Below are 127,651 nucleotides of genomic sequence, written 5' to 3'. Positions count from 1 at the left end.
ATATAGTCATTTCAAGACACATTTTGGAGATTGTATACTCGTATATCAAATACTCCCTCCGTAACGTTTTACTCGCAACAAACTAGGGAAGAACGGACTCCTACGCAAAAGTTTTTAAGGGGGTAAATTAAAGTAAAGTGCATGTGATTAGTAGAGTAAAAAAGGGAGGGAAAAAAAAGGTGGTCCCTTTTTTAGTGGAGGCCATGCGGCCTTGTTGTTATTTTCCATCTTTTTTCCTTCTCTTATTCCCGTAAAGGGTGGGCTCTTTTTAGGAGGCAATTTTTTTAGCCTCCAAAATTTTCATTTCCCCCCCAAAAAATCCTGAAATTTTAAAAGCAATTCAAAAACATTTCAAAAGGCAGCAAAAGCAACAATTTTACCAATCAAAAGCTCCTAATAAAAAGGAGTATCTGTTTCATTCACCACCCTCATTCAAACACAGGAGGGTTATGGGGGGGGATTAGAATTCATCAAAATCAGATTTTAGAGGATACAACCCAGAAATACACCAATTGTTTGAAAAATACAAAAACCATAATATGAAATTAGTCCTAATTCCTAATTGTTGTGTTAGTAGTAGCAGCATTAGTGAATTTGTACACGAATTAGGCTCCACTGAAAGCTCCCAAAAAAAGGCAAGTCACCTCCACTTCATCACCTACCATCAAATCTGAAAAAAAAAAATAAAAAAAAATAAGGGACTCATGGCAGAAATGTTGGATGATTTTTTCAACATAAACCAACTGCTCATGGAGCAGGACATGGTGATGAAATAGAATTCCAGTACATCAGGGTCAGAAACTCAAGAGGCAACTCACCAGCAACAAAATGAAGACATCTCATCAGCAGAATCAGAAACAGATACAAAGCAACAAAATCAGCAACAATTATTTGTGAGGAGCAGCAGAGAATTAAACATTGAAGAGAAAAGGCAGATTGTTGATGATATTCTGCTTAATATGGTAGGTGACACACTGCCAAGAGGAATGTTGACCTCATTGGCAAAGAAACATCATGTACACAGATCTACTACAAGCAAGTGGCTAAAAGAAATTAAAAAACACATGCAACTGGGAGAAGCAGTGGATGTCAGAACCAAAACGTTAGGGAAAACTGGTCGCAAGCCATTTGAATACTCTGATGAGTGGCTTATGTTTGTGCCACTTTACAAGAGAACCACAAACGGAAGCTATGGTGCTGCTCTACATGTCAATCATATGGTGATACACGGGTTGAAGAAAAGGGGAAGACTTAGGGTAGTGTCAGCAAGTAATCACCCAGCATTATCAGAAAATCACAGAGTTGCAAGGCTAAAGTGGGTACTGCAACACATTCATCCAATTCCAAGTGAGGGGGACCCTACAATTATGGATATGTAACATCACATACACATTGATGAGAAGTGGTTCTACCTAAACCTAGAGACAAGGACTTTCTATCTCACCCCAAATGAAGAGGTCCCATACAGAGCACAACAGTCTAAAAGGTTTAAGATAAAGGCAATGTTCATGGGAATGGTGGGCAAACCACTTTATGCTGCAGATGGGACTCTTATACACTCAGGGAAGTATGGTTTGTTCCCTTTTGTGAAACATGAGAGGGTAAAAAAAGAAAAGCAAAAACAGAGAAGCAGGCACAATGGAGACTAAAACAATTCATAATGTGAACAAATAAGCTATCAGACACATGATTTTAGACAAAATCATCCCAACAATTCATTCACAATGGCCAGCACAATTATCAAAGAATATAATCATACAATGGGATAATGCTAGGCCACATCAAGTACCAACAGATGAAGAGTTTTTGGCAGCAACACAAGCTAATGGGTTTAACATTCAATTTGTTTTCCAACCTGCCCAATCACCAGACCTTAATGTGTTGGACCTAGGTTTGTTCAAGGCAATTCAATCCATACAATAACAGTCATTCCCAACAAATATTGATGAGCTAATTGAGAAAGTGGCAGAGGCATTTGAGTTGTTTGATCCAACACTAAATAGGTACACTTGGATCACACTACAGGCTTGCATGATTAAGGTGTTGGAAAAACAAGGTGGGAACAACTTCAATCCACCACACATGGGAAAAGCAAGGCAAGACAGACAAGGGACTTTGGAGGACATTTTGAAGGTAGACAGGACACTAATTGCAGACACAGTGCAATATCTCAACACCCTCTTTGTTCCAACCACAGGACCTCAACCAGAAAGTGAAGAAATGGAAGTAGATGCAGATTGAGGTTCACATAAGCAAGTAAGAACATGCAACTTTTTGTAAATGAACAAGACAATAAGTAATTTTTTGTAAATGAAGAACTCAACAGCAACCAAGTCAGAAGACCAAAGACTGCCACACATAACCATTAACTTGAAAACTAAGTTTTTGTTTGTTTTGTAATGGTTAGGTGTATTTTGTTAAATAGAGTAGGTAGGCAGTCTTAGTAGGTAGTTATTATTGAAATGGAATTATGTACAATCTACAATTTTTTGGGCAAATGAAATCATAGCATTAACAAGTAGACATTGTGTTTAAAGTATGTCATGGTTATTGTCTCTTTTTTCCATCAGATGGGATTGGTTTAACCATATTAGCCACCATTAACAGGCACCTCAACAATATCCTCTGTTAGAAGATGTTGGAGCTCCCTTAAATAATGGGCTCAAGTCATAAGAGTCCCTTCATCATTTGGAAAACCTACAACTATGATGCAATGTGGGTAGAGGGACTCAATGCATCATCACAAAAGACCAATGAAAGGGACTCACTGAAACAGTGGGGACTCATAGGCAACAACATCAACACACATCAAACCAGAGTATTCCAAAGGCTAAATCACCACTGTTATGGTCATCAACCATACATCAAAACATCTCCAAGTTGCATCACTATAGACTCATATCAACAATATCCAACCCACAACAGCCTATTCATATACCATGATGTAAATAAAACCACACAAGCCAAGCAACTCAAAGGCAGTAACAAAAAACCAAAGCAATCCCAACTTAAAATCACAAACAAAATTCATGCTCACAATATAACCAAACAACAGGCAGGCAATGAATTCAAGTCAAGTGCCCAATATAACCAAACAACAACAAATTTCCCTTACCCAAACCAACAATTTCAACCAGCAAAAGCACAGGAGGCAACACCCCCAATTTATAACCACAATCACCAACAATTCCAATATGAAATCAACAAATTCAAGTCAACAAGTACAACCAACAACCATACCCAACATAATTACAGGACAAAACAACCACAATTGTTTATTTTTTACACAAAAAACAACAGTTTTATCCAACGATATCAAACAAGGAATGAAAATCACAACCAAAAATCAGTCAAAGGGACTCATATTTAGGCAAAATTCATAAAATTAGGGTTTAGTAATAGTTACGCTGCATGCTCTGGGGGAAAGTCATAAGGGTACTTGTCCCTCAAATACGCCATGTAGCAGGGATTCTAGTCACTGTAGTCATCCTTCCAGACAGATCTAGGCCTCTTCTATCCCCGTGGAGACGCGCCGTCGCCTGAAACCTTCTCAGGCGTCTCCACGGTGTCCGGAGCAGCATTTTTTGGGCTTTCCTTCGAGGTTTTCTTAGCACCGACAACTTCAAGAGCAGGAGGAGGTAGTTCAGCAACACCTCCGCCGGTACAGGGACGGTCTGCACCGGATCTACTTCCAGAACTTCCTCCTCGTCGCTGGAAAAATACAACTTCGCCCTAATTTTGCCTCTAGAGTACCGAGGAAACGAAGAAGAACAACGACGAATTGGTTTCATAACACCAGATCCCCTACGAGCGATGTACATAGTGGATTCCTCACCCTTTTTTGGACGAATTTGGGACTCTTTCTTTGCTTTTTTGGAACTCATTTTCACATACAATTAAACAGAAACAACAGAGAGAGAATTAGGGTTTCACTCAAGATAGTTAAGAGAGAGAACAGAGGACGAAGATGAGAGAGAAAGGAGGGAAATAGAGTAGATCTAGGGTTTATAATGTTCATCTGGAGAATTCTCCAGAATAAGGAGAGTCTGGGCACCATCAACGAGGAGAATTGATTGATCTTCATTCAATTCTGGTAGTTGAGGAGTTGGGGAGTTGAATGATTTCTAATGAAATCAGAAAGGGGTGGGTAATTTTTGGTGGGAATGGTTAGATTAGATTAGGTTAAGAGTATTTGATTATAAGTTAGATAAGTAGTGTTTAGGGATTAAAAAAAAATTCAGAAATAACTAAGGGTAAAATAGCCATTTCACCATTAAAAACATACCATAAAAGGAAATAATTTTCTTTGTTGCAAGTAATGTATTACGGCTAAAAATAGTAATTGTTGCGAGTAAAAAGTTATGGAGGAAGTAGAAAAAAAAATAGGGACAAAAAGAGTACAGTACATACAAGTATACAACGATACAAGATTGTGAACTGCAAAGAATCAATAGAACCCAAAATTAGAATCAACGCTGTTCTCGCTCTTCACGGGTCTTCAGTAAATAATCCACGTGCAAGTGTGCAAGTTGTTCTTTTTTTAATAATAAAAGTTATTTAAGTAAGATTATCAGATTCTATTAAAAAAAAAAAAAAAGTAAGATTATCAGATTTATTATCAATGATTTTTTTTAACTGGCTTATCAATGATTTATCTTGTATAAGTGTTAAACACGACTAGTCAAATTAACTACTCCAAATATATTTTTATTTAATTTCTCCGTATTATTTTTAGGCTCATATTTGCTGAAATAAGATTGTTTATAGTCACTATTCAAAAAAAAAAAAAAATTGTTTATAGTTAGGGATGTCAATGGGGCGGGGCGGATGTTGGCCTTCCCATCCTCATCCCCACCTAATATTTTCATCTCCATCCCCATCCCCGCGGCGGGTCCAATTTTCATCCCCATTCCCGCCCCACTGGGTACAACTCCAAAACCATCCCCGCCCCACCCTCCACTTGGATATCCATCCCCACCACAGACCCGCCTAATCCCCACCCAAGATCCACCTAACATCCGCATCTCAAATACACAATCTTACATAATTAATACGAATTATAAAATAAAACATTCTATACACATTTTTGTGTTATAATATAAGTGTCGTACAAAGTATTATAATTAATATTGTATTTATGTAATTATTTTATAAATAGAATAAAAGTATGTAATTTTGCTTTAAAAGATATATAGATGTGGGTATGAGGTGGATTTTGTGCGGGTACGAAGTGGGGCGGGGATGGGGCGGGTACAACTTAAAATCCACCCCCGCCCATCACCCATGGCGGGTATGGTTTTTATCCCCATCCCCGTCCCACCACCCGCCAAACCGAGATCCATCCCCGCTCTATTGGGGCGGGGATAGGGCGGGTCTCCTACTTAACCCGCCCCGCTGACATCCCTATTTATAGTCAAGTTTTCAAAAAAGATTGTTTATAGTCAAAACATAGCATTGACGAGTTAACGACTTAGCTACAAGTTACTTGAAAAAATTATGTCATACTCTAATAAAGATTATTTTCAAGAACCATATATAGAAAGTTCAACACTGCATCAAAATTGTTATGGTCAATTACATTGATTACATCTCATTGAATAAGGGATAGCTTAGATGGTTAGAGCTTTATGTTCTCTTTCGATTACAGGTGTATTAGATCGAATGATCGATTCTCATCTCTTGTCTTTATGTCTCTCTATAAAAATAAATAAATAAATAACAACTTCTTATTGTTATTATAATAAAATAGGTCAGTTCTCGTGCTATATACAATAATTTTCAATAACTATATTAAACTATTATTATAATTAGTTTTTTAATAAAAAAATCTAAAAAAAAATATAGTTAACAAATATTGATCAAAATAATGGGGTGTGAAAGATATGTTAGATATAAAATGATGTTAAAAATGATCAAAATTATGTCAAATATTTGAGTTAATGATATGTCAAATCTTTTTTATTTTAAGTAATTATGTTGTATGGAGTATAAGATTAGGGAGTTATTTTTGTATAAGATTTATATTTTTATTAGAATTTTATTCACAAAAAAAAAAAAAAAAAAAAGACGTAAGGACACACCAGAAGATGACACTTATCATTGCTGGTGTAAGAATATTGTCTCAATAGGGAGGCACACCCATTGTGAGAGCATGGTTTTTTTTACTCTTATCTAGAGATGTGCCAAAATCAATTTTTAATGTGTCAAAATCATTTTCTCCCAATATAATGAATGAATGGCTCTTATTTTAGCCTTTTAGGAGCGTGTTTTTATTGTTGTTACTCCGTAGCATAATGGAGTACGATAGTGGCTTAGGAATTCTTTTCTTGTTAATGTACTAGTTATATTGAGTTATTCAACTTTGATGATAAAAATTGTGTATGTTTTAATGTTGTTACTCCGTAGCATAATGGAGTAAAATAGTGGTTCACTCTTTTATTGATGAGCCACGCCCATCAATAAAAGAGTGAATATACTATATAAAATCACAAATTTAAAATTTCATCCCAAAATCATATGATGATACGGAATAATAGAATTAAAGAGTAACTTCTTAATAGTCTTATATCCAAGGAATAATATGTTTAATTCTTCTAATGAACTTTTATTTATATATGGAGTACACAAACAATGTTGGATTTAATTCCTACAGAATAGATATAGACCATTATATTGCTTGCAATTTTCAAAGTCGGTGTCGTATCACGTTTGTACACCACCAATTCGGTCTTCAGAAATTTAAGGGACTTTGGAAATTATTTCAGAACAACTTAGAACATACAATTGGCGTTTTGCGTGGACAAGATGATGTTGAATTGGACCAGATTCCGGCTAGTAATTGCATTAAATGTGTTTTCCATGCATTTCATAAACAAGCTAAGTATGAATTTTCAAAAAAAAAAAAAAAAAAAAAACAATAGTTTTCTCAAATTTTAACGGAGTTACATCATCAATTCTCCGGTGTAACTAGCCGTCTAGCCACATATATACTTCGAATGAATGGTGATAAAAAAAAAACACATATTTCAATTTGTATAGAGTACATAACTAGCCGCTTATATGTGTTAGGATTTAGACAATTAAAGTTCTTAAAATCTACTCTATCGTAGTTGATGATTTTATTAGAGATTTGTCCGTAATTAAAAGTTTCTCAAGGGCATCAATTAAGCAAGTACAGTAATTTTAGAAATAACACCACAATTTTTTCAAAAAATGAATTATTATAAAAAAAAAATCAAAAAAAAAATCAAAAAATCAATTTCAATTCTTCTTAACAGATTTTTGGATGGACTTACTCTATATTGTCCAATTCATACAACTAATTATCAAATTAGGTCATCAAAGGAGTACATATACAAAGAATAAAAATATCTGAATGCAATTAGCAAACAAATTAAATGATGAATTTGGTGTGCCACTCAACTCATCACATACCACCTTCCTCTCAAATATGAAAAAAAATAAATATATTTAAAAAAAGAAAATTCAAAAGTGCATGTATGTAGAATTATTAAGTAACTTTCAGCTTCTATTAAATATCGTCACCTTTAATTACGTCCTTGACAATATTATATCATGCATTTTCTATTTGAAGGATGACCTAACGATAAATATAATGTTAATTATATTATTTATATACATATCCTCACGAAATTAATTAATAAAAGTAGAATCCAAAAGTTGGAGTTGAATTAATTTAGTAAGATCAACGTGTATATTCAAAATTTATATACTATATAGTAATTAGTAATGTAGACCACCCTTATTATCAAATATATATATCACCATCCTAATTTACTTATTTGGAAAAATCCTAATAACATTAGCTAAAGAGTATAGGTTACCTATTCAATATAAAATAACATAAATTAATTGGCGATTCGTTAGTTTTATAAACAAAGTTGGTGTGATCCAACTCACATATGATCAACAAGTATTATTTTTGCTTCTTTCTTAGCATATATATCTAATTAATTAGGTACCTTCTATTAGGTGAAATTACTAATTATGTACTAACACACATTGTTCTTTTAGTTGTCCACTTAATTGAAGAAAAAACTTCCTTTAGAAAAAGTCGTGCATATGAGAGTTAATGTAGTAGATTTAGAAATTGTGATAAAAAAAAGGGACGATGTAAAAAATAGTAACAATAGTAGGATACACTTTACCTAGCTAGGGGTAATGTGTTTGTACGTATTACTAGCTATTTCCTTCCCCCCCCCCCCCCCCCCTCTTTTTCTTTTTTATTTGGAAGAAGATCAAATCAAAGTAGTGTGATGTAAAAAGGTAGTGTGAAAGACAAAATTGGAAAAAAGTTGAATTTTGGGTCTCAAATTTAACATTGCTAAATGACGTAAATACTCAATCTCATGATTTGAACGATTAGAATTGAAATATGAATTACTTAATAACTAACTCATAAATTAATACTTTGTATCACAAATCATTTAGTACGTATATCCTTTTATTGGGTAAAAGGTAGTAGATTTTCATTAAAAGAGTAAGTTAAATGCAAATTCGGGGCATTTCACCTCGATAAATCAACAATTCTAATAATGAGACAACCAAAGTACAAAAATACAAATGGCGGTGGAAATTATATATGATGCTAAGTTGCTAACACACATACACACGTCACACATGATCATGGTAAATTAAACTTGTACCATGCACAATGCATATTGACCACATATATATAGTGAAATCTCACATTCTCACTCAATTTATTTTAGTGTAACTATCCACAAGAGCAAATAATACTCATATAAAGGAGATATTTAACTGTATTATGTGTGCTATTAATAATGTACTAACGGAAACTACGTCCTTGACATATCAACTCTTAGGACAATGATAAACACAACACAATAGAGACTAACTGTTTATGATAAACACAACACAATAGACAAAGTACTCTAATATTAATTAATAACGTGTTTAATTACTTGACCGAAAGCCACAGTCGTACTTTTCGAAGAGAGGCAACAGATGAAACCTACACGTGAGATGTGGGACGGCTGCGTCCAAGTTGATATATCGCTTTCTAGGACTCATCTTAATTTTCGTTGATGACGTCGTACAATATGCATGCAATGCTGAACGATTCTTAATAAACAGTTGCGCATTGTTTGCCTATAAATACCCTGTTATTATTCTTGTTTTAACATCAAATTTGTCTTAAACATCACCTACCTTTTATACAATAAGCAAACACTTATTATTATTATTATTATTACAATAATCTTTGATTAATACGTTTGTGTATTTTCTTGAATTAATTAAGTAATTACTACGTCAAATGGAGATGAATTATCATACGACTTTGTTCATGGTCGTTGCATTGTTGAGTATTACTACTCATCTTTATGTTGCCAATGCAGCTGATCCTCCTTTGCTTCAGGATTTTTGTGTGGGTACTAATGACCCTAATGCCTCAGGTTCGTCTTCTTGTTTTTTCCGCTCTTTTTGTTTAATAATTTCAGTTATATACTATGGTAAAATAGGATCTGATCTTATATAAGGTAGAGTATGATCATTGTTTTTCAATTCTAATCATTTAGCTATTTTTTTTATTATATAGAAGAAATGACTTTTTACTTTTTTGGAGATAACATATCCACGCTACTAATTACTAATTAAGGATTAGTTGTTATACGTAATATGGATGTGATTGGGGAGTTATTTTTTTAATGAAACCATGTACATGTGTTTAAGAAATGTCACTATAGAGTAATAATCTAGTGAAAGACATTTTAATTTGAAGGGATCATATGATGTAGTTGTCGATCTATAATCTCTAAGATACCTTCAAAATTGAAGGAATTGGTGCAAAAAGCCAAAAACCATATGGCTTTCATTGTTTTTGAAAGCTCAAGATTTTTGGTTTGGTACGTAGCTAGATTTTTCTGGATGAATTTTCCTTATTTGATTAAAAAATAAATAAATAAATAAAATAAATAAAAAAAAAACACACCTCATGCCAACTATGCAAATCATAAGAAAAATATAAATTGTTCCCTCTATTTTTGTAACTTGTCCTTTTCGTTATTATGGACAAAGTTTGAATACAATTTTGTTTAAAATATTTTTTTTAGGTGTCAAAAGGACATTCTCTTAAATATGAATCATATCACTTCCATAATCTTCATATAAATAACGTGAAGCTAAAGTTTGACCTTAAAAATTAAAATCAATTACTAATTATTTGATATCGTTATTACTTATTAGATTTATTTATTACCTAGCTGAATAATTTCTAGTTCATGCAAATAAACCACTCTATTACCTAGCTGAATAAGCTAATAAATAAATTAACTAAACCTACTATTACATACACGAGAAATATGATAACTAAATTTGAAAATATGACTATCATAATGTTTTAATGACTATATAGTTCATATATTTAACGTATTTTTATCTAAGTAATTGATTATATTACTCTGTTTTTGCTATAAAATATTATTATCAATATTTTTTTAATTTATCAAATATTTAGTTTTATTTATGTTATTTTTACTCTTATTTTATAGTTTCTCGAAATATATTTATATTATGTTGGATTAAAATTTTCAAAAATTATATTTGCAATGTAGAAATTAGAATACTAATTGTGTCCAATTTATAGTGTGAAAAATGGTCGCTCATATTATTCATCATTAAAATAATAAAGTAGTCATATTTCAAACGACCGCTGTAGAAACATCATAACTAAATTAATAATTTTGATGTATAAAATTCTAAGCTAACTATATGTTTTCTTTTTTCTCAGTCTTTGTAAATGGACAATTTTGCAAGAATCCAAAAGATGTGGAAGTAGAAGATTTCATACACAAAGTGACAAATTATTTATGAGAGAATAGTTTGAATTGTATTGATGATCTTGACTATTATTTATAGCCTACAAAAGATAACCTACACAATATAAACTCTATCATATAAGCTTCCATAAATCTATCTTAGAATATCACTAAGATATATTATTATCCTAAATATAATATTATGAAATCTATATGGAAAATATATCAGAATAATATATTTTCCTATATTCCTAACACCCTCCCGCAATCGTAACGGCAGTAACACGAACGTTACGATTGGAAAGTCGCACTTTGTTGAAGTCGATTGAGTTGCACTACTATGTTGATGTCGCCTTCAATTTTTTTTTATTTAAAAAAAAAGAACTTTTGCTACAACGGCCCTTTGCTGGTGTCCATGGTCTTCTGTCACGGCCCTTTGCTGGTGTCCGTAGTCTTTTGTCACGGCCCTTTGCTGGTGTCCGTGGTCTTCTTTGCCACGACCCTTTGCTAGTGTCCGTAATCTTTTTGGCCACGGCCCTTTGCTGGTGTCCGTGATCTTCCTTGCCAGGCCCTTTGCTGGTGTCCGTGATCTTTTGCAATTTTTTTTTTTTAAATAATAAATAATACGCCAAACGTGGCTTTTCTTCATCTCCATGGAGATGCAATAATGGAGGAAGCACACTCAAACACTACAACCTAACCAAATCACATATGATCATTCATATTGATCACATACACCAATAATAACCCACGTATCACATGGTTATTCCAAAAAAAAAAGATTAAATAAAAAAATAGAAATTTCAAAGAGCAATACTATTGCATAGCAGAAGCAAATTTATGAATCCCACCGGTGGGTTTAATATTCTAACCCACCGGCAGGGGGAGTATTTGTGTGAACGGTCCCAAGATTTAACCTGCTCTTGATACCATGACAAATTATTTATGAGAGAATAGTTTGAATTGTATTGATGATCTTGACTATTATTTATAGCCTACAAAAGATAACCTACACAATATAAACTCTATCATATAAGCTTCCATAAATCTATCTTAGAATATCACTAAGATATATTATTATCCTAAATATAATATTATGAAATCTATATGGAAAATATATCAGAATAATATATTTTCCTATATTCCTAACACAAAGGGTTTCACATTAGAGGAGACACAAACACCACTCTAGGAGCAGAAGCCACACTAGTAGACGTAAATCGATTCCCGGCACTTAACACACTAGGCGTAGCCCTAGCTCGCATAGACTTTGGACCCTTTGGCCTAAACACCCCTCATTTGCACCCTCGTGGCTCTGAGATCTTCGCGGTGCTAGAGGGAACTCTATATGCCGGTATTGTCACATCCAATTACACACTCTATGACGCGGTGTTGAGAAAAGGTGACATGATTGTTTTCCCTCAAGGTCTAATTCACTTCCAATTAAATCTTGGTAAATCAAAGGCTTTTGCTGTTGCCTCTTTTGGAAGCCAAAACCCTGGCCGAGTTAACATTGCTGATGGTGTGTTTGGGACAAGACCACGTATTTTGGATGATGTTCTTACCAAGGGTTTTCAAGTGGATGAGACCGTGATTGAACGACTAAGAGCTCAGTTTTTGAGTAAGAACTTATCAACCAACACTGGAAGATCTATTATTAAGCTGTTGGCTCAAGAAGATTATTTGGCTGATGATACGTACTAATTAATTTTATTAAAATTAATTTCGTACGTAATATAATCAAGATTATTTATGGTAGCTAGCTCTAAACCACAAATAATCTTCTTATCAAGATATGATTTTACTTGGCATTGTTTGTGTGGTTTGGATTAATCTAGGGTTACTTTGTGCTTGGCTTTCTGTAGTTCAAATAAATCAGAGGAATTTAGCACTATTCTGTTGTATGTTCAGTTTACTATTAGTTTCTAAGTGTGCTGTAACTCATCAAAATACATGTGTTTTTTTTTTTAAATGTTGATTATGAATAAAGAGCTAGTCTTTGATCGGTTTTATGTGCTCAATATTTGTTAAAACCTAGAGTCTGTTCTCTTCGGCTTATTTTCAGTTCAATTCGGTTCAGTTCACTTTCTAATTTTCTTCTCTCATAAAATATTTAGTTCAGTTCAGTAAATGAGAACAGGCCCTAAGCTTATTGTTTAATTTATACATGTCGTATACTAATAATTAAGCTATTAGTTTCAGGAATATGTATAATTAGTAAATTGTAAACTATTATTGGTGAAAATATACTAAAGCTCTAAGAATTAACGGATAAAAATAAAGTGGCTAAATTGCTAATTATGGAAAGAGAAAAAGAAGAAAGTATCTTTTTTACTTCCTTTTCCTACAAAATTAACACATTGTCACATTCCCCATTTTAAATCACTTTCTCAATTATTTCTGTATTTAGGTTATATATTGGTTTTTTTTTTTTTTTTTTTGATAATATATCTATTTAATAAGCCATGTATAGTAGCAGTTACAGATAATGAGAAAAGAAAGAAAAAAAAAGGTGAAATCCATGGTTAACTTCTACGAGTACGAAGTAATAAATAACAATTAACAAGCATGCATGCATGGAAAGTTTGTTCGGAGTACTACCTCCGGTCTGATTTACTCGCAACAAAGGGGTATTATTTGTGAGACATAAAATATTCCTTTATTGCGAGTAAATTGGACCGGAGATAGTATTAATTTTTACTCCGTACTTGAATTGATTGTGAAGCGAATTATGGGTATCTCACCTTCATCATGGACCATCCATGTTCAGATGTTCTCATCCAACTACATTGTATGCGTACAAAGAAAAAGTATTGATCGAACACCTAATTTTGTACTAATAATTCATATTTTGATAAAGGCCATTTAAAAGTATTTTTATCTTTAATAATAAATTCTTTAATAATTTATACAATTTTTCTGAACAAAAGATTCTATAGTTCTATATATTATGAATACTATGCATTGTATTCAAAATTGGTAGAATAACATGTCAAGTTTTGTAATTTAAATTTTGAAAGGGCACAAATAGTTTTAATTCGTTAAGTGGATTGCTAAACACCGCCAACAAAAATGATCACCACCGTCAACATTTGGTGTGAATGGACAATCATACCCTTACTACTTCATCATCCCTTCATCCTTCCGGCAACCCACAACCCCTTCCAACCGGCGATCACAACCCCTTTTGACCGACGACCCACCACACCCCCTCTATGACAACCCACCACCTTACCTGGTCGGCGTCGTGAAGGTGGTGGGTTTTTATTTTTATTTTAGGCAACCGTGGTAACCGGAGCCCAAAACCGGTTACCATGCACGGTAACCGGAGCCCAAAACCGGTTGGGCTCTGGTTACCGTGCACCTTAATTGATTCTATGGTAACCGGAGCCCAAAACCGATTACCATGCACGGTAACCGGTTTTGGGCTCCGGTTACCATACACGGTAACCGATTTTTGGCTCTGTTTACCATACACGGTAATTGATTTTGGGCTTTGGGTACCGCGATTGCCTGAAAATCTGAAATTTAAAAAAAAAAAAAAAAAAAGGGAAGGTGGTGGGTCGCTAGTGCGGTGTGATCGTCGCCGGTCAGTGTGGTGGGGGTGGTGGTGGTGTTAGTCGTCAACTAGGGTGGTGGTGTCAAGGTGTTAGTGATTGAAGGCAAGAGGGAAGATAGTAGTGAAGTACTAAGGACATGATTGTCCATTCACACTAAATGTTGGCGATTTTTGATAATTTTGGATGTCGGTATTTAACACCAAAAAAGTCAAACTTATTAAAGCGAAAAGTTGGAAGGTGGGTTAAAAAAAAAAAGAATTTGTAACTGGCCGAAATGACAACTTGCAACGAATTGACACCCATTATAATCAAATCTGATCTGATTTGGACTCTAAATTTCAAGGACTAGTAATAAATCTTTGGATATGTGGTTCGGGCCGGGTTACAATTTTACATAATCCCCACGTTCATTAGCTAACATTTTGTACAATTAAATAAGATCATAAGTTAATTTGTCTTTTCCAAAATTTCTTCTTGAATGTTTTTTTTCTATTTTTGTTCCTAAATGTTCTTTATACTTTGATTTTTGACATTATTCATAAATTTCACTTTGACCATGTATGTATGTATGGATGTATTGTGTAGTGTAAATTGGTGATTTTCACGTCCCTATTATTCATTTCCGATTATTATTTATAGAAAAAAATCTCTTTCTGAATCATTTAAAAGATAAAAAGGTACTACTCCGTATAAACAAAGCTTAACGGGACAATGAGATAAAATATTGGATAAACATAATGAGACAGCAATAGTACAAGTTAATTTCAAAAAGTATTGGTTCTCAACCATACTTAAAGTCGTGTTTAATTTAATGTTGCACGTTAGGTTGAAAATTTATTGACGTCCTTGAAATGGCTAAGATTTTTGTTTGGATTGTGTGGTCGGCACTCTTGCGGTCTTACCCAGTAGATGTATAAAACGCAAGGCAAGGAGCTCATGGTTGAGGTCTCTGAGCAGTTAAAGACCATCATATTCTTTATACTTCCGGCCCAATATAAACTAAGTGACTTGATTTTCTTATATGTACTTTGTTTTGATTTTATTAGTCGAAAGTAATATCAACATTATTCTCTCTTCGTGTCTTTCTATTCGTCCCAAGTGCTCTTTTTTTTTTTGTACAATTTTAAAAAGGAAAATTTGAATTTTGGTATCTCGAATATGGGGGTAATTGAATTTTAGTACTCATCTAAAATTTTATTTTAAATTGGTACCTCCAAAAGTGTAACTTTATAGGTTTTGGTACCTCCGTCCATGTTTCGTTAAGTTTTCCGTTAGTGGGGTCCATTATCTAATTATTTAATAATTTAAATTATTAAAAAAAAAAGAAAAAACATTTTTTAAAAAAAAAACAAAAAAAAAAAAACCACCAGCCACGCTTCCCTCCTTATTCCGGCCAACGGCGACCACCAAGCCACAGCAGCTGCCGCCGCGACTAGGCACGAAGCCCAGCCACAGTAGCTGCCGCTGCGGCCAGGCACGAAGCCTAGCCACAGCAGCTGCCGCCGCGGCCAGGCAGGGGTGCCAATAAACCCACCACCCACGAACCCAAGAACCCAGAAACCCACCACCCACCACCCACGAACCCCGAAACCCACCACACCCCACCACCCACGAACCCCCGAAACCTTCAACCCCACCACCCACGAACCCCTAAACCCACCACCCACAACCCACGAACCCAGAAACCCACCACCCTACCACCCACAAATCCCGAAACCCACCACCCACAACCCAGAAATTTAACCCTAAAACCCTAAAAATTGATTTGGGGGAAAGGGGGAAGGGGTGATGTCGAGGCAACCAAGAGTGAGAAAGAGGAGGGAAATCGGCGACGGGAAAGGGAGGGGGTTTTCGATGTGGTGGTTTTCAAATCAGGTGGGTGGGGGTGGCGTCGTGGCGGGGAGGCAGGGCTGGTGGGGGGGGGGGTGGCGTCGGCGCGGGGAGGCAGGACTGGTGGGGGGGGGGGGGGGCGTTGGCGCGGGGATGCAGGGCTGGGTGGCGGGGTACTATTATTTTTTTAAAGTTTTTTTAATTAAATGTGTTGTCTTTTTTTTTTAATAAATTAAATTATTAAATAATTAGATAATGGGACCCACTAACGGCAAAATTGACAGAATGCTAACGGAGGTACTGATATCTATAGTTTAGTCATTTTTGAGGTACCAATTTAAAATAAAATTTTAGATGGGTACTAAAATTCAATTACCCCCATTTTCGAGGTACCAAAATCCAAATTTTCCTTTTAAAAATGTATGACTTAACATCAATATTTCTAGCTATATATATATATATATATATATATATATAATTTAAGTCCCGTGCAATGCACGGTTTTTACATAGCATATTTATAAATTATAATGTTAATTTAACAATAATTAAAAATAATAAAAATCAATATTTTTAATTGAAACAATACTTGATTTTATTTTCCATTGAATTTTATATTATATTGATATCAAAAGTTATTTAAAAAAAAAGAAGCAATATTTAATGATTATAGGGTTTTATTAAAATGTTATGTTAATTATAACCCGTGAAATGTACTTATGTACCCCATATATCCCTATTTTGTTGGCATGTTTTGACTGCACAATGTTTTATTGCATACTTTGACGGTATAATGTTTTATACAAATTTAATTGAATATTTTTTTTTGTGACAATTAATAATCAAGGTTTTTTAATTTTTATTTTATAGTTATTGAATTGTAGTGTTATTTTTATAAATAAATCAACAATTCTAAAAAAAAAATATTATATGTCAAAATATTTTCATTGATTGAATGCATATAGAATATACTTTATATATAGTTGTCAAATTTAAAGTTAAATATTTTAGGATATTATAAAATAATGTTCATAAATATTGTTAAAAAAAGGAAAGTAAAAGTGGCGGAATTTTTTTTTAATCAAAACATGACAAATGTCATATCAGATTCACCTTTAGTATTATGTTATTGATACATATATATATATATAGTTGATGTTTCAAGTAAAAACAATGGGATCTTCAGACAGGTCATAACCTGTGGGCTGAGCACTGATCTCGGTCCAAGTGATGATTGGGCTGAAGGTTTCCTGCATAGCAAACACACTTAAACTTACCTCGGTGGTGTTGTCGAGGAAGGCCCTTTCGATGCCGAAATCAGTACAGTGTTTAAAGAGAAAAAAACTATGCAAGAATAATAATTGCTTAGCTTAATGTGAATGAATGTAGAGAGAGGAGAGTGAAGGCTTTTATACCTTGCTCAAATGATAGTTGGGCCTTGAAGTCAAATGGACTTGCTATGTTTTCCGGGCCTTAGATTGACTTGGCATGACTTAGAGGGTTGACATTTGCCTTGCAATTAGTATTATGTGCACCATGGTGCACCTAGAAATAGGTGCACCACGAAGATACTTTTGAACATTTAGTAAAAAAAAAAAACTGAACATTTTACAAAAAATGAACATTTAGTAAAAAAATATGAACTCGTCACAATAATTGAACATAAACATGCAATGCAATTTTTATGTTCATATTTTATTAAGAAATGTTCATTTTGTATACATTAAATGTTAGTTTATACTAGATTAAATCCCGTGCAATGCACGGCTGTTAAATAATTGTAATGACAATAAATTTTACCAAAAATAATGGATATAAATATTATAAATAGACTTAGTAGTAAAAAGTATGAAATATTGTGAAAGAAATTAATTAAACATGTAATAGTTATAATGGGCAATTTGATATTTAAGGACATTAATTTTAGATTTTATACAAACTAAAAGTCATAATTTAATTACAATTACAATAAGTTTTTTTTTAGTAAGTGGTAATGGAGGGAAAACTTTTTATAATATTTTGCCAAGTGTTCTCTAAGTTTCGCCTTTAGTATAATGTAATTGATTACAAAACTATTGAATTATTACGAGTTAGTTCAAAATTTGTCTTACTCGTAATAATTTAAAATTTGCGATTGTTCAGATTTTTTTACTAAATTTGTTCATATTTTTTTTTAATAAAGTTCAAAATTATAGGCGTGCTGCATTGCGATTGTTCAGATTTTTTTTACTAAATGTTCAAAAATGGCGATGTTCAGATTTTTTAACTAAATGTTCAAAATTATCGATTGTTCAGATTTTTTTTTTTTATAAATGTTCAAAAGTATAGGCATGATGCATTGCAATTGTTCAGATTTTTTAACTAAATGTTCAAAATTGCGATGTTCAGATGTTTTTACTACATGTTCACAATTTGCAATTGTCCGGATTTTTTACTAATTGTTCAAAAGTATAGGCGTGGTGCATCTTAAAATTTGCCTTTGCCTTGGGCTTATAATTAAAACATTTGTGGACTGGCCCAATTAGAGTAAATTGGACCCAAACAGTTGATATACTTTAATATCATATATCAAGACGAATCTAATAACAAGATGGTTGTTAGTGCAGAATTTTCCTGACGCGTCATGGTAAGAGTCAAGACGTCAAGAAGAGGCGTCATTAGAAGCTATAACTGACGTCTCAACTCAAAATCCCCGGGATTTATTGACCGGTTCAAAGGGTCCACTCTACAGCTTGCAGAAGAAGATCAATACGAAGTACCGTTGATAGATTCCAAAGCTGAGAAGAATGAATCCTGTAACTAACTTCCTATTTTTAAGGAAGGGATAATTATTCAAGCCCAAAGCATTAGGTTATGGGGAAGAATAGCCTATAAATAAATAGAGGAGGGTTTTAGCTGTAAACACTCACTTTCACTCACCATTCTCATAGCAATAGCATCCTCATTGTAAACACTTGATTATTCACATAGTGCAATCGGTGGATCTTTCCCGCCCGCAGTTTTTCCCACTTAATTAGGTTTTTTGCGTCATCAAAATATCGATTCTCTCTCTTTATTCTTGCATTTACTTTATTTAGTATCAATCATTTAGCCATTGACGTCCCAATCTAACGTCGTTACGATTTTTGGCATTTACAATCCCACGTGTCAATGATTTTACTTATAATAATCAAAAATTTCTACGAGGTAAATTTTAATAAAATACTCTATCATTGATTTGAAAATTCTAAAATTAAAAAGAACGAAGGGGTACATAGGTGTCATATACGTATATAATCATTTTCAATTATCATACAATTCTGATCAATTTCATATGCTTCGTATAATTAATTAGATACATTCATATAAATGCCTATGACATTTTTAATAACAAATTCATAGTCTTATATTCATTTATGGTGATTATTATCTACGGAGTAATAAATACAGTCCTTCGCCTCTGAAAAACGCAACACTATGACTTTTTGTTGTACTATTTACATATTCAACAATAATCAAGTAAAGGTTATGTTCCCTTCAAAAAAAAAAAAGTTAAGGTTGTGTTAGCTATAACTTTCTTTATGCTTATTTAAAATTCAAGTGAGACAAAAATAAGTTCAGATATATTAAGATATTTAAATAATTGATGTCATAAGGTGAACCAAACAGAGCCCGGCAAATGTTTTTACATACCGTAAGACATAGAGAAAAGCTTTCTATGAATTTTTAAATCAATCGCAATTTTTCTCATTTCACAATTGTCAATGCATATATACCTTTATTTTCAACTAAATAAAAATTTCCTCCATTTGTAGTAGTTAGTAATGCATAACATACTAACATAAACCATCATTAATTTTAATTCATCACATCAATCATCAATATTTTTAATGCATCACCAGGCCAAAATAGATAATTGAATTGTATTAGCGTGTTCATTATTTTTAATGCATCATAAAGCCAAAATTGCATGATTGTAATTTGAGTATTTGACCCTTAGATTGTTTCATTATTTTCATTGGCATGTTTTTTTTTTTTTTGAAAAAAGTCCTAAAGGACACTAAATTTCATTAATATACTACAAGAAAACAGCAAAATTGCGACGGAAAAAGTTTGTCTGAACATATGCCATATCCGTCGGAAAGAAGGGTTCCGACGGAATTCCGTCGTAACGAGTCGTCGAAAAACCCTTTGTAGGAAAATGGCCATATTCCGATGGAATTTCCGTCATAAACCTTCCTTCCGACGGAATTTACGACGGAAATAATATCGTCGGACTTGAATTTGGCCTTTAATGATAATCCGTCGCAATTTTTCGACGGAAACAGATCCGTCGTAAACTAAAGATTCCGACGGAAACATGCGCCGCAAACTATATTTTCCGACGGAATTTTCCGTCGCAAAGGAAAAATTCCGACGGAAAAATGCGTCGCAAACTACACTTTACGACGGAATTTTCTGTCGGAATTTATAATTTGCGACGGAAAATTCTGTCGGAAATATCTAATTTGCGACGCTTTTTTCCGTCGCAAATTATACTGTTCCGACAGAAAATTCCGTCGTAAATTATAGTTTGCGACGCTTTTTTCCGTCGGAATTTTTAGTCCCAGCCCGAAAGACATTTCTGTAAAAATATGCATTTTCAAACCTGAATTTTTTTTATGATAAATCGACATAAAAAAAGCATTTCAAAACCTGAAATTGTTGTTTTAAAAAAATTAATTACCAACCTATGAAATTATATTTATTTACATATATATATATGATAATTATGTCCTAGTACAAAAGATGGTCCACATTTTGGTATCTATACCAAACAAAAGCTAGGTTAGAGTAATTCTATGCTAGACTAAAGCTAAGCTACGCAATCGCCTGGAAACCCTGGCCTGCTCCACCACTACCCGGGTCATCCCTTGGGTCTCGATGCTGAGGATGAATGGTGGAACATGAGTCGTTGTTGGTGAAACGACTCATCATCTCATCCATACTTTCCTTGTATCTCCTCTCCATTTCAGCCATTCGGGAGTCAATTCACCTTTCCATCTCGGCTTCCATTTGAGTTTGGAGAGCTTGCACCCTGTGTTCCATCTGGTCTTGCATTTGAGAAATGACAGACGGCGTGTATTGCTGTGAAGAACGGGAAGCTCGACCCATCCGGTTGCCATAGTAGAGCTCTGCACTTTGGCCAAGTCCCTTCACACGCCCTTTCTTATTGCGCCCACCCACCGTCTCCCAGTACAACTCATTGGGACTCTTCTGAATCCCCTGACTCCTTGTTTCTTCGAGCTTCTTCTGGTAGGTCTCCTACAAAATATTGAAGATAATAAAAAATATTGTTAAAAAAACAACCAACAATATAAGGTAAGGTTTCTTTCTTCTAACATTCCAATATCACATACTTTTAGGTGCCTAAGGATAGAAATAAATAAAAATAAGCACATAAGTCAATTTTCAACCCTAAATCATCCAAAATCATTCAAATTTGGCCTATATGGCTAAAACCATGCCTATTTTCTATGTTTTCAAGCAAATGTAAGGTTTCTTTCTTCTAACATTCCAATATCAATTGCTTTTAGGTTCCTAAGGATAGTAATTAAGAGAAATAATCACATATGTCAAATATCGACCCTAACTCATCCAAAATCATCCAAATTTGGCCTATATGGCTAAAACCATGCCTATTTTCTATGTTTTCAATCAAATGGACTCGTTCTTTCTTCTAACATTCCAATATAAATTGCTTTTAGGTGCCTAAGGATATAAATTAAGAGAAATTAGCACATATGTCAAATATCGACCCTAACTAATCCAAAATCATCCAAATTTGACCTATATGGCTAAAACCATGCCTATTTTCTATGTTTTCAATCAAATGTAAGGTTTCTTTCTTCTAACATTCCAATATCAATTGCTTTTAGGTGTCTAAGGATAGAAATTAAGAGAAATAAGCACATATGTCAAATATCGACCATAACTCATCCAAAATCATCCAAATTTGGCCTATATGGCTAAAACCATGCCTATTTTATATGTTTTCAATCAAATGTAAGGTTTCTTTCTTCTAACATTCCAATATCAATTGCTTTTAGGTGTCTAAGGATAGAAATTAAGAGAAATAAGCACATATGTCAAATATTGACCCTAACTCATCCAAAATCATCCAAATTTGGCCTATATGGCTAAAACCATGCCTATTTTCTATGTTTTCAAGCAATGTAAGGTTTATTTCTTCTAACATTCCAATATCAATTGCTTTTAGGTGCCTAAGGATAAAAATTAAGAGAAATAAGCACATATTTCAAATATCGACCCTAATTCATCCAAAATCATCCAAATTTGGCCTATATGGCTAAAACCATGCCTATTTTCTATGTTTTCAATCAAATGTAAGGTTTCTTTCTTCTAACATTCCAATATCACATACTTTTAGGTGCCTAAGGATAGAAATAAAGAAAAATAAGCACATAAGTCAATTTTCGACCCTAACTCATCCAAAATCATCCAAATAAGCATATAATGAGTTCTACTTTGCTAATTTGCCATATATCAAATCATATAATAAGTTTTTACCGCAATCCTTTTTGCTTTGGTGTTGGCAGCCACTTGGCCTTTTCCAGGCACTTCCTTGAAGTGTGTCTTTAAGAAAAGATCATGGGCATTTGGTAATTGGCCTTGGTTTTGTGCAACCTTTATATATACATGCAAAAAATCAATGAAAACATGTTAGCCCACCAAAATTCATTAATAGACAAATGACTTAATTGTTACTGGACATATTTTAGGAACCTTACCATCCTTTTAGCATGTTGTACAGCTGACATTGAACCTTAAAAGTGGGTCGGTTCAACGACATTTTCCATGGATCCGCCTCTTCGGTTCTTCTTGTTTTGTTCCGACCGCTTCTTATAATCTGGATCAGTGGCAACAATTCGCATCATGCGTTCGTGGACATCCTTATTAAGCCATCCTGGTCTGCCACCATTCAACCTGTGTGTGATGTTGTAGAACGTGTCACGTAGGCGATTTGCAAACTTAGATTCGAAAGTGTCCTTCACTTGGTCGTTTAACTCAGGTGCCCACTTGAATTTTTTCTGCAAATCAAGAAAATGTCTTTATTACAAAATTCAACTCCATCAATATACTTTATAAAACATGTATTATGTTAGGTTAAAGTTATCATATGCTGAACAAGTTCCAAAAGTGCTCTCTCGAATCTTCATCAACCTCTCCATAATTCCTCCAAGGCTCAACATAGTAGTCGGTTAGCGAGTCGGAGAGCACATTCTTCACCTGGTTATCATCAAACCTATAATAAAGTATAGAATTCATGTAAGTAGATAATCAACAAAAAGTGAACAAAACATGGTAAAAGTAATACAAATTCACTTTATCAAAGTAAATACGAATTAAAGGATATTTCATTACAAATACATACGCACCAAAGTGTGGAAGGGTCCAACTCCAGCAAGTCGTTAGGTTGTGGGTCCTGTAGCTCCTGTTCCTGTTGCTCCTGTTGCCCTTGTACATGCCTATGAATCTTTCTCCGATTGACGATTTCTTGAGAGGCCCCCAAATCATGTGCCTCCTCTTCCTCCATTGACTCATCCCCGTCAACACGTACAACCTGAGATTTCCCCTTAGTCTTTCTCCTCTTGGACGTTTCTCCTTTACTTCCTCCTCCCATGATGACCACCTGAAAAAGTTGTTAGTACCATGATCGCACATTGTAAATTCATAAATTAGATCCATAAGACATTAAAAAAATAAAATGAGACCAAAAATGTAATGCAATATTACAAGTCCGAGTAGTCATTAAAAACTAAACATTCGAAGACAATAGTTAAAGGAGTAACTACATATTCTCCTCTTCATTACTCTTATCACTATCACTATTACCACTATCATTATCACTATCATTATTACTATCACTAGTGTCATCTAAAAAATACATCGATGTCCTCTTCTTCGTCACTATCACTGGAGCCAATGCTTTCTTCTTCTTCTTCATCGCTTGAGATAACAAAGTCATCGTCATCATCATAATCACTATCAAGTTCATAGTCTGGAATGCACGGTTTGTGGACAAAGCGTTGCATGTACTTGAGGTGAAGGACCCTGCAAAAACTCTAAATCCACCGAAGCATCAATCACCGACCTTTCTCTGAGCCTTGTCAAGAGAAAATTGGAAGCGTAACCATCAGGAAACCGCAGCTGTTTGACCCACTCACACAAAACTTTTCTCTGAGCCTTGTCAAGAGCAAATGGAGCCTTTGGCATGAATTCTTTTCCTCTATCATCCTCTTGAAGATGTAGCTGGGGCCGTTTACAGTATTTAGCAATGTCATTCCGAGCTGATGGCGTGTCACAAGATAGCTTTTTCACATCCATTATAGTGTGAATCAACTTATCAAAAAGTTTTTTTCAACGTGCATGACATCTAAGTTGTGACGAACAAGCAGATGTTTCCAATATGGAAGGTCCCATAGAGTGCTTTGCTTGAACCACCCTTTTTTTGCATTCTTGAGATGTTTCAGTGCCTCGGGGCCATCTATTGCTTTCGGGAGGTTTTTCACACATTCCTAAAGTTCCTCTCCTGACATGATGTGAGGTGGTGAACCTTTTTTGACTTTTTTTTTACAAAATGCATTTAACCTATTTCGAAAAGGATGATTTGTCGGAAGGAATTGACGATGGAAATCAAACCAAGAAACCTTACCACCATTTTCGAGCCAAAATGCTTTGCTTTTCTCCATGCAATATGGACAAGCCTTCTTACCGGCTGTGGTCCAACCAGATAACATACCATAAGCCGGGAAGTCACTAACGGTTCATAGGATGGCTGCTCGAAGATTGAAATTCTGTTTTCTCGAAATATCGTAAGTATTTGCCCCAACTTCCCACAACTGTTTCAACTCGTGTATGAGCGGTTGCATGTAAACATCCAAGTTGCCCTTAGGGTTTTTAGGACCAGGAACGAGTAACAAAAGAAACATGAACTGTCTTTTCATACACATTGACGGAGGCAAGTTATAAGGGGTCAAAATGACAGGCCAACAAGAATATTGTCCCCCAAAATGACCATGTGGAGCAAATCCATCCGTACATAGGCCAAGTCAAACATTACGAGGTTCAGAGGCAAACTTAGGAAAGCAACTATCTAGGTGTTTCCACGCTTCACTATCGCTAGGGTGTGCCATTGTGCCTTGAACTCGAGGATTTTTAGCATGCCATGTCATTTCCTCAGAAATGTTTTTAGTTGCAAAAAGCCTTGCAACCTAGGTGTGATAGGGAAATAAAATAGAACATTCAAAGGCACTAAGCTACCTTTAGAAGTCTTCTTGTATTGGTCACTGCCACACACCCTACATGTAGATAATTTAGCATCATCTTTCCAAAACAACATACATCCTTTCGGGCATGCATGAATCTTTGCATGGGGCAGCTCTAACCCCTTAACAATTTTCTTGACCTCATAGAATGTCTCGGCCATGTGGTTGTTGTTAGGAATCGCTTCATTAAACAAAGAAGCAAATCCATCAACACATCTGTGCGGCAAATTATACTCACACTTTAGGCTAGTGATTCTAGAAGCCATCTCTAACACAGACAATGAACTCCCTTCGTATAACGGTTGTTTAGAAGCCCTTAACAAATCAAAAAATGGCTTGGCTTGTGCATTAGGCTCCTCCTCTTTTGAAACAGGTGCCTCTTCGGAATGGCCTTGATCTTGAGACTGACCAAAGGCATCCAAAACCATTTCACGATATTCATTTGACTGCCTTCTACGAGTTCCTGGAAACCCTTCCCCATGACACATCCACTCATAGTAATTAGGTAAAAAACCGCTACGATACAAATGATGTTTAACCGTATCTGGATCCCAAAGATGTTTGTTTTTGCATTTAAAACATGGACACCTAACTTCATTCGGGTTGCTACTCACGGGATGATCTTCCACATATTTAAGGAATTCATCTACCCCCTTCAAGAACTCAGGATTAATAGAATTCCCGACCTTCCTTTCGTACATCCAGCTACGTTCTTTTCGTTTCATGATTACAAGTTCTACACAACTAACACATATGCCATTAATCACATTAGTCATAAAGCACAATATATATTCATTATAGATCAAAGTGTTATGTAAATGCAAATGAGAAGAGAAATGATTTCCAAGGGTCCTTATCACTCCAACCTAACCCATCCTTGTACGTTCAATCTCACTAGTGAATGTATGCCAGAATTTCAATTCTATGGAAAATCCGGCAGCATCTCCCTACAGTTCCCCAAGTACACGATATAGGCGATTAGAAACACCTATATATGTACCTAGAGAACATTGTAGAGAAATGACAAGAAAGGATCGTCCTTAGAATTAAAACAAAGGAATACATTCACCACCTAAGTGAGAATAAATGTACAAGGACAGTCCCAACCAGGGACTATTCAAGACATAATCCTAATGTGTATGCCTTGAACGGGTATCTAGGTATATTATTATGCAAATGATATATTTAAAAATATATATACTTAATTAACATACATAATATTAAACAAATATATCAAGATTAAACTAAACAAGAGAAACATATCATAACACCATACTATTAATATAAACCAAATCAAACCAAACCAAAGTAAACTAATATATCATATTAATTAAACTAAACCAAACCAAACTACAATTTTATATATTAAATTAAACTAACATATTTCTAAAAAAACTAAACTAAATTAAGATACTTTATATTAAAATAAATTAAACTAAAACACATTATATTAACATAAACTTAACTAAACTACATTATGTTAAACTAAACTAAACCAAACTAACATTATATTGTTTTTTTAAAGAGAAGGGAGCAATTAATTAGTTATAAGAGATGACCAATGTCACTAAATTAACCAAACTAAAAGTTATTGAATACATTCTAATTATAATCCAACACACTATCTAATAACCAAAGTAACATACACACATACATTATATTAGGGTTTGTAATGTAACTAACCTTTAGATCTGCACTTCTTTTTAACAATTAAACCAACAAAATTGTACAAATCCTACAAAAAAATTAAAAAAAATAATAATTAAGGGTTTATAAGTAAACAAAATTAAATTAAAAAAAAGGGGAAAGGAAAGGCAACTTACTGAATTTTCAGGGGAAAATGGCGTCGCCGGAAACAACCACGGCCAAGTGGTTCAGTCACGGCTAGGGGACGAAGGTGCGGCGCATAGGCTGCGTTGTGGTGGTTAAATGTTAGCCGGTGGTGGTTTTTTTGCAAAATTAAAAAAAAAAACAAATTTTCAAAGGCAACACACTTACCTAGACGCGGCGGTGTCGCCGGAAACCACCAGGGTCGTTCTTTCTTCCTCGACAGCTCTCTCTTCCTCCTTATCTTTCTCATTCTCTTTCTCGTTCTATTTCTCCTCTCTATTTCTTTCACCCTTCTTTCTCTCTTTCGTTCTCCGCGGCGGTGTGCGTCGACGGCAGGCGTCACCGTTGTCGGCAGCTTAAGCGCCGCCCTCTACTTCTCTCTCCATCTCTTTCTCTTTCTATCTCTTCTTCTCTTTCTCTCTCTGCACCAATTCGTGTTTCCCCCTTTTTTTTAGGTCAAGCCCGAGTTTTGATTTTCAAAATGAACACAGCCATTCCGACGGAACACAATTCCGTCGTAATATTAACATTTCGACGGAATATTCCGTCGCAATTTTTTTTACGACGGAATATTCCGTCGGAAAATTAATATTACGACGGAATTTTTTTCCGTCGGAAAATTTACGAGGGAAAATGCATCGTAATCCAAATTTTCCGTCGCTAACGTACGACGAAACGTTTTCCGTCGAAAATTTTCAAGTTTTCGACCGAAAATCATATCCGTCGCAAGTATTCCGTCGCTATTTTGCCTATTTCTAGTAGTGATATAAGCCATACGACATCTACAATTGACAATGAACGACAATGAAAACGAATTTAACAAAATCAAACAAGAATTAATCGAGGAAGGGTTAAGAATCCAAATACATAAATATAACAATTCGGCATATTCTCGATTCGTTGTCTCATACAACTTTTTGAGTGGATCCGTCGTCGCTTTGCAATTTTGTGAGAAAGTAAATTCTTGTGCTGATTCCGTAACTCGAATTCGAGCCACAATCAATAGTAGCCCCCCACAATCGGAGACCAAATTAAGCACAAATAAAACCTTGTCTTTCGAAAGAGTATGAAAAACCTTGTCTTTCGAAGGAGATCGAAAAAACCTTGTCTTTTGAAGGAGACAAACCCTTTCTTTCGAGGGAGACATTATTGTAACCTAAAACAAAAGACTTAAAAGTAAATAAAGGTTGGGGCTTTCCACCGGTGAAATCCAATGGAAATTGGCATGTGTTTTAGTATTGACAAATACAAGCTTATGTGCTAGATAAACGAATTTTTGTAATCTAGTGACATTTTTGTCAATATATTGAAAAAGCGTGGTAGTTTATTCAGTACTTTTAGTGAGCTGTCCAATTACTGTTTGTAACTTGCATTTAAGAAATTACACGTGTTTTTAAAAAAAAAGAAATTACACGTGTACCCCTTAACCAGTACATGAAAAGACACATGTACCCCTTCAGTGGTACTTGAAAAGATAATTATACCCCATATAAACAAAAGCTCTTTCAATATTAGCTATGTAAGTTACATACTCTGGAAATGATAGAGTATATAAACCGATCTTGGGTTTCAACCATCATTTTAAGCTTTTGGTTGACTTAATATTGTATCAGAGCTTAAACTTAAGCTTGAAGGAAGGGGTGGATGAGATTCAAACCCGTGACCTTTGTGTCATACTAACTTTAATTTGACACTATGTTATAAAACCAACTCAACCAAAAGCTTAAGCTGATGGTTGAAGAACATAATCAGTTTATATACTCTATTAGGAATTAATGAAAGAAGTATTACTTAATTTTATTGCCAAAAAAACATATTAGCATGATTGCAATTTGACCCCTAGATTTAGAGCTCATTTTTTTCCCTCTACTTTCCTCCTTGAAATATCACGTAAATGAAACAACTTGCTTTTTGAGGAAATCAAAGATCTCTTCTCCTAACAAACCTTATAAATTTGTGCGTGGACAACTAGAGATAATGAGTTATTGGCTGACATAATTGACAAACGTGATTAAAAAAACAATTAAGTTTCCCTTTCGTCAAACTTGTATACGTAAGGAAGACTATAAATGCATGAGTTGATATTATGTTCACTTGATCTACTATAATACAATCGCTAGATTTTGGGCTATAAATAGGCCATTTTAGCCACTACCATAATCTCAATCATAATCTCAATTACACAAACTTCTACAGTATAATAAACGACAAATCTTTTTTATCAGTATTATTATTTTTAGTAATAAGTAATTTCTTGTTAGCTAAGTTACAATGTGTGTTATTGCAGCTATATTTACGTTACTTGCAACATTGAGCTTTACTACTACTAATGCATCCGATCCTGCTGCCCTTCAGGATTTTTGTGTGGGTGTTGACGACCCTTATTCAACAGGTCTTTTTACCTTACATCTTGTATGTTAATTTAATAATCTAGGCCTTTAATTATTCGTTATTGATAGAGTATAAAATCAATCTTATAATTCTAATTACCATTTTAACTTTTTGGTTGAATTTACGTGATATGAAAAATAACGTGACAATAAGTGAACTGATGAGTATAAAATTGATCTCGAGACTTTATTTAAACTTTTTAGCTGAGTTGGTCTGCTAGTTATTTTTAGCATTAGTGAATGGACTTTTAAGTTTTTAGCAAACACTTCTTTAACTATTTTTTTTAAGATTTGTTCACAAGAAAGACATCAATAGAATAAGTTGTGCATTGTTAAGTGCGAAACACAAAATATAATGTTGCACTTAAAACAAATATGACAAAAGTTTGATTTATTTTCGGATATCTCATATCTCTAACAGTATGTAATTTATTTTTTCTTATGCAGTGTTCGTGAATGGGAAGTTTTGCAAGAACCCAAAGAGGGTGACAATCAACGACTTCGTGTACAAAGGTTTTAACAAAACTTCGGTTATTGAAAACCGTCAAGGGGCAGAGGCTACACTAGTGAGCGTTGATCAATTTCCAGGACTTAACACACTCGGTGTAGCCATAGCTCGTGTAGACTTTGCACCCTTTGGCTTAAACACCCCTCATCTACACCCCCGTGCCTCAGAGGCATTCGCGGTCATGAAGGGAACTCTCTACGCCGGTTTTGTGACCACCGAGTACAAGCTCTATGAGACTATATTGAATGAGGGTGACATAATCGCGTTCCCTCAAGGTCTTATTCACTTTCAACTCAATCTTCGTAACACAACAGCTTTTGCTATCGCGGCTTTTGGTAGTCAAAACCCGGGAAGAGTTAATGTTGCTAGTGGTGTCTTTGGTACAACGCCTAAAATATTGGATGATGTTCTTACTAAGGCTTATCAAGTGAATAGAACAGTGATTGAGCAACTTCGGTCGCAATTTTCGAGTGGTAAGGATGTATCAATCAACACCGCAAGATCAATGTTACTTGAGATGTTATCTCAAATTTAAGCTAAGGTTTGAAGGAATTATGGAATACTATGTCACACTAAGGCTAAATTTATGTGAATTGTACGAAGTACATGTATTGGTTTGAATAAACGACTACTATGTCGTTATGCTTTAATTTATGCACGTTTCTCTTGTATGTGATTGTGTATGCTGTACTATGTGTAAGGATGGAATAAAGGACTACTATAATAATGTCGTACATTAACAGTTTCATTTTAATTGACATAATTTTAGGCAATGCACGATTTCAAATGTCAATTCTTTAATATACGTATATATATATTGAAAAGTAAATTGAGTTGAATCTATCAAAGACATTAAATGACTTAAACAAGTTATGTGAATAGTTTCCAAACTTAATTAATTAACATAAAAAATGTCGTATTTTCACCGTTTGATTTTAATTGACATAATTTTGTTGGCAAATGCATGATTTCAACTGTCAATTATCTAAGTTTATATTTGAAAGAAGATTTTAAAAACAATCACAATGAGATAATATAGAAAATTATTTAAGAGGAATCTATCAAAGACCTCAAATGATCTTAAACAAGTTATGTAAATAGTGTCCAAACTTAATTACGTAATTAAAATATGTATGTCAGTAATGCAGTGATGGATGCAATGTATTTGAGTTGAGCATGAAAAAAAAAAAAAAAAAAATTCCCATAAAATTTTATCAAATAACTCCATTGAAATTCATCAAATGTATTTTAATCCCGTTTATTTATTTATTATTTTTTTTTTATCCGCCAATGTCACATAATATGTATTGGCTAGAGAAAGTTACTGCGAGCTTACGAAGTCTTTATAGCCGTCCCAACCCAAGACTTATAATAGCCAATATAAGCGCGAAAGGACCCCCACAGACGAGCCCATTAGGTTTTTCGTCGCCATTGAAAATAAATTTTACAATAAATAAAATGAATTTGTTTATTGTTTAAACTTCGACATTCCCAACTCCTATACACACAAATAGTTCATCAATCAGTGGACCTTGCAGGTGCTTCTACGGTGCATGGTACAACTGTTTTGTGAAAAAAAAAAAAAAGAAGAAGAAGAAGGTGGAAAGAACATAATCTAGAAAAGTAATGAACAAATAGAAGTAGTAAAAAAAACATACTACTTATTAAAATGTATGAAACATATATCTAGAGTAAAAGAACATATTTGCCCCCCAAAAAAAGTGAAAATAATGAGTATCCATGTTCTTTTATTGGTAGTGTAATGTTTTTTTTATTTGTGAGATAATGTTCATTGCTTATTGTGAAATGTTCTTTGAATTTTGTTTTTAAATTATGGTGGGTATATACTAATAATATTCATTACATAATATTATATATCATGTTTTTTATGAATATTATTACAGATGTTCTTTAAATATTAAAAAAAAAAAACTTGATGTTCTTTACAAAACAGCTACATGTTCTTTCCGCGCCTTTTGTCTGTACCAACTACCAAACATGGTACAGATACCTATGCCTTAAAATTTTCATTAGTTCATCTTCTTTTACTTTTCTCTCTCAATACTCGTATAATAAAGTTTGAGGTATAGTATTAGGTTTGAAATTTAATTCAACTTATGATTTAAACTATATAGTGCCCATGCAATACTAAGAATTTTATACATTAAAAAAATGTATAGTATACGTATTATAGAAATATATGTGTAAGCAATTTTTTTTTTTTTTAAATTGATAAATTCTAGTTGGCTTGAAAATGTTGTCATTTCATAAAATTTATGTACGACGTACATACATTAAAGAATGAAGATCAAAGGGAATATAGATGGAGTATTTAGTAAGAAACAATAACTTAATTACCTAATAAGTTTTCATATTGCAATTTCCGACCCAATAATATTAAATAAGAAATTTTGCAAAACCACCTTTTATAAGCAATTTTTTTGCAAGAAACCACCTTATAAATTTTTTTTGCAATGACACACCTTAATCAATTTTTTTTTTTTTTTTTTTTTTTTGCAAATCAATACCTTTATGTCGAAAAATGAGGTTTGACCCCATTTTCCGGCGTTGACTACCCCATTCTACCCACGAAACAACCTCTCTCCCCAGCCCCACCCATGAAACCACCTCCCTCCTAAGCCCCACCCACAAAACCACCCTTTTATGGTGTTGATCACCATAAACACACCCCCTTTTACGGCGTTTGACCACCCTAAACACACCCCTTTAACGACGTTGACCACCTTAAACCCTTTTCTATAGTCCTAGCCATCCTTCTCCCCTCCACTGTGATCAGTATCGTGGGTGCAAATGGCGTAGTCAACGCCGAAAAATAGGGTTTTTTTACTCTATTTTCCGGCATGAAGAGGTATGGTTTTGCAAAAAAAAAAAAAAAAAAAAAAAAAAAAAAAAAAATCATAAGGTGGTTTCTTTCAAAAAAAAAAAAAATGATTATAAAAGGTGTTTTTTTTTGTAAAATTTCCTATTAAATATCCTTCAGGACCATTAGTTGTTCTATGGACAAATAATACATCACCGAGAATCATCTTCATAATACTTTGTTTATGAAGTAATTCATAAGACTTTTGAATTATTTTTAACATCATACTCCTAATTTTAAATGCTACATTTAAAAATTTGGTTATTATTTAAACACAAAATGTAAGTATTATTACTTCTCCCGTTTTTTTTTAATTGCACGGTTTGTCATTTCACATTTGCTGATGTAATACTTTGGTCATATATTAATATTTTTTATGCTTAAGTAAAAATTATAAAAGTTGATTTTTGAAAAGTAAGCGTCGAGACCTATGCCTTAAAATTTTCATTAGTTCATCTTCTTTTACTTTTCTAAAACCGAATCCAAATTTAGTTTGGATTCGGTTTCAAAAATCTAAAACCGAAATAATTCGATTTGGATGAACTTTCACATCTAATTTTGATGGTTTCCAATTCATACCTTTTACCACAAATATACACAATTATATATGCGAGTAAACATTACAAAAAGTTTATATGTTGAAAATAAATTTCGAATCAAATCTAAAAAGCTCCTACGACATAATATGATTAATGATTATAATACAATGTAGTTGGTTTTAAAAGTCAATATCAATATTTTAATAAGTTGACTATATATAGAAGTTAAAACATAATATACAAAAAAGAATGAAGAGAGTATTATCCAACCTATTTTGTATACGTAATCTCTACAGGTACAGCATAAATGCGCAAGTTGATTTTTTTTTTTTTTTTTTTTTTGACAAAGATATTTTGTTATGTTGATTAACTATTGTACTAGATTGTGATATATTACATAATATAAAATTTTATAATACAAACATGCTTTTATAAGCTGACTATAAAAATCAAAACACAACAAACAAAAAAGAATGAAGAGAGTACTATTTAACCAAAATTTTAGCCAATCCCTAATGACAAACCTATATATTTTGTATACGTAATCTAGGAGGTACCATAAATGCGCGAGTTGATATTTTGTTATGTTGGAGAAAGTACTAATGTAGGTTTGATATGTATGTGCAAATACATATCAAACATTAAAATATTGAAAAGTATTGTAAAGCACATGGGGGTGGGAGAAAAGGAGGAGAGAGATGGGCATGTGGGACCAGTTTTAAATGTACCACTGAAAGCTTATATAATATCATTGACTATGTAGTGATTCTATTTCTACACGTAGTTAGTACCACTGAATGAATATACAGTATCATTGAATGAATATATAGTACCACTGAATGTTCAATGATACTATTTGATCATCTAGTGATACTATTAATCACCCAGTGGTACACTTAAATTCAGCACATGGGGGTGAGAGAAAGGAGGAGATAAATGGGTAAATTTCATGTGAAATGTCTCTTATGCCCCTTGATATGTATGTCCAGGTACCTATCAAACCTCCCTTTGGAAGGCCTCGTTATGTTGATTAACTATTGCGCTAGATTTTGAGCTATAAATAGGCCATTTTAGCCCCTATCAATCTATCATAACCTCAATCACACATAGGTTCTTCTATAGTTCTATTTCAAATGAATTCAAAGTCCTTTTAAAGAGTTTTGTACAGAAAATTGTAGTGAATAGTTTCTTGTTAGCTAAGTAAAATGGAGAAGAATATTATTACAATGTGGGCTATTCTAGCTCTATTTATGGTACTTGCTATATTAAGCTTTACTACTGATGCATCTGATCCTGATCCTCTTCAGGATTTTTGTGTGGCTACTGAAGTCCCTGAATTTGAAGGTCCGTTGTTTTCATTTTTTTTTTCTAACTATTGTGATTAATTTATTATATCGATACAAATTGAAGTAGTTCTTTCGATACATTCATCTTTTATTGTAATTAACTGTGTATATAAACCAATCCTTTAAAGCTTGGGATTGGTTTATATATAATCTATTACCAATGTCTAGACTATTACAATATTCACGCTATATCTTTAAATCAATTTTGTGATTAATACATGTAGGGATGGAAAAATAAAATCGTGATCGTGTTAAATTCATTTTTATGTATATATACTTTTGAATTTGGAATGAAATACCAATCATTTTTATACACTCAGGGGGGTGGGTGGGTTAGGGTAGGCGATGGCCACCCCCTTGATTCTGTTATAAAATTAAATTCTTACACAAAATATTAATAGTTAGCCTAGTTGGTTTAGTTGAAATAAGTAGGTGTTGTGTTTATATGTGTTTGCCAATTCGAATCTTACTAGCTATATTCTAATTTTTTTTTTAAAGTTCTTTGGAAAAAATTAATCCCAAATTGTATTAAGTTAAAGTATTTTTCACATGCTTTATTAATCAATCTTGGCCCCCTAATATAAATTTTCTGGTTACGCCACTGTATACACTATCTAGTATCTACGTACTACAAGAGCCCTATAGGTCGTAATCATGGGCGGACCTACGAAGGAACAAGGGGGGACCATTGTCCCCCCCACTTTCAAAAAAAAAAAAAAAAAAAAAAAAAAAAAAAAAAAAAAAAAAAAAAAAAAACCAAAGGAAAAAATTTCAAGAAAAAAAAAACTGGGAAAATGTTTATATAAAATTAAGTGTAAGAAATAAATAAGAAGTTTGCCTTAGCTAAGTTGGTAGTGGGTTACAAATAATATGTCAAGGGGTCCAATTTTAGGTTTACCTAGATCAGGGTTTGAATCCCCCTTGTAACATCATTTCTTTTTTTTTTGGGTGTTTTATTTTAACCAAACCACTGGACTACTCCCTTTTTCCTATTTCCCAACCACGAGGCACGAACCACCACCCACACGCCCACGAGACACGGGCTGCAGCGAGCATCTTCGGCAAATGTTTGCTAAGAAATTAACATCACAAGATAATATGGCATTCGAATCCCCCTTTTAAAATCATTCCTTTTGGGGGGTGTTTTATTTTAACCAAACCACTCGACTACTTTCTTATTCCTATTTCCCAACCACGAGGCACGAACCACCACCCACGCGGTCACGAGTCACGGACTACAGCGAGCATCTTTGGCAAATGTTTGCTAAGAATTTAACATCAAAATATAATATGGCATTCGAATCCTCCTTTTAACATCATTCCCTTTTTTTGGGGGGTGTTTTATTTCAACCAAACTACTCGACTACTCCCTTATTCCTATTTCCCAACCAAACCTGAATTACTTGTATTGTGTACCCTTTTTTAAAAAAAAAAAATAAAATAGGTTGATGTTAGTTGAATTATCGAAATTGTCCCCCATTGTCAAATTTTTAGGTCCGCCACTGGTCGTAATTAGTTTTCACATTAATAGTTCAAGTTAATATACTTTGCTATATGAAGCACAATAATAACAAGATTCAATGCGATGAAATACTAAGCTAATTTATTTTTTCCTTGTGAAGTTTTCGTGAATGGAAAGTTTTGCAAGAATCCTAAGAAGGTGACAGCCGACGATTTCTTTTACAAAGGGTTTAATATACCTGGCGAAATAAAGATTCCTCAAGGAGCAGTAGTCACTATGGTAAACTATAAAAATCTTCCAGGACTTAACACACAAGGTATATCGATAGCTCGTGCAGACTACGCACCCTTCGGCGTAAACGCCCCTCATGAACATCCTCGTGCCACCGAGGTTTTTGCTGTGGTGAAGGGATCTTTCTATGCCGGTTTTGTGACCACCGATAACAAGCTCTATGATAAAATTTTGAATGAGGGCGATGCTATGGTCTTCCCTCGAAGTCTATACCACTTTCAACTTAATCTTGGTGACACTAATGCTTTTGCCTTTGTCGCCTTTAATAGCCAAAATCCAGCACGAGCTGATGTTGCTCGTGGTGTATTTGGAGCTAAGGGTGTGTTTGGAACAACGCCGAAAATTTATGATGATGTTCTTAGCAAGACTTTTCTAGTTGATAAGACCGTGATTGAACAGATTCAATCTCAAATTTTGAGTATCAACGTATAAGCCCGTTTCAATCGACACCACAAGATCATCAATGACTCAATGCTAGTTGATAATACGGCTCTTGATAATAAGTACTTATATGATTAATGCCTAGATTATGGTCTGAATAGTGGAGGACTACTATGTCACGCTACTTATTATTTATTTATGTGTGTTGTACGAAGTTTAGACTTTAGATCTTGGTTTAAATAAAAGACAACTATGTTATTATCTTGCTTTAATTTATTTTAATAAAATTTCTGCTTGTGTAATTTAAGGATAGTTGAATGGACTATTACAATAATGTCATTATGTTTTAATTTATGTTCAGTCTATCTCAATGATTTGTAGCTTGTATGTAATTGCACGTAACTTTGTATGAGTGCATGCTTCGAATAAGGGCTAGCCAATTATTTCCCAAACTAAAGAATGATCATATTTATCTACTTTATTTTAATTTTTGCAATACATTTTTTTTAGGGATCCCTGGTCGAATTAGTTCGAGCTATGTTAAATTTTTAACTAGTGGCTTTCTGGTTTCCAAATTAAAAAAATTAAAAAATATATAAAAAAAAAAAAAAAATCCAGTGGCTTTCTTGTAATAATGATGAGCAAATGTATCATGATACCATCTCATGTTTTATCAATCTTACATGCATGTTTAGTCATAATGAAGGCAACCTAACTACGAACGGTAGCCTATGTTTTGTAACGTCGTTTCGTGCTTCGTCCCCACCCATCAAGCCATCACCATTTTCACCAAAATCACCATGAAGGAGCTCCAACCACCTTCCACCAAAAGAGCATAATATGCCAAATAAAGCAATTTTGCAATTACTTATTTGTAACATTGCAAAAAGTATTATATTGCAATTAAATAAAAACGGAAGAAATATACATTGTTGTATCAGGGCCAACTATTAAGCAATGAAAACTAATGCAACTACATAATAAGGCCTAAAATTTGGTTAGGACCTCGATACGATGTTACTCGTACGATATTCGTGTTCCTTTATTCTGTCCTCTTTTATTTTTTATTTTTACATGATCACTTTAATTTGTCATGGTAAAAATTAGTGCGAGTAGGAAAAATTGAAGTTAGTGGCAAGGAAAAGGATTATCGCTACGTTATTCAAGATTTTAAGATCGGTCCTTTTCGTTTTATCCTAAAACCATCAATGTGTCCCCATTACATTACCTTATAATAACGGCAACTGAATTTTGTTTTGTTGCCCATTATCAAATGATGCGTGATTAATATTCAGTGTTATTAAAGAATCAACTCAATCAAAAGATTAAGCTAATGGTTGAGATCCGAAAATATGTTTTATAGTCTATCAGTTCATAACTTTTTCATATTTATAAATTTACATTTATATAACTAATTAATATTTACAGAGCATTTTATTCCCGTGAGAGTTATCAGGAACAATCTACTACCTCTGTTAATGGTTATCTGCAACTTTGGGATATTATTTGTGAGATATAAAAATTCCAAAGTTGCAGATTGAGAGAATATGTGAATATTTGCCGTAGGCTTCTCATTCATCAAAGATTAGTATATATACAAGATTAGGCGTCTAGGTTAAGCTACGCTAAACTAGGAAAGATATACACAAAATATATGCAAGATAATTACAAAAGATTATTTCCATAATCTAACACACCCCCGCAGTCGAAACGATAGGACTACGAACGCTGAGACTGTCCCGAAAATCATCAAATAAAACCTTGGGCAGACCTTAAGTGAAAATGTCTGCAATCTAGTAACGGGATGGAACATGTAGGACACGAACTTCGCCGCATTGAACCTTCTCACGAACAAAGTGAATGTCCATCTCAATGTGTTTAGTGCGCTGATGTTGTACCGGATTACTAGAGAGATAAATCGCACTAACATTGTCACAATAAACCAATGTTGCTTTCGGAATGGGAAGAAATAGCTCTAGCAACAAATTCCGAATCCAGCAGGATTCAGAAACCACATTTGCAACCCCTCTGTATTCTGCTTCGCAACTGGATTTAGACAAAGTGGGTTGGCTTTTCGAAGACCAAGAAATCAGATTATCACCAAGGTACACACAATACCCTGATGTAGAACGACGAGTGTCCGGACACCCGCCCCAATCTGCATCCGTGTAAGACACAAGAGAAGATACGGGAGATTTATGCAGTTGTAACCCAAAATTTGTCGTACCTTTAATATATCGAAGAATGCGTTTCAACGCATCCATGTGCTCAACACAGGGTGAGTGCATAAACAAGCATACTTGCTGAACCGCATAAGAGATATCAGGTCGAGTGAAAGTCAAGTACTGCAAAGCACCACAGAGGCGCCGATAAGAAGTAGGATCGTCATATGGAGCACCCTCCTTAGTGCTCAATTTTCCTTTGGTGTCAACAGGAGTAGACGAAGGCTTGCAGTTCGCCATTCCTGCTTTTTCCAAAATTTCCTGTGCATACTTCTTTTGAGATAAAAATAAACCATTATTACCTCTAGTAACAGCAATACCCAAAAAATAACTCAAGGGACCCAGATCTTTCATAGCAAATTCAGAGCTGAGCCTAGAAATAATATGTCGTCGGAGAGAGTCCGAAGAAGCAGTAAGCACAATATCATCAACATATAGAAGGAGAGAAGCAGTATCATTACCATGGCGATAGATGAACAGTGAGGTATCAGATTTGCTATTAGCAAAACCAATAGTAGCCACAAAATCTGCAAAACGTTTGTACCACGCTCGGGGTGCCTGTTTCAGACCATAAAATGACTTTTCCAATAAACATACATGATCAGGTTTGTCGGGATCCTTGAATCCCATAGGTTGATACATGTAGACTGTTTCATTCAAATGACCATGTAAGAAAGCATTTTTCACATCCAATTGATGAATTAGCCAAGACTTAGCCAAAGCAGTGCTAAATACCACCCGAATAGTTGTCGGTTTAACAACTGGGCTAAAAGTCTCATCACAATCAATTCCTTCCCTTTGAGTTTTACCATCACCAACAAGACGAGCCTTATGTCTTTCAAAAGACCCATCAGACTTGGTCTTATGCCGAAAAATCCACAATGACCGAATTATGTTCACATTCGGTGGGCGCGGAACCAATTTCCAAGTACCATTGTCAATAAGAGCATCATATTCTTCCTACATAGCAATTTTCCAATTATGGTCACGAAGAGCATGAACCGGGTTCTTTGGAATAGGTGATATGGAGGTAGAGGTGTGATGGGATTGATCTCCGTATTTAGGATTGGGCTTGACAATGCCATGTTTACTACGAGTAACCCTAGGATGGGAATGAGGAGGAGATGAGGGAGGAGAGGAGTGAGAAGGCTGCCCGGGGTGCTGGGAACAACCCGCGGGCGCAGGGAACAACCCGCGGCCTGGCAGTAGCTGCTGGGCAGTAGCTGCGGGCGCGGGTGTATGATGTTGCGGGGCTGCATTGCTTGGCAGATAGCTTCGCAGGCAGCCCGCGGCTGAGGAGGGAGTGTCGCAGCTTGGCTGCGGAGTGAGCTGGGAAGGAGAAGAGCGTGCACTAGCAGATCGGTCGGCACCCATGGTGGCGCCCGCTGGTGACCCGGCGGGGATAGCAGAATGCGGCGAAGCCACATACTGCTGGGCGCTCGTAGGGGCGGACTGAGGAGCTTGGTGCGTGCTAATAGGGGGAGGTGCGATGCTAGCATCATGAATATGTTGAAGCAACGGATGAGGTCCTAAACTATCACCCAAGAAATCATAGGTGTGGGGAGTAGGAGTATGAATTTTAGAAAATGGGAAAACCGATTCATCAAACCAAACATTTCTTGAAATAATTATTTTCCGACTCGAAATATCGTAACACTTATAACCTCTATGATTACTTGGATACCCAAGAAAGACACAAGGAGTAGAGCGCGGTTGAAGTTTGTTAATTTGAGTAGAAGAGAAAAGAGGATAACAAAGACAACCGAACACCCTAAGATGAGAATTGTCGGGGTGTTTTTGATACAAAATTTCAGTTGGAGACTTATAATCAAGAATTTTAGTTGGTAAGATGTTATGTAAATAGGTAGCCATTTCTAAAGCGTGATGCCAAAAAGAGAGAGGCAGAGAAGCATGACAAAGAAGAGTTCGAACAATATTATTAATAGTCTTAATTTTACGTTCGGATTTGCCATTTTGAGGGGAAGAATATGGACAAGATAAGCGAAAACCATTCCATGTTGGTGACCAAATTTAATAAAAGGATCGTTTTTAAATTCGTTTCCATTTCACATTGGAAGACTTTTATTTCCCGTTCAAATTGAGTACGAATATAGGTTCTAATTTGAAGAAACAAGTTAAAAACTTGAGACTTGGATGCAATTGGAAAGGTCCACAAGAAATTTGTGTAATCATCAAGAAAAAGAACAAAGTATTTGTGCCCAAGAGAACTAGATACGGGAGAAGTCCATAAATCACTATGAATAATGTCAAAGGGCATAGTAGTATGAGATTGAGAATTATAAAAAGGCAATTTTATTAATTTTCCCATAGGACAAGAGTGACAAACATCAATATGAGCCTTATTACATTTGATCAATTTACTACTACGCAAAGAACCTAAGATCGCATTTCCCAGATGGCCTAAACAGGAGTGCCACACACTTGGAGAGACAACTGCAAAAGCTCATGGAGAGGAATAAGAAAGGATTTGACGATCCGAGAAGAAAGGGTAAAGATCGCCACTGCTATCACATCTCACTATTTTGCTCCCCGTCTGCAAATCCTTCACAGAAAACCCAAAAGGATCAAACTCAATGGAAACACTATTGTCAGTAGTGAATTTTTGAACAGAAATAAGATTTTTGATAAGCTTTGGCACATGAAGGACATTTTTGAGTTGGAGTGTGTTTTGATTAAGAGATTCGTGACCATAACCTTTAATTGGAATTTTGCTACCATCACCAACAATAATAGAATTATGAATGCTATTATTTAATTGAACATAAGAAGACAATTTACCTTGGGAATTTGTCATGTGACACGTAGCACCCGTGTCCATGTAGTAATTCGGATCGGGAATACCTACAATGTATGCATTGCTTGCTCAATATTGGGAGGCGCATAACCCATAGAAGAAGGAGGATTGGTCACATAGTAAGCTTGTTGAGGACGAGGCCAGGAACTCCGAGCTGAGGGGACCTTGCGGACCACTGCTGCTGGGCTGGTCCCTGGGATGGGTAGGGACATGGAGGCATAGCCCAAGACCCTTGGTTCCAATAGGGCCAAGGGGGAGGTAGCAGCCAGGGAGCCTGTTGTGGTGTGCCCTGCTGCTGCTGCTGGGGTTGACCCGACCAGCGCTGCTGCTGGTGGGTGTTCCAGCTTGCGGCGGCTGGTGCGCCACCAGCTTTCCCTTTACCGCCCTTGCCCTTGTTTTTCCGGCCACCTGTACGAGGCTGCCCCGAGAAGAATTCTGCGAGGAGTCTCCTGGACCCTGCTGACCCGTGGAATTGGCATGAGAAAGAAGCGTCTCTTCATGGGTGTTGAGGGTGATGTCGGTAGCATTACCTTGCTCTTCAAGCTCGAGCATGGATCGGAGAGTATCAAAGGAAGGCAGAGGGTTCATATGGCGAACCGATGTTCGAAAGGGCTTGTATTCCTCTGTCAAACCCTTCAAAAGCTGAAGTGCCATACGATTATCGGAGACTTGATCCCCAACATTTTTCAAGCTGTCCGCGAGAGACTTAAGATGAGTGCAATATGCCTTGACGCCATCAAATTGCTCCAGCCGAGTATTTGTAAATTGAGCATCAAGTTGCAAAGCTCTAGCAGACTTGCTATTGAGAAAGAATTCCTCCAACCGTTTCCACGCATCCAACGCTGTGTCATCATTATCAATAATCGAATTCATAAGGTCCGGGGAGATGGTATTATAAATCCATTGTCGAACGATGTCATCAAGGCGTTGAGTAAAGGCTTGTTCAGCGGGTGTGGGATCGGTTTTCTTGGCCAAAGAATCCACTGGAGGTGGAATGATGTGCTCGATCACCAAATTCGCACGGCAATGAAGTTGGAAAAGAGTCGACCAAGTGTTAAATTGCTTGCCCTCATAAGCTAGAGTGATGGGGATACAAGACTTGATGTTGTTCACAAGAGTAGCAGGATGAATCTTGCTTGATTCGGCCATGGAGGAAAGAAAAGTAGAGCGGAAGAAGAAAGAAGAAGAGAGAATTAGGGTTTTTAGGAAAGAAACCTAGACTCGTGATACCATGAGAGAATATGTGAATATTTGTCGTAGGCTTCTCATTCATCAAAGATTAGTATATATACAAGATTAGGCGTCTAGGTTAAGCTACGCTAAACTAGGAAAGATATACACAAAATATATGCAAGATAATTACAAAAGATTATTTCCATAATCTAACACAGATAACCATTAACGGAGGTAGTATATGTAAATTTGTGAATGGGTCCGATCAGATCTATTATTTTGATTGAAGGGCCTAGTGTTTTTTTTCAATTGTACGATGACTTTGTGATGTAGTGATGACGATGACAACCATATAATTTGAAAAACGATTTTTTTGTTGAGATACTATATTACTATTGATAAATATCAAACATAACACCATTGTTAAGGGTCCCCATATGTTCGTCCAATAGAAAATGTATGGTTCTTGATTAATACTTCCCCTTCTATTTTTTTCCTATATATAGGCAACTTATCACCTTAAATAAAGAGTGCGTAAAAAAAATCACTCAAAAAAGAGGTACATAATGTTTGGGTCCAATTTAGTCCAATTGGGCCTGGTCACTGAATGATCCAATTAAAAGCCCAAGGTTAAGGTTCAACTCTCCAAATGTGCTAAAGTCAAAAATCAACATCCTCAAAGCCATGTCAAGGTCAGTCAACGGCCCAATCAGCTTGGCCCAGCCCAACTGACTTCCGGGCCCAATCCGCCTCCTTCATTAACCAAGGTATAAAAGCCAACAATGTGGTCAATTCTTGGTAAGACAAAAAAGCCTCAAGCAACTAAACTCTTGCACAGCTTTCTCTCTCTAATATACTGACTTAAGCATCGGAGGGGCCTTCCTCGGCGTCCCCCCCGAGGCTAGTTTACGTGTATTTGTTGTGCAGGAAACCCTCGGCTCCTGCGTCGTTCGGACCGAGACCAAGTTCCCTCAAGATAAAAGGATCTTCCGAGATTCGATTGTTTTCATCCGAAACAATTTGGCGCCGTCTGTGGGGATTTAGTTTTGAGGAATGCTGCAGCTGTTCAAAAAAGTCGCATTCATGGCAAACTCTCAGCATCTTGGGAGGGACCTTATGAAATTTATCAAGAGCTTCAGCCCGGTACCTTCAGACTCAAACAAATGGATGGCACCGAGCTGAAAAACCATTGGAATGCCGATGTGCTCAAAAAATACTATGTGTAAATCCTTCGGATAGTACAATCTATGTAAGTACACTGATTTTGTTTATAAAAAGGCCATCGAGCCAGTATTCATTCAGATTGCGTGTATTCTTTAAGTCTTTATGCTTTCTACGGTTTTTCAAAAATTCAAGGTTTCATTCGGCGCTGTCCGGGGTATTGCATAATGATGCCTTGTACCTCGGCAAGCCGTAGAACCTGCCAAAAAAAAAGATACAAGCCCGAAGTATTGCATAGTGATGCCTTGTACTTCGGAGAATCTGTTCCTTTGGGCAAAAAGGCCATAGACTTATCCGAAACATAGCCTAAAAAATAGGAACTGATAAAGCCCCGAAGTATTGCATAGTGATGCCTTGTACTTCGGATGAATCAGTTCCGGGTGGTAGTTGCAACTCTGAAGTATTGCATGATGATGCCTCGTACTTCAGATAAACTGCTGCCCCGGCATGGTGTTTCGGATAGTTGTTCCCTTGGATGAATTGAAGAAAGTGTCACAAGAGTACCATCTCTAGAGTGAAAACTCTCAGGTGGGAAATCAGTACTTTAAAAACAGATGTAGAAAATAAAGCAAAGTGTTCAAAGATCCTCGGCTTAGCCGAGAAAAATTATCAGCCATTCCAGAATTCAGAAGACCTCATCTTCAGATTTCTGGGGGGGCAGAGGGAAATAGAGAAATGGCACAACTGATCTAATACCCTTCAGCTCAGCCGAAGTTTGATACTTATGTCGGTTTTTTCACAAGTTGAAAACACATCCGAGTACAAACGGCAAAAAGAAGTCTCAGCAGAAATGATTCTCGCTAGCCGAAGTTCTGCACTTAGCAAATATTTGAAAGATCATTCAAAGAAAGCAGTAAAGTGCGAAGACTGGTAAAGCGAAGAGAAAAAAAAAATACACAAGAAAGCTGAGAAAGTGAACTTCTTTGAAATAAAAATGTTGAATTACAAAAATAGTCGGCAGCCGCCCACAAGCGGAAAGTAACAGCTGCCGAAATACGTACAGGCAAAATAAAAATATAATAAGCTGTTGTACGATAAGGCAAGCTGAAGCAAAAAAAAACAAAAGGCAAAAATTCAGAAAGCGGCAAGTCTAAAGTTGAGCGCATGATGAACCGCAAGATTCTGAAGACGACTGCCCGAGTTCCTATGCTTCAGCCTGAGGATCAGACTGATCAGCTTCATTGGGCCCAATGGTGGTCTCAGCTCCAGCAGCAGAAGAAGCAGGCTTTGCACTCTGCCGAGCCTCCCTTTCCCTCTGCTCAGCCTCCAACTCCATCCTCTCAGCTTCTTCCTCGGCTTCCTCAGCCTTAAGGATTTCAGCTTCGATTGGAGTGGCATACTTCATGTGAGGGTCTTCGGGATCTTGGACCCATTCAGCACATTTGGACCAGTCCAGCTTCGGCTCAGCATGAAGGCAGACCCTTCGGCACACTCTGAACCCGTTTCTAAAACCCATTTCATACTCTTCTTGGGTATAGATACGGACTTTGAGTAGAGCCTCAGCATCGGCCAACTTCTTCTTCGTCTCCTCCAAGTCTTCCTCGGATCTCTTCAGCTCATCGACGAGCTTGGAGGAGGAGCCTTTCAGCTCGGTAAACTCTTGCTGAACCTGGGAAGCCTCGGCCTGAACTTGGACCATTTCTTCCTTCTTGGCAGTGAGCTGATCCTCAGCCTCTTGTAGCTTAGCTCTTTGAGCTTCAGCAGCAGCAGCAGCCCTTGAGAGTTGGACATCCCTAGCTTGGAGCATCTCTTCAGCAGCCATTCTGCTGGCTTCAAGAGATTCTAGCTGATGCTGCACTTCAGCCTGTGCAGCAGCTCCTTCTTGGATTCGGCTCTCGATAGCAGCCTTGAACTTGGAGATGTCCACCCCCAGGTGCTCTTGGAGGAATTTTTCCCCTTCCATCAGTGGGGGAAAAACTTCCTTCTCCATAGCGTCGCAGAAGGTCTGGAGGGCTTCAGCAGCCTTTTTCTCGTACTCCTCAGCCTTCTGCTGCTTCTCTTCAGCTGCTGCCTGCTTCAGCTTAGCAAGCTTTAGCTCTTCCTCGGCTACCCTTTGATCGTGCTCGGCAGCGTCCACCCTATCTTGTAGGGAATCAATCAGCTCTACAGTGAGAGTCTGATTGTGCACGAACTGAAAACAGGAAGACAAAAAAATAAGTAAAAAAAAAATAGAGCTGAATTTCGGAGGAAATGAAGGAAAATTACCTGCATCATCAGCAGTTGGTTAGACCTGGCTGGGTCAGGAACTGATCTACTGGATTCGCCCATCCCAGCAGTGGCCTTCAGCGACCAGATCCTTGCCCTGTCTACTTCGGACATGCCAGCAAAACTGCCGAAGTAGGCTTCAGCTCCTTCTCGGTTTTGACCCCATATGAGGTCCCAGATGTGATCTGGGATTGGAATTCGGGGGGCCGAGAAACCCATTTCTCCAGAATGCAGAGTCTGGAAAGAAGGGAAGGACGACGATGGAGCTTGATTAGCTTTGGTTGTCTCAGCATCGTCCTTCTCAGAGGAGTCAAGTACTATGACCTCCTCTTCTTCAGGGGTGAGGACGAAAGCCTCAACCTCTCTTGCGATATCTGCCGTGAAGCCTTCAGCACTTGACATCACGGCATCTTTATTTTCGTGCTCAGCAGCACTCTCCTTGACTTCTTCTTGGACCCCTCCCTTAGGTTCGGGAGTTCTCTGATCCACCTCCATCTCAGGAGGTGGCGGAGGGGTCTTTTGAGGAGATTGGGGTGTTGGCTGGGGAACCCTCGGCGATCCATTGCCTTCCTCAGGTTCCCTTATTGCGACGCCGATGGTCATCGGCCTCTGCTGAAAATCATGAGGACCGATGATGGCCATCCTTCGGCGCCTTTTCAGAAGGGGCTGCTCGTCCATATCTGAATCTGAAGACTCTTGTATTTGATCTTCGGGACGAACAGGAGCTTTGCCTTCTCTGTGTCTGTTACTCTCTTCAGACTGTAACAGACAGGGGGGAAGAAGAGTGTGAGTAAAAAAAAAAAAAAAAAAAAAAAAGAAGAAAGACAAAGTTAAGTCTAAAGGCTCACCGAGGTCTTCAGCAAAGCCTCGTCTTCTTCAGCTGCCCTAGCCGCAGCTTCTTCAGCAACTCTGGAGGACCCTTCTCCACCTTCACAAGCTTCAATAACCCGTGCAACCTCTTCGGCTGTACGGGCAGCTTCAGCTTCTTCTTCCAGCAGCTGAAACAAGGGATCTCTCTTCTTCCACCAAGGCTTCTGCCTCTGATACAGAGCAACAGCCTCAATTTGGAAGTGGGAAGAGTCTAGGTGAACCTCTCGGCGCCTTGGTTCAGTGATAGGGGGAGCCCGATCAGTTACGACTCGTTCTCGGTTGACGCCAAGGCGAGCGTAATCAATGCCGACGTTGGTCTCGTCCCGTTCTGAAAAAGAAAAGGGGAGAAGTCAATTCAGTTAGTTCGGCACATCACAAGAAAGCAAAATGAAAGAAGAAAAGAGATAATTAAAAGGCCTCGGCCCCAGCCGAAGAAGATTACCATCCCTAAACTTTCGGCTGAGGCCGACAGCTGCCAGCATATTCTCTTGGAAAACATAGTGCGTATCGGGGAGCCAAGTCTCCGGGATATGCTGCATTCGGCCGCTGCCTCCCCGGTTCGGCAGCTTGCCGAAGATGTTCTGCTGATTAAGGTTCGGGTCTGGCCCGCTATCTTCGGGAGGACCTAAACTTCCCATATCAGGATCCGGCTCGGCAAGATACCGGGGAGCGCTGAAAACGTAAGGGTGGCTCGGCTCCGTGGGTGCCCTAACCCAAATCCATTGACCTCTCCAGTCCTTGTCTGAAGAGTCGTTCGGCCACATGGTTAGGAACGGGGGCCGAGACTCAATCCGATACCACCCAGAGCCATGGCATCCGTGCCCACTTTGAATGTTTGGCACAAGCCGATGGAGCCTTTTGAAGCAATGCAGGTTCGGCACGTACCTGAAGAATTTGCAGACCCATAAGTACGTCATTACCCTTCGGATGCTGGTGGGGGTCAGCTGGCACAGGGAAATGTTGTAATGGATCAGCAAGTCTCGGACGAATACGTCCAAAGGGAACCTCAGCCCGTACTGGAGTTGCCTTGTGTACACCCCCACATACCCCGGGGGTGGACGGTGGATTCTATCGGAGGCCGTGGGCATTCGGCACCAATACCCATCGGCTTCAAGGATGCCGTAATGCAACTCAATCTGCTCGGCAAACCGGTACTGATCAGCATTCTCCACCCACCATGAGTAGGGGCGGTTCTTTATCATGGCCGAAGCTACTTCGGCATCCTCCCACTCTGAAAACCCTGGGAGGATATCCCAAAGGACAGCGGGAATTTCATCATCCCGTCCAGAAGCACTCGGCTCATCCGTTCTTTGAGGAGGAGCCGAGGAAAGGGGAGTCGCCCTAATCCCGTCAGCAGGGTCAGACTCCGGCCTTCGACCATTCCAGGTCCCAATCCTATTCCTAGGATCGGGAATCGGCCTTGCTCTTCTTGGAGCACGGGCTCTACCTCTAACTCCTCTTGCCATGGACTATTCCGAAGAGAAAAGTCGAAAAAGGGGAAAGAGTGCAAAGTCGAAGAAAAATGAAATAAAATCAAAGGAATTTACCTTGATCTGAAGCAAAAGTCGCCGATTTACGAATTGGTAGTGACAAGTCTCAGCTTCTAAGCTTAATGCTCGGGGAATTTGCGAAGTTTTGATGCGGGCTCTTGAGCGTTCTTGAGAATTCTGGGTTTGTGTTGATGAATGAGTGGGGAGAGAAGACGCGCCTCTATTTATATCTCCAGAAATGGGAATTCAAGGAGTCTGCGTTTCAATTTCTCTCAAGCACCCCACTAAGTAACCGTTAAACACACGACCTTGCAGTTAAATCGCCCACTACCCGTCCAACTTCCGCAATTATCCACATTAACTGTTGTTATCTCATTAATCATGGGTTAATTATGGTTTAAATTCACATTTTTGGATTAACAAATCATTCACTTCCCTCCTTTTCTGATTAAATCAAACCCGACCCGTCATCCTTCCAAATCGGGTCTGGGGGGCAAGTTGTTTGGGTCCAATTTAGTCCAATTGGGCCTGGTCACTGAATGATCCAATTAAAAGCCCAAGGTTAAGGTTCAACTCTCCAAATGTGCTAAAGTCAAAAATCAACATCCTCAAAGCCATGTCAAGGTCAGTCAACGGCCCAATCAGCTTGGCCCAGCCCAACTGACTTCCGGGCCCAATCCGCCTCCTTCATTAACCAAGGTATAAAAGCCAACAATGTGGTCAATTCTTGGTAAGACAAAAAAGCCTCAAGCAACTAAACTCTTGCACAGCTTTCTCTCTCTAATATACTGACTTAAGCATCGGAGGGGCCTTCCTCGGCGTCCCCCCCGAGGCTAGTTTACGTGTATTTGTTGTGCAGGAAACCCTCGGCTCCTGCGTCGTTCGGACCGAGACCAAGTTCCCTCAAGATAAAAGGATCTTCCGAGATTCGATTGTTTTCATCCGAAACACATAATATCTACTAAAATCTTTACCATTTTAGTCATCTATGGAGAATATTATTAGAAGAGTTGGCTATAATTGGGCCACTTTAGCTTTGTTCATGGCCTTTGCAATGAGCATTGCTACTCAACTTTACGTAGCTAATGCCTCCGATCCTTCTCCCCTTCAAGATTTTTGTGTCGAGGCGCATCACTTTAATTCTGGAGGTATAACGCTCTTCTTCTCATTTTATTTTTGCTACTTATAACATGTAACTCCTTCGTTTTTTTTTTAAATGCATCACTTTGACTTTTGCACTATTCAGATATTATGGTTGACTTAATTTTTTCACCTTTGTAAAATAAATAAATGTTATTATTTAATATAACATAATTAACATTAGATAAGTCATAATGTTTAGTTTTATAATATAATTTTGTTATAATTTTACTAATATATAATTAAAAATATTAACGGTCAAAGTTGTATCCCGAAAAATATATCACTCAAAATGATGCATTTAAAAAAAAAAAAAAAAAAACAGAGGGGGTTTGGATAACGTGATGCTTTCAGTCTACCACACAAAATTTTAACAATTTCAATCAAGTATTTCGTGACGTGAATAGGATGTTAAGGGGTCACGTTGTTAAGCTCACACATATAATTAGCACTTTTAATACTAATTGATCTTAATCTATGCGATTTAAACTGTTTTTCAATCTTCTACTCCGTGCAGCCTATGTGAACGGGAAGTACTGTAAGAACGAGGATGCAGTAACAACGAACGATTTCGTGTTCAAAGGGTTTGACCAACCTGGAGACACAAACAACACTCAAGGAGCTAAGGCCACACTAATCGATATCAACAAATTCGCAGCGGTTAACACGCTAGGGGTGTCCATTGCTCGTGTAGATTTCGGACCGTATGGTCTAAACACTCCTCATTTTCACCCTCTAGGCTCGGAGATATTTGCCGTGCTAGAGGGCACCCTATATGCTGGTTTTGTGACAACTAAGAATAAACTTTATGACACGGTACTTAAAAAAGGTGACATAATTGTTTTTCCACAAGGTTTGTTACATTTTCAACTAAATCTTGATGATACGGACGCTTTTGCAATTGCAACATTTGGTAGCCAAAATCCGGGACGTATTAACATTGCTGATGGTGTGTTTGGAACACCTATCTTAGATGAGGTGCTTACCAAGGCCTTTCAAGTAAATGAGAAGGCGATCGAACAACTTCGAGCTCAATTTTCGACTGACAACGTCTCCGATGATAATCCCCGGAAATCAATTCTAAAACTATTATCTCAAGTTTCAAGATAATAATGCTACTAGTAGTTCATTTTTAAGTATGGTATGTTTGGAAAATATTAATGGGTGATCAAGTTGTGTGATATTCACCCATAAGAGATAAAAGTAGTGCGTGATTTGATGTTTGAGGTTGTATTGGAACTAAATAAAATATTGATGAATATTTCATGTTTTAAAGTCCTACAACTTTCTATTGTTTATGTGTACTGAGTGTATACTGTATAGTATCACTCGTTTGTTGCTATTGTAACAAAGAAACAATAATAGAATCCACTTGACAATAATATCACATAAAAGCCAAGCCAGTTATTTATAATGGGTTAAAAACAATACTAATTAACTACGATACAAACAACACCAAAATTTAGTCATCCCTAATTGTGTCATTATATATAAACTTATATTGGTTTAGAAATCATCCACGATATAATAAGTTGTACCTATATGCTGATATAATAATTTAATCAAATTGATAAAAATTTTGTTATATTGGCTTTTTGGGCAATTTCGGGCCAGGTTCGGATTTTTAGCTAAAAAGTTTTTTTGGCTTGCTCAAACCCGCCCTTATTTGGGCTGGATCGGCCGGTTAGTAGGTCAGACTGTAATTGATTACCATTAATGTGTGTAGAATGTTCGGTTGTAAGATAAAAACTGCCGAGATAATTGGTGATGATGTGGTATTCTTCTATGCTCAGCTCCACTATTGTTATAAATCCAACTAAGCACATTTTGCAAATGATGAATAGTTATTGTCATGTTATTGCAACAAGATAAGAGTGGCAATGGTACATTTCAATTGAACTGGCATCCATGTCCAATAATTGACAATTGTCCAGACTACTGATAGTAACCTTACAAAAATTTGGACACTATATAACTTAGATTTACGGTTAGGAAATTATTTGAGTCACGTTGTTTAATTTCGCACCTTAACTTTGCATTTTAAAGTTTGGTAGATTTTATTTGTAAATGGTGAACTCGTGAGGATATTTATTAGGCTTGGAAACAGGTCAAAAACCTTATATTAATTTTAAAACTATAGAGCATATATTGAAAATTTAGACTTATTTCATGCACCTTCGTATTGTAAATAACTAACTCCTACTATTTATGCGCTTGCAATTTTATAGATGGTGTTTAGGTTAATTGTTTCAAAGTCTTAAAAAATGGTATGTAATACTTGAAATTTTGAGTAAATCGTGTTTTCATTGTGATTTTAAATTTTCAACGGTAATTTATTTTATTTTATTTTTTAAAATAATCAATATGTCTGTGCAATTTTATTTTATTTTATATTTTTTTTTTGGTGTTTAGAGAGCCATAAGAGTGGGGGTGAGAATAGATCTCAGGATTTCCTGAAACCGGGAGGGAAGCTCGAACCACTTGAGCTATCCCTCACTCTCAACAAAACAAACAAAGGTTGATGAGACATTCGACACAAACTTTAGTGTATTTTGTCTCCGATTGTTGTACTATATATGCAATTATTGTACGTACTCTACTCCATATTTTTTTTAATGTAAGATGAAGAACCTTACTGAACCACTACCTCTCACAGGTTAAATCAGTCTAACTCCGTAAGTTAACGCTTGAGAGTAGAGGAGCGAGGTAGGGAGTCCTCCTACCTTCAGGCAAATATAGTTGGTGGGGCTTAAACTTATGAGATCTCAAACTCATAAGATCTAGTCTTCAAAAAAAAAAAAAAAAACACAAAGTCACAATGTGAGTTTCCAACAAATTCCACCAAGCAAACTTTGTTAATTATTGTACTTCATATGTTCAAATCCATTTACTCCCAAATTTCCACATATAAATTAAACTAGTTGTATAACATTCATTATTCACATGTACATACTCACGCTCTAATTTTAAATTTACATAGAGGCATAGAGCACTCTCTAAATGTAAAAAAAAATAAAATTAATTGTATCATGTATGTTAAACACCCGATTATATGATAGAAATTATTACATTTAATCCCCATTATGATAAAAATAATACCAAAAAAACAAAAACAAAACATCTATAAATCTATAATGTGCAATTGAGCACATTATATTGGCACCGTAGTGAAGAATGTCATGCATCATGTTATTGCAACTACGAGTGGCAATGTATATCCAATTAAGACAAGTGTCCAAACTATTGATAGTAACCTTTGCTTAAATGGACACTAACCAATCTTTAGTTGAGAAAATATTTGACTCACGTTGTTTCATTTTCCACCTTAATTTTTATTTGCATCTCAAATTATTTTCGGTATAGTTATATTGATTTGAAGTGGTTATGAACTCGTGATGAAATTAACTAGCTAGCCTCGGAGACGATAATAATACTGTATTATGAAATTATTTTTGCTAAACTAAAGTTATATTTATTTAGCTGATGTAAGTATTATTTATTATTTTATTATTTTCTATTTTATGATATATATTTTTTCAATACAGTTATTGATATTTATTATTTAGCTGAATTTATTTTTATTGGACGTAGATTAATTTTTATTAAATTAAACTTATTTTTACAAGCTGAGTTTATTTTTACTATATCATTTTAGGTATACCTTAAGTGGTTAGTGCTTCCTTCCCGATTCCAGGAGATCCTAGGATCGATTCTCATCCTCACCGTTGTGGCCTTCTAAAGTCTAAACACCAAAAAAAACTTCAATTCATCAATTAAACCTGTATATTTCCGATCATATGCATATTTTGCTATTGACTATAATGCTAAATTATACGTAGTATATATTATGATATAATAGCTTTATTTTCTTTCCCCACATGAAAGATTAAAAATTCTTCAAAAAAATTTGTTTTTTTTTTTTTTTTTTTGCTAGATGAACTTATATTATTCGATCAAGGTCTTAGCTTAATTAATTATTATATGAGGTTTTAATTGGTAAAGGTAAAATGCTTTGGAGTGGAAGAATAAAATGAATAATTCTGATAAACCACCCTTAATTTAACTCTCCAAGCTTGCCACTAAATGAGCCAATGTATTCCTAGCCATCTTCGTATGAGAAATAACAAAATCAGTAATAGACATACTTTGTACATTGTATGGACGCCTATGTCATCAAAAATTAAATTGTTTATCGTTTTTACCACGTACTTGTAGATTGCATCACCTTCAAGCCAAAGTATTATACTCGAAATTAAGCACTGAGTAGCTTACTGTAAGCCATTTAGTACAACCTCGGATACAAGTCATCGAATCACATCCCACTCCAGCACTCCACCTCAATACTCTCTTGGAAGTTCTTGATAGAAAAACAAGAGAGTTGGGAAAAAACAAGAGAGAGAGAAAAACAAATGAAAGGGGAAAAGTTCCACATTGGTTAGGGAGAAAGGTTTTGCCTTGTTTTTATATTGTAATGTCTTATCATTACTTAGTTGGGTGAGTGGCAGACTGGCAGGTAGGTGTTACTCCACACACACAAACTGGTAGGTAGTTGGGTGACTTGGGGAAGTCCTTGATAGATAATTTTTTGGAGAAATTTTATTTCCTTTCTTTGTTAATAGAATTTTTTTTTTAAACAGTTGAGATTATTCTTTTTTTTTTTTTAACTGTTGGGATTACGGAATATAATTAGTCATTAACCCCTTGTTTTTAGCTGACTGATTCAATTCCTTGATTATTGTTTATGTTCCAATCGGATTTGTGAGTACACATAAACTCCGGTGCCGTGCTTATTTTGGTGGCGACTGCTTCTACTCTACTGCACCGGGAGGTAGCGCGGAATCGTCTTCTAGGTTAGTGGTTCTCCACGACGCGGCAATTGTCAGTTTGGTTCACGCATCAAGAGATAAGTAATTTCAGTTTTATTGCTTAGTAGTATAACATACTCTTCATCGTAGCCATTTTTATTTTACCCACATTTTGAATTGTGTAATTTTACGTCCATATTTATATTATCCTAGCTAGATAGCCACAAAGAGAATGAGATCGACCAACAAGCAATTGAGAATTTGAGATTATCGTTGATGATGGGGGAAGAAGAGTAAAACAATTTTTCGCATATGAACGACAAAACTCTACTTTTATGTTATTTGAAATTTAGGACTCATTGGATAACGAACATTTTACACATGAGATTCATGTCAATTGTCAAGGGAAATATATATGGCTGCAATAGCAAATGCAGTCATTCGTTAAGAAATTTCTTTAGTTTAACGTGCAATATTTTTAATTTTTGCTCGGAAATCTTTGCAGATTAATATCATTACTAATGTTATTACGTAGTACGACTTTTGTAAAAAAAAAATAATAATAATAATAATAAAAAAGAATCTACACTTGCCTAATAGAGTTCATTTATCACTAGCTTGTGTTACTGTATATGATAAGATTGTCAACCATAAAATACTTTTTTTGATCTAAATCAACAGAAAAGTATGACTATTTCAAGAAAAATTGCTTTTAATTATTGCAATCTCAGCTATAAATACCCCCCATATAATATCATTTATACTACAACAAATCAAAAATTTCAACTATTAGATACATATATATATAGGATTATAAGTTCGTTCATCTACTTTGCTTATTATATTATTATGTCAATTTTTGGTGTGACTACGTTATACGTAGCCCTTGCTACGAGTTTTATGTTCTACGTAGCCATTGCATCCGATCCTCCACCCCTTCAAGATTTTTGTGTAGGTGTAACTAACCCTCATTCAGCAGGTCCGACCTCTACTCGAGTACTCGCTTACTTGAATTATAAGCTTACTTAGTTATTCTAGAGTACGTACCTATGCATATGCACGCATATGCCTAAGAGTATGTGTTTGGGGTAAAAATACCCTAAACACGTGGCCCAATGGCCTAGTGACACGTGGCCCGTTGGTCAGCAGGGCTCCAATCCTCTGCTGACACGTGTCCTCTAAACCCTAAAAGGGAAACCATCCCTTCCCCACTATAAATAGTGGAAGGACCCTCATTAATGGGGGGCTGGAACATTTGTTGTTCACATTGAATACTCCTCAAAAAGAAAAACACTTACCCCGAGCAATATTAATTGCAGAATTCTCCCATTACGCGAGAAGTAACTTCTACATTACGTGCATTCTACCTCCCGTATCTTTACTAACTTGATCGTCGGAGGCGGAGCTCCTACCCCCAGGAGTCTTCGTGATTTTGCAGGCACAGGCGTCGAAGGGCATTCTTGGAATTGTAACTCTCCCGCAGGACACATCAAAAAACCCTGAAACATTTGGCGTCGTCTGTGGGGAGAGTACTTCTAAGATGACTTCTGATACTGTGTCACCGAATCAGGGCAAACGGCCTGTGGTCGAGCCTGAGGTCCAGACGGACCATGAAAGTGGAGACGAAATTGAAACATATGTGGCCCCGGATGGGTCTTTCAGAACGAAGCACCCTCGTGCTAAAGATAGAAGAGAACGGGAAATCAGCCAAGCTGCTCCCAGCAACCCAGCCGGGCAACCGGCTGGAATTGCCCAAACGGTGGAGGGCTCAGCCCCCGTTACAAGAAACGAACTCATGTCTTTCATGAATAGTTTCAAGGGTGAGATCAAGAGCCTCATCCGGTCAGCTACTCCAAAGAAGGGTCAGCCGGCCAAGAAGCCTTCTGGAAAGAAGGCGGTCAAAGAACGAGTTCCTACCCCTCATCCCAAGCCAAAGGAGGGGGAGGGCTTAAGGTTTGATCCAAGCAGACTCCGTTTTCCTCAAGGGGAGCTGCGAAAGGCCATCCGGCACGTACAGCCGGATGGCTCCAAGAAAACATTCTCAGACGCCCGCACATTTCTCCAAGAGAAGCGAGGTCAGGCGTCTGCGTCGGCCTCAACGTCGACATTCCCGGACAGTTTCCATGACGTCTCACACAGGCGTACGGGAACGAACCTTGGGAGCCAGACGGGCGAAGCTTCTGCCCGGTCTGGACCCAAAGTGATCCAGCCTGGCCTATTCGGCACACCGAATGGGTTGGGTGGATCCCCTTTTATGTCACCGGGTCTTTTCGGTGGGCAAGCGCAGCAGCCGTTCCAACCCACGGACTGGCAGCTGCGCCTGCTAAATTTGGGGGAACAGCCAACGGCGTTCTCACCAGAGATAACCCAGGCGGCACAGCCGCCTAAGATCAAGAATGTTTTGGTGGGGCCTATGACGGCACCACCAACCCAGAAGACCATCTAATGGCCTACTCTAAACTCATGTACCTCCAGGGGTTAGATGATGCCGTCTGGTGTCGATGCTTCCCGGCTACCCTCAAGGGCATAGCCCAGCGGTGGTTTGGTAACCTACCAGCCGGTTGCATCAACAGCTTTCGAACTTTGGCGTACTTGTTTACGTCAAATTTCTCAATGAATATTCCTGCCAAAAAGACTAGCCTCGACCTAGGGGCAATACAGCAGGGCGACCGGGAGGGCCTCCGGTCATACGTCAGACGGTTCAATCTGATGAGAATTCAGATTCCAGGACTATCAGACGAAGTGGCCTATACAGACTTCTTTCGAGGTCTGAAGGATGGGTCGACCTTTAAGTTTGACCTCGTCCGGAAGAGGGTTGCTACCCTCCAAGAGGCGTTAATTGAAGCTGAAGCCTATATACAGGCGACGGAGCTTTGTGCTGTCAAGCAGCCGTCAGATTATAAAAAGTCTGACAAAAAAAAGAGCCGGCAACAGCATCAGCCGGCAAGAAAGGAAGAAAAGAGAAAAGGGGTCTGGGCAGCTGACCGATCAGGACAGCCGGCCCAGAAGATCAGGCGGAAGTCAGAATCGTATGCTCCCAAATACGAGTTCGCAAAAGATTGCTCCACCATCCTCCTGGAAATCAAATACCGGATGTCTCTCGACAAACCGGCTGAAATGAAAAGCCCCGTGAATAAACGGGACAAGAGAAAGTATTGCCAATACCACGAGGATGTCGGCCACGACACCGATGGCTGCTATAGCCTCAGGCGGCTATTGGACCGTCTGGCAGATGAGGGGGCCCTAAAATCCTACCTACCCAAGGCTAAGGGTAATACCCAGGCCAAGAAAGGGCAGGCGGCAAAAACCGGCCCAGCAAACTCCGAGACGGATGAAGAGACCATCTTCACAATAGCAGGCGGTTTTGCCGGAGGGGGTCCTACCATCCGGGGCACCAAAGACAACATCAGGAAGCTGGTCAACTCAGTGGATGAGGGCCAGGCGTCGAAAGACATCTTTCCTGAGGTCCTTATTTCTGAAAAGGACCGGGGCAAGGTCAGGCGGCCTCATGATGACCCCATCGTCATCGAATGCAAGGTTGCCAACCAGAAGGTTGGCCGAATCCTAATAGACACCGGGAGCTCATCTGACCTAATCAGTTATCAGTGCTTGACCAAGCTCAAGTACACATCCGGTAACATGCACCAGGCTCCTCACCCACTAGTCGGTTTTGGGGGTGGAGTAGTGCATCCGGTCGGAAGCATAGATCTTCCGATCCGGCTGGGTGAAAAGGGGCAAGGACGCCACATGATAGTCAAGTTTTTAGTTGTGGAGGAGCTGTCCGCCTACAACATGATATTTGGCCGTCCTACCCTCAACGCATCTAAGGCTGTCATCATCCCGTCCCTCATGTTGGTCAAATTTCAAAAGGATGATGGTACAGTCGGTGCCCTAAGCGGGGACCAGAAGACGGCAAGAGAGTGCTATCTCTCTGACGTCAAGACAACTATGGGTGCAGCCGGCCAGGGCGAGCCCATAGATATTGATAACTGCGACCCAGCAGTCCCGGCTCCAAGGGCAGCCGGTATGAAAAGAAAGGCGGACCAACTGGCACCCGTCAAAAAGGAGAAATAACAATCACTAGCCGGGGAAAGGTCAGATGACCAACGACCTCAGCCGGCTGGTGACTGCCTTGATGTCATCCTAGATGACAGCCGTCCTGAAAGAACAGTCAAGGTCGGGACGGTAGCCTTCGAACGGTTGGGAGAAGGCTTGCTCCAGCTGCTGAAGGAATTCAAAGACGTCTTTGCCTTTGAAGTGGAAGAGATGTCAGGCGTCAGCCCGGATCTTGCTGTCCACAAGCTAGCCGTAGATCCCAAAAAGCAGCCGGTTAGGCAGAAAAAGAGGGATCATGGTGGAGAAAGATCTCAAGCGGCAGCAGCTGAGGTCAAAAAGTTGTTGGATGCTGGGTTCATTAGGCAATGCTACTACCCGGATTGGGTGGCAAATGTCGTTCTAGTAAAGAAGCCGAACGGTACTTGGCGGATGTGTGTGGATTACACAGATCTGAACAAAGCATGCCCAAAAGATAGCTACCCGCTTCCAAAGATTGACAGCCTAGTCGACTCAACAGCCGGCCATGCGTTAATGAGCTTTATGGATGCTTATTCCGGCTTCCATCAAATACCTCTCTGGAAGAAAGATCAGGAGAAGACGGCTTTTGTCACTGATCAGGGGTTATTCTGCTATACGGTGATGCCGTTTGGGTTGAAGAATGCACCGGCTACATTCCAGCGCATGATAAACACCGTTTTTATCAACCAGATTGGCAGGAATGTAGAGGCGTATATCGATGACATGATAGTCAAATCCAAGCTACAGACGGGTCACCTAGCAGACCTGCGAGAAACCTTCACCATACTCAGGCGGCACCGGGTCATGCTTAACCCAAAGAAATGCGTATTTGGTGTTGAGTCTGGGAAGTTTCTCGGATTCTTGATTGACCAAAGAGGCATCGAAGCTAATCCGGAAAAAATACAGGCGGTAATTGACATGAAGTCTCCCCGCACTGTAAAAGAGGTCCAGAAGTTGACCGGTTGTCTGGCGGCATTGGGGAGGTTCCTCAGCCGGTCAGGTGACAAGTGCCTCTATTTCTTCCAGGCAATCAGGAAGAGGTCAAGGTTTGAATGGGGTGAAGAAGCAGAGGCGGCATTCCAGAGGCTTAAGCAGCACTTGCATTCTTTGCCAAGGCTAGTGAGCCCCCTACCCCGGGAGGTTCTATACATGTACCTAGCCGTCTCTGATCACGCCCTTAGTGCCGTTCTCCTCGCTGAGAGAGACGGCATTCAGCTGCCGGTGTACTTCATCAGCCATGTCTTTAAAAATGCTGAGCTCCGGTACCCCATGATCGAAAAATTTGGGTTGGCCTTATTCGTAGCAGTCAAGCGGTTGAAGCCTTATTTTTTGGCACATCCGGTTGTGGTATACACAGATCAGCCGCTCAAGCGTACGATGACTGCTATAGAGTCATCCGGTAGAATGATCAAGTGGGCTGTTGAAATACAAGGCCTTGAGATAACTTTTGAACCCAGGCGGGCAGTGAAAGGTCAGGCGTTTGCCGACTTTATTGTCGAGATGACTAGGCCGGTGCACCCGGAAAACCCTGATCAGGTCTGGAAGTTATTTGTAGACGGCAGCTCTACGGTGAACGGCTGTGGTGCAGGTGTTATCTGTCATTCCCTGGAAGGGGATAAGTTTGAATATGCACTACGGTTTAAGTTCCAAGCCTCCAACAATGAGGCAGAGTATGAAGCCCTGCTAGCCGGATTGCGCATGTGTAAGGCAGCCGGTGCAAGAAAGGTCGACGCCTGCTCAGATTCACAGCTGATCGTTAGCCAATACCTTGGTGACTACGAAGCCACCCATCCGGCTATGATCAAATATTTGCAGGCGGTCAAAGAGGAGGCTGGGTCCTTCGATGAATTTCATCTGCGACAGGTGCCGCGGTCTGAAAACAATCAGGCGGATGCCCTCTCAAAGTTGGCATCATCAGCCTTCGGTGATGCTCCTAGGACGGTCTTTTGGGAAGTCATTGAAAAACGAAGTATTCAGAATGATCCCATTGGAGTCTTGGACAGAACTGCTACTTGGATGGATCCCATCCGGTCCTTTTTGACGGATGGTACCTTGCCGGATGACCCTTCAGAAGCATCAGCGCTCAAGAAGCGTGCTTCAAGTTTTGTTATGCATCAAGGGGAACTCCTCCGGAAGGAATACCTGCAGCCGTTTTTGAAATGTGTAACCCCGGATAGGGGGAGAGAAGTTTTGGAAGATCTGCACGCGGGGTTTTGTGCCTCGCATATTGGCGGCAGGTCCCTGGCCAGAAGAACCAGACGGCAAGGGTACTTCTGGCCCACCCTTGAAGCGAATGCCATGGATCTAGTAAAGAGATGCGACAAGTGCCAAAAATTCGCTAAGTTGATACATCAACCGGCAACAGAACTCACGGCAATCCATAGTCCGGTTCCGTTTGCTAAATGGGGCATGGACATTTTGGGACCTTATACGCCTGCATCAGGCGGCCGCCGCTACATTCTTGTAGCAGTAGACTACTTCACCAAATGGGTTGAGGCAGAGGCGGTAAAAGGGATTAAAACGAAAGACGTGATTTCTTTCATCTGGAGAAACGTCATCACCCGGTTCGGGGTTCCAATGTCCATGGTTTTCGACAACGGACCGCAGTTCGAAACGCCTGTCCTGAAGACCTGGTTGGGAGACCAAGGAATTTCCCATTGTTTTGCATCCGTTGGCCGTCCTCAGGCAAACGGTCAAGTTGAGGCTTTTAACAAGTTGATCTCAGACGGGATAAAGAAGAAAGTAGAAAGAGCCGGTGGACTATGGGCAGAGGAATTACCTCATGTCCTTTGGGCTATCCGGACAACCAAAAAGGGGGCAACCGGTGAGACCCCATTTCTCATGACATACGGCACTGAAGCAGTTCTTCCCATTGAACATTATGAGCCTACTCTACGCATTATGTTATATGATGAGGAGGCTAACTGGGAAGCTAGGCGGTTGGCATTAGACGCTCTTCCAGAGCGAAGGGGGAATGCTGCCTTGCGTCATGAGATCTACCGTCTGCGTATGACTAGAGCCTACAACAAGCGGGTTCGTAAAAGACCTTTGAAAGAAGGAGATTTTGTGCTTCGCAAAATGGAGGCAACCGGTAGGGCCAATGAACAAGGCAAATTAACCCCAAATTGGGAGGGACCCTACCGGATCTTTGAAGAAGTACGAGACGGCACTTACCGCCTGGAAACTCCAGACGGAAGAAAGTTGCCTAGAACTTGGAATGTAGATAACCTCAAAAAATACTACTTCTAAGTATTGTACATCTTTTGAAAATTTTCAAATGATTAATGAGAATTACATTCAATTTTGTATACAGCCGCCATGTCTTGTGCCTACCACAAGCGGCACCAGTAACTAATTTTTTCATCCGGTGACACCCATACGGGTGAATTCATCGAAGAGAACATCTCCCATTTGGGTGGTAAATTGTTCTAAGCGATCACACAGGCGGAAAAATCCGCCTGACGATCCTTCGCACCAAAAAAGGGCAGGCTAGCAACCCCAAACTTGCAGCCGGCTCACTTTTTGGAAGGACAGCCGGTACTCAATACCGCCGCCTGACTCTCTAAGAGCAGGCCTAAAAACATTTGGTCTAGGCCATAATTCATTCAGGGGTATGCTTGCAAAAGCCCAACCGGTGAATGGACATCCTAATCTGGCGTGATTCTTTTGCGAAGTCCCGACCGGTAATTCAGTATAAACCGACTGGCTCCCGAATCTAATGTTGGCACTTAGTGTATATTCGAGCTATATCATATGGATAGTCGCCTGGCTTGCAAAGACCCAGACCGCTATCCAGGAGCAATTACCCAGACGGCAGTGTTCCCGGTGGGGTCTTCTTGGCAACCCTAGTAAATTTCTTCGCCTAGTTTGCGAAGACCCAAGCGACAGTGTTACCGGTGGGGTCCTCTTGGCAACCTTTGCAAATTTCTTTGCTGTTTGCGAAGACCCAAGCGGCAGTGTTACCGGTGGGGTCTTCTTGGCAACCCTAGTAAATTTCTTCGCCTAGTTTGCGAAGACCCAGACGGCAGTGTTACCGGTGGGGTCTTCTTGGCAACCCTAGTAAATTTCTTCGCCTAGTTTGCGAAGACCCAGACTGCAGTGTTCCCGGTGGGGTCTTCTTGGCAACCCTAGTAAATTTCTTCGCCTAGTTTGCGAAGACCCAAGCGGCAGTGTTACCGGTGGGGTCCTCTTGGCAACCCTAGTAAATTTCTTTGCTGTTTGCGAAGACCCAAGCGGTAGTGTTACCGGCGGGGTTCTTTTGGTTATCCTCGCAGAAATATGTATAAAAAAATAACAAGAATTCTAGTATTGAAGTGCAGAAACATAAAAAGCATTCAAAAGTCGGCTCAGCCGGTGAAAATGTTAATATTCAAAATAAAAATTATTACAGCTTAGCCCATCTCATCCGGTGCTATTACAAGATAATGCAAGGCGCGCAGGCCGGGAAGTAGTTGCTACTCCAGGCGAACAGTGAACCAGTCCTCTTCCGGTTGGTTCTGGGTTGGATCAGGGTGAGCGGCTGCGTCGGCTTCAGGAACTTCTTCCTCTTCAGCAGCCTCCGCCTGCCGTCGCGCAATCTCCTCCCTAACCCAAGCGTCATAGGGTCCGGGCCCCGGCTCATTCGCCTCCTCGGCCAGAATGGCAAGATCAGAATATTTGAAGGCGAGTTCCCAGACGGTGAAGTCCGCCTCCGGGTGGATGAGGGAAAACGCCCGTTGCATCCGGTTTGCACAGTCATGCTCATTCTCTTCAATGAGCCTCTCCTGCTCCGACTCCAAGGTGGCCTTGAAGTTCTCATTGGCAGCAGCCGCCTCTTTGCGCAGGCGCTCATTCTCTTTGGCAAGGCGGCCATTTTCAGTCTCCGCCTTGCTCAGCCGTTGGAGGGGCTCTTTCTGTTCCTCCAACTTTTTATTGGCATCATCCAGGGACGCCTGCAGTTGGTCAACTTGGTTTTTCAGCTGATCAATCTGTTGTTGGAGGGCCTTGGTCTTCTCCGCCTGTTCCATGCGTATAGATTTAGATTCTAAGCCATGCATGTACAAAGAGTAGTCAGCAACATTATGGGCGTCATCAACAGCCCGTTTGCTTCTCTTTACCTCTTCAGACTTGCGGGTATAAGCTCGTTTGAGCCCCTCTACGCGCAGCATAGCCTGCAAAAATACAGCCGGTTAATACTGCATATTTAAAAATGCACGTCAAGAAAATTACCGCATGGTTGTTGGAGCATACGTCGGCCAGGTCGACCAACACCCGGTCGGCATTAAAGGAGTTGATCCCAGGGATCGCCTCCTTCTCGTCCCTGGGGACGGCTTTCAGCATGGCCCGGGCATATTGTGCCCCGTCCGGCCAGCGGGGAGAATTATCTGCACCAGAAACAGACGGTGAGAAACTCGCATATGCTCTGCCTATAGATTGCCGGCTGATTGGAGAATCCCCCGGCTGCGATCGAGACTGTGAATAAGACTTGACCCGCATGGCTTTTATTGTGTCGTGGAGAGGGAAGCGGACTCCGGCCACGAAGGCCGCCTCGTAGCACCCGAACCAAGCGTTCGCGTTCGGTTGTCCATCCTCCCACCATATTGTTCCCAGAGCAGCCGGGATTTTTATTGTATAGTCACCCCCCAGCGGCCGCCGTTTGATAAAATCTGGCAGCGCAGCCCGCATGAGCTCGCGGTCCTTAGAGGAGACGGCGATCATGAGAGGATAGTTCCTATTATCCCAAGAAGGCCTCTCCGCCTCCTCGCTATCCTCAGATTCGGTTAAGTAGCTGCTACTGCTACTTTGAACGTGACCGGCATCAGAGCCGGCTGGGGAGTTGGAGACCTCCTTATCAGAGCCTACTTGCTCTCTGGTCTCCTGGAGGGGAGCAGTCTCTTCGTTTAAAATGCTATCACCCGGGGTGCTAGGAGCGCCCCCGGGTGAGCCTCTCTGCTCTACCTCTCCTTGCTCTACTTCACCGCCTGAAGCTGGGACCTCAGGCGGCTGCTCATCTGAGCTCCCACTTCTGTAGTTGGGATCTCTGGCAGTAGACCAGATTCTGGCCATTGTGTCGCACAGACACAGAGTCGGTCGATATGGGTGTTGAAAAAGGGTTGTCCCAAAGAACAGAGGCGGCAGACCCAGTTCTAGACTCAGCCGTACTAATAAACCGGCTGAGTTCACAGCTAGGTTCCGGGTATGGGTATAAGGGGTCCATCTACTTATGGGACCAATGAACAAAAATGCGAGTAAAAGACTCAAACGGAAATACATGAAAAAGCTAGAAAGAATAGAGACGGTACCTAGAAGAAAATCTGGAAATTCTTTGGGATGCTTGCGAAGACGCAGGCGGTTCAAAATCCGGCTGGGTTTCTCTGATTACCCTCTCGAAAACCTTTGGCTAGCTTGCAACGACCCAGACGGTCTGTAGACCGGTTGCTCTCAACGAATCTCAACTCCGAATGCTCTCAACTCTCAAATTGCCGGCTGCTCTCAAATTTTCAGAAATTTGGCAAAGTTTGTAAATGAGAGCTCGGGGGACATCTTCTCCTATTTATAGAATTTGTCCCAGAAGGTGAAAAGTCGTGACTCTTCGCCTTCTGCTTTTCCGTCCTTCAAAAAGAATCTGAAGAGTTGTAAAAAAAAAAAAAAAACCTTTCACCGGCGCCACGTGGCACCCTGCCACGTCAGCACCAGTGAGGGGCAAATGTTTGGGGTAAAAATACCCATAACACGTGGCCCAATGGCCTAGTGACACGTGGCATCCAGCCGTTGGTCAGCAGGGCTCCAATCCTCTGCTGACACGTGTCCTCTAAACCCTAAAAGGGAAACCATCTCTTCCCCACTATAAATAGTGGAAGGACCCTCATTAATGGGGGGCTGGAACATTTGTTGTTCACATTGAATACTCCTCAAAAAGAAAAACACTTACCCCGAGCAATATTAATTGCAGAATTCTCCCATTACGCGAGAAGTAACTTCTACATTACGTGCATTCTACCTCCCGTATCTTTACTAACTTGATCGTCGGAGGCGGAGCTCCTACCCCCAGGAGTCTTCGTGATTTTGCAGGCACAGGCGTCGAAGGGCATTCTTGGAATTGTAACTCTCCCGCAGGACACATCAAAATACCCCGAAACAGTATGCGTTCATGAATCATGTGTTTTCCTTGTTCATTTTATCAATTTTGCTTATTTAGATTTTTCCAAGTAAATGACCAAAGCTGATAGAACGAAAACCAAAATATAAACCTTAAATGGATACTCCTAGCTAGTTCTTACGAGTAGTTGTTTACCTGAAAATAAGATAGAGGTATTAAACTGTTATGTGCGGAGTATTAGTTTGTTATATTATGTTATTTAATTTGATGGTAACATTTTTTTTATGATCAACATTTTGCAGTGGTTGTCAATGGAAGGCTTTGCAAGAACCCTAAGCATGTGACAATAGATGATTTCTTGTTCAAAGGGTTTAACATTCGCGGAGACAAACAACACTAATGGAGCAAATGCCACCCTAATCGACATTACTCGATTTCCCGGTGTTAACTGATAGATATTATATTTAGGATAATATTTGTCACAGTTTAGGATATATTTAATGTATATTTTGTATGTTTATCGTATCTAGGATTCCTTATCCTAGCGTTGTAAACTCTATATATTTGATCAATGGTGCACACTCCAGATTGAGGAGTTTTCCCGAAATCTAACATTAACACACAAGGGGTGTCCATGGCACGGGTAGACTTTGCACCCTTTGGCCTAAACACCCCTCACTGGCACCCTCGTGGCTCGGAGATCTTTGCCGTGGTAGAGGGGTCATTGTATGCCGGTTTTGTTACAACCGATTATAAGCTATATGACACTATACTCAAAAAAGGTGACATGATTGTTTTTCCTCAAGGTCTAATCCATTTCCAAATTAATATTAAGAAGACAGATGCTTTGGCTGTTGCTTCATTTGGAAGCCAAAATCCGGGGCGTGTTAATGTTGCTAATGGTGTGTTTGGGACTATACCGCGAATTTTAGATGATGTTCTTACTAAGGCGTATCAGGTGGATAGGAAGGTGGTAGAGCAACTTCGTGCCCAATTTTTTAATGAAAACATGTCAATCAACACCGCGAAATTGATTAGTACATACTAATCATGTACTATATATATACTCTATAGTGTGGTCATGAACCAGGGTGCAGTGGTGTGTTTGTGTTATATATTTTTATGCATGAAGGTATGAATGTATGATGCTAAGTACTGTATTGTACGTTTTATTGTAGTTATGGTTTTAAGCTAAGTTTATGTTTACCAGTGTTAAAAGTTAAGTTCGTTATGTTTAATCCAATAGTTGTAATTTGTAAGGGTGTATGTAACGATATTTGCAATAAAATAAGCTTTACACGTAATATTTACACATAGTACAGAGTAATATTTTATCAAATACTACAAATTGTATAATTGATCAGCATTTAATGTTACTCCACAAAATATAAGATATTCTACATGGTTTTTGTCTTTTTGGGATGTAGATAGCTATGTAATATTTTCAATCACTTTTTTTTTTCTTTTTTAATTATCGAGAGATGTTTGCATGGATAGTATAGTATGCACTTAGATGCACATAGAGACTTGAATTTGCCCTTCTCTACTCTTGAGTAAAACACTTCTTCTATTATAAAAGAGATGTAAAATCCAACAGCATTTTACTTTGTTACATATGCTTTCAATAGATTACTGAAAATAAGTGTTTATATACTAGTACATTTAATTTAACTTATGCAAAACATATTAAAAAAAATAATAATAAAATAATTGTATTTGACAACTGCATAAGTCAACTAGATGCGCATAGAAGTCATTAAGTATTTAAGTATTGTGTCCAGAATTAGGCCAATTATGTTACTGGGCTTTGATTTTGTCATTTTGATTGGGAGTAGCAGCTTGCAATTTTGCAAATACCATTTTTTGGGCTGTTTTTGTTGATGGGTTGACATTTCTCTTCATAATTCTTATGAAAATTTTACCCTACACCCTAGTGTAGGGTGTGTTCCCTACACCCCCCCTATGCTACGTCGTTTTGTAGCTGGTATTTGCGATTCTTTCCTTTTTTTTTTTTTTTTTTTTCCTTTTTTTCTTTTTTTCTTTTCTTCCTCTTTTTTCCTTTTTCCTTTGATTCTTATTATTCAATTTATGTATATATATGATTTTAAACCCTATTTTTTCTCTCTCTTCAATTGATCAACCAACCTCCATTTTAGATCTACATTTTTCTCTCGCTAATTCATCTTCTTCATTTGATTTTTTGAACGAATTCGTTAATTGTTACCGATCATCAATGGCGAATTCTGCATCTGGAGATTGCGTTGATTTTGATCGCGATTGCGAGCGTGTGTTTCCTTCTGGACTTCGTTTCGTTGATTCGTTTGTGCAACAATGTGAGTAATTGTGATCATAATTTTTCAATTTTTAATTATCCCTAATTTGTTCTGTTATAATGCTCTGTTAATTTGAACTTAATTGATGTATTATTATTCACTTTCGATTTTTGAATTTACTACTTTGATTACATTATGATGAACGTTTTTGGATTGTTGTACTTTGTATGAACATTTTGTTGCTTCATTTGTTGTTTCATTTGTTGTTTTCTCTGTGTTTTAGAATTGTGTGTTTTTGTCGTATATTTTGTAGATTATACTTTCAATTAATCGTTTATGTTTTCTTATTCATTGTTACTAATGTGTTTATGTTCAGTCTTAAAGTCATTTTTGATCATTTATTTTTACATTTTTATATCGATATTATGTGTAGTGGTAAATAATGAAAATATTGTTCAAAATATTATGTGCTGAAATTCTTTTTGCAATTGATCATGTGCTGTTTTGATATTGAACATTTTACTTATTTGTTATTGTTCATTCATGAAACTCTTTATGATCATTTATAATTGTATATTGTGCAGTGGAAAAAAATGATGATATTATGTATTTAGAAGCAGAACAGTCTGAATTAAAGGATAAAGAATTTAAATCTGAAGATGAAGCTTTCGAAGCGTATAATGAATATGCTTTTAGGAAAGGTTTTGGAATTCGAATTGGGAAGAGTAAGAGAAGAAGAGATGATTCTTTTTTGATGAAAAGATTTGTTTGTTGTAATGAGGGATTCAAAGATAATAAGTGTAAGAATAAAAGGATTTATGAGAAGTTGGATCATCGAACTGGTTGTTTAGCTTTTGTGCAGTTTCATATTGATCATTTAGGGGTCTATACATGTACAAGACATGAAATGGTTCATAATCATGCTATGATTCCTCCTGAAAAAAGGCATTTGATAAGGTCTCAAAGAGATGTGAATAAAGAGCAGCTTCTTTTCATTTCAACAATGAAATTGAGTGGAGTCAAAGTTACTGATTCTTTGAGGGTTCTAAAGAAGGAGGTTGGGGGATCTCCTAATCTTTGTTTTACTGCTTCTGATGCTTATAATGCATTGTCATCTGAAAAAGCTGCCCAAATTGAAGGATGTGATGGTAACCAATTGATTAAATATTTTGCCAAGAGACATGTGGATGAGACAGATTTTTATTATGATTTTGAACAAGATGATAGTGGTGCTTTAGTTAGTTTTTTTTGGCGTGATGGTAGGATGATGAGAGATTATCATTACTTTGGAGATTTGTTGGTTTTTGATACAACTTATAGAACTAATAAATATGGAATGATATGTGCTCCATTTGTTGGGATGAACCATCATGGTAACAATGTCATGTTTGGTATGGGTTTTATTCTTAATGAGCGCACCGAGTCTTTTGATTGGTTGTTTGATACATTTTTGCACTCAATGGGGAGGAAAAGTCCCATTACAATTATGACTGATCAAGCACAAGCGATTGCAGCGGGTATAAGAAACATTTTTCCTTCAACTGTTCATCATCGTTTATGTGTATGGCATCTTGAACAAAATTCTAAGAAACACATTGGAGCATTGAGAGCTTTGGAAGGCTTTACAGATTTGTTTGGATATCTTTTGAAGTATTGTGAAACTCCTGCTGAATTTGAATATTTCTGGAAAAGGTAAATTATTGTTTTTTGTATTTATTTTTTATTTTTATTATGTGATATATTTGATTATTATGTGATATATATATGAACATGTAGTGTTTTACATATGATCATACAATTTACTTTGTTATGTATGTTATCATAATATTATTAGTGTCCATATTGTTTATGATCATTATTCTTTACACAAATGTACATATTTTAATTTATATTTTGTTCATTTTTAAATTAATATATGATCATTTCTGTTATACAGGATGTGTGATAAATACAAATGTGAAAATGATGATTGGTTATGTGATTTGTATAAAATAAAGGAAATGTGGTGTCCTGCTTATTCTAAGAAGTATTGGTCTGGTGGTATATTGTCTTCTCAACGTAGTGAAACTACTAATAAGTCAGTTTCACAACGTCTTAATAAGACTCAAGGTTTATGTGATTTTTATCATGTTTTTCTTGATGTCATTTCTGAGTGGAGAAGTAAGGAAGGTGCAAGAGATTACAATACTCTGAGGGGTAATAGGCACCTAGCTTTTGCTAATATTGGTATATTAGTTCATGCAAGATCATTGTACACTATTCAAGCTTATGTTCTTTTTGAAGAGGAGTTCATTAGGGGGACAGCTTATGATCATGTTGATAATGGTTTGCGTTTTCCAGAATATTCATATCTTCTTTGGAGGCCTGGGAAGGATATAATTAAGCATGAAGTTGTTTTTAATAAGGAAACACATGCAATTTGTTGCACATGCATGTACTTTAGTGAGACTGGTTTACTTTGTTCTCATTCTCTTCGAGTATATCATTTGCATTGTGTGCGTAATATTCCACAAGAGTATATAATGAAACGATGGACAAAGGCTGCCATGTGTAGTCATGGTATTGAAGAACCTATTTTGAGGACAAATGTTGTGGCTACTAGTGTTTGGAGGTCACAAACAATCAGAAAGTTTGTTAAGTTGATAACAAGTTGTCAGAATTCTTTGAATGCAAGGGCAGAGGTTGAGTGTTATTTCAATCTGTTAAAAGAAAAGGTTGAGAGTGTATCAGGTGTAATTGACTTTAGTGAACCTGTTAAAGAGGTTGAAATTGTTGATCTTGAGATCAAGAATCCTCCAAAAGCTAGGCCTAAAGGTGAGAGGAATGTAAGGCCTAAGAGTACCTTGGAGAAGCAGTGTAACAAGGCAAAGGGTAATTTCAAGAGGAAAAAGTCTCTGTACACTCCTTACAAAAGGGGTATAGGGCAAGCAGTTGTACAGGTATATGATCATTTCATATTTTCAAATTGATCATTTCAGTTTTCGTAAATGATCATTTATGTTTTTTCTTTTTAAATAGGAACTTGATGAGAACGGTTGTGCTGTTACTTATGCTAATTCTATTAGTGATCCCATTGAATTGATTGTTTTGAGCAATAAACGGGCTCAGGTAAATTCAAATGTGCCAAAAAAAACATTTTATTTATATTTTATTAATATTGATTTTTATAATTTAAAAATATAGGTCGGCTTAAAATCAGCTGTTGTAGAAGAAATTCCTTCTAGTTCTAAGGAATCAAATCATAGTATTTCCAATGATTTTGATCAGGTATATGAACATTTATGATCTATATTATAATTTTTTTTTATTTAATTTTTTATTTTTTATATTTTTTTTTGGTTTTTTTGTAGGCTACTGGTGAAAGCTCTCTTTCATCTATCATATCTATTGATGTTGATATTTCATCTATTGCTAAGGTTTTTTTTTTTTTCCATATTTGTTTGTATAAGTGTTTGTAACTGATCATATACTGGTTTATTAATGATCAATTTAATTTTTTTTAAAGGCAAAGGATTTAAATCTTGAAGGTGTTTCTGCTGTTCAACCTTGTTCTAATTTTGTTGCAAATAAAGGTGCTTCTGGTGTTAAAACTTACTCTCAAATTAATCCAAGAGTTCCAATTCATACTAGTGCGTCAACAAAATCTCCTGTTGTTATTCAACCTACTGTTCCCAGGAATGTTCAAAATCAAACTCAGAATTGTTCAAACACCAATCCAGAAATGATCATATCCAACTCCAGGAATGTTCAATCAACAAATGTTCAAGTTATTTCTCCTACGGTTCAAATAAATGATCAAGGATTTCCTGTTCAGAATGTTCAAGTTACTCCTCCCACAGTTCAAAGAAATGATCAAGGTGCTCGTGTTCCAATTCTTCAATCAAGAAATGTTCAATTAGGTTCTAAAAAGATTTCTTCTAAATATGATAGGTTGTTAGCCTTTTTTGATACAAGTGTAGCTAAACGTTTGGCTAATAAAGATAAATAATTAGTATTCCAGAACTTTATAAACATTAGACTTTTTTGTAATGTTGATTTAATTACTATTTTGTAATTTTGAATTTTCGATCTATTATATAAAAAACTTTCATTCAAAGATTAAAATGAAATATCAATTACAATAATATTAAAATAAAATCCATAAGTCTACTTCTAAAAAAAAAAAAATAGTCATATATAAGAAATGAACATATACATAGTTGTAAATGAACATTTGAAACTACAAAGTTGCAAATTTTCTAGCTTTCCTTCTATTTGCTCTTGATTCAGTGTTTTCTTCAAATAACATCAGTTCTGCTGTGTATTGGAGCCTTAGATTTCTAATTTGTTCCACCTGTTGAACAAAATGAATTGTCAAATTTTAATTAAACAATCTTTACTGTTTCATAAATGAATATTATATCTTAAATAATTGATCATTTATAACTCTTACATTGTTTGGTTTTAAATCACAAATCCAACTCTCATTAGGATCAGCAGTGAAGGTTTCCATATGCTTCATAATGTAAACTCCACAGTTTGTATAGTCATTGTTGCTACGCCATTTCATCTTTTCCAAAACAACTGTGTAGTCTTCAATTCTTTTTGCATCTTGATATCCAAGGTGTTTCATGTACTCTGCCAATCCTTTTAACTGATAGAAAAAAGAGTAAAAATTGTTTAGAAGTTTGTATTGTGATGAAGACATGAACAATAAATAAAAATAATTGATCATGTAGTCAACTATAAATGAACATATTATCTCACCATCATTTTTGGTTGTTCTTCATATTTTGCTTTGACTGATACCTTTTTTGGTAGTTTTCTATTGTCAATTATATGAATTTTGTCTTCTATATGATTGACGCACAACAGAAAAAAATGTTGAGAAGTTGATACTGGGAAGAAGACCTGAACAAATTATATAATGTTATTGGACAATATATTGAATGTAATTGAACATTTGTATTAAACAAGAATTAATACCTGTTTATATCCAACAATGCTGTCAATTTTATTCAACTTCAGTTCATTGTCAATTCTTTCTATGAAGGCATTAATTCTTGTCTTCATTGATGATCCTTCTTGACAAACTCTATTTGTGCACATAATGTGCTGTTGAAATACAAACAAACATATAGAAGTTAAATGAATTTTTAGCAATTATTTATCATAGGAAAATAGAATCAATAATATAAAAAAAGAAGAAAGACTAACATGAAGCACTGTTGAGAAATAAATCTTGTTTCTCGGCTTTTTATGATTAAGAAACCTTGCCCATCCATCTATGACACAATTTGTCACTTCAACATCATCTCCAAGAGTTTTCATTTCATTTCTATTGATGAGATTCAAGCCATCATAGTATAAGAGTGCACTGCATTATGAACATTTAATAATATGAATGTGAACATATTTTTATAAAAGATATTAAACCTTAAGTTTAATTAGTGTAAGTAATTACCTTTCATCTTTTCCACCAAGAGCAAAGTCTACTGCAATTTGGTTCATGGCTTTCTCATCTTTAAACAGATCCTTGTACTTGACCAAGTAAGGAGATCGGAAAGCAGGAGGAATTGTTTTCTTTTCGCGTTTTGGTCTTGTTGTTCAATATAAAATATTGTTAAATTAAGAAAATTATGAGGAACATAAATGAACATTTGAGTGTATATAAATAAATTTGAAATTATACCTTTCAACCTTTTCCTTTTCAGTTTTTTTCTTCTTTTCTGCAATTGACTTTTTCTTATCATCATTCCTGGTCATATTACATAACACAAATGTACATTTAGGTATATGAAAATGTTCATTATTATTTTTGAACATTTACTTAATATAAATAATGTACCTTTTTGTGACTTTTGAGGATGAAGCAACAATCTTCTTGTTTTCACTGAAAAGTGAAACAATGTCAGTACATATTAATAAAATAAAAGCTTCTTATGTAACACCCTGAATCATTTTCAATTCATAAAATGAAAGATATTGATTTAACATAAACCTATTGATTTAACATAAACCACACATTCATATTACATATTCAACAAAATAATGTTCACACATACAATAGTTTGAGAAACACCAGTTTCAAGTTACAACACGATAGTAACATAAGTTAAATTGTTCCATCTAGATATTTTATCCTACACCATTACATAACCCTAATAGTAAGACATGTCTTCAGGATTTTACCCCTCCACTTTTTCATCATTTTTTGTTTTTTCAAAAACATCTTCCTTGTTTTGTTTTCCACCTTCAACTGTGTTTTTTGGATCATCACTTTTTTCACCACCATCTGACCTAGGGTCAGCATCAACCACTGAACCAGATCCTGCATCTAAGAAAAAATTTAATTAGATATAATATAATTTCTTTGTAAATGAACATTTGAGTATTTATAATTGAACATTATACCTGTTCTAGGCAATCCTTCATTATCTGACCTAGTGTCAGCATCAAATTTTGAACCAGTTGCTGCGTCTAACAAAAAAATACAATTAATAATGAATATTTCTTGTTTGTAAATGAACATTTTACACTTTTTAATTGAACATTATACCAGTTCTAGAAAATTCTTCAATTCTTTGTTCTGAAGCTGCTGAAGTTTTACCCACATCCTTTTCTTCAGCTGTATTATAAATCATCATTTTGGAGATACACTAAGTTAATAGTATTTACACATAATAATTAGAAATGAACATTTCTACTTAAGTTTATGTACATTATTATTAAATATATGAACATATTACCATTTGTTGAAATTATTGGTTGTTCAATTATATCACCAAGTGTTGAAAAGGTGGGCCCTGTTTCTGTTTAGGACAATTTAGACCACAAATTTAGAATTTTTCATATAAAAATTAGGATATATAGTCTCTTTTAGTTAGAATTTACCAATGGCTGGAGAAGGTGGAGTCAACCCCAAGCTGAAAGCTTTTCTGATGTCATATTCTTGTTCTTTTTCCTTTCCCTTTTTGGTTAATTTCTTCCCAGTCATTTGCTTCTCAGTTGTTTGCTTTTCAGACCCTTGCATCAGATTCTTCTCAGCTTGTGCAAGTGCATTTAGGAAATCCTCACTGCCAAAGAATTCTTCATCTTGGCTTAGAATTGATGGTTCCCTAGCTACCACCTTTCCTAAAACTTCATCAACTTTTTTCACCAAGTCATTTCCAGGGAAGATATCCTTTGCCTTCACCAATTTTGAAGAAAGCTTTGACAGGTTTGAACAAGTTGTTTTTACCAGGGAAACAAAATCATCCATAAAAACCTATATGAATGAATATTAAAAATTATGCAGTTGAACATTTCAGATTATACAAATGAACATTTATGTTAACAAAAGTGATCATTTTATAACCTTAGGACTTTCTTCAACTTCTGCAGCAATCCTTGGTAGAATTTTCCCTCTCCCAAATCCCAATTCTAATTCAATCTTCAACCTCTCAAGAACCATGTCTCTATTCCATGCAGATATGATAGGAATTTTTCTTGGAGGCCTTTTGTCTAACCTCTGAACTCTATCAAAATAGAACAACTACAAGAAAAAAGAAAACATGGAACAGAACATAAACAATAAAAAAAAGTGCATTTATTTAAATTTAAATGAACATTTTGTATCTAAGAATATACCATCAGAAATTGAAGAGGGCCTTTGTAGAACCCCTTGCCTTGCTGCTTTCTCCAATCAACATGACATTTGATAAGTGAGTCATATACAAACTGACACCAGTTCAAATTTTTTATGTTTTCTTTGTCCATCATAGAATAAAGAAATTTGAAATGGCATTGATTGTTTGATACACATTTCATCAAGCAGTTCACAGCCACTGCTAAAAAGTTAGTAATGAAATGTTCACTTGGTGGTCTGTTGTTGGTGAATTTATCATTTATGTATCCATTCACAATCTGCAAACAAAATGAACAAAACATTTATACTTTTGATCATTTAATGTATTTAAAATGAACATTTAAAACTGATCATACCTGACTCACTGATGGAGTTTTTCCTGACCATGATTTTCTCCATTTCTTCAGAAATTCTGCATACTCCTCACTAATTTTATCAGACTTTGGCTCAACAATTGGAATTTCTCCTGTAGGCAAGCCATAAACTACCCTAACATCCTCTACCTCAATTTCTATTTTTTCATTCTTTGGTAGTTCAAAACACTGGCTATTTTCTTCAAAACTTCCCAATAACCAGTTACAGAACTTTTGATCAAGTTGAGGTAAACTAATGTCAAGAAGTGATCCTAACCCTATATCAACAACTTGTTGTTTTTGGGTAGGTGTCATCTTTTTTATCCATGCAATGAACTTCACATGTCCTCCTCTCTTTGAAGATTTCTCTTCCTCAAATTCATCTTCCTGAATTTCCTCAACTTCATCAGTTTCTATTGCTTGAACCATTTCAGTTTTCATTTTCTTTTTTCTCCTACCTTCAATCTTTCCTTCATCATACAGTACCATCTTTTGCTCCTCCTTTTCAACCTTTGCCTTCACTGAATTCCCTTTCTTTGCCTGTTTCTTCCTTGGCTTTACTTCATCCTCTTCCTCCTCTTCCTCCACCTCATAATCATCCTCACTGACAGGCTCTTCTTCTGCTCTATAAACTGACTCTTCACTATCATCATCACTGTCAGTAGAACTTTCATCAGTAGGATCTTGAGAGGGTTCATCTGATGGTACTTCTTGTATTTTTTTTCTCTTTCCAGCATTTCTCTTGGCAGGACTGACATCTGAAAATTAAATATATATAATTTTGTTTAAGTATTGAAAATGTACAGTAAGCAAATGATAAAATGAACAAAATTGTTTTCTCAAATGATCATTCTATATATAGAAATTGAACATTTATAATATATCATTATATACCTGCTTTTCTTTTGCCAGCAACCTTAGAAGTTTTCTTCACTTCTTCTAGAGTTTTCTTTTTCCCACCTATATATTGAAATTGAACATTAATGATATACCATCATAAATGATCATTCTATACATTAAGATTGAACATTTACCCTTTTTGCCTTGGTCTGGAGGATATTCAGCAGGAGCACCTGCCATTTTTTTTATTGGAGTAGGTGCTGGAGGTGGTGCATCAGCTTCCTTTTGAATAGGAAAATTCCTTGTAGACATTCTTCTCTTCTGTCCTATTTTTGCGGTTTCTTTAGCAGGTTCAACATCCTTCTTCAGGCTTCCCTTTTCAGATTCATCTAACAGAACATCTATTGTTTTTAAAAAAAATTTATGTTAGTATATTTGAAAGTGTAATATTTATTGTGTAACAGAAAAGTATTATGATTACCTTGGCTCCTTGTAATTCTACCACTTGGCACAACAACAAGGCTTTTGTTTTTGTTTTTCCTTGCAACCATTTTGTATCTTGTTTTCATTTTGGTTGACTGATCACTTTTTTGTGATGATGGAGCTGTCTCCTCACTAAGTTTTGTGGAAACTTTATCATCATCTTGATCTAGAAGATAAGTTTCATCCTCAATTTGAACAAAATCAGGTGCAATTTGTGCTGCATATGAAATGATCAAATATAAAAGATTAAATAAACATTTATTAAATTGGATGACAAATGTTTACTATATACAATATAAATGAACATTTCAGGTAATGAATATGTACATTTTCCACTATTTACCTTTCGGATCTGTTGTCTTTGTAGACTCATCTTCCACTGTTTTCTCTTTAGGGATTTTCTCCTTTTCAGGCTCTTTTTTTCCCTCTTGTCCTTCTATGAAAATTTAATTAGTTAATATTTATATATTTTTTTTAATCTTATTGAACATTCAATATTATGTAGATCCAATATGAACATTTTATGTAATAAAAATGTACATTTATAAATTTTTACCTTCTACATTTGTTGTCTTTGGAAAGACATCTTCCACAGTTTTGTCTTTAGGGCTTTTCTCTTTTTCAGTCCCTTTTTTTCCTTCTTGTCCTTCTATTAAAATTTATTTAGTTAAAATTTAATTTTTTTAACCTTATTGAATATTTAATATTATGCTTTTCCAATATGAACATTTTTTGTAATAAAAATGTACATTTTAAAATTTTTACCTTTTTCCACAGTTTTCTCTTCTATTGGCCCTTTTTCTTTCTTTTTTGCTTCACCTTCAAAAGTAATAGTATTGTTAAAATTGATATTTATGACTATTAAACAAAAATATTCAATAAATATGATCATTTACCTTTCCTGATTTCCTTGCTTGCCTTTTCCATTCTTTTGAGATTTCTCATAATTCTGATTGTCGATTCTTTGTACTTTCTGTAAATGTATGATATTAACTTTGAAATATATTCATTAATTGATTAAATTAATTCAATTATTTAAATTTAAACATACTTTGGGTTTCTCTCTATGTTTAAATGTATTTCTTGCATCTTGTCCTTTAATGTTGTTATTCTTGAATCATCTTTGGGTTTTCTGATATTTCATTAAAAATATGTTTGAATTTACAATTTTGATTAGTAAATAAAAAAATGAACATATAACTTATATTACTATTGGTCATGAGCAAACTTTTTTGTACTGATTTTCAAATGAACATATAGTCTATCTAAATTGAACATTTAAGTTTTCTTACTTTTGGCCAAGACTATTCTTTACTGGATTGCTTTGCACTTTTGGTTGAACTTCTTCTTGCTTGCTGAAATCAATATTAAGAAATACTTTAAATAAAAAATGCACATAAATTGTACATAAAATATACTGTTATAAAAATGAACATTTATTTATATAAAATTGATCATTAGTATACCTTTCATCCCTACTCTCTTTGTCAGTTGTGTTATGTGTAGCAGACACACTCTTAGTTGTTGCATTAGTAGCAGGAATGTTCTCACTTTGTTCACTTAAAAAAAACAGAATTATTTTATATAATATGATATTAAAGTATGAACTAATTTATACAATGAAGAAGATAATTAGTTATTTTGTATAAAGCTTTTATACCTTATTGTTTGATTTGTCTCTGGTGGTCTTGATTTTGACATAACAAATTTCACTCGAACCTTTTTTTTTTCACTAAAATTTTAAGAATTACCTAATAAGTTTGGTATATATATACAATGTACAATAATTGAATGTAAAAACAATTATTTTATACATATAAACTTACTTGTTTAAAGTGTATCTTTCATAACTATTACCATATTCATTTTGTTCTATAACCTTCTTTAGAGTTAATGGTTCAGATTTCCCATCTCTAAATTGAAGCAAGTGTATCACTCTAAATGGCACATCACTACATTATAAATTAATTCCATGACATTAGTTTGAATGCATATCACTGAAATGATTATTATCATATTTATATATGTGCATGATGATTTAATGAAATGTATATTTGTTATTTAAATCTCAATGAATACTCAAATGAACAAATATACATATATGATCATAATTATATCTATAAATGAACATTATGAGTATCAAATATGATCATATACAATGATGTTTCAATGAAATGTACTTTTGTTTTTAAATCTCAATAAATACTCATATGAACAAATATAAATATATGATCATAACTATATCTATAAATGAACATTATGAGTATCAAATATGATCATATACAAATAACATATTAAACAAAGATAAAACCAATTTTATCAAATACAACTAGCATATTAGACATGAACATAATATATTCTGTAAATGACTAATTACCTTGGTAGTGGAGACATTGTTAAATCCGTACCAATTGACTTGTCAATATCTTTTAAAAGTTCCGGATCTACAATTGGATCATTTTGGCGGTTTTTTTTTCAATTTGTCTACTCTTGACTGAAGAGGTACATCATCATCATCGTCTCTGTTTTATTTAATAAATTGTTAATGTTTTAGTTATTTTCAGTAAAATCTTAGAACAATTACTACAATCGCAAAAATTTTTAACAAAAATTAGGTTTTACAAATAAATTCGCTCTATAATTTTCATCGCAAGAATATGAACAAATTAGGTTTTACAAAAGTTAGAGTTCATACATTTCTTCAGAAATTTTCAACAAATTACTCGTCTCTGAAGTATTCTTCTCCAAAATCATACTACAATTGCAAAAAATTGAACAAAAATTAGGTTTCACACATAAAATCGCACTATAATTGTCATCGAAAAAAAATGAACAAAATTACTTACTCTTTAGATACATTTTGCTCCGATTTTGCAGTTTCTTCTTTCATGTTCTTCTCTGTAGTGGTTTTTTGCAAAATCGCACTACAATCGCAACAAAATGAACAAAATTAAGGTTTCACACATAAAATTGCACTACAATCTCAAAAAATGAACAAAACTAACGAAATTACTTACTCTTTTTTTTGTGATTGTTTAATTTCATCTCGAATATCAGACATTTGAAGCAATTATGAAGTGTTTTGAAGCAATTTTGCAATAATTTGAAGAGAATTTCGTTCCGATTCGACGGTGTTGATGAGAGAGAAATTCTAGAGAAATGAAGAAGATGGTTTTTAGAGAGAGAATAATTTGAAATGGATAGTTTTTTTTTTTTTTTAATAATATATATGTGGGGTAGGGGAAGTTATTTCTAATTTACTGTGGTTAGTGGGAGTGAGTGGGGGTAGTTACTGTAGTTTGTGGGGGTAGGGGAAAAACGCAAACGCTGCGTTTTGTAGGGGGTGTAGGTTATGGTACCTACACTAGGGTGTAGTGTATACTAATTATAATTCTTATATTTTGTGGCGTAGCAAGTGGGTTTGCATGATCCAACTCTATTTATGATTTATCTCTAGACATATGTAGAAAATCATAATAATTATATAGCTCCTATGCCTAAATTCTTGATTACATATGCATTTTCTGTAATAATCATTGCTATTATACATTTATTTTTTAATAATACACAATTGTTGAGCATGAATGCAATATGTATATCAAGTAAATTCCATCATCCAACCAAAAATACATGAAATGATATATGACTACCAGGAGGCTAGAACAGTTAACTAACTCTCTAACTTACAAACGTGAGGTGAGAAGTCAAATCATATCATGCTCCTTCTCTAAATTTACCCGTGTAAGATGGACTTTCTCCTTACAATTACTCGCTCGACTCAAAACCAAGGTCACATCTTTATGATCCGAATCAAGTTATGATTCTACGACCCATTTACAACCTCGTCCCTACACGGCTACACATTCAATATTAACTTATTGAGTATGATTTTTCAAAGCAAGAAATCATCATCCCTCTCAAGTAGCACGTGCCACACAACATACCAAACCCAAAGACTATCCAATCTCTCACGTGTAACCCCCCAAAACCACATCCAAAATCCCTAAAAAAATCCACAATACCTCCCCAAAATTCCACCACCCAAACTCTCACTCACTCCCCTTTCACCCTCACTCAATCAATCCCAGAAAACACAACCATCTTCATCTCCTTCTTCTTCTCCCTCATCCACAAAACACACAATAATGCCAATCATTTTTCTCTCTCCTCTAACCCAAATCTACAAAACCCAATAACCCACCTCACATTTTCTCTCTCCTCCTCCTTCAATGGCGCTCCCTCAATTCCTCCATTACTCCACCTCCCTTAAACCCTCTTTAAACCCTTCACCTCCAACCCCCATTTCCCTCCCCTCAACCCCGCTCTGTCTCAGCTATCAACGCCGTAAGCTCCAGCGCGATATTCTCCGCTGTTCCGCCTCTTCCTCATCCTCCCAACCACAGAACAACCCGCCATCCCCAAACCCAACCCCACAAAACGACGTCGTTGAGCTCCCAATCTTCCCCCTCCCACTCGTCCTCTTCCCGGGGTCAATCCTCCCACTACAAATCTTCGAGTTCCGATACCGAATCATGATGAACACCCTCCTCCAAACCGACCTCCGATTCGGGGTTATCTTCTCCGACACGCTATCCTCCTCCTCCTCCTCCGCCACCTCCGTCGGTTGCGTCGGCGAAGTCGTCAAACACGAGCGTCTCGCCGACGATCGCTTCTTCCTAATCTGTAAAGGACAAGAGCGATTTCGAATCAACAAGATAGTACGCTCCAAACCCTACCTCGTGGCAGCCGTTGATTGGCTCGAGGATAAGCCCTCCTCCGATGGGTCCCACGAAGATTTGGAGAGCCTTGCCAAGGATGTGGAGAGTTACATGAGGGATGTGATTCGCTTGAGCAATCGATTGAATGGGAAAGAAGAGAAGGAAATTGGGGATTTGAGGAGGAACTTGTTTCCGACACCGTTTTCGTTCTTCGTTGGGAGTACGTTTGAAGGGGCTCCCCGTGAGCAGCAGGCGTTGCTTGAGCTGGAGGATACCGCGGCGAGGTTGAGGAGGGAGAAGGAGACTTTGAGGAATACTTTGAACTATTTGAGTGCTGCTTCTGCTGTTAAGGATGTGTTTCCATCTTCTTGATTATATGGGAGAATGAGAATGAGAGAAGGTTTGTGAATAGATAGGTAACTTTTTATATTTTTTTTTGGTTGGAATGAATGAATGTATTGGTATAAAGGTTGTAAATGATTGTTATTTGTGCGTAATGGGAATATATTTTTATGAAGTAGTTAGTTGTTGTGTTGTTTTGTGTTCTTGAATCAGTGACAATGAGGTTGCTTTTTGTGTGATACAACATGTTTAGTCACCCGGAATCACGGAATAAGTCAATTGTGCTAAGTCTGTTGTAGACAATATATCCGTTATATACAAGACCTACCGGACTGATTACATCATTTGTGGGAGAATGCTTGTGAATCTATTATGTGTGAGGGTTGTTTGACTCCATTGTGGAAATAGCTAGCTAGCAATGTCTTGGAATTGAATTGTGGATTTGGTTCATTAGTTATATAGGCTAGCATTCGGAACCTAGAGCAGGAAAGGGAAGGGAATGGAAATGAAGGAGAGTACTTTTGTCTGGTTTGTTCTGCTGGAATTGATGGAATTCCTTTACTTGGCTAGCTAATTGTGGAGAAATTGTAAGGAAATCGGCAAATTAATGTTATATTTACCTTCTCTTAGTTTAAATTCTGCTTATTTGGGAGATAAAGAGAGTATTGTAAGTAGTCTTTCCTGCCACATTTGATCCTTATTAATGTCAAGATAGATAACCTTCCAGAAGGTAGCAAGTAAAATTGTCATACCAAATCATTTACATTTCATTGTTTTATCATGGATAGTTTGCTGTTGTTTCTGCAACCTCTCTTAATAGAGGTTCAATTAGGCAAATGGACATTCTCAAAATTGTTCTAGTGACAGGAAGTTGTCTATGACCCAGACCTCGAGGGTTGGGGGAGTTTGGTGGGATTGTGTGTGCATGTGAATAGGTCATGGTAGTGTAGGCGGTGTAGCATTGGCAACATTTATAGCAGGCTATAAACTCCGCTGCAGGTTGTTTACAAGCTTGGGGCTGCATTGCTTTGTGGTGTACTGCAGAAGGAATTATTCCTATCTGCTATCTTCTGCTGATATCAATTTTTAAGTATCATAAGGGAAGGTTTAGATGGTATTTATTAGTTACCTTCTGCTCATTAACTTGTACTTTTTGTATCCTTGCTGTTTCGGTAATTGTTTTTTAGAAGTCATTTGCAACAATCTATGTGACCGAAGCAATTGTGAAAATTGTGTATGCCTATGGGCTATGGCTAATTTTCAAGAATCCTAATGGAGAGATTTGAGGATGGTTACCTTCTGTATTTTTTAGACTGTTGTGTAACTTGGATGCTGTGTTCTCTGTAAAGGTTGCCCATCCTTTCTTTTTTTTTTTTTTTTTTTCCTCTGAGTCTGGTGTCCTCTCTGTCATTTCCACCTTCTAGCAATGAACATGCTTTGAGTGGCATAGTTACCTCAATTTCGACGAAAGTATCAAGCAGGTTATGGTTAGATTATATTACTGCTGCATTGCTATAACTTGACAATTAGAAACAGCTTGGTTTCCTGCGCATAATCTGATTTACCTAGAAGCCATGGCAGTTCTTCCTATTGTCTGATTTACCTAGAAGCGACGGCAGTTCCTCCTATTGCGGCATGGGCATGCTGCATGTACGCCTCTGCCTTATCATTGTATATACAAATCAAGAATTGAATGGTCTCACTGAGTCACGGTTTTCTACTTCAGAATCAGTTTACAAGAACTACCACATCTGTGTTTGAACTTTGTAACTGCTTAGGTGCTTTAAGATGTATATAGAGATAAGTGACTAAGCGACTATTTATCGGTTTTGTGGAGATCTGAGATTTGTTGAAGAACATTTTCACTGTTTTGCTATGAATTGAAGTTTCTTATTTCATAAATCAGTGTATGAGCACTGACGTGACGGGGCTATTTGATAATTTGATATGCATTCAGGCACAGAATTGTTCAAAGACCTTGCTTGATACTGGTTCTTGTTCGCAGGATTTGTGGTCTTTGCTGCTGTGCAATTACTTATGTTAGAGGTTACTGAGAGTCTGAGATGGCCATATGCTATAAAAATCAGACACTCTATATTTAGGTCACATTGTCTAAACTCTAAAGTCTTGACTCTTCATCACTCAAGTAACACATGATTTTACGTCTAAGGATGCTTAATGATAGTTGTGGTCTATTATGTCATCGCTAGATAACTAAATTTTGTCGTGTCAAAGAATTGAATCATAAACTCAATTACTCCAGGAAATGCGGCAAACGCCAAACAGCTTCATTAACACAAATTTGATGAAGCATGCATTGGCCTTGGTCATGGCCTTAGGAGAACCCAAATCTAAAAACTTTTGAAGACAAATACTGATCCAAGTTTCGGCGCCATTTTGTTTTAAGACGTGTTGATATAAACCTATCATATTTTTGCGGATCGATTACTCAATATTTTCTTAACGCAAGAACTACGATAATATTAATTAATCAAAGTCGAAGCTTGACAAAAATCGACTAACCCTCGTTATGTTACAGATTTTTAGCTGCTTTCCTCATCATTCAGGAGTCCAATTTTATTAATAGAAAACACAATGTCACCAAGAATATTTGAGCCCTGAACCTGTTTACAACCATAGCAAGGCAAATACCAGTATATTACATGAACTCATGAGAATCTAACTGTCGGACCATAATAACACTGCTGTAAGAGTAGAAAAGCTTCTTCAGCAGAAAACTATGATATTAACAAGGCATATATAGCAAAATCATCACCCTCTACTCTCCTTCAGCATAAACGATATCAAACTGTATCTATTTTCCACCATGTACAACAGTACAAAGATGCGCAATGTCGAATATACTGCATGAATTCCTCTATATAGCATGGGGAGTTTCATCTACCTTCCCCCCCTATTGTCGAAATGTGATAAAGAATACGTACAAGCATCCAAGGATAGTTTCAAACACCAAGTTCCTGAATACAAGGGGCCTTCAAACTGCCAGATTCTTCACAAGCTGCTCTGTCTGCTGTTAAATGGTTTGGCTAAAGTAATATTTCCTGTTCGCTGCAAGATCAACAATTTTGAGTTTGTGTTAGTATTACCAATGTAAACACTTCATCAACTACATCACAGAATCATAAAATTCAAATTCCAACCAATTGCAAAAGAAATTGTAATAAAGTCAAATTATTATTACCAATGTTAATAAGTCATAGCACACAACCAAGTAAGCATGATAAAATCACAAAACTCAAAAGGAAAGCCTATTGCAAGAGATAACACAGCATGATATTCAAACAGGTGTTAGAAAACATTCTTAGATATGAAAAACTAAACCCACCAGGAAAACAGTTGTATCAAACGGTAAATAACTTATTGAGAGATCGGTGCTTTTTTTTTTTTACCTTTTAGGGATGATCTTTAATGTCTTGGTGTTTGAGAGTTAAAGTGAGACCCTCTTAGTTACTCTTAACACAATTTATTTGAACTTCTTGTCTAACAAAAAAAAAAAGAGACATCGTGTCTCAAACACAATTTTACACACAGCAGTCAGAAATTTAAGTGTATGCACAATGGATGATCTTTTCTTTCCTGCTATTTTAATTACCCCCAAGCTGTCAATTAAAAATTTGCTAAACAGAATGAACTAGGTACTAACCTTGAGACAAAGGTTTCTTTGTGTATCACATACTGGATAGTCACGAGGACAACAGTGGATATGATCTTTGCAGCATACTGCAGAATTTAACTCGCAGCATTTCCAAGTTGTGCATATACCAAGAAAGCTCCGTGCACAACAGCAAGTCTGACCTGCTGGACAAGATGTGAACAAACTACATCTAGTAGGTCCGGGAGGTGGTGGTGGTGGTGGATTAGGGGTTGTTTTTGTGGGATATGATGGCATCACATTGATGCCACAAATTCCACTTTTATCTCCACTGTTCCGCTGCATGTGTACAAAGCCATTCATACCCCAAGAAGTTCCCCATGAATTTTTAACTATCCAGTAATCAACTCCATTCTCTGAACCATAACCAACAATCAGAACAGCATGATCTACAGAGGTGGAACATGGGCCCGAAAAGATTCCCTGAAAGAAAAATAAATAAACAAGTAAAATCTTCATGTCAAAACACAAATACTCTTTGTATCAGAAAAGCCAAGAGGTCCAAGAGCGAAGGAATAAACCTTAGAGTATAACTGGAATGCTCTCTCACTGCCACATATGCCAACACTTACTGGTTGAACGGCTACAGCCTTTTGGAGTTCTTTCTCATTATTAGGAGGGACATCAGCATAACCATCAATAGTTACCACATGTCTCGCAAGCTGTAATATAAAAAAAAACAAAGATTTCTTTGAGTTCTATTGCTCAAAAAGTCAGCAACTACGAGAATATTAGACAAGCTAAAACAGGAAGCATTAGATCCATTAAAGGGTTTGTTTGCTTTCTCTCTTCTTTTCCACAGTGTTTTTGAATTATGAATGCTACTTCAATTATACTATTTATACCCTTTAGTAAGAGCTGAGGAGAAAATTTATATCGTCAAACTTGTACGTGTCCCAAGTGTTGAACTTCTTTATTTTGCAAAACACTTCTTTCTTTGCAGTCCAAAATGAAGAGTCTTGTGTCCATACAGCCACACTCATGTCTGAGTGTTGAAGATCCATATTGGACTTTCAAGTGCATAAGGCAAAATGAAGTGTACAAGATTGGCAAAATGAAGTGATGACATGAATTCAAGAAGCAAAGTTCTTGAGTATAGATTATAGAATGATGATTACACCCTGTCACCTATGCAAGCCAGGTTAGAAGAATTAAACTCTTGCTGCAATATTTGTTTTTGCATCATGCGGTTATGCCATTAAGAAAAATATCTCTGATAGTTTAATAGACGGCATATAGTTGTTTTCCCAAACTGTCAAGTGGGCATACAAGTGGAAAATATAGCGGGACACGGAACTGGATCAGGATGAATTTTTCATAATAGCTGTCATTGCATCAATTATAGAGCGCATGAAATTAGTCCTCATTGTGCAGAATGCTCACCAGGCTAATATGTCATTAAACTAAATAAGACACCCACAGATGAGAAAGGATTTTACTCTCTTAGCTCCATCCACTTTAATTAAGAGAGCAGCACAATCCTACATTGGTTAAAACTTTCAATTTCCACCATCAAATATTGAGGTGGAGCTAAGAATCAGTTGTATTTAGAGCTTAGACAAGAAAGTTCCGTCTCTTCCCATAAGACTGTACTAACAATGCAAGTGACTCAATGAAAACAGCTGTTTTCTGCATTGTTATGTGTACGAGCTAACCTAAATCAGCCATGATATTATGTTTATAACGATGGAAGACTTCTAAGATTTTCAAATGATCAGGAAAAAAAAATCACCTAAGCTCTCCAATACTAAATGTTAGTAGAATTTTTGCTCCATACTTGAGGTGTGGTTAGTAAGATAGCGTAAACATAAATATAATCAAAAGATAAACCCATAGGAAAGTGTCTTACCTTGTTCCTATTGCAAGATTTTTGTTTAGCCTGGTATGGGTAGTCTTTCTCAGTGTCAATACCATGATTATCTATAACAAACTGGTAAGCATAGTCCATGAGCCCTCCATCACAGCCTTCATTGTAACTTCTATCACAGTCAATTAACTCCTGCTCAGAAAGGCTGACAAGAGAGCCTGTGACAATTTTGTTTACACCTTCAATTGCCCCTGTGGCGGAGAAAGCCCAGCAAGCACCTGAAAAACAAACCAGTACTCATTAAAAGAAAATAAGGGTTTGTTTCATAAGCATACTTCACTACTTCCTCCAAGAACTTAGAAATAATAATCTAATTAAATAAAATAAAATAAAAAATAGAGTCTGAGTTGTTTCAAAATATTAGCAATCAACAACATCAGTATTATATAAACAAAAAACGTAATCAGTATTGTCTCAATGCTTCTAAGAAGGCTTTCAGCTTATCAGATATCTGCAACCTTACCCTTACACTTACAGTTAAAAGAAGGTCTTTTACAGTAGGCTGTTGATCTGAAAGTAATGGCAGTAGGGGTAGGCTTCTTCACAATTATATATATGTACATCCAGTTCAATTAGCCATTTTAATTGGGGGTTGTTAAACAGCACCCTCAATTCTCCAGTTAACGCCCGCAAAATAAAGTTATTTTACGAACATACCCTTAATTGACCAATCTCTCTATAAACTACTATCACCACCGTGGCACCGTCCACCACCACCTCCTCCTCCCATTTACATACAAATCACCGTCACCATTGTCACAGTTTAAAATGCGGGCGTTACCCAGTAAAATAAGGGCGTCGTTTAATGTTTCATTTGGTACATTATGATCCAACAAATATTAAATATTTCAGCTCCATTGAAAGTGGAAAGTAATAGGCCATCCGCCATTGTCACAGTTTATTTGATTTGACACCTACTATTAGTAGTCTTAAAATTGCAAGGAGGATAACCATGAATAACCCAAGTCATATCTCTTTTCAATTCAAAACAAGATTGGATGTCATTGTCCAAAGCATTATTGGTTCATTTTTCTGTTACATTATAATTCAGAAAGATGAAATCCTAAACAAAAGGGGTGAGTTAGCTGAATACCAATTATCTCCCATTTATCAGTCAAATCAACCCAAAATTCTCAATCAATAACCAACAAGGCAACAGCCATAAAAACTTTCTTTAAAATGCTAATTTCCAATGTTCAGTCAACATAACCCACAATTTCTTAAAATAAAAAGAACCACAATAACATAAACACAGAACAACCCAATAAACTAGAGGGGAAAAAATCACAATTTCAGAAAAACCCCTTAATTATAGCCTAAAAATTCAATTTAATTCACAAAAATACTAAAAGCCCCCAAAAAATTAATAAAAAAATAAAGAAAACACACCACAATTTCCTTGATCCTTGACATTAGTAACAGCACCTTGATTCCTCCAATCAACAGAATCAGGAATACCCAAATCAGGCAACTGAACAGGATTTTCACTATGCTTCAACCTGATGAAATCATTAGCAGAACTAGAAAGCCCAAGCTTAGAACTTCTAAATTCATGGTGGGTTAAATCAGCATAAGCATTCAGAGCAAGGGTATAAGTGGAATTTCCCAAGCTGTTATGGTGGTTGACAAATTCCAAATTATCTTCAAAAATTTTGAGCCTGTATTGTCTTTCTTGCTCAGATGGGTATGTTTTGCCATGTTTTTTGCACCACGAATCAAAAAGTTCGGAGCTTGATTCAGAAAGATGGTGTGAAAAATGGAGGGTGAATAATAATAACAATAGTAGAGAAAGTTTGCTCATTTTTTGGATTGGGAAATGGTCAAATGATTGAAGGAGTGAGAATGAATAAGCAAATGAGTAAATGACCCATATATATTAGGGTGAATTTAGATTGGTGTGAAAAACAAGTTGATTGGTACGTTTAGTTCTTCGGTGTTACAATTACAGCCAGAAGGTTGGAGTAGTTGCGAAATTGCCAATTATATGCATGAACCTCGTGGTTCTATCTTGTATTAATGTCCTTTTCTCTTCTCTGTCAATTTGTCATCACTACATGGATTTGTTGGGCACAAAGAAGTTGTAAGGGAATTACCTTATTTCCTGGACTCTTTTAAAAATGACTCTAACAGTACACGTTAGTATTTATAATATCAGCAACAAATTATATCAATACCAACAAAATATTTTTAGTAAGTTTAAATCACTAAATAAGGTGGTTGCTATCATGATGATACTATCTAAAGTATAATGAAATACCAACATGTGTTATGACATTAATTTTTTCAAGTGCGGTAAAAGTGAATGGACGGTTATGCCCTTCTAAAATGACTCTAGCAATTAGAATCCAAGAATTCCTCAATGTTAATAGCGTGAAATCATGTTGTCGATTGTTATTTGATTTTTTTCAATTTTGTTGTTCTTCTTGTTTGACATTTTAAAACCTATAACTAATAATAAAGTAATAACTAATTTTACCGCTGATATTACCACTCATGTGTTAGCTTATTAAAAAAATTCCATCCAAAATATAAAAGACATTTTTTTTTTTTTATAAAGCTAATGTTTGAAAAAGGTAGATTAATTATACATTTTTTTAGGGTAGATTAATTATACATTTTTCTAAAAGCTTTTATGACTAAATTTACTAATCACAAATTTATTATAAAAAAATACAAGTAATAAAATTAATGGTTGGTCTCTTTCATTTTCCTTCTAGACGATATTGAATTTTTTTTCCAATATTTTATTAATAATGTATGAGTTTGAATTTTCTACTATATATTAATTCTTCAAATTTTTTAAAATGGAACAAAACAACTAAGCTGATATAATGTTAACATTTCATATATTTTATTTTAACTATGAAATTAATAAGAATATTTAACATCATTTTTGTTAGCTCAATTTATCTAACAAGAGAGATCAATATTTATTATGTTTATCTAAATTATTTATATTAAGCACATAAGAGCAAAATTTTAAACTATGCATCGCACTGGACTAGCCTAGTGGGAGGAATTAAAGTAGAGGGAGCCTAGGTTAATGACAGAGATAAACCCAAGTTCTTTATTTACATGATTATTGTATTGTAAGTGCATTGGTTTTCGCGCTGACCTATTAAAAATATATTTTGTTGTTCATTTGCCATGTGGCAGTGACATACGGAGAAGGCGAATGTTTGCTACTGTTTGCAAAATTCACCATCTTCCTCCTCTCACCCTCTTCTTCTTCCTATTCATCTTCTCCCTTGTTCATCTACTTCTTCCCACCTTTGACTCCGCCAACACAATCATTTTCGGCGACTTAAACGAAAAAATAATAACAAAGGGATAAATAAAGGGCATGGGTAACCCTAAAGGGTAGGTAAACTTTCCTTTCCGCATTGATTTCACTTGTTTGATTGTGAAGATTGAAAAGTCATTATTTCTGCCATTGAAATTAAGGTTGAAGTACGAAAGAGAAAACTAAGGGGGGGGAGAATGAGAAATGACTTTAAGTCAAAGTTAAATGCTAATTGCATAAGCACTTAGTGATGAAAAAGAATTGTATCTCTGTCATAAACTTGTATTTACCCATTAAAGTAATAAAGATTTAACATTACTTTCAAAAATATGAAAAGGAAGAAAAGACAAGGTTGTTTCCGTGGTGTTTGGGGAGAGAGAATGATGACCAAAGATCAAAATCATGTATGGAAGCGTCAAATAAATATTGGAAAATTGTATTAAAATTGTTATAAAAGGAAAAAAAGTATTAGTAAATGGAAGACTTTTTAAACCTTCATGATTGGTAAAGGAAAATAACAAAGAGGATTAGAGAGCATTAAGGTATATTTAGAGAGCATTAAGGAAAATAACAAAGAGGATTAGAGAGCATTAAGGTATATTGAACGTTGAATGTTGTCCATCTTAGTATTAGTAAAGAAGTCCCTCCTTTTTGCAGGGATCGATTCTCATCATTCACCTCAGTGGCTCTCTAAACAAAGCTTTAAGTTCTAATTTTTATATTTGCTGGTACTATAAAGAAGTAATTTGTACCTAATATATTGATTACTAGTTACGCGTAATTGTCTTATGCCATGCTCTACCAAAATTTGTAAATGAAGCTCATGCATAAGTATAACACATAACCTATTGGTGTGTGTTACTGCGATGTGCCTACCTCTCATGTCATGCCGAGCTTGCAAAGTTGCAATAGGCTCGTGACTTCGTGAGTCGTGCCAAATTGAACTATTTTTGTATCATGCCTAATCTGCCCTAGTTAGAAATTGGAGTGTAAGTAGGCCAGTAGGGTATTAGGGTGATCATCACTTATATAGTTATATGCCTTATAAAACCAAAAAGTCTTCCAATAAATTGTTATTTCTGTATTTAAAATCCATTTATACTTAATTCAAAATTATTGGGTTATCTTCTTCTCGTTCTATCTCTCTATCTTCTCAATTCCTATCACACGGGCACCTGTAAATTCTTCTCAACGGAGAGATGAAGTTGGATCCGCGGCATTACGAAAACATCGTAAGTTGTATTTTCTTTAAAATTTTCAACCTTTTTAGGGTTTTTTTTTTTTTTTTTTGGTAATTTTTTCAAAAATTAAAAATTCCCTTCATTGTTTTTTTACTAATTTCATCGAGTAATTACTTCAATTTTCAACTTTTCTGCTTATGTTCTACCCTGTGATTGTAATTTTTGTAAAAGGGGATTTTTTTCGCAGAATAAGCGAAAATTCAAAACCCTAATTTTTTTTTGTTAATTGTTACTATGTGGTGGGATTTTGTGATTAGAATTATTTTTGGAAATTGATTTGAACAATGTAGGTGGGTAGTATTTCATTTTGGGTGGTTTAACTGTGTTTGGTTGGAAGTGTAGTGCTTGGTGCAATGTTATTTGATCAGGTTGATATTGGGGAGAAATTTAATATTTGGGTTGGTGTCTAATCTAATAGTTTCCGAAAAGGCTGCTTCTTGTTAATATTTGATGCAATTGGTATTTGTTGCAAGTTGGTTTGTATTAGGGCATGTGCTTTAACCGGGTTACATTGTGCTAATTGTAGATGGCGGTTTTTCAGCATCAAAAGTCTACTGAATTGAATGTGTTGGTTATGTATTTAGAACATGCTTTGAGTACCCTAGTGATTCGGAGGAAGCAATGTTACTTTAGTTTGATAAACGAGCTTAGGTCTTCTTTTTTTATTTTTTTTTTGATGTTATTTGTTACGGAGTATTGCATAATGAGCAATGAGTGTAGCCAACATGTATGGCTGCATTATTTTGATTGACCCTCTTTCTGTCGCTTAATAACATGCCACATTAGACTGCAGTGATATTTTGTTATGAATTGAGTTAATGCAACATTATTTATTCACTATTCTAAGTTTTACCTTTCTATTGTAGTATTGTACTCCATACCAAATTAGTCTCAAGTAACCTAGCCTTATTTGCATATCTAAAACATACAAACTCTGAATGTATCAATTTGATCTGGATAACCGTGTCCAATGCTATTAACCGTGTCCAGTTTCATGAATGATATTGATGTAGCCTAGTTTTTAAGCTTCCAGATTTCCATTATTGTTTTTGCTTGTTGGTTTGTACTTATAGAATATTTAAATGGGTTTGATGAGTGTATATGTGACCTGGTTTAATTGATGAGCTTTTATTACCAATTTTCATCCGGTAAAGAATTGAGAAGGATTGTTTGGATCTGCCACCTAGTTAACTGTTCTTAAGCTGTCTAGAGCTTATAATGTACTAATTTAGGATGTGATTGAGAAGTATTGAGGACATTATGTCTTATTGGCTTCAAAATCAGTGTAGAATATACTTTCTGTGGGGTTCTATTTGAAATTTGGAAATTAGATGAACAATTATGTCCTCTTTTTAAATATGTTGCTTATGTGTCATATACTCATATACTATTTTGCGATAAATTTTATATTAAAACTAGTGGATTGGGATTGGTTGTTGAATTACTACAAACACGTGTTTAAACTTTTGTATTACTATGGGTGGAACGAGGATTCCAATCATTCAGAATAAGGTATCTGACGACTTAATATTATTAGCAATTCAGTTATAGAATATTTGTCATTACGTTTTATATGTGTTGATGGATGGTTTTCGTTCTAACGGGGATTTTCAGTTGCAAATTATTTAAATTCCATGTGATCAAAGGATCATTGAGCTCCTTGTATATTGATTACAGTTTTATATTGTCAGTGCTTTTAGTTATTTCATCTTTTTTTTTTTTTTTTTTTTTTTTCCATTCCCGACAGGCTGTAAGTGACGGTGACACCCACAACATCGTGCTCTCATATCTTGTACATAATTGTTTTAAAGAGACCGCGGAGTCCTTTGTTGAATGTACTGGTATAAAGCAGCCGACTGATTGTCTTGAAGATATAGATAGAAGAAAAAGTAAACCCTTTCTCTAAACCTCCAATTACCTCCTTACAAGTGAATTTTTCTATGATTTGTATGTGTGTGACATATCTTGATTCAAGCTATAATCCTATATTTTAGAAAATGGTGAAGGTATCATTAGACCTTAGGTATCAAAACCCTATTGTTTGAATTGCTAGGCCCTAGAAAGGGCATATGCAGAAGTGATATAAGGTATTAGTATATTCACTTTTAATGTCTGATTAAGGGTTTGTTATGTTCACTTTAGTTCAGTTTAGGTTTAATAAGTTCTGATAAGGGTTACCCAAGTATAAATTACACTTAAAATAAGTTTTAATATGGTCTAATAAGTTTAAATAAGTTCAGATCAGTGAAAATCAGGTGAATAGAACACATCATAAATGGATTATTTTTTGCAATACCAATCATAATTATGATACTTGTAGACAAGGAAAGTTTAAGATATGTCTTTTCCAGTATAGTAATTATTGAAAGGAAAAGTATAGATGAAGGTAGGTACTCTACAAACTCTTGAAGTATGTGGTACCACTGAAAAAGAAGCATGGAGCACTTGAATATATAGTTTCCCTCTGTGAGCATGGATTATGACTTTCATGGAAACTCCAAGATCGAGAAGGGGGAAAACCCAGACTCTCAAATGTCTTAATACCTTATAAACATTTAGTTCAAAGCAATTGTGCCATCCCAGCCTACGAACTAGGCAAAGTGTATTTATATCTTGTGAGATTGCTAAAGTCAGACTTTTCTGGAACATTACATTTGTGTCAATCTTATGCAAAGCCATGTCCAGATGAAACCTTCACCTAAAAAAGAATCCACATGAAGTTGGCTACTAGTTTATATGAGAGAAAAACTAGTTTATATATTTATGGAGCAATTATCCTTTGTTATGCAGCCTGCTAGTCTAGAAGTTGGCAACATCTAGATGTGCTGTTTGTTCTATTCAATTTCTTCATGCGTTATTCTTGCTCTGGCTTTACTCCAAGTATGTGTTTTGACTTCCCATTTTTGTTAGGAATCATCAAGTTTATCTTAGAAGACAACACCCTCAAAGCTATTGAACTCACAAAAGAAGTAACACCAGATTTACTAGAGGAAAATAAGGATTTGCACTTTGATCTTTTGAGCCTTCACTTTGTCAAGCTTGTGTGCTCAGGACAATGGTAAATATAACTCTTAATGCTTCTCGTACTTCACAAGGAATGCCTCTTATTAATAGATTATTCCCTCGACAGCGTCGAAGCTCTTCGATTTGCTCAGGAGAATCTGAGTCCTTATGGCAGCGAGCAAAAGTATGTTGTGAAGCTTGAGGTATCATTTCAACCATGTCTGCACTGCTTCCTAGTATACGTGTATGATGTTATCTCTGAAAATAAGTTGCATTTGCTGCAGGAGTTTTTGGCTTTGCTTGCTTACGATGAACCAGAAAAATCACCATCGTTTCATCTTATCAGCCTTGACTATAGACAAGATATTGCAGATAAGATAAATCGCGCAATTTTAGGTACATGTATGTATATAACATGTTTTCTGGCTCATATACTTTAATGTATATCTTTTTAAAGTTTAATGTTGTGAACTTTGTATTTGAAAAGTAAAATGTCTAGCTTGTCTAATAATTTCTCTGGAATTCATTGGTGTAGCACATACCAAGCAACCAAGCTATTCGTCCTTGGAAAGGCTGATCCAGCAGATGACTGTTGTTAAACAACACTTGAGCCAGGAACCTAACAAGGTAATCTTGTATGAATACTCTTTATCTGAATGCATCAAGGCTTCTTTCACCAATATCTTCTGATATACACTTAAAGTAGTATAGTAGTTGAGAGAGATCATTCTCCTATTATGATCTAACACTTGAGTAAAGAACTTAGTAAGGTGATCTTAATATGAATGCATAGAGGCTTCTGTTTCTCATCCATCTTTTTTGATAGCTGTATGATATAGGATAGTAGTTGTGAGAAATCATTCTCCTTGTATGTAGTACCAAAGTTTTTACATTGGATTGGTGCTTTTGAAACTTCATTTGCACCTGAGTGAGGAAGCTTATACTTTTATGGGGCCTAGTTTGATTGGCGGGCTGGTTATTGATAGACTATTTGTTTGGCTGTCCTCACGTGCTGTACTTTGTATCAAAGGCACAAAAAATCTGCTTAAAATGAGATCTGTATTCTAGAAGTTAGACTTATCGGCACACTGGTGTGTAAGTTGCCTGGTTTCCCTTCTATCAGTTCTATGAGACCTTATGTTTTGAGTTTTCTTAGTGTTTGGTCGTGTGACAACTGACAAAATTAGGTTGCGAAACCCCATACTATTTCGGAGTCTGTCCTAATTCATACTCTAGCACCCGTGCAATTTTATTTTATTTTATTTTTTCCCCCCTTCATAAAGGAATTTTCTACAACTCTGTTATTGATTTATTCCTGACAAATGCTTTGTGGAACGGTTGATCGTTAGACTCAAATGAGTCAAATCTGAATGAATTCTATGCTTTACTTGTGGTGTTTTCAGGATGGTCCTCCATTTTCTTTGAAGGATTTCATTGATTGCTGAAAACAAGATATAATTATTCTAAATCAGGCAAGGCCACAAAGAGCCATCAAGGTGCATGCACATCCAGATCAGAGGCAATGCATATGTTAATTGGTTTTTTCAAAGATATGCACAATAAATCAAGTTTGTTCATAGGAGATGCCCTTTGAATTTTGGTCTTCCTGGCATTCACTTTCCGGTGGCTGAATATAAAACCGTCATTCCATTGTACAGACTGTAAATTCTTCAGTAGACTTGGTAGTTGAGTGTAGCTCATTAAATCTCACTTACAGTATTGATTCAAAAGAGCGTGATTGTTGGGTTTTCAATTTTTTTAGACTAATGTTTATTGGATACACCGTTACATCAGAATTCTCTAGTTTGACGGAAGGATTCTAACAACACTACAACAGCATAATTTCACTTGTTAAGGGATACGGAAGTTATCATCCTACAACGTTGATGATTGATGATGGGCTTGATCATTTTAGGGCACTATTATTATGATTGTGTAATTAGACTGATTAGCTACTTGTCATCAATTTATAGGGATCTTTGATTATTTAACTTACAGTTACAAATATAATCAAAGTTCATATTAATTTGGATATAAAAGTGCAAATGGGACCTCAAAAAATTCAAACAAATTTTATTATTTCATTTGAAGTAGTAATAGTCTAAGGCCTCTGAGCCATCAATTTACTTTTGAACCTACCCAAATACGGAGTTAGTGCTACTCTCCTAACTCACAAGTTGTCCTTGCTACAATTATCTCAAAACTTTCCTAAACATGGGGTTAATTATGAATAATTTAAAGGTGAGATCAATTTATTAAAGGAAATTTTATCACTTAACTAACTTTTGTGTAAGTGGCTTTACCCTAGCTACCCACAAAACAACTCTCTCCTTAACACGTTATCTCCTCTCTAACTCGATCCTCCTCTTTTCACATCCAAATCCCCATCATAAAGTTAAATCGCCGTCAAAAACTCCATAAAAACTAAGTCTTCGTCTAGAACCCCAACTGTACAAAATCAACTAGCTGTGAATTATGATGATAGAAACCTAGAAGGTGAGTCCAATCTCACACAATACCTGTCGGAACTTTTTTACTCCAATTAGTGCTGGCAATGTAAATTACGTATAAGTATGTACTCTCGTATTAATGCAAATTGCAAAACAACTCGTTTTCTTGTTTAGGCTGGTGTCAAAACGACACTGTTTTGTACTTGTAGATATTAAGCTTCAATTTTTTATTATACTATTTTTTTTTTATCCTTTCATTGCTTTAATCATTCATTTCACTCTCTCTCCTCTCTTTCTCTCTCTTCAACTGTGCTCGTTAAGTTACAGTTAAACTCTCAGTTCACCGGAAAAATGTCGAATTTCGCTATCGTCTCTTCTCCGATAGCACCATTGTCGACGTTCCACCGGAGTTCTCACTTTCCCGGAGAATCTCCGTCTTCATCTTCTTCTTCTTCCTCTTTCTTCTCTGACCTCCACCTTCCTTTTCCCAGGTAACACACATTCTATCTCTCTCTTTAATTTAGGTTTAATTAGTGTTTTTTTATTATTATTTATTATTTTATTTTTTTGTGATTTTTTCAATTGGAAATAAAATTAAACGAACAATTCATTTCATGTTGCTTCTACTGATGACCTCTTGTAATTTCATGCAAATTAGTTCTGTTTTAGAAGATTAGATGATTTTAATTTTGAATTTTGTTACATTTATCATCTTTTGCGGCGCTTCGTATTGAATTTTGTTGGTAAATGTTCATGAGTTGGTGACCTAATCTGTTCATTCATCAATGTGAAAGACAATTTTTGATTTTGAATCAAATGTGACGAGAGGATTATTGATGAAGTTATCAGGTATATTGGTACAAATGTAATTGCAGAACGTGTAGCAGTTAGCTGTATTATACTCCCTTTGTCTCATTTTCCTAAGTGGATGTATCACAAAAAGAAAGTTGAAGCAGGAACAACATTTAGGAATGGAGGGAGTATGCAGAACTTGAGCTTCATCTTTACCAAGTTTAAGTCTTCATTATTGTATGCTTCCTTGGTTTTTTAATTCCAAAAATAAAAACATTTCGATTATCAAAAAACGTTTGGAAAACTTTATCATGTAGAAAAGCATTACTTTTATATCAACTAAATGTAATTTAATAATTTAACACAAATTTAATTAGCCAAATTAGATACCAATGAGATGTTGGTGTAGTGGTGATTGGGGTTGCACTTGGTAGAGAGGACCGCGTGTTTGATCCCCACAACAACAATTGGGAAGGGACTGGAACTTAATTTGTAAGCCCCGAATCCGGATTGACCCAACGGGTGAACCGAGTGAACACACACACACACACAAAAAAAAAAAAAAAAAAAAAAGCCAAATTAGATTGATATTTATTTAGGTGAGAGAGTATGTAGATGATATATATTAAAACTAAAAGAGAGAGTGCAAGAGGATTAAAAGAAATCCTTGTGGATGTTGGAAAGGAAGAGGAAGAGGATAGAGCTTATGTAAAGTGAAGTATATGAAAGAGAACCATAAGTGATGGGCCAACAATTTATTTTTCTGTATATTAAGTTGGCAAGTATAATTTATTTCGTTATAATAATAAAATTGGAAAGTTTGCAGGAGAAATGCATGTGTGTATCTTGGTTGTAAGTCAGATTCATTTAACCTAATTATCTATTTTTGGAAAAGGAAGGGTGATAAAGGGTACTTGAAAAGACGTTAACCAGTTTGAGGAAAGATGAAGAGAAGGTTTGTGTGTGTGTGTTGGGGAAGGGGGGTTATTATAATCCCCCCCTCTCTCTTGTTTTGAAAGAAAATAAAGGGAAGTGAAGCAGGATTGGGACACATGGCATGCAAACATCTTGTTATAAAATATTAGTATAGAGACTATTGACATAGATATATTAGTATAGATATATGTATGGGTTTGATTGGATGGATATCTTTGTTGTTTAATCAACTCATTTAATTTATAATATAATTTTTGGTAATGCAAGAGAATTCTCTTAGGATGTAGGTTCGAATATCAATTGTTGGTATTTTCTTCAATAGAAAACTATCTGACTTTGATGTTGAATCACATGGACATTGATAGCTCTTTATCTGCAAACTCTTTTCCATTCCACACCACAGGAGTTTTGTGTTTTTGTAAGGCCCTTTCTATAATTTTCAGACTATGTTAACAGCTTGCTTTCTGATGCTCAGTATGTCTTTTTGGTAGGTTTGATCATCAAAGAAGCAACTGTAAAAAGGTTAGAATTTGCACAGTTTTGTGTGCTGCTGTCAAGGTCAAAGAGTATTCTTCGTTAGCATCGGATGCTTTCATGAAGGAGCCACATAAATATTTTGATCATGTAATCATTAGTGTTCGTGCTGGTGATGGGGGGCATGGGGCAATCTTTAAAATGCCAAACCAAAAGGCTTCTTCCAAAGTTGAGAATAAATATGACAAGGTGGAAAAAAGAAAAAAGATTTCATACAAAAGGGATAGTGATGGATCTCTTATACTTCCCCTTGGTGGACACGGTGGTGATGTTGTGATTTATGCTGATGAGAGTAAAGATACATTGTTGGAATTCCACAAGCAAAACCGTTATAAAGCAAAGCGTGGTGGAAATGTTGATGCTATGGGTGTTTTGAACTCCAAACAACGAGATGGATCTGCTGCTCCGACATTGCGAATACCTGTCCCGTTAGGTTCTTATAAAACCTTTAATGGCTTTTTTATTTTTTGTTTTTATCCAAATATGTCGTGATACATCTCTGTTTTTGCTTATTCATATTATTATAATCATATTTTATTCTTGAGTCGAGTTTGAAGGCAATATAAACTGCTAAACTCATTTAGTTGAATAATTTAGAGCTCAAAGGTTGTCTACATGACTACATAGGAGAGAATGAATAGTATGAAATATACACCTGTAGGATCCAAATTATGTGGAATACTAATGAATTAATGGCGCTCCCCCCCCCCCCTCTTGTTTATGACAGGTACTGTTGTAAAACGGAAGCGAGGTAAACTTTTAGCAGATCTTGCCAATCATGGTGACGAGGTTCTTGTGGCAAGGGGTGGACAAGGAGGGGTAAGGCATCAAATTTTTGAATTTGTAGACCATTAGTTCATTACTTGAATCAGAACTTTGAAGTAGAATTTTGCCGTCCTCTGTTATGTTTTTGAACTTAGGCCACTGTTTTAATCTATAACGAATGAAAATTTTCCCTATAACCATGTAGCCAAAGACTGTAGTCTATAATTTTGAGCTGTTGACAAGAGAGGGGGCGAAGCAATATTACCTCCGTGTTGCCTGAATAGTAACTCTACTCCATATAAATAGATCACACCCTGTTAAGCCTTTCTTTTTTATCTTCTCAGGTCAAGTGTCAATCATGTATCCCGTATGCATATTGTGTCATGTTGTGTTGACATTGTTGTGGCAGCCAAAATTCCAAGTTAGCCAGAGATAGCTCTAGAGCTTTCAGTAAAGTATTATTGATCTTTCTGGGTTTTTTTTTTTTTTTTTTTTTTTTTTTTTTTTTTTTTTTTTTGTGTGTGTGCGTCTTTTCCCCTAGGAAAGATACAGGGTTGGGGGATTTTGATAGTATCTATTGGCATCAGGATTCTAACCATGAATTTGGTACTCTGTCTTTTCCTCTTGGCAGATAAGCCTACTAGAAATGCCAGAGCAAAAGAAAAGTATGATGGCCGCTTTGACAACAAACATATTGAGAGATGACAGTGATAAGGTTAGTCTTCAATATTTTCCAATATAGTATGCTTTGTGCACTCAAGCCTTTTTGATCTATGTAATAAGGGGTTACTATACATTTCCATTTGCAATATAGACATTTTGAAAGTTTGAAACATGGATAGGTTAGAGCCAAGAGGTTGAAGTTTGTATCAACTGATTTGTATTGGGTCAGCATTCAGGTTATTTTGAAACTGTATATGAAAGATATAAACTAGATTATCATCATGTATACTTGTACTACATATTCTGTTACAATTGCATCAACTTTAGGTTCTGTTGGTATGAATTTGTTGAAGTTCTTTCTACTTTTAACCCTCTCAGTGACTTCTGGTATGTTTGGGGTGTTAATTAAGATTTTGAGCTATAAAAAGCAGGTAAATTTTTCTTCAATAGGGAAAAATTTATACTTAATGAGGTGTTGGGAGTTGAAATTATAATTGCTTATCCATAATCTCATAGAAAATTGTGGAACAATCTCAGGTGGATAATTTTTTTTTTTACGGATTTTTCATCAAATGCCCCTTTGTAATTTTTGTATTCACCATATACCCATGTGAAAATTTTCAAATTCACCATATACCCACGTGCTTTACAAAAATGTCACCAAATGCCCTTAATGACTGACGGTGGTTAACTTTGTTAGTCATTAGGGCTAATTATGCCACATGGTAGCATTTGATTGGTTATTTTTATATTATTTCATTAATTATAAAAAATTGAAGGAATTTTTTTTTTTAGAAAAATTTTCAAAAAAAACAAAAAAAAACCACCACCCCTAACCCCGCCCACCAGCCACCTTCCCGTTTTTATTGCCACCCTCGGCAACACCGGCCAGCCCCTGGTCGCCGGCGCTAGGCCTTCCTACCAGGCCTTTGCTCCCTCCCCCACTGACGCTGACCACCCGCTCACCCCGCCCTACAACAGTGGCCGCCGAACCATCAAACATCCCTCACCGCCTTTCCACCTTAGCCGAACCTTAGCGAAACACTCCCGCCGAAAACCTTTGCGGCAGCCAGGTAACCCCCTCCACGTAGCCGCCGCCAACCTTAGCCGAAACCACCACCCCGAAACCCTTAAATCCCAAAACCGAAACCCTTAAAATCAAAATCTAGGGTTTCGATTTTGGGGGTTTTTAATTTTGGGGTTTTGGCGTGGTGGTTCATGGGGTGGAGATAGTAGGGGAGGGGTGGTTTGGGTTTGCTGATGAGGGGATGAGAGTTTGGATGCCGGCAATGGGGTAGGAAGGGGTTTTCCAGCGGGAGGGGTGCCGACTAGTGGGGTGGAGATGGTGGACGGGTGAGGGGGAGGGGTGTTGGCTGGCAATGATGCACGGGTACGCCAACCTCCTCCGTTTCCCGTACCGGGTACGGTACGGGAATGGCCTGGATACGTCCCCAAGGCGTACCCTTGAAAAGTGGTACGAGGAGAAAATTTGGGGTCGGCTTGGAGCACCTTCAAAAACTTTTCGGGGACGGATCACCTCCATTTCCGACGTCCCCAATAGAAGCCCAACCAACTTTTTATTTTAAAACACCCCAATTTTACTTACCTGATTTTGATTTCTTGAAAACCCTAAAAATTGAAGAAGCCACCTACAATATTGCACCCCACGATTCCTTGGAGGCGACCACTTGCAGATGACACTAGTGGTTGGCGATCTACAAGCAGCCATTTCTGAACCTACGAGAAGATGAGGAAGAAGATGGGTTTTTTTTTTTTTTTTCTTTTTCTTTTTTTTTTTTTTTAATCTAACATTTCAATTGGTAAAAGGTAAAGCAGTTGTAAATGTAATTAAAAAAAAGGGTAAATTAGCTGTAATTCTCTTAACTTTTTTCACTCTCCTTTTTTTTTTTTTTTTTTTTTTTTAGTCTTACTTATCTACAGTATTACTCCGATTTGTACTCAGTAGAATTTAAAAACATTGCATGGGTTTCCTAAAAAAAAAAAAATAAAAAAAATCACTTGGTTTTTCAATAAACATTTTTCTGAATTTTAATTTTTCTGATTTTTTAGCCGTATCCTTGCTGTACCCGTTTTTTATAATTTCTATTTTGCCGTTTTTCGTCCCTGTATCCGTTTCATTGCAACCTAGCTGGCTGGTGGGGTAGGAGTTGGGGTGGCGCCAGTGCGGTGGTTTTTTTTTTTTTTCCAATTTTTTTTTATTATTCCCTACGTCCCCAAATCTTCGACCCTTTTGGGTTGATTTCGCAGTTATTAAAAAACTTAAACAAAAAGAAATAAAAACATATTGAAAAGATAAATTACATGGGGTTTGTAAAAAAGTAGAGGGATAAAGTATTAAAAATACATGAAAAAAACAAAACTTTATAAGGGGAAGCTAATTTAGCACAAATTTGTTGTATATTTTAATGCAAATGGGCCGATCATTTTGGGACTATAATTAGGCCAAATGGGTCGAAGTTTTGGAGACGGAAGGAGTATTATTTTTTTATAGTTAAATGTATAATTATTTTAAATTTAAAAAACAAAAAAACAGCCAATAAAATGCTGCCACGTAGCAATTTTAGCCTTAATGACTCACGGAGTTAATGTCCATTAGTCATTTGGGCATTTAGTGTCATTTTTATTAAAGTTAGGGGTATATGTTGAATTTGAAAAATTTCATGGGTATTTGTTGAATAAAAAAAAAAGCTCATGGGTATATGGTGAAAAATCCTTTTTTTTTTTAATAATTATATTAGGTAGAACTCTCTCCCTTTAATAAAGTTGGGTAATACTTCTAAAATGCAGATATTAATTAGTTTGTTTATCATAATAATTACTCTTCTGTATAGTTCAGTGCAATGTAAGCCATATATTGGGATAAAGTTAGAAAGTTTTACCAGCTGGTTTCTATTGAATTTTGATTTAAGTGGAATTATAAAGCACTTCCACAGTCTCATGTCCATAGTAGAAACGAATCCGCATAGAAGGTTTGATTACATTGGGATCAACACAAATAGAATAATAAAGCCAAAATATCTAATCTTATCTCTCTTTCAAAGTGGATGATTTATTAGGGTAAAATTAGAGTTTTTGTTAATTTTATATAGTTGCATACATACTTTTTGTCATTAAATGACTTAGGGCCTATTCTCATACGTTTATTTTCATTTCAGTTCAGCTGAGCTCCTAATTTCCTTTTCTTATAAAATATTCATTTCATTTCAGCTCAAATTCAGTTCAGCTGAGTTCAATCAATGAGAACAGGCCCTTAGTATATCTATATAGATATAACCTCATTCACAAAACCTAGAAACTACCAATACCCAAAACCCTTGCCTATTAGCGTCTAACTTAAAGGCCCTTAGTGGTGCCTATTAGCTTCAGTCCAATCTTCAATAGTTGCATACATACTTTTTTGTCATTAAATGACTTAGGGCCTATTCTCATACGTTTATTTTCATTTCAGTTCAGTTCAGCTCAGCTCCTAATTTCCTTTTCTTATAAAATATTCATTTCATTTCAGCTCAATTCAGTTCAGCAGAGTTCAGTCAATGAGAACAGGCCCTTAGTATATCTATATAGATATAACCTCATTCACAAAACCTAGAAACTACCAATACCCAAAACCCTTGCCTATTAGCGTCTAACTTAAAGGCCCTTAGTGGTGCCTATTAGCTTCAGTCCAATCTTCAATCCAACTCAATTATAGGTTCGATTGCATTTAGTAGTAACCCAATATCCAATTAATCCACAAATTGTATATGTACTAGATAAATATTACAGTCATCTAAATCAAATTAATTAATTGTCACATGGAGGTGCAGCTTGTCAAACTCCCGCACCTCCATGCCACATGTCAAAGTAAAGTGGTCAAATTTCTTATCATATTAAAGCATTTGCGTAGTTATAATTAGCCTATTGTTACTACATTTTATTTTATGTCATTTGAGCACGCTAACACCACGCACATATACAATATCAGTAAAATTATTGAATAAACAGGCATCCACATAACAAAACCTTTTTTTTTTTCATTTCTTTTTACATAACCATTGATGATGTCAAATGACATGTTTTTCTTATACTTAAATAATCATCCAACTACATGTCTGTTAGAAAATTAATTGCAGCTACAATCGTTATCATAACATTGTCATAGGCGGTAGATAATTTAAGAAATGGAGAGAGAGGTGAATTTAGTAGGCAACAGAAAGGACAATAATTTAGAAAGTTCGCTTGTAATGTACACTGTTGTCTCAAAGTAAGGAAAGAAAGAGTACCAGACTTCTGACAACCTTATAATATTTTAACTATGCTGATGTGGCAAGGGTTTCAATTACAAACTTGGTTTAGTGAGCTATGAGTTAACTAACTAATACGCACTAACAGACCAACACCCCCTGAACACCCCCTGCAAGCTCGAGGATTTGACAAGTCAAACTTTCGGGCTTGTTAAGAAGATGTCAATGTTGAGCAGAGAGCAAATTTTGGCAATAATATCAGCAACCTGAGGACTTTGTGGGAAAATTACTGAGCTAAAGAAGACATGCGAGTACCTTATTCGGATATCCCTTGTGTATACACAGTCCAATTGAACTTGATTAGTCTTCTTGGTATGTGGAGCTAGAGTAAGAAGGAAGATCTTTGAGGAAGAGAGGGAGTAATTATCATTTCCTGCAAGTTTTAGAAATATGTAGTAAAGTTTTTCTTCCTTACATAGCAATCTTATGTTTTCTGGGCCTCCATAAAGCATCTTTTTTCTATCATATTATGCTGTTTTTTATCACAAGGACTTATTCACATTTGTGCATTATATTCTTGCTGGTGAGTTGCAGGTTCTAGTCCTTGGTCAAGCTGGGGAGGAAGTCAGTTTGGAATTGATACTCAGAGTAGTTGCTGATGTTGGTCTTGTGGTATATTCTCTACTGGTTATTTTGAATTTCATAATCCTTTTGATGCTTATTCTGTGAACAGGCAACATAGGAGACTGTTTGGGGCTAAAAGAGACAGCATTACTTTACGCATTCCCCCAACCCTGTCAAGGATCTGATAGTTGAATTTGATATTTTCTAGGGACTCCCAAATGCTGGAAAATCTACCCTTTTATCAGCTACTACACTTGCGAAACCGGATATAGCTGATTATCCCTTTACGACTCTGATGCCAAATCTTGGTCGCCTTGATGGTGACCCTTCTTTAGGGGCAGCTATGTATTCCTCTGAAGCAACATTGGCAGATTTGCCAGGTCTTATTGAAGGTGCTCATTTGGGCAAGGTACTTGAACTGATGCAGTTTCAATTACCACTTAATCTGGCACAAGTTACTAATTCTGTAACACACATTCTGCAGGGTTTGGGTCGTAATTTCCTTAGGCATTTGAGAAGGACTCGGTTGCTGGTTCATGTTGTTGATGCTGCTGCAGAGGACCCTGTGAAAGACTACAGAACAGTCAAAGAAGTATGCATTGTTTTTCTCATACAGCAGCTAATTGAACAATGCCATGCATAGCAGTTCCTATGTTCTATATAACATTTTGATGAAATACTTCATATAATGTCCTCGTGACAAGGTTACTAATGACTGTCAAGTGGTGTTTTCCTAGAGGCTAGAATCAGTAGCTAATTGTGTTTGTTACATGTGGTTTGAGACTCTGGGTTATAGTATGGGGCTACAAATTATCTAAGATATGAGATTGGCTGGTATATTACCTTTTGCTGTATTGCAATTATATGGGTTCTTTGAAACAAACTCTTCTGATATAATTATATCCTTCATATCTTTCTCAAGTACCTGATTGGTGTATAACAACAGATTATTAAATGATTGCAATTTGTCTGCTTTAGATCCTGAAAATTTACCTAAATTAGTCCAAAACTAATTTACCTATGTGTGTGCAGGAATTGCGGATGTATAATCCTGATTACCTTGAACGACCATTTATTGTGGTATTAAATAAAATCGACCTTCCTCAGGTATTGTCATTTTCTGTGCTGGTGGTCTTGTAGCATTTTCTTACCATGTTTATGCATTTTTTTTTTCTTGTTTACTGATAATATATTATTGGATGATGTTATGAGTAATTGAGTTTATGATTAAGTACAAACACTAGTATCATAAGACTTCTTTTTGTGAAAAACACCTACATAGCTGATTTGCTTCACAAGTTTATATCTCAAAATATTGTTACTATCTAAAAGTGTGATTGCATATATGGCATAGGTTGATAAGCAAAGCCATGCTCTAATGTCCTGCCAGTATCATCAAGGACATTTGGTGGTGTTAACAATAAATTTGTTACTATATTGGGTTCTGATCATCACGTACAATTTTAAGTGAATTATATAATATTGATATGAACTAAAGAGCATTTGCAAACTGATTATTTTTTATCTAGCGGTATCGGGAACGCATATTGATGGAGCATTTGATATGAAAATTGGCTGCCTTGTGACAGAACCTCAGTTTAGGTCTAAAAGTGTACTGCCCTGGAATTTTATTCTTTGTGCTTCTGTTACTTTGTAATGACACCTTGTCTTTGTGTATTTTCTTTTTTTAGTTTTTGAAAGTTAATGTACTTTTTATCTGTACAATTTTTGTGAAATATATCCTTATTTAAAAATGTTCCTTCTTTTCTGGTTGTAGATTTTTATGTTTTGTGTGAAATGACTGAAATCCCAATGATGCGCTTTATTTGTGATTTCTCTTTAATTCATCCTCAATGTTGCCTGTTCTCTATATTAATTTATACTTCCTTTGGTTTTATATTGCAACAATTACTTTTTAAAGAATGTCACAAATGTTGCATTGTTTACATCTCCTTTCACATTTTAAATATCCAATATGCATGTACTAACTAACATCTCTAAGTCCCTTATTCACTTGGGTTTTGACAGTAAAGGTTTGTGGTCCATTACCTTTTACCCACATTTTCTTAATTTTTTAGCCTCCTCTCTACGTTGCAATATATCTTAATTTATTTTGGTTGAATGTTATCATCTACTCCGTCCGTTTCTTTTTGTTTGTCCTATTTTCTTTTTACACAGTTTTCAATGTAGTATTGTAATTAAAATTTCTCATCCGACGTATAGCAAAAAATATTTATAAAAGTTTTATGTTTAGAAACCACAAAACCTAGATGAATCTAACAAGATTCCATATGACCATGTTTTGAAGTGTATTTTATCCTTAAAATATTAGATTCCATTTGCTTTGGAATCTCCTAAGATTCCAAATAGATGAATCAATGTGATTGATTAAGATTTTCTGTCTAATTAATTTTTATAATCTTTATAGACTTGGCCTTCATTGCATTTCTAACCTTGCTTTTCTTGAAATATTATTCCCCCTACTTAGTTAGATTTATTACTGCTTACATGATACATTTAGATCGCCCTTGACTCCCTATACTGCCAATAGAAGGATCCATGCTAGATTGTTGTTATTTTTTTATTCTTGTATGATAATCTTAATTCTCGACTAAGATTGTTTTTGTTATTTCATGATTATTACTTTAATTGCTACTAGTAATTCATTTTGTTCTTATTTGTTCCAGGCAAAGGATAGACTCCCAACCCTGACTGAAGAAATTCTTAAAATTGGTCAGGACTGTGGATCCACTCCCCTGGTGTTAGGTGCAAGCTCTGAAGATACAGCTCATACTAAAGCCGACGATACAATTCCATCAGCTTCTGAGATTAACAAGAGAGATAAAGAGATTGAGGACTATCCACGACCCCTTGCTGTTGTAGGAGTCAGTGTTTTGTAAGTAATCATTTAATTTAGCATATGGCTTACGCACTGTGTTATCAGCATTTTTATCGTTTTCGAAGCTTTAGATATGTGCATGTAGGACATAGTGGTGATCTCATTAGGCTGTAGATCTCTGTGTTTTTTTATTTTAGTTTCTTACATTTTTCATGTAGATACAATGCTTTGCATTTATGGTCCCATGTGTTGTGGTCGAGTTGAGTAGTCAAATTTGGGTTTTAAAGCAATTTCAATCCGCTAAAAATGTTGCGTAATAAAAGGAATCTGTTACACTAACTCTGTTGCTAATTGAAGAGATTCAATTCCCTTCTTGCACGCATGCATACTATGCGGCATGGATATCCAAGTGTTGAATTAGTCCGTTGTGTGATGAACTGTTAACAGGCTGGAATGGCAGCTTGAATACCTTGAAGTGTCAAATTGATCCACTTATTCACTGTTATTTTGCAATGAACATTTTACAACTATATTTGGAACTAAATTGCAAGCTATAAATCTCATGTTGTACTTCCTTTGTTTCATAAGAATTGTAACACTTTGTGTTTCACATATTTTAGTGTTCACCTTTGACCATTAATACCTCTAATAATAATCAATTATATGACTATCAATATAAATGAATGATATTTTATAGTATATTGATATATTTATGAAATGAAGTTATTGATATTATAATAAATATGGTCAAAGTTTGTATAAGTAAAAGTGTTGCAACTTTTATGAAATGAAGAGATTATAAAATTTGAGATAGGAGTTCTTGTCAGTTATAGATTCACTTCATGGTAAGAACATTTATCTTGCACCTGGGGCAAGATAGATTTTGTAGTATTGAGAGGCCTTTGTTTACCCATAGTTATTAAGTTGAATTACATTGTTTTAAATACTAATAGCTCAATGCTTTAATATGAAGGAACTTTGTATAGAAAAGAGTAGGATGGTAAAAGTCTTAATTGGGTAGGTTTTTAATTCAGCTTTGAATTGACCTGTAAAGAAATTAATATGTGCAAACACATACCCAGAATTTATGTAGAATGGCTGGAATTATACTTATATAGATGCAAAATTTAGCAATAGACAAGAGTCATGCATAACTTTTGATAGTTTATCAGGGCATAAATGTAAAAGCTAGAAAAAGTGAGGTAATCAGATAAAATTTCATGAATTGCTGAAATTCTATCCCTTGGGATTGCCAGGTTACCCAATTTACCTACAAATACTCTTAATGCATATACTCCACATATGTTCATGCTGACTATCAGTGGCAAGAAATTTTTGCATGTAGAAAGGGTTTTCAAGAATCTTATCTTTCCATTTTCCTTGCGTCAATTGCATCCTAACCTTTGATAGTTTTTACCTTTTTCCCAACAAGAGTATTTAAGCTTGTTATTATTCCTCTTGATATCTTGAAAACCTTACAACAGAATCCAGGTGTTGGGAACTTGGGACTAATCATATCTTCATCCTTGCCCAACAACAACAACAACAAAGCCTTAGTCTTAAAATGATTTGGGGTTAGCTAAAATGAATTGTCATAAGGAACCGTACAATATTAAGAAAGGGATATAACAAGATAATCATTTGAATGAGTTTGAAAAGGTTAATAAACTGAGCAAACAAAAGAGTGTCCAAGAAAAATTAAGGGAGTTTTGAAAGAGAACTAAGAATAAAATTTAAGAAAGTTTTAAAGGAGTGATTAAATTGTTGGTGTAAAAAACATAAAAGTTTGAGAAAAGTTTAGCAAAGGAAAACAATACATAATCTAACAATTCCTGCAGTGGGAAAAATAGCCTGGTTCAACAATTCCTGTTGAGGGCCTAATAGAACAACTATGATGTATTAAGGATTTTCTAGTGCATCAATGTGATTTTAGTGAGACTTTAGTAGCTAACATAGTTACATGAAAACTATGTGAGCTTAATATACAATTGATTCTATTCATAAGTGATCACAGTAGTTATGGTTATCCAGGTAGAATACTCATGTGTATATGGTTATCCAGCTATTGACATTGTTTATAAGCTGTTAACACCATATTCAAGCACAGTAAACAGCATATTCATCCTAATGCATCTAGTTATGGTCCTGTGTACAATTATGTTCTGTGTCCAAGCCATTTGTGCAGTGGCTGAAGTTGGATTTGAAAATTTATGTAAACATTGTCTTATGAAGGATAGATTTTGTTCTTTATAACAGCATCAAGTGTTTCTTTCACTAGTGTAAACATGAAGACTTGGTTGATATTTTAGAACAAGTTAGGATCTTTCTGAAAGATGTTTACATATTATGAAAGAATGTAGTGACGTTTTTTCCTTAAGGTGTCTTGTGCTTTTACTCATTAATAGAGTTAAAACATCCTGGTCTCATATGTAATTCCCTGCATCTCTTAAGGGTGCTGAGGATGCAAGCAGTTTCCGTTGATTTCCATTTCTTCTCTATCCTTCCTTTTGTTTTACACCAGCAGTTTCACTTGTTAGACTTGATCCGGTCTGGATGTGTGTGCTTCATTTATAAGAAAAATAATTATGGAAAAGCTTACCATTCATCTTGTATCATCAGGAATGTAATATGTGTTTGTAGTATATGACTTGTATCACCAGGAATGTACTCTGTGTTTGTAGTGCTGTGGAAAACTTTTCAACTATACTATCTGCATAATTTGCATTAATCTGTAAATAATATTTCCTTGTGACCATGGGTCTTTTGCACATTTTTAGGAAGGGCATCAATGTGAAAGTGATGTTAGAAGAAATAAGGAAAGCGTTGCGGAAATGTCGAGATACTCAAGAATTCCCTCTTGAGTTTCAGCGTTAAGGATTTTCCTTGCATATCACAGGTTTTAAAGAGATGACATTACGGCAAAAGGTCAGGTCATTTATGCAGATGACCAACAACATCAAGGTAAATATCATTTTTCTTGTGATTGTCAGGCATTTATCTGAATCTAACATTGGTTCATCAACTTATTATAGAGGTTTAAATGGCTGATGTTTCTTTCTACCAGGCTTATAATAGAGTTGAAAATTCATGCTGATTCTTATGACCTTTGCAACACATAATTGGGTTTCTTAAATGTTCAAACTAAGTTTTCGGACCTCTGCGCTACAGCTCTATCGGTATGGAAGACTTCTGTTTCTAAAATCATCCACACGCACACATCACTAGTGCCTAGATTAGTATGAATAGTTTCTCATTTTTTCTCTTGTGTTTCCCATTAGCATCATAGTATAGTGAACATGGATGAAACATGGTTATTATGTGGGTATAAATATACAGTTTCTTAGTACCTCTTTCTTGAGTTACTCCACTGTCATTTTCACTGTTAACTGAAACATTATTTAATGGGTACACACTTATACAATGTCAAGCCTAATTCCACTATCATTTTCACCCTTTAATATTTCATCCACTATGACATCTTAATTTTTAAAGAATCTCTTGCAACGTACATAACTGTCATTCGCACTGAAAACCATTAGTTTCCCAGAATACGAGAAATATACTGGTGTAACCTTTGGGTTTGGCCGCGCCTACTTTTAACTCCTCGAACAATAAACCCTGTAAACTTTGTGTCCCAAAAAAACGAACCCCTTATGACGAGCAGTGGCGGACCTGGGCTTGTGCCTGGTGGGTCAAGTGACACACCAGGGCCCAAAAAAAATTCTAAGTTTTCTTTTTTTTTTTTAAAAAAAAAAATAAAAAATTCTAACTTCAGCCTGTTCCCCTTTCACCTTCTCCTCGCCGCAGCTGCAACAACATTTCGCGTTCCCCTTTCATTCTCCCTCCTCATTCACTAATGGTCATGGTGGTCGTGAGAGATAACGACTGTGTGGTTTGATTTCTAGGATTTTTTTTGGTGTTCATGGTATGAGATTCTTTAAACTTTCCCCTTTAAATTTCAAATTTAAGGTTTCTTTGCATAATTACTAGTTCAAATCTTTGATTTTTTTTCGATTTCTAGGGTTTCGATTTGTAACTGTTGGTGGTGGTGGAGAGCAGCGATGGTGAGGTTCGATTTGTGCATATAGATATGCAAAGTAGCTAGAATTTTGAATGTGTTTGGCTTCATGTGTGTTTTTCATTTGCTAATTGCCTAATTTAATTTACGATTTGGGGATTTTTGATGTAGGTTTTCTGTATTTGATTTAATTATGTCATTTTTGTTTAAATTTGTGTTTTGTGCCAGTTTTTTGCTCGTAAAGTTGAAGGGGTTTTGTTATCTACTAATGGGTAGTCAGGATTAGCTGATTTTTGTGTGAATAAGGATTGTTTTGAAGTTTAATTAGCTTAATTTATGTGGAATTTGTGCTCAAATAAAGTACTTGCTATGAGCTATCTGTATAATCATTTTGTTTGCTTAAACTAAACAATTTCGTCTAAAAAAGTAGAAATTGAAGATTGGTTTTGAGTCTTTTGACTGTGTTTAGTTATAGTTTTGTCTAATTGTCTTCATTATAATTTTTAAGTCCCAAATGATTTATTTTAATATGATTAGCCGATTAGAAACTGAAGATTGGTTTTAATTAGCCGATTTGGGAATTTTTCCTCTAGAAACTGAAGTTGTGACCGGATATTTGACTATTTGAGTTGAGTAGTTGAGCCCTATAATTTTTGTTTAATTGATATTGATTATTATTTCTGATTTTCTGTTTAATTGATATTAATTATTGAATTTATTATCATTCATTTTGCATTTATCATGTATGTGTCGCAATAACTGATTTGGATGATCTTTGTAAATAATTTTTCTGGGGAATATTGCTTGATTTAGTTGAATATTGCTTGATTTAGTTGAATATGAACCGTCCAACCAATTATGAATAGGGGTAATTCGCTGTTGGGGTTATTTGCATATGATTCATACTTGTGATTTCATTTGTTTTGTTAACTTTGTGTTTGATTAGGTTGTTGAATTTATATGCAGGGAAGACTCAACTTATCAATCATTTTCTAATCAACAAGAGTTGGTATATTGTTAATTTGCCTGGATATGGGTGAGTCTCTGTAATTTTGGTTTTAATTTGGGCAATTTCTGTAATTCTTGAGTCTATTTCATGCTGGGAATATTGTATACTTGTATTGTGAATCAATTGTTATTCGTGTTTATTCCTGATCATATGCTTGAATCATATTGAAGTGCCAAAAAAGGATTGCTTTTACGCCTTGAGGCATTGCTTCAAAATTATTGATCATCCTGTAAAACATGTTGCGGACTGATATGTAATTTAGGCTACATCCGTTGTAGTTAATTTGGTCTCCAATCGTGTTGTTTATTTTCAAGTTTAGGAAGTAAATGTCTCCTTACATGTCATTGTGAAATTTTATTTTACATATTTGATTATCGATTGTGACTCACCAGTCGGAAATTCCTGGGTCCGCCACTGATGACGAGGAGTCTTAGGTGCCAGCAGTTGCCCTGTGCCTTTGACAACTGTCGAAGTAAACGGGCCCACTCTGTCTGAGAAACATCAGAGGTACAGAGTTATGATTATACAGCAAGTTCTATGAATCTTGAACTTAAGAGTTTAATACGTCAGAGATGATGGTAGAGAACTTTTTAACGACAGTCCCACGTAATCTTTCTTGACATGCAGACTCCTGCAAACTGTCAACCCAGTGAAGGGAAGACCTTGCAGACTTGCCTTGAGTTTCCCCGGTGTGTGCTTATCCTCAATCCTCTCCTGCTTGCTAAACACACTTGTTTAAAATATAAAATTTAGGAGAGAGAATTTTTTTGACACCCCACCCAATAGGAAATCGGTCCTATCCAAACCCAAACTTTGATTCACACTACCCCTTGACCCTTACCCCTCTTTTTCCCTCTAAAAGCCAAGTTAAATAAAATCTAAGTTCTTTTTCTTTTTCTTTTTTTTCAATGAAAATCATATATCTAGTCTGTCTATGTTACTCGAACTCTTTATTTCATTTCAGTTACTTGTGTCAGATTCCGTCGCTTTATTTTAGGCAAAATTATGGAAGATTACCATTAAATAGCCAAGTCGGACACTTAAGACACGTATCCCTGTTTGCTGCGAGTACCTAAGTCTGAGTAACTTATCATTTGGTTTTGGTTTTGTTATTTGAAATAAAGAAAAAAAAAAATGTGTACAAATTCAGTTTGCCAAGTGTGGATGTTGTATGGAGCAGGGAGATATTAAAGAGACACGATGAACAGGTTTATGCTGACAGCTATCAATCCAGATTTCACTGTAGACACGTATTAAGGGGGAAAAAAAGGTTGAATTTTCCCACCCTTATTAATACATATTCCTCTCCTACATTGCAACATATAAATAACAGAGGAGTTACCCACCTCAATAGTGGCCAGGAGTGCAGCTTAGCTCATCAGTAGCCTTATTATACACACGAACTCACATTTTTCTCACTTTCTTTCTTTCTCTCTCTCTTTATTCATTGTTGTAAGTTAATTGCCTGATCTCTGTACTAGTTTCTCCTACAATGTTGAAGTCCAAGTTGGGCTTAGGGGAGAAGAAACAGGGGAAGAAACATCAGGTTTGCCAGGCTAGCTCTAGGAAGGGTTGTATGAGGGGCAAAGGGGGACCTGAGAATGCCCTTTGTACCTACAAGGGTGTCCGACAGCGAACCTGGGGCAAATGGGTGGCCGAGATTCGTGAGCCTAATCGCGGTGCTCGCTTTTGGCTTGGCACCTTTAACACCTCTCATGAAGCTGCCTTAGCTTATGATGCTGCTGCTCGTAAGCTTTATGGCACTGATGCCAAGCTGAATTTGCCTGAGGTCTTCCCACACCAGCTTCCCAACTTGGCCCAAACCCATGTTCAGGCTCGGGTTCAGGCTCGAGGCCAGGTCCGGATTCCTTGTTATCAGAACGGGTACAACCTCTGTTGCTTATCTGAAAACAGCTCGCTTTCTGGTGCAAGTGACCTTAGTTTTCCAATTGAGGAGACTAATTCTACTTCCACAATCACTGATAGCACTACCACAAGTGTAGAGAGCTTTGGTGAGAATGAAGTTGGGGTTAACCATGGTCTCTGGGAGAATTCCAACCCAAGTTTACCAGAGCTCGACGATTCCTTGTGGGCTGAGACTGCTATGACCCTCGGATTTCCTCCGCGTGTCATCGATCCACAACCCGAACTCTCAATCTCCGACGAACCGGGGTTATTGTCCGGCAACTTATATGATGACAGCTTCCAGTTTCTATGGTCTTCTTAAACAAAAAACCAGCCACATATTTGAAGGCATGGGATGGGATAGAATAGCCACCATGAAGTCTAATATAGTATATGTAGAAGTAGATGAATGTGCAAGTGAATAAGGGTTTAAGAGGAAGAAAAACTTGGATGTGACAGGTAAGGAAGGAGTAACAAATATGTATATATAGGACTATTAAAAGTACCTTAGTTTTTTTAATCCTTTCTTTTTTTAGTAATATTGAAATATGAAATAGTAGTAGTGGAACTTTCTGTATTTAGAAAGTTTTAAGATTGTAACTTGTAAGGGAAAGAAGTAGGAATGGTGGTAATTCTCTCCCCTATCATTTGAGTTTTCTTTAAAAGGACTTACTATATATAGTTGAACATGTGTACAAATTTTATAGGGTAATAATAATATATAAAAAGTGTTGCAGAGTTTTTTCTGTACTAAAAATACTGTGGAAGTCATTCTCATACTCGTTTTAGTCGTCTCTTTGCAGTCTCCCAAATCCCAAGTGTTTCCTACTAGAATAGTAGAATCCCCTCCATCATTCTAGATGCTTAGAAAATCACATCTTCAAAACATTAAGAAATTAAAAAAAAAAAATCTCATGTTAAATAACATTATTAGGGTTTGTTCTGTTTACCTTATTTTCACTTATGTCTAATCAAGTTTAGATAAATTCATTTTAGGAAAAATAAGTTCTAATAATGTTTAAATGACAACTAAAATAAGTTCTTAAGTTAAAATAAGTCCAAATAAATTTAGTTATTAAGTTTAAATAAGTGAAAATTAGGTGAATAGAACACACTCCAACCTTTTTAGTTTCATTAAAATTACACATACTTTCTTCATTTTTTTTATTTGTTCCATGTTAGATTTTTTCGTTCGTGTAATGCAAAATTTGATATACTCCATAGTCCATTAACAATGTATATTCAGACAACTACAATAATATTAAACATTATAACATTTGTTTTATTATTAAAAAAAAATTACTATCAAGTTAAAAAAAATCTGAGTATTATTGTACTTTCAATGTACTTATGTACTCGTATTGCTTTCAAATGATTGTTATGTTTAACTTTTTGCATATTGTGATGCAACATTTTAGTATAAATATCTTCAAACACATGTTATACGTGGCTAGCTGCATCGTGAGAGACTAATCATTACTCGATCAGTGTTAGGGGATACTTTATCAACATTATAAAATTACTCGATCAGTATTACAAAATTACTCAGTCAGTATTATAAAATGTACTTTATTTGCGCTGTTTGAGGGTAGAATCTCTTACGTGTTCCCTTCACTCTTAATGGATAGACTTCTGTGAGATTCTAGTACGGTAGCACAATCCTCCGTACCACTTAAAAAAAAATGTGTCCAATAAACTACTATCGTGCACCGTATATTTGAGAATGAGACGGAGAGATTATATTCATATGACCCATAAGATGGTGACAGTGTTTGGCAGAAGATTACTTATTATAATCATTTAGCAAATTAAAGTAAAGAATAGCGTTAAATATCTACTAGAATCAGTTCATACTTCATTCCGCCGAAAATATTATCTCAATTAGGATTAGGATTAGGATTTGGATTTAGGACCCACACTTTGTAAATCTAAAGTCTTTAATAATACCAAGTATGTTTTTCTTTAAGAACATTGTTAGCTAAGCTACGTGCCCTTTTAAGGTGTATGAACTATGTAGAGCGATGAGGGAGTATGTAATACGTAGAGCAACACTGATATTTTAGTTCTCGAAAATAAAATAATTACTTTATACGGAGTATTAAATGCTTAAATAATACGAAGTAATTGTTTAGTTCGATATAGAAAGTACACTGTAATGTTTTACGTTTCATGAGTTTATCAACCCAACAATTTTACATTCTTTTACTTTCTAAAAAATTTCTACTTTCATACGGAGTAGTAGTCATTTGAATAAGCACGTACATTAATCACATTATTGTACAGAATACGTATACATTAATCACATTATTGTACAAAGTACATATAGGAGAGCTACATTCCATCCTAAATACGGAGTATTACTCTATTATTTTCTAGTACAATTGACAACATTCTTGACATTAACATTTTTTACGAAAGGCCCCGATTAGCAACCATGTTGATATGCGCCAATGACCAAACTGAGCAGCAACATGTAGAAATAGAATTACTCTTGTTACATTGAAGCAACCGAAGCTTCTTCTTGTATAGGATGCCAATATCTATTGTGAAGCCATAAAGAATCTGCTTCCACAGCATATCCATCTTGATTACGGTGCCAACCAAAATAAGCGTGTGATCTGTTCTTGATGTCGAAAATGCCATGACCAAAGCTGGCCTCGCGATAAGCAGAGTACTCTGGCTGTGGTTGGGTCATCCTGCATTAGAGTTAAACAGCAGTCTTATGAAACTTAATTGTTCTTCTACAGTCTCTACAAGTATAGAAGTGAAAATAGTCAAAATACATTTAATAGTCCTATGTTATCAATTCGAAAAAAAGTGTAGTAAAAACATACTCGTAAACCAATCCTTCAAGATTCCCTCCATCTCCAATAGTTATGTAAACTGGAGCTGACTGATCACTGACAGGACCACATACACCATTACTGATGTTATATGCTATGTTGGAAATACGTTCCTCCATTAATAAACGCAAGCAAAGTGTTAAGGGTGTGTTGATTGTGTGACAAAGAGAAAGATAGTAGATCATAGATTTATGATACTTACTGATCTCTCATAGGCATGTACATGACCAGCAAAGATGACGTCGACCTTGTATTTGACAAAATACGGTTCATACAGGACTCTCATGGTTTCTCCCTCCATGTAATGATGCACGTAACTACTATACATTGGGCAATGCATTACAACAACGAGCCAAGGGGTTTCGGTCCTATTAACCTTAGGCAGTTCATCCATTAGCCATTTGTATTGAGGTGTGTATTTCCCTGCAAATGTACAATGTATATGAAGAAGTTCACAAAGCAAACATCATACTATAATATTTACATGTTCTTTTTGCGAAATACCATATGACTATACCTTGCCAGACTAATAAACTAAATTTAAGGATACTTGGATCTATGATACTACAAAAATAAAGAAAAAAACCTACCAAAAGCTGAGTAGGATGCCATGACTATGATATGGGCTGAAGCTCTTTTAATAGAGTACCAATAAGGAGCAGTACTGTGTGATGCTTGATACGGTGTTGGAAACCGATATGTATATGGCTTAAAAGGTATAGTTTCACCCTGCAAGAAGCAACAAAACTCAGCCCTTAAGGTTGCACCATTTTACTGATGAATTGAGTGAGAAGGATCAGACTTAAAGGGTATAATTGATTTCGACTTGCATTATATCCTTGAGTGGCAGTCAAGTGTCAAGAACCCAAAATTTACAAGTTCAAGATAGAGAGTAACAAAAGGCGGATAGAAAAAAAACAAAGAAAGTATATGTTCTTATTTTGAAGAATATGTAAGCTTTTTTGTTTGCTTAGCTATTGATAAACTAAAGCAAATAATATACACAGGAAGCTGTTAGTAGCAGTATAAGATGTCCATTGAAAAATGTCCACTTGTAACCCATGACTCTAAGAAAGGCAAGCAAAGATTGATATCTGTTTGAAGTAGCAGCAAAACATTGAGGAAACATACCACTTTTGGTAGAAAATCTATTTCATGGTTTCCGGCAGACCAGATCCATGGTTGATAAGCAGCATTTCTTTCAATAAATCTTCCCCATGTATCCCACCTTGCATTATCATTGTTTGGGTAGTTGTCTGCATATGATAGGTCTCCAACAAACAGGAGTGTCTTGCCTTTCATTGGGTTTAACTCGTAATGTGTAACTGTCCTGTTTGAATCATGTGTTTGACCAAGGTCCCCTGCTTGTTGAGAATTCGCCACAACAAATAACGTATATAGTTACCATACTCTAGCCTTTTTAACAGTGAATGCTAAGGAAAAAAAAAAAAGACAGATTTTAGCATTTGCTGATTAATTCCGTACTTAGCATGTCATCGATCAGAACAGGCAGTTGTGACTTTTGTGAGTAACACGATTGGAAACCTTATAAATGAAGCCATACCTATAAGACCGAAAGTATAAGGGACATCAGGACCAGGTTCTGGTGGCGTAAGGAACCAAAATTGCCTCAATGGATTGCCAGATCCAACCTCATAGTAATATTTTGTATCAAACTACAGCCAGCAGCATGCTAAGTTAAGCTAAAATTTTGGCATTTAAAGGGAAGACATAATCTCATAGTAAGAAAAATTCCATGCCCAAATGCACTTAGGAAATGCTTGATAAAGTTAACTTGATAACCGAACTAAGAAAATCATGCTCGGGTGTATACCTCTAATCCCGGTATAGTGCAATGGTGAATGTAGCCTGAAGTGTAATTGACAAACTTGTAAGTAAGAACAATGCCTTCTGCAAGTTTCTTTTCTGTGCTGTTTTCCGCCCAGTAAGTTACCGTGTTTGATCCAGGCTCGTCTGGAGTTGTCCAAGAGACGATCACAGCTCTACCAATGTGGTCTCCTTGTGTTATATGAACCTTCAATGAACCATACTCACAATATAAGAAAAAACAAGCATAATCTGACCTCACTTCAGATCAGCAACATAATAGGAGGTCTAAAGATTCAACCAATAGTACTTTCGATTTCTCTATGTACGTCGATAAATGTTACTCCTTTAGTCCTCTAGTCCTATAATACCCCTTCGTTCCCATTTACTATTCATGTGATAGAATTTTGAAAAATTTGTCCGTCTCTAGTATATAGAAAGTGGCCTATTATTTTGGGACGACCTAGTAATTAAGAAATGCAGCCTAAGAGTATTTCTCAAGGACAGGACAGAAGAATTAGATATATTACAAAGATGCCAATGAATGATTTATAGTTTCAGAATCATACACAGAATAACATGTTACTTATTCATTTGCAATTACTTGAACAATGATATTAACTAAAACATACAAATTCCAGCATATGATGAATAAATCCACAAAATACACAAACAAATCATAATGCTTAATAATCAAATCATCTGTCAGACCCTAACAACTTAGTATACTATTAATCACTAATCAGACATGATTTATGCTAAATTAGAATATTACATGCTATAAAACCCAAAATTAATTGTAAACTATTATACAATAAGATTAGGAAATAAATAATACATACAAAAAGTTAATTATAAGAAATTACCTGTTGTGGAGCATTATAACCAGGAGGAACTTGGAAAACATCGCTATCTAATGGCATATCAATCGAAAGATCATTACTTTTTCTTGAGAAGCTACTTGTTATACCCCCTTCACAAATTTCTGAAACATTTAAGATAATTAGTAGCAAAATAACAAGATTAGCATAAACCCACTTCATAAACATCTCTATCTTCTCTAAGCTAAGCCTTAAAAGCTAGAATCTTTCAAATTAATACAAGATTATCTATGTTTTTGAAGTGGGTTTTCTTCTTTAGCATGCATAATCTATTTGAAATTGAGCTGTAGGAAGCACAAGAACAAAGTGCCACAAAACTAGTTAAGTAGAGAAAGAATCAATTTTTTTTGAGGAATTTTAATGTATGAAGTGGCAGTATTATGTCCTTATTTGGAAGGAATATTCATTCCAATTATTCGAATTTTTGGTTATCTGATGATTAATGATTTAATGTTCCAAACTAATACAAGTAGGATTTTGATTGATTTAGGGATTAACACTAATCAAATTGTTGGTCTTTGAGTAGGTAGGCTTTTTTGGTCACATTGAAGAGGCTGAAAATAGTTCCATTTGGGCTTATAACAATCTCTCGTATAGTTATATTGTGTTTATTATGACATTTAAACCAAAGTATACAAATACAACTTACAAGTATATTTCAATTTTCTCAAGAATTAATTTTATATCGTGGATGGTCTCAACTCCATATTTCCATAAGCCTAGATATAGAATATTCAATTCGTATCCAATTATCCGATTTTTGAATCACTTGATTTAAAATCTAAAATATCGGTTGAAATTACCTGACCTAAATTTAACGAAAATGATATAAATGAGTGTGTTTCATTATTAACATATTGGCATTGTAAATTATAAACTAAATATGACCTCAAAAAGGGACTTTTTCCTCAAATGATTTTTCACTAAATCATGACACAAATCTAATTAATCTGATCCGAATGACCCGATTATCACGTCTACATAATATGAACAAGAATACATTTCTTTGATATCAGTTAAATTAGTAAAACACAAATATCTAAGGCCCCAAAAGTGCAACATATATTCAACCAAATATCGGGTATGACTCAACCAAACCACTTGCATATAATCTAAAAAGTTAGCCATTCTCATCTAGCCTTATGCTTACACAAAATTTACATGGAAAACCATGAAATGACTTCAATTTTTGGGAGCAATATGAAATCGACAAAACACGAAAATGTATCAACCCGACTCAAATAGACATAGTATTTTGTCATATTCCATTAACCTACCGTTCACATTATGAGTTTTGCTACAAAACAAATTCTAGTTTTCCTTTCACACAAATCTAAGGGGTATCTCATTAATGTTGTAAATTAAGGCTACATATTACTCCGTATGATTTTGTAACTATGCATATTTACCTATTATTAGTAGAAAAAAGTAGATTGTATTTTACATAAATGATTACCAAGTAGTGCATGGTATAGTTGATAGAGCCCAATTAGCAGTTGCGGTTCTTGAGGGTGGGGATTCCCTTATTCTCCAAGAGTCAAACTTGTATAACTAGATTGATTATTAATTTTTTATTTTTTCCTAGATATCATAGTGATTTATATAGATTATCCGTGAGATAGATAACACCATCTTTTAAATACACCTAGCCGAGTGCATGTAGAGATAGGTGCACCTAATGAGCTTCTTATGTTAGACTTGGTACTACGAAGGATTTAGGATTTCAAGTTTTCAACCGCAAGTTTCACCACTTAGGCACTTAACTACATACCCATCTCCCAATCTTCATGTTTATGAAGGATTTCAACCCAAAATACCTCTGAAGTACAGCACGAATTTCCATTGATCTGGCAAATCCCAGTAATGCTAGGCTCGAGCCTTCGTCCGAGAATTTTCACCGGAAAATGAAAATCTTTCCGTAATTGGTAATTGGTATGTTTTTATTTGCAATTTTCCTTATTAATGCCCTTTCAATTCACTATTGTAAGTGGTAAGTGTTTGGGTCCAATTTAGTCCAATTGGGCCTAAGCACTAAATGATCCAATTAAAAGCCCAAGGTCAAGGTTCAACTCTCCAATTGTGCTAAAGTCAAAGGTCAACCCACAAAGCAAGCCAATTGGGCTAAGGCCCAACCTCTCCATGTATGATGAGGTATAAAAGCCATCATATTGATACATTCAAAAAGGGATTCATTCTGATTCATTCATAGATTCATATGTTCATTCATATATTCTGATATATTCCATAAAAGCCTCAAGCAACAAACTCTCTTGCATAGTGTCTTCTTCTTACACATTGTACTGACTTTAGCATCGGAGGGGCCTTCCTCGGCAACACCCCCGAGGCTAGTTTACGTGTGTTTACTGTGCAGGAAATCTTCGGCCCAACATAACTCGGACCGAATCCAGCCTTCTCCATTTCAGCGGACCTTCGGCAAGGTCCCATTGTTTTCACCCGAAACAATTTGGCGCCGTCTGTGGGGAAGACTTTCAAAAATCTTTAAGCCAAATTCCTAACCAAGATCATCTTGCAATTATCTTAGCAGCAATGGCTAAGAACCGCAAGAGCAAAAGCCTCCGTCAAGGAGCGGGCGAAAAGCCTAAAACCCCTACACCATCGCCCTCGCCGGACCGGAACTCTCCCAAGGGTGCCGGCTCGGGGGGAGGATCATACAAGGAGGATTCCCTATCTCCCGTAATTCATGACTCTCAATATAGGCCGGGCCACTCTCGGTCTAGCAGGGGTCAGTCCGATCATAGGACATATTCAGTGTCCCAAAGCCAACCATCGGCTGCGCGCCCTCATTCCCACACTCGGCCGAGGACCCCTTTGACGGGGCCCAGCTCGGAAGAGGTGGCAAGAGCGCTGGCAGTACTCATGGAGGCGATGAGGGCACAAAATATGCCACCACCTCGTGATCGAACTCCTCCGCATACCCGGCATCAGCGGAGGAAGTTAGACCATGATGGTGGGAAGCTTCCTTCCTTCCGGGAACTGGAAGAGTGGGAGGAGGATTCTTGGAAAAATGAAAAACAGAGGAAAAAGAACCCTCAACTTTTAAAAGGATCCTCATCCTCAAGACCAGAAGCGCATAAGAGCAGCAGCTCAGCTTCTCGGCCAGAATCTACTCACCGAGAACCTGAGACTGTTCGTAGAAGCGTCCTTGACCGACTCGGCGGCCAGGAACCGAGCGTGCGTAGTCGCCTCTCGTTCCCTGCAGCCGAGGCCCAGACTTCCCAGCCAGGGACGAAAACCACTCCTACCTCTCTAAGAGGGCGGAGCGCGGTCCCTTCGGCCAGGAACAAGGGCAAGGCCGTTATGCTACCCGCTAGTTCACCATTCGAGCAATGGATACTGGAAGAGCGCGTACCCACGGTTAAAATCCCTTCGCACATCACATATGACGGGACCACGGATCCGAAGGACCACGTGGCCTCGTATGAGACTCATATGCATCTTTGCCCCAGATCCGAGGCGACTTGGTGCAAATATTTCCCAACCACTCTCAAGGGGGTCGCGCAAGCGTGGATCTCCAAGGGAGTAAGGCAAGGCTCCGTAACAGGGTGGGATGATCTATCCTCCAAGTTCAGGAGCAAGTTTTCCACGGCAAACCGCCGAGAGAAGACTACCGCAGAGCTCATGAGTCTGCAACAGGGGGAAACATAAAGCCTCCGAGACTACCTGACCCGTTTCAGTAACGAGTCATCAAGCGTCTCCCAGCTGGACCAGGGGCTAGCCGTTTTCGCAATGCAGAATGGCCTTCAGCCAGGAAAGTTCCTAGACTTCATGGTCATGCATACCCCGCAGACTTTGGAGGAAGCTCTTAGTGCTTCGGATAAGTTCATCCGAGCCGAAGAATGGAACAAAGCGAAAACCCAACCTCAATCCGGGGGAGGGAAACAGAGGCAAATACCCTTGTCTGAAGGCCAAGGCCATAAGGCAAAGGGAAAGTCAAAGGCCCCGGAGCAATCTTTGGCCAACGACCCAAAGAAGGAAAGATTTGCCTCATACACAGGCAGATACGAGTCCTACACTCCGCTCTCTCTTCCACGCGCCAAAATTTACAGTGTGACGAAGGAGGAGCAGAGTTACCGAAAGCCGAGACCACTCCCAGAGTGGTATCAGCGAAAAAATAAAAATCAGTGGTGTGAGTTCCACGAGTCTTCGGGCCACAACACTGAGGAGTGTATCCAACTGAAGGACCAGATAGAGGACATGGTCCGGAAGGGATACTTGAAAAAATACATCGCGGATCACCGCGAGAAAAAAGAATCCGAGAGGTCAGCAAAGGACCCTCGGCAGGACCTTGATTTCCCCCGGAAAAACAGTAAAAAGCCGGAGGGGAAATTCCCTCCGATCAATGTTATCTCGGGAGGAATATACTCTCGGAGGGAGCACAAGCGCCACCTTAGAGCTTTGACTCACCAGGTGAACAACGCTGACATTCAATCTCCCCAGTCGCCGGTGCCGAACATGACGTTCACAGCCGCCGACTGCCGGGGGATTACGTTCCCTCACGAGGATCCGTTGGTGATCATCGCCACGGTGGCCAACCACGACGTCAGTAAGGTCCTTGTTGACGGTGGCAGTGGAGCAAACATTCTGTTCCGAAAGGCCTACAATCAAATTAAGCTGAAGCCCAAGCACCTTACGCCGGTACCCTATCCGGTATCCGGGTTCAATGGGGCTTCAACTTATCCAGATGGGAAGGTGACACTTCCTGTCACCATCGGTTGCGATGAGGCAGCCCGGAACGTCATGATTGAATTTTTGGTCATCGACGCTCCTTCAGTGTACAACGTGATTTTGGGGAGACCCATAATTCACGAGATCCAAGGGGTCGTCTCAACTTATCATCAGCTGATGATTTACGTCTCAGACGCCGGCTTCCCCGAAAGGATACAGGGCAACCAAAAGGACGCCCGAAGGTGCAACTACCTCAAGCCATCCAGTAGTCGCCCAGATGACGACAAGGATGAGGAGGAGAAAGAAAAAGAAAGAGAGCCAAGCACAAAAAAGCCGAAAGGCCTAAGTGCTTCGGCCCAAGGATCTGTACCCAGAGGTAAAGGGCCCGAAAGGGAAAAGGCTAGCTCCTCAGCTGAGCCGCAAGACTCAGAGAGCCAGCCGAAGAACAAAAAGACTGGGACACCTGCTGACATTGGCAGCAGGCCAGATAATGAAGAGTCCAATCCATCAGCAATGGACATGGACCAACAGACTGAAACAGTTGAGTTGGCCGAAGGAGACGCTGAGAAATGTGTAACAATCGGGATGGACCTTGATCCGAACACCCGTTGCGAACTTATTCAGCTCCTTCGGGATAACAGAGATGTGTTTGCTTTCTCGGCAGCTGATATGCCCGGGATAAGTTCAGACCTCATCTCCCATAAGCTTAATGTTGACCCGACGTGTCGACCAGTTA

The 127,651-nt window shown here is 36.6% G+C and overlaps 13 protein-coding genes and 1 pseudogene across 21 annotated transcripts; 10 read left to right on the top strand and 4 right to left on the bottom strand.

Moving 5' to 3' along the window:
• Positions 1-9,174: 9,174 nt before the first annotated feature.
• On the top strand, positions 9,175-12,820 carry LOC110724750 (putative germin-like protein 2-1). The gene is made up of 3 exons (XM_021904204.1): positions 9,175-9,437; positions 10,772-10,836; positions 11,955-12,820. The coding sequence occupies exons 1-3, from the start codon at positions 9,299-9,301 to the stop codon at positions 12,501-12,503; spliced, it is 753 nt and encodes a 250-aa protein (XP_021759896.1). The 5' UTR covers positions 9,175-9,298; the 3' UTR covers positions 12,504-12,820.
• Positions 12,821-25,280: 12,460 nt separating this feature from the next.
• Positions 25,281-26,221, bottom strand: LOC110724508. Its single transcript, XM_021903930.1, has 2 exons — positions 25,529-26,221; positions 25,281-25,442 (listed from the first exon to the last, which is right to left on the bottom strand). The coding sequence occupies exons 1-2, from the start codon at positions 26,219-26,221 to the stop codon at positions 25,281-25,283; spliced, it is 855 nt and encodes a 284-aa protein (XP_021759622.1).
• Positions 26,222-29,573: 3,352 nt separating this feature from the next.
• LOC110724542 (putative germin-like protein 2-1) lies at positions 29,574-30,953 on the top strand. The gene is made up of 2 exons (XM_021903959.1): positions 29,574-29,718; positions 30,164-30,953. The coding sequence occupies exons 1-2, from the start codon at positions 29,598-29,600 to the stop codon at positions 30,757-30,759; spliced, it is 717 nt and encodes a 238-aa protein (XP_021759651.1). The 5' UTR covers positions 29,574-29,597; the 3' UTR covers positions 30,760-30,953.
• Positions 30,954-34,726: 3,773 nt separating this feature from the next.
• Positions 34,727-37,576, top strand: LOC110724749 (putative germin-like protein 2-1). The gene is made up of 2 exons (XM_021904203.1): positions 34,727-34,988; positions 36,613-37,576. Exons 1-2 carry the CDS (start codon positions 34,850-34,852, stop codon positions 37,173-37,175), a joined length of 702 nt encoding a protein of 233 aa, XP_021759895.1. The 5' UTR covers positions 34,727-34,849; the 3' UTR covers positions 37,176-37,576.
• Positions 37,577-43,836: 6,260 nt separating this feature from the next.
• LOC110724540 (putative germin-like protein 2-1) lies at positions 43,837-51,517 on the top strand. Its single transcript, XM_021903958.1, has 3 exons — positions 43,837-43,897; positions 50,072-50,268; positions 50,778-51,517. Exons 2-3 carry the CDS (start codon positions 50,109-50,111, stop codon positions 51,368-51,370), a joined length of 753 nt encoding a protein of 250 aa, XP_021759650.1. The 5' UTR covers positions 43,837-43,897; positions 50,072-50,108; the 3' UTR covers positions 51,371-51,517.
• Positions 51,518-55,846: 4,329 nt separating this feature from the next.
• Positions 55,847-67,894, top strand: LOC110724748 (annotated as a pseudogene).
• A 380-nt stretch (positions 67,895-68,274) lies between these two features.
• Positions 68,275-72,501, top strand: LOC110724747 (protein FAR1-RELATED SEQUENCE 5-like). 2 transcript variants are annotated; one of them, XM_021904201.1, is made up of 7 exons: positions 68,275-68,550; positions 69,075-70,182; positions 70,427-71,429; positions 71,509-71,598; positions 71,674-71,757; positions 71,841-71,906; positions 71,996-72,501. In XM_021904201.1, exons 1-7 carry the CDS (start codon positions 68,316-68,318, stop codon positions 72,476-72,478), a joined length of 3,069 nt encoding a protein of 1,022 aa, XP_021759893.1. In that variant the 5' UTR covers positions 68,275-68,315; the 3' UTR covers positions 72,479-72,501. The 2 variants fall into 2 exon arrangements, with proteins under 2 accessions (XP_021759893.1, XP_021759894.1); XM_021904202.1 differs by lacking the exon at positions 71,509-71,598.
• Positions 72,502-72,645: 144 nt separating this feature from the next.
• Positions 72,646-74,291, bottom strand: LOC110724745. The gene is made up of 6 exons (XM_021904199.1): positions 73,934-74,291; positions 73,687-73,846; positions 73,456-73,584; positions 73,237-73,380; positions 72,923-73,123; positions 72,646-72,823 (listed from the first exon to the last, which is right to left on the bottom strand). The coding sequence occupies exons 1-6, from the start codon at positions 73,978-73,980 to the stop codon at positions 72,710-72,712; spliced, it is 795 nt and encodes a 264-aa protein (XP_021759891.1). The 5' UTR covers positions 73,981-74,291; the 3' UTR covers positions 72,646-72,709.
• A 7,492-nt stretch (positions 74,292-81,783) lies between these two features.
• LOC110724744 (lon protease 2-like) lies at positions 81,784-83,010 on the top strand. The gene has a single exon (XM_021904198.1). The coding sequence runs from the start codon at positions 82,002-82,004 to the stop codon at positions 82,860-82,862; it is 861 nt and encodes a 286-aa protein (XP_021759890.1). The 5' UTR covers positions 81,784-82,001; the 3' UTR covers positions 82,863-83,010.
• A 2,362-nt stretch (positions 83,011-85,372) lies between these two features.
• LOC110724740 (ervatamin-B-like) lies at positions 85,373-90,312 on the bottom strand. The gene is made up of 5 exons (XM_021904194.1): positions 89,762-90,312; positions 88,355-88,590; positions 87,027-87,167; positions 86,497-86,928; positions 85,373-85,901 (listed from the first exon to the last, which is right to left on the bottom strand). The coding sequence occupies exons 1-5, from the start codon at positions 90,171-90,173 to the stop codon at positions 85,845-85,847; spliced, it is 1,278 nt and encodes a 425-aa protein (XP_021759886.1). The 5' UTR covers positions 90,174-90,312; the 3' UTR covers positions 85,373-85,844.
• A 2,337-nt stretch (positions 90,313-92,649) lies between these two features.
• LOC110724743 (glucose-induced degradation protein 8 homolog) lies at positions 92,650-97,777 on the top strand. 2 transcript variants are annotated; one of them, XM_021904196.1, is made up of 7 exons: positions 92,650-92,887; positions 94,644-94,785; positions 95,807-95,954; positions 96,027-96,102; positions 96,184-96,301; positions 96,435-96,526; positions 97,303-97,777. In XM_021904196.1, the coding sequence occupies exons 1-7, from the start codon at positions 92,855-92,857 to the stop codon at positions 97,342-97,344; spliced, it is 651 nt and encodes a 216-aa protein (XP_021759888.1). In that variant the 5' UTR covers positions 92,650-92,854; the 3' UTR covers positions 97,345-97,777. The 2 variants fall into 2 exon arrangements, with proteins under 2 accessions (XP_021759888.1, XP_021759889.1); XM_021904197.1 differs by having other exon boundaries at positions 92,651-92,887; positions 96,184-96,295.
• Positions 97,778-98,462: 685 nt separating this feature from the next.
• LOC110724739 (probable GTP-binding protein OBGC2) lies at positions 98,463-114,995 on the top strand. Of its 6 annotated transcripts, none has more exons than XM_021904188.1 (12): positions 98,464-98,840; positions 100,569-101,044; positions 101,339-101,430; positions 102,008-102,091; positions 106,878-106,955; positions 107,116-107,316; positions 107,392-107,499; positions 107,940-108,014; positions 109,595-109,803; positions 112,524-112,707; positions 112,811-112,922; positions 114,731-114,995. In XM_021904188.1, the coding sequence occupies exons 1-10, from the start codon at positions 98,701-98,703 to the stop codon at positions 112,618-112,620; spliced, it is 1,560 nt and encodes a 519-aa protein (XP_021759880.1). In that variant the 5' UTR covers positions 98,464-98,700; the 3' UTR covers positions 112,621-112,707; positions 112,811-112,922; positions 114,731-114,995. The 6 variants fall into 6 exon arrangements, with proteins under 6 accessions (XP_021759885.1, XP_021759880.1, XP_021759883.1 ...); XM_021904191.1 differs by having other exon boundaries at positions 114,711-114,995; XM_021904192.1 differs by lacking the exon at positions 114,731-114,995 and adding an exon at positions 113,768-113,930.
• Positions 114,996-115,191: 196 nt separating this feature from the next.
• Positions 115,192-117,619, top strand: LOC110724741 (dehydration-responsive element-binding protein 2D-like). The gene has a single exon (XM_021904195.1). The coding sequence runs from the start codon at positions 116,266-116,268 to the stop codon at positions 116,998-117,000; it is 735 nt and encodes a 244-aa protein (XP_021759887.1). The 5' UTR covers positions 115,192-116,265; the 3' UTR covers positions 117,001-117,619.
• A 1,191-nt stretch (positions 117,620-118,810) lies between these two features.
• Positions 118,811-122,714, bottom strand: LOC110724737 (purple acid phosphatase-like). Of its 2 annotated transcripts, none has more exons than XM_021904186.1 (8): positions 122,215-122,710; positions 121,356-121,556; positions 121,086-121,197; positions 120,653-120,882; positions 120,112-120,250; positions 119,724-119,944; positions 119,513-119,634; positions 118,811-119,374 (listed from the first exon to the last, which is right to left on the bottom strand). In XM_021904186.1, exons 1-8 carry the CDS (start codon positions 122,395-122,397, stop codon positions 119,173-119,175), a joined length of 1,410 nt encoding a protein of 469 aa, XP_021759878.1. In that variant the 5' UTR covers positions 122,398-122,710; the 3' UTR covers positions 118,811-119,172. The 2 variants fall into 2 exon arrangements, 1 of the variants encoding a protein (XP_021759878.1); XR_002512049.1 differs by having other exon boundaries at positions 119,356-119,374; positions 119,513-119,578; positions 122,215-122,714.
• Between the last annotated feature and the right edge of the window lie 4,937 nt (positions 122,715-127,651).

The sequence above is a fragment of the Chenopodium quinoa genome, unplaced genomic scaffold (genome assembly GCF_001683475.1).
Source record: "Chenopodium quinoa cultivar QQ74 unplaced genomic scaffold, ASM168347v1, whole genome shotgun sequence".
Taxonomy (NCBI): Eukaryota; Viridiplantae; Streptophyta; class Magnoliopsida; order Caryophyllales; family Amaranthaceae; genus Chenopodium; species Chenopodium quinoa.
The sequence above is the reverse complement of the archived record's forward strand: the minus strand, read 5'-3'. Positions and strand labels throughout refer to the sequence as shown.

What these genes read in the sequence shown, in the direction of transcription:
- LOC110724750 (XM_021904204.1), top strand. Translation starts at nt 9,299, where the DNA reads ATGGAGATGAATTATCATACGACTTTGTTCATGGTCGTTGCATTGTTG. An exon ending in TAATGACCCTAATGCCTCAG is followed by an intron (nt 9,438 to 10,771) that starts GTTCGTCTTCTT and finishes CTTTTTTCTCAG; the next exon opens with TCTTTGTAAATGGACAATTT. An exon ending in TAGAAGATTTCATACACAAA is followed by an intron (nt 10,837 to 11,954) that starts GTGACAAATTAT and finishes TCCTAACACAAA; the next exon opens with GGGTTTCACATTAGAGGAGA.
- LOC110724508 (XM_021903930.1), bottom strand. Translation starts at nt 26,221, where the DNA reads ATGAAACGAAAAGAACGTAGCTGGATGTACGAAAGGAAGGTCGGGAAT. An exon ending in CTAAATTATCTACATGTAGG is followed by an intron (nt 25,443 to 25,528) that starts GTGTGTGGCAGT and finishes TATCACACCTAG; the next exon opens with GTTGCAAGGCTTTTTGCAAC.
- LOC110724542 (XM_021903959.1), top strand. Translation starts at nt 29,598, where the DNA reads ATGTGTGTTATTGCAGCTATATTTACGTTACTTGCAACATTGAGCTTT. An exon ending in TGACGACCCTTATTCAACAG is followed by an intron (nt 29,719 to 30,163) that starts GTCTTTTTACCT and finishes TTTCTTATGCAG; the next exon opens with TGTTCGTGAATGGGAAGTTT.
- LOC110724749 (XM_021904203.1), top strand. Translation starts at nt 34,850, where the DNA reads ATGGAGAAGAATATTATTACAATGTGGGCTATTCTAGCTCTATTTATG. An exon ending in TGAAGTCCCTGAATTTGAAG is followed by an intron (nt 34,989 to 36,612) that starts GTCCGTTGTTTT and finishes TTCCTTGTGAAG; the next exon opens with TTTTCGTGAATGGAAAGTTT.
- LOC110724540 (XM_021903958.1), top strand. Translation starts at nt 50,109, where the DNA reads ATGGAGAATATTATTAGAAGAGTTGGCTATAATTGGGCCACTTTAGCT. An exon ending in GCATCACTTTAATTCTGGAG is followed by an intron (nt 50,269 to 50,777) that starts GTATAACGCTCT and finishes TACTCCGTGCAG; the next exon opens with CCTATGTGAACGGGAAGTAC.
- LOC110724747 (XM_021904201.1), top strand. Translation starts at nt 68,316, where the DNA reads ATGATTTTAAACCCTATTTTTTCTCTCTCTTCAATTGATCAACCAACC. An exon ending in TAGGGCAAGCAGTTGTACAG is followed by an intron (nt 71,430 to 71,508) that starts GTATATGATCAT and finishes CTTTTTAAATAG; the next exon opens with GAACTTGATGAGAACGGTTG. An exon ending in ATATTTCATCTATTGCTAAG is followed by an intron (nt 71,907 to 71,995) that starts GTTTTTTTTTTT and finishes TTTTTTTTAAAG; the next exon opens with GCAAAGGATTTAAATCTTGA.
- LOC110724745 (XM_021904199.1), bottom strand. Translation starts at nt 73,980, where the DNA reads ATGAACCAAATTGCAGTAGACTTTGCTCTTGGTGGAAAAGATGAAAG. An exon ending in CTTGGTGGAAAAGATGAAAG is followed by an intron (nt 73,847 to 73,933) that starts GTAATTACTTAC and finishes TTCATAATGCAG; the next exon opens with TGCACTCTTATACTATGATG. An exon ending in AAGAACAACCAAAAATGATG is followed by an intron (nt 73,124 to 73,236) that starts GTGAGATAATAT and finishes TTTTTCTATCAG; the next exon opens with TTAAAAGGATTGGCAGAGTA.
- LOC110724744 (XM_021904198.1), top strand. Translation starts at nt 82,002, where the DNA reads ATGGCGCTCCCTCAATTCCTCCATTACTCCACCTCCCTTAAACCCTCT.
- LOC110724740 (XM_021904194.1), bottom strand. Translation starts at nt 90,173, where the DNA reads ATGAGCAAACTTTCTCTACTATTGTTATTATTATTCACCCTCCATTTT. An exon ending in CAAGGATCAAGGAAATTGTG is followed by an intron (nt 88,591 to 89,761) that starts GTGTGTTTTCTT and finishes TTTGTTTTTCAG; the next exon opens with GTGCTTGCTGGGCTTTCTCC. An exon ending in AATCTTGCAATAGGAACAAG is followed by an intron (nt 87,168 to 88,354) that starts GTAAGACACTTT and finishes TTTATATTACAG; the next exon opens with CTTGCGAGACATGTGGTAAC.
- LOC110724743 (XM_021904196.1), top strand. Translation starts at nt 92,855, where the DNA reads ATGAAGTTGGATCCGCGGCATTACGAAAACATC. An exon ending in TCGCGCAATTTTAGGTACAT is followed by an intron (nt 96,302 to 96,434) that starts GTATGTATATAA and finishes TCATTGGTGTAG; the next exon opens with CACATACCAAGCAACCAAGC. An exon ending in TGAGCCAGGAACCTAACAAG is followed by an intron (nt 96,527 to 97,302) that starts GTAATCTTGTAT and finishes TGGTGTTTTCAG; the next exon opens with GATGGTCCTCCATTTTCTTT.
- LOC110724739 (XM_021904193.1), top strand. Translation starts at nt 98,701, where the DNA reads ATGTCGAATTTCGCTATCGTCTCTTCTCCGATAGCACCATTGTCGACG. An exon ending in TGAGAGATGACAGTGATAAG is followed by an intron (nt 102,092 to 106,877) that starts GTTAGTCTTCAA and finishes GGTGAGTTGCAG; the next exon opens with GTTCTAGTCCTTGGTCAAGC. An exon ending in TTGCTGATGTTGGTCTTGTG is followed by an intron (nt 106,956 to 107,115) that starts GTATATTCTCTA and finishes GATATTTTCTAG; the next exon opens with GGACTCCCAAATGCTGGAAA.
- LOC110724741 (XM_021904195.1), top strand. Translation starts at nt 116,266, where the DNA reads ATGTTGAAGTCCAAGTTGGGCTTAGGGGAGAAGAAACAGGGGAAGAAA.
- LOC110724737 (XM_021904186.1), bottom strand. Translation starts at nt 122,397, where the DNA reads ATGTTTATGAAGTGGGTTTATGCTAATCTTGTTATTTTGCTACTAATT. An exon ending in TAGATTTTCTACCAAAAGTG is followed by an intron (nt 120,251 to 120,652) that starts GTATGTTTCCTC and finishes TGCTTCTTGCAG; the next exon opens with GGTGAAACTATACCTTTTAA. An exon ending in CTTGAAGGATTGGTTTACGA is followed by an intron (nt 119,375 to 119,512) that starts GTATGTTTTTAC and finishes ACTCTAATGCAG; the next exon opens with GATGACCCAACCACAGCCAG.